General features: G+C 41.5%; 4 protein-coding genes across 6 annotated transcripts; 2 read left to right on the top strand and 2 right to left on the bottom strand.

Annotated features, from left to right (window-relative positions):
- Positions 1–45,648: 45,648 nt before the first annotated feature.
- Positions 45,649–52,208, bottom strand: LOC115144331 (interferon gamma receptor 1-like). 2 transcript variants are annotated; one of them, XM_029685270.2, is made up of 7 exons: positions 51,980–52,207; positions 49,675–49,795; positions 49,225–49,397; positions 47,434–47,594; positions 47,029–47,197; positions 46,691–46,812; positions 45,649–46,418 (listed from the first exon to the last, which is right to left on the bottom strand). In XM_029685270.2, exons 1-7 carry the CDS (start codon positions 52,047–52,049, stop codon positions 46,032–46,034), a joined length of 1,203 nt encoding a protein of 400 aa, XP_029541130.1. In that variant the 5' UTR covers positions 52,050–52,207; the 3' UTR covers positions 45,649–46,031. The 2 variants fall into 2 exon arrangements, with proteins under 2 accessions (XP_029541130.1, XP_029541131.1); XM_029685271.2 differs by lacking the exon at positions 49,675–49,795 and having other exon boundaries at positions 51,980–52,208.
- Positions 52,209–74,047: 21,839 nt separating this feature from the next.
- Positions 74,048–93,611, top strand: LOC115144330 (interferon gamma receptor 1-like). Of its 2 annotated transcripts, XM_029685269.2 has the most exons (8): positions 74,049–74,345; positions 84,243–84,363; positions 84,641–84,816; positions 85,053–85,213; positions 87,795–87,963; positions 88,180–88,301; positions 90,120–90,368; positions 90,688–93,611. In XM_029685269.2, the coding sequence occupies exons 1-8, from the start codon at positions 74,279–74,281 to the stop codon at positions 90,772–90,774; spliced, it is 1,152 nt and encodes a 383-aa protein (XP_029541129.1). In that variant the 5' UTR covers positions 74,049–74,278; the 3' UTR covers positions 90,775–93,611. The 2 variants fall into 2 exon arrangements, with proteins under 2 accessions (XP_029541128.1, XP_029541129.1); XM_029685268.2 differs by having other exon boundaries at positions 74,048–74,345; positions 90,120–90,780.
- Positions 93,612–106,623: 13,012 nt separating this feature from the next.
- Positions 106,624–112,279, top strand: il22ra2 (interleukin 22 receptor, alpha 2). Its single transcript, XM_029685266.2, has 6 exons — positions 106,624–106,727; positions 106,848–106,980; positions 107,440–107,618; positions 107,741–107,910; positions 108,388–108,564; positions 108,989–112,279. The coding sequence occupies exons 1-5, from the start codon at positions 106,664–106,666 to the stop codon at positions 108,535–108,537; spliced, it is 696 nt and encodes a 231-aa protein (XP_029541126.1). The 5' UTR covers positions 106,624–106,663; the 3' UTR covers positions 108,538–108,564; positions 108,989–112,279.
- map3k21 (mitogen-activated protein kinase kinase kinase 21) lies at positions 109,910–128,133 on the bottom strand. Its single transcript, XM_029685263.2, is given in 12 exon segments — positions 109,910–114,235; positions 114,361–115,125; positions 115,230–115,327; positions 115,430–115,580; positions 116,141–116,245; positions 116,447–116,563; positions 117,052–117,292; positions 119,140–119,315; positions 119,705–119,853; positions 120,532–120,712; positions 126,445–127,174; positions 127,177–128,133. Coding segments are annotated over 12 exon segments (3,150 nt in total). The 5' UTR covers positions 127,219–128,133; the 3' UTR covers positions 109,910–113,840.
- Positions 128,134–144,179: the final 16,046 nt, after the last annotated feature.

Below are 144,179 nucleotides of genomic sequence, written 5' to 3'. Positions count from 1 at the left end.
AATTAACTGGTAATTAATTTATAATTCCAAAGACTGTCAAAAGATACACTGAACATAATGTCATAATAATATCAGTGTAACTAAAGAATTTCTGAAATGGTCTTTAATGGTCTGAAATCTATCCTTAAGGCCAGTCCAGTCATGATTGTACGCATTGTCACCTTCATGGTCACCTCTGGGATGACGGCAGCGAGCGTTCCCGTCTGTTCTCCGTGCAACGGATTAGAGGAGCATGTAGCAGAGCTGTCTACTACAAGATGATTTATGACTGCTGGGACACTGCCTTCCACTGACTGCTTCAGCTGTATTGACACTATAGTTATTGTCAGCAGTGACAGTCCACAAAGCCTCAGGCCAGGGCAGGAGTACACGGTCATATCAGAGCCTCTGACGATGCAGTACATTTAATATTAGTCCACTTGAAACCAAGCAGGTTCATGCATGGAACTGGAACTGCTTGGGTAAAATATGTAATTAATCTAGCCTGTTTCTTAGCTTAATTCGGCGACAACAATATTGGGAAAAGTTTGTGATTGGCATGTGACTAGAGGGATTCCAAGTCTTTGCAAAACATTTGCCTTTGATATTATACTGTGGACTATGGTCCCAATTCATGAGAGCAACAGCTTGTGGGGGTGTGCATTTAACAATTCTGATACAGTATTAACATTCTTAGTGAGCCCCTCTGCAATTGATTGAATTGTGGCCTACTGTAGGTTTCTACTGAGGCAAACCAAACTTGCTATAGCTACTCTTGCGCTTAATTAAGGGTGGCAGATAGCCTAGTGGGCTGAGCATTGGGCCATTAACTGCAAGATTGCTGTTTCAAATTCTAACAAAAATCTGTTGATGTCCCCTTGATCACATCAACAGAGGGTGCTGTACTACTATGTCTGACCCTGTAAAACAACACATTTGACTGCACCTATCTGGTGTATGTGATAAACCATTTTGTTTTAATACACTAATCACAATCCAGACTCTCAACCAGTACTGTTCCCACAGAGTAGCTGCATGGCCTAAATATTTAGAACCCTCTTCCCGAAAGTTAAACAACTGAACCTTCTGCGAATGTGGGGGATTCCCTTCTTTATGCACAATTTGGCTGCAAATTCAGAAATTTTGGCTGCCCAGAGGTGGAACAAGCTACTCTGGTGAATTTCAGTCATGTGCTGTTTGTCAAATTATGCTGTGTTGTATGATCATTTAGATGAAAAATAACAGTTGTAGCCTATGTTACTTGTGGTTAAAATGCAGATTGTCTGCCCCATTGCAAGTGTAGACTGCATCTTGCTTGTTTGTGTTGCAATATCCTTAGTTATAACAGATAGGTAAGGTTATTGGTTATTCAACTGGTGGCCCAGATCCGGCCCCTTTATTAAACTGAACAAAAATATAAACACAACATGTAAAGTGTTGGTCCCATGTTTCATGGGATCCCAGAAATGTTCCATACCCACAAAAAGCGTATTTCTCTAATATTTTTGGCACAAATTTGTTTATATCCCTGTTAGTGAGCATTTCTCCTTTGCCAAGATAATTCATCCACCTGACAGGTGTGGCATATCAAGAACCTGATTAAACAGCATGATTATTACACAGGTGCACCTTGTGCTGGGGACAAAAAAATGTGCCGTTTTGTCACACAACACATTGCCACAGATGTCTAATGTTTTGAGGGAGTGTGTAATTGCCATGCTAACTGCAGTAATGTCCATCAGAATTGTTGCCAGAAAAAGTAATGTTAATTTTTCTACCATAAGCCGCCTCCAACATCGTTTCAGAGAATTTGGCAGTACGTCCAACCGGCCTCAACCACAGATCACATGTAACCACGCCAGCCCAGGACCTCCACATCTGGCATCTTCACCTGCGGGATTGTCTGAGACCAGTCACCCGGACAGCTGATGAAACAGAAGTATTTCTGTCTGTAATAAAGCCCTTTTGTGTGGAAAAACTCTTTGGCTGGGCCTGGCTCCCAGGTGCGTGGGCCTATGGCTGCGCCCCTGCCCAGTCATGTGAAATCAATAGATTAGGTCCTATTGAATTAATTTCAATGGACTAATTTCCTTATATGAAATATAAGTCAGTGAAATCATTTAAATTGCTGCATGTTGAGTTTATATTTTTGTTCAGTATAATTTAGATTGGCCCTTTGATAAATTCTGAACATGAATAAAATATCTGCTAAAAACTCAGTCTGGCTTTCAACTTACTCTTGAAAGTTGTAATAGTAGAATGCACAAGGTGCAATTTCAAAATTGGGTAGTGCATCATCAGTTCCTCTTGTCATGTCAGTCATTGCATACCTTAGAGAGCTATCTATAACGTGTAAGAAATGCCCAGATCAACTAGCCCATGTCAGCTATTGTTTTTTTAGCCAGGTTTTTTAGCCCATAGATTTTGTTGTAATGTTTGAGTCACTCAGATATCACATGAATAAACAGTAGACATGGTAAAATGTATAGAATCACGAGAAATGTTGCTTTAGAACTGCTACATTTTCTCTGCACCCCATATGACAAAATGTGTAGAACTGCAGGAAATAATTTGATTTGATTTATTTATTAGGATCCCCATTAGATGACGCTAATGGCGACAGCTAGTCTTACTGGGGTCTGACACATAACGAAAAAGACCAAACAGACAGAAGACTACAATTTACATACATTTAAAAACATTAGCGTGTAGTGTGTCAGTTACACATACATGTCAGTACATACACACAACAATTAGGTCACATGGGGGAGAGGCGTTGTGCTGTGAGATGTTGCCAGGTTTGCTGTTCAGTCGCGCTATATAAGATGGAAGGGAGTTCCATGCATTCATAACCCTGTATAATACTGTATGTTTCCTTGAATTTTCCTTGACTTAGGGACTGTGAAAAGAGCCCTGGTGGCATGTCTGGTGGGGTAAGTGTGTGTGTCAGTGCTGTGTGTAAGTTGACATGGCAAACTATTTGGAATTTCCAACACATTAATGTTTCTTATAAAAACAAAAAGTGACGCAGTCAGTCTTTCCTCAACTGCATAGCATTAATATTAATATTAGCCTTTTGATTACAATGAAGAGCAAGATGTGCCGCTTTGTTCTGAGCCAGCTGCAGCTTAACTAGATCATTCTTTGCAGGACTTGACCATTTGATTGGACAATAATCAAGATGAGATAAAACTAGAGCCTACAGGACTTGCTTTGTGGTGTCAAAAAAGCAGAGCATCTCTTAATTACGGACAGATCTCTCCCCATCTTTACAACCATTGAATCTATATGTTTTGACCATGACAGTTTACAATCTAAGCTAACACCAAGTAATTTGGTCTCCTCAACTTGTTCAACAGCTACACCATTCATTACCAGATTCAGCTGAGGTCTAGAACTTAGGGAATGATTTTTACCAAATACAATGCTCTTAGTTTTAGAGATGTTCAGGGCCAGTTTATTACTGGCCACCCATTCCAAAACAGACTGCAACTCTTTGTTAGAGCTGCCCTGCAGTACACCACACTACATGTTTGACATTAGAGAAGCTTCCATTAAAGTTAAACCCTCTGAGTTATATTAGATAGCTCTGAATCAACAACATGGCAGAGGTTGAAAAGCCACAATACATGCGTTTTCTCAACAACATGTTATGATCAATAATATCAAAGGCTGCACTGAAATCTAACAGTACAGCTCCCTCAATCATCTTGTTATCAATTTATTTCAACCAATCATCAGACATTTGTTTCAGTGCACTACATGAGTTGAGTGCCCTTCTCTATAAGCATGCTGAAAGTCAGTTGTTTATTTGTTTACAAAGAAATACCATTGTATTTGGTCAAACATCATTTTTTCCAACAATTTGCTATGCTAAGCGCTATCAGCAAGCTCCTGAGTGGCACAGCGGTCTAAGGTACTGCATCACAGTGCTTGAAGCGTCACTACAGACACCCTGGTTCGAATCCAGGCTGTATCACAACCGGCCATGATTGGGAGTCCCATTGGCTTCCTTCCAGGCCTGAGGACAAAGACTTTCCTCTAGGCTCAGATTAAAGATATGACAGATAAGAGTGGCTATAGAGTCAGTTACCATCCTCAGTAGCTTTCCATCTAAGTTGTCAATGCCAGGATGTTTGTCATTATTGATCGATAATGTTAACTTACAATGCTTTTCTTTCATTATTCATTTTATTAATGCATGACTATGATGGCTTACTGTTTGTTGTTGGCATTTCCTACCTAAGTTTGCCACTTTGACAATGAAGTAATCATTAAAATAATTGGCAACATCAAATGGTTTTGTGATGAATAAGCCATCTGATTCGATGAAAGAGTTGAATTTGTCTTTCTGCCCATAATTTCATTCTTCTTTTTGTTGAGTTTAGTCACATCATTTCTCAATTTGCAGTAAGTCAGCCAGTCAGGTGCATGTTTATCAATAATTGGAAGAAGAAATTTCATAAATTCATAAAGTCCAGCATCTGGATGCTCCTTATGAATCACAACAGACCCAAAAATATTTTTAACATCATCCACATAAGAGTCACAGCAAAATATTTAGTTTGATATCAAAATATTTAGTTTGATACACTATTTAGGCCCAGCTGTTGGAACTTTGGTTTTCCTGGATATAGCCACTATACTATGATCACTGCATCCAATGGGGACAGATACAGCTTTAGAACAAAGTTCTACGGTATTAGTAAAAATGTGATCAACACATGTGGATGATCTTGTTCCTGTAGTGATTGTAAACACCCGGTAAGTTGATTAACAACGTGAACCAGATTACAGGCACTGGTTACAGTAATAAGCTTCCTCTTGAGATGACAGCTTGATGAAAACCAGTCAATATTCAGGTCCCAGAAGAAAGTATACCTCTCTGTTTACATCACACACACTATCAAGCATTTCACACATATTATTTAGATACTGACTTATCACTTGGTGGCCTATAGCAACACCCCAAAAGAAAAGGCTTTAGATGTGTCAGGTGAACCTGCAACCACAACACTTCAATAACACTTGACATAAGATATTCTCTAGGCATTATAGGGATTTGGCTCTGAGTATATACAGCCACACATCCCCCACAAGCATTCCTGTCTCTTCTATAGATATTATATCATTGTATTGCTACTGCCATATCATCAAATTAATTATCTAAGTGAGTCTCAGAAATGACTAATATATTAATGTTATCTGATGTTAGCAAGTTATTGATTTCATGAACCTTATTTCTAAGGCTACATATATTCATATGGACTATTTTCAGCCCTTTCCTGGGTAGTGTATCAGAGATAGACATAATATGGAAGAGCAAACAAAGCAAGATAAAAAAGACTTTCAGCAGTACATTAATCAGTTGATGTTTGTAAGTGTGTGTGTAAGTGTGTGTGTGCTGCGGGGTTGAAGTTAGGAACCCATAGGTTTGTCTCTCTCATCCCTTCCAGGCTTCTGGGAGGGTGTACAATGAGCCTGTCATAGCGGACGTAAGCAATGTCCTCACGTGCTCTGGGAGCTTTCATGACTGGGATCAGTTCTTTTCTCTCCTGGCGCACAGCTTCAGTATAGTCCTCTTTGAAGAAGATACAATGCATTTGGAAAGTATTCAGACCCCTTGACTTTTCCACATTTTGTTACGTTACAGCCTTATTCTACAATTGATAAAATTTAAATAAATTACTCGCAATCTACACACAGTAACCCATAATGACAAAGTGAAAACAGGTTTAGAGAAATTTGAGCAATTGTATTAAAAATAAAAAACAGAAATACCTTATTTATTTGGAGGGGCGGCAGGTAGCCTAGTGGTTAGTGCGTTGGACTTGTAACCGAAAGGTTGCAAGATTGAATCCCTGAGCTGACAAGGTAAAAATCTGTCGTTCTTCCCCTGAACAAGGCAGTTAACCCACTGTTCCTAAGCCGTCATTGAAAATAACAGCTTAACTAACTAGGAATAACTTGCCTAGTTAAATAAAGGTAAAATAAAATAATACATTTACATAGGTATTCAGACCCTTTGCTATGAGACTCAAAATTGAGCTCAGGTGCATCCTGTTTCCATTGATCATCCTTGAGATGTTTCTACAACATGATTGGAGTCCACCTGTGGTAAATTCAATTGATTGGACATGATTTGGAAAGGAACACAAGGTCTTGTGCATGTCAGAGCAAAAACCCAGGATTTGTCCGTAGAGCTACGAGACAGGATTGTGTCGAGGCACATATCTGGGGAAGGGTAACAAGAACACAGTGGCCTGCAGAGATATCATTCTAAAATGGAAGAACTTTGGAACCACTAAGATACTAAGAGCCTGGCCAAACAGGGCAATTGGGGTCGGGTCCTTGGTCGGGGAGGTGACCAAGAACCCAATGGTCACTCTGACAGAGCTCCAGAGTTCCTCTGTGGAGATGGGAGAACCTTCCAGAAAGGCAACCATCTCTGCAGCACTCCTCCAATCAGGCTTTTATGCTAGAGTGGCCAGACGGAAGCCACTCCTCAGTAAAAGACACATAACAGCACGCTTGCCAAAAGGCACCTCAGACCATCAGAAACAAGATTCTCTGGTCTCAAGAGGCTTGAATGCCAAGTGTCATGTCTGAAGGAAACCTGCCACCATCTCAACGGAAGCATGGTAGTGTCAGCATCTTGCTGTGGGGATGTTTTTGAGCGGTAGGGACTGGGAGACTATTCAGGATCGAGGGAAAGATGAACGGAGTAAAGTACAGAGAGATCCTTGATGAAAACCTGCTCCAGAGTGTGCAGGACCTCAGACTAGGGTGAAGGTTCACCTTCCAACAGGACAATGATCCTAAGCACACAACCAAGACAACGCAAGATCCTTCACCTATGATAGAGAGACACCACTGACCTCAACGGTACTCCTGCCGGCTTTGGTTTTTGTCACGGTAGCAACGTAGGCTACACTGTTACTCCTCATAGTTCCAGACAGGGCAGGTCACAGGGAAGATTGAAAACAAAAACAACAAACAGCAGGGATCTAGACAGCCACAAGCCTGAGACAATCCGCTGTCCCAGCCACAATGGTTAATGGCGTCGCGGGCTGTGTTCAAGCCCTCAAGAAACCCCCCCTAGCTTAATAAACGGCTCCTCTGACCCGGCCGGTCGGCAGGATCACTGGACATGCTGGATTTTCCCCAATGCTGGAAGAGGGGCCTGAGTGAAAAGGTTTGGGAACCACTGGTCTTTAGTGTGGTTTCTAGCGCTTTTGACCCTATTCCTGAAAGCTAAGATTCTACTCCTTAGAAGGGACTGTGACAAAAAATGCACCTAATGACTGAGGAAAATGAATTCAAAGCATACTAGCATTAATTTGGCATTACCTGATTTGACATATATTTGGTGTTACTTATTGAGATGCTTAGTTTTCAGATGATTTTAAAATGATCTAATTACTTTTAAGAAGCTTTTAATAGTAACAAAAAACAATTGAAATAAATGGTGAGAGAGCATTGCGCCTTTTCCTTTTCAATGGTAACTACATTTTTTTAGATGCAACTTGACTCACGTTGGTTGTCTCTTATTATGTTTAGAAACATATAATAAGTAGCTAAATTGGTGTGCGTGCTTTGCTTTTTTTATACAATTTTTCAGAAGAATAATCGCATGTGGAAAATGTTCAGCCCCCCTGCAATGTACCTTTTATTATTATTATTATTATTTATTTTTACATCTGGCCCCCGTAAGGGTATAGCCCTGTTCTATATCCTAAATTAGCCTCCAAAATATAGCCAACATCTTTTTGGAATGTTCATTCAAATAGCTTCTGGGTTTTTAGTTCAGCTGTTCAGAAATATGAGGCAGAGATGTAGGCTACATCATAGGTATAGTAATAGATGCCCAGAGCGTGATTTGGTTGTTTAGTTCTGGTAAACAGGCATCCGGGGGTTGGCGGTACTCGTCGCGCAGCCTCAGCCAAGATATTATATAGTTGACAGGTCTAGTAGTATTTCAACCACTTGAGACGGTGCTTAAAATGAACAAAAGAGTAAATATGTCCAGGTTACGATCCTTAAGACAAGTAGCCATCAGTATGCTTCCACGGCGCACTATGTAACAATAGGACTTAAAGGGAGAAGGCTTACACATTCCCTCTGATCTGCAGATATCCATTGTGGACTGGACTTTTTAATTAATAGGCTGCGGAGGAAGAGCATGGCCTTTGTTTGTCCCCTATCTGTTTGTTCCCATTCCCACACAGTCAAGGGCACAACATGGGAGCTCATCAGTCACAGGGGTATCACTCTACCTGCCTGGCTTTGATGGCAACCTAAAAGAGGATTGGCCTGAGTCAATCTATCAACGTTGGCATGTGCTGACCTAACCTGGCTGTGTTTTAGTGAAGCCACAGTCCTTTCCCCATGAGGCTCAAATAATTATTAATCCACTGTGATTGTCCAGCAACTTTTTAGTCATTTAGGGTCATCAGGGAAAGGTCATCTGAGGGCGACACAGTGGGGATGAAACAATGTGGTGGTTTTTGGGGGAGAAAGTGTGGGTTTGGATGCCTCCCATAAACAGCTTTAGGCTGTCAACAAATGCTGGGTCAACAAATGCCAGTTTTCAGTCTGCTAACACTTGGGGACTGGTGAGTGTATATCATTGGCTCTCTATAAAATATTGTTCACCTCATGTACATTTTTGATTGAATTTATTTGCCCCCCCCTCCTCAAAAAAACTATACTCTGCTACACTTTTAGTATTTAAAGTAAAACGATTACCAACTGCTTTATTGTGTCAACTTTCTTGATAGAACTCCATCCATATAATCATGAATATCTTCTTTACAAAATGTTATGCTTCAGAAAATGCTTACAATATTTTTATCAGAACAATAATATTTAAGTACATAAAAATTGTGGTAAAATATTTTAGTCACTAGTTCTATGGTGACAAAAAGTTGGAACATTTCAAAATTCATTGCAAACACTAACCAGGTTTCCATCCAACCTTTTTATCTGAGTAGTACATTCGTGACAGGCCTGATGTCCACAAATCAAAATACGCTAGACAAGGCGGGATTTTTTTTGTCAGTAAAATGTATTATGCAAGAAATGTCACTGGAAATGCTTTTATGCACAAATATTTATATAATAACCATCATATATTCCATGTGTGCGCTCTAGTCAACAAGGTGCAGATATGTCAATTTGATGGAAACACATCTCTGGTGGGAAAATGCGCATATTGTTTCTATGCAGATTTTTGAATATTCGCATGAAAATCTGTCACCAATTGTATGGAAATCTAGCTCATGACATCAAAGTCCCTTTAAAGCCAACGTTTACACAAGTTTCCCAAGGCCCTCAGAGGGACTTAACCTGGGAACCACAGGGATTTAGTATGTGGGAGCTTCCATATAAAACCCTCTACCTCAAATACAAGGCAATTTATGATGCACTCTCATTGTGGCCTAAGGAGGCTTTGTCTGGAACCATACAACACATATTCTAAAGATGTTTGGGTTCTGTAGTTCATAAATCTCCACCTCGCCTTTGCAGTGCCGTCTGAGAGCCTGCTCTATATCATATTCAGTTAGGTCTCAGTGCCACTTATGAATGGTCAGTCTGAGACTCAGACACTGGCGGGTGGTCTGCCACATGAGGGTTAAGTATGGTTCCGTCCAAAGAGCTCTCAGTACCCGCGGTTGTTAAAAAAATAAGTTATGTGGGCTTTATATCTTTTGGCAGTCAGAAAATTGACAATACTGGCGAAGTAACACATTGCTGCCCTAAGGCTGAACTTCATGCTTGAACAACATTGCTTCCAAGAAATGCATCGGACTGGTCATCAAAGCAAGGTAAGAATCTTCAAAAATGTAATTCATTGCATTCCTTTTAATCTAAGAATAGGGAAAAACAAAAAAAAGTGATCTAAACTTCACTGAAAAGGCCAAGAGAGGTGCTTAAGTGTTGAGATTCATAATTTAACTGGTCGGTATAACTAACATTCAATTTAAGGGCTTTAAATAACCCTCAAACATCCAAGCAATACACATTTTTCAAATGACTACCAATGAAATAGCATTTTAAGTGAGACTGCCTGAATCTTGGCTTAGCCCCTGATTAAGAATGAGGCAAATATTAACATAATACAGTATTATATGATAGTGGAACCTGTGGATTTGTGAAGTAGTTGTCTCTACTGAGCTGATCGTATGCCGTCCTCGAAATCAATGCTTCTGGACTTCCTGACGGGCTTCCCCCAGGTGGTGAGGGTAAGCAACAACAAATCCACTATGCTGACCCTCAACACAGTGGCCCTTCAGGGGTGCAAGCTTAGTCCCCTCTGATTCTCTTGCACCAGCTCTATGCACACTCACTGGACTCTACCTACACACTCAAACATACTACACTGACACTACAACACACACAGACACACACACATGAATATCGACGCCACACACACACACACACACACTGCTGCTACTCTGTTAATTTTATCCTGATTGCCTAGTCACTTTTACCTACATACATGTACATATTAACTCAATTACCTCAACTACCTTGTACCCCTACACATTGATTTGGTACTGGTACTCCTTGTATATAGTCTCGTTATTGATATTTTATTGTGTCACCATTTCCATTTTTGCTAATTTTTCTTACTTTTAACTCTGCATTGTTGGAAAAGGGCTCGTAAGTAAGCATTTCACATTAAAGTCTACACCTGTTGTATTACGCACATTTGACAAATACAATTTCATTTCATTTCATTCTCTACCGTTGAAAATATCAAAGGAAATCCAAATCATTGATGAGTGAGAGCTGAGACTGGAGACATGAAGACACGTCACTCAGAGCCTGACTGGAAGCTCCCCTCCTCTGCACATGGGTCCATTGTTTAGCTGCCACAGAGAGCACCATCCCCATTCATCACAATGACAAAGTGTCCTTTGGGCCATTCCCACACAAACAAGATACACTTAAAGCCACAGCGGCCAGGTACATCACCACGGAGACCAAGGGATAGTTGAGAATGGGCCCGGCTAAACCGAGGGGTGGTGTCAGTTCCACGGCTACACTATAGGCTGGCGCTCACCTTTGACATGGCCCACTGAATGGGAGTTTGTTTTCTGATTTCCACGGTTAATCTTCACATGGAGGAAAACAAACACCAGTAAACAGGGCGGCTGGAGGTTCAAAGCGGGCTGGAAGGCCAGGGTCCTCGCTTCAGCTGTGTTCACATGAGAATCAATCTGTTTCCATTTTTTTTAAGTGAAAGAGGAATAAAAAAAAATTATGGGGGTCAAATTTGAAAAGGAATGAGGTTCAAAGAACTTGCAGTGGACAACACTGTACCTCTCGATCAGGGCCTCCCCAACAAGTCTCTAGATGTCTAACTCACACCAGGGACTCAGATTATCATGGAAAACATTTTTTAAACATCTAGGGCAAAATCTTATCTTGATTGCAGAAGTAATCAGACCTCAGTGAAATGTATAGTACATTACATGCACAAAAATAACTTGCTTATGTAACTACTGTTCTGGCCTCTAATGCTTATTGTCATATCAACTGCATGGATAGACTAGCTAAGCAAATTAATTTATTGTGATAAAACTAATTGCGAATTTCTATTTTTCATGCTATTTCATCATACAGTGTAAATTATTTTTTAAACACCAACAATTTCTCATTAGATAAAGGATTGTTTGAATTCCTAATGAGAGAGTGGTGAATAAACCAGAGGACTTCCTGTATCACTCCGCATTCTGTTGTCAGGCAGTTAATTCTGACAGGAAGGAATGTTGTTTTATTTGTATTCCCTTTCGCAGAAACCAAGATTTCTGTAAAGAGACAGCACAGGGACAATGCGAGGGGGAGAGGGATGCTTTTGGCTCTTTCTTTTTTATTTCAGCACAAATGCTTAGACATCGCTCGGCTTTCAGCTAATTAAGCTGTTTTAAAGAGAGCTGGTCTAACACTGACATCTTGGTAGGGAATCATGGAGTCAATGGGGCGATAGTGAAGGAGAGACATTTATGGGGTGGCTTTTGCCATTGTTTCCCCCACAAGGATCTTTTCTACTTGGCCGCCTCTGCCGCAGTGACCTGTACAAGGAAAAGAATGCAAAACCTAACCTTGTCGTTCCCCACAAAAGGGACAATCGCAGAATAAGAATTTCACGGTGCTGTGCTATAGCTCACCCCTGCCAAGATTCCAGGGATATTTAGTCAGTTCTTCAGGGATTGTAATTCACTCTCTTTAGAGCGACACAGTATGGCAAAGATCTGGGGCATTCTGTAACACAGATGGGCCATACTGGACATCATGGGTTAGGCCTGCTATTTCCTTTGGGCCACATGTGTATTGTTATAAGAGTATTATCATAAACCTTTGGGCATTTCAAGCCATTGAAAAGGTGATTGTTGCAAAAAATACTTCCTATTCACAATGCAGGGTTAATCAAGACACTGGAGAGACCATAGGATAATTAAGCATTATGGCCCGAGTGTCTGGACACAGTCTTTAGCTGTGGTATATTGGCAATATATCATAAACCCCTGAGGTGCCCTATTGCTATTATAAATTGGTTACCAACGTTATTAGAGCAGTAAAAATAAATGTTTTGTCATACCCATGGTATACGGTCTGATGTACCATGGCTGTTAGCCAATCAGCATTCAGGGATCGAACCACCCAGTTTACAAATAAATACAGTTTATCCAGCCTGATGGCCACATGAATACTGTTAGCTACTACCACTAAAATGAGGAAATTGGGGAGTGGACTGTGAATCTGTTTCCGTTCGTCCGTACAGTACGTTAGTCACACGTGATATCTCAGACAGCACTGAGCACATTTTGATTCAACTTGGGTGAATGATGCATCTTGCCATAGGGATCCAGCATTTACAAAATTACACCTATTGGCCAAAGGTGGGAGCTATAGTAATGAATTGAAATGTGTTAGTCACACGCGATATCTCAATTGACCCGAGGGGGCACTACATCATTTGTGGGGGACGACATGTTTACGGTTGCCTTGTTTTCTCTATAAATCCATGTAAGTGTTTATGGAAGCCACTATCCATTAAAAAATATGAAATATAAAACAAAATTGTCACAAAAAGCAGAGGAATGGATAATTCAACTGACTTGGTAGTCAAATGTTTCAGTAAATTATTTAGCAAAGTTTTCAAGAAGGGAAAACAGTTGTTTCTGCCACCTGTTCCTCCTTTAATGAGTGTTCTCAACCTCTTAGATTAAAAAGGTATGATGAATGCAAATGAATGGACAGCTTTGAGAATATCCACTGGTTAATCTACAGAGGCTACAAAGCCCCCTTCTGTGTCAGCTAGCTATATTTGATACCTTTCCAACTTGTTTTGTCTGTACAAACCCAGGCTTATTGCTAATAGCAATGCGGACCCTTCCCTCGGTCAGATGGCAACACTGACGTTGGGCTCAAGACTTCTATTATCTGTAGTCACCATAACTTTTTCAAACAAAATTGTCAACACCACCTGCTACTTTTCATCACTTTGCCAATTTTGGTCTCTTTTGCTAGAGCCATGTGTTGTCATAATGTAGCGCCATTACACAAAGTGTTTAGCGTAGCTTCAGCAGAGCCAGCACATGATAAACAAAGCGCACCAATTATAGAGTCATTTATGTGTTTGTTGAGGCTTCAGATTGGTCCAGCTTTCTCTGGGTGACCATATTGCCGGGGTCACAATGAACATTTGAAATGCTGTTTTATTAGCGAACATGTGATCCCTCTTTTTTTTATGCTCAAGAAAAAAAAACTTTGTTCCTTGTAACAATTTGGCTCCAAGTCTCCACACATTGCTCCTGCGTCTGTACCAGCATGTGTTTCTGGGATTGTTCTGGAAGGGAAAATGCCGAAACAGCAGGGAGCAGAAGATAAACAGGCAATTCGTGACTCATTAAAAAAGGCAATGGTGGCCAACATTGTAGAGGGTGTAAGGACCCTCGTTCCAACTGGGCTATAAAGTTTTTCTCCACCAGCTGGACCAAGCATCTGTCAGCCCGCGCAAGGAGAGATAATCTGTTACAAATGATATTGAAGCGCCGCGTTTAAAAAATCTGACGACTTACATAACCGTGCTGATTGAGAACCCAGGGAACGGTTTGAGCAATGACACAGCTTAAAGTCATCAAGTTATGGCCGCCGCGGCTGCTGTGCAGGGTGTCTGGGTGTGGCACCCTTCTCTGGACCCTAACTGTGGTCAAGCCAGGTCTTACAGACTCACCCTGGATCTGTTTTCACAAAGCAAACACCCTATTACAGTCTGGCTGGCTGACTGGAAGGACAGGGTTTAGTCCTACTTGGATTGGTCTCACCTATTCCGAGAGAGAGAGAGAGAGAGAGAGAGAGAGCGAGAGAGAGAGAGAGAAAGAGAGACCCATGGTACATTGTATACAGTAGGGTATGATATGGATTCTTTATCAATACAATGCCTTCCCCAAAGCAGGACAATTCAATTCTGCTCCTGGTGGGCCAAAACACTTCTGGTTTTCATTCTTGCCATCTAATCAGGGATTCAGGTCTGGGAAACCAGGTGAGTTGAATAGCTCTAACCCTGTTGGAAATAAACTGTGAGGAGAAGATGAGATAGTAGACAGAGACTAATGTTGCACTAACTTACGGCACCTTGAATGCAAGGTCATCAAAACTACTCAACATCTAAAAAGTGTATATCAGCATAACTTTAGCATGAGGAAAGTTCTCTCCTTCCCTGGGATGTATAACTATGTTTACTACCTAATTAAAGTACAAGTGCAGATAAAGGCATGAAAAATAGATAAGCTGGGACAATGCCACATCTAGTTCCCTTCCAAAGGAGAAATGTCTTCCACTTAAAAGTCTTTGCAGCGCGACAGAAGGCTCCGTTCATCCCGCTGCATCAGGGTATAATTCAGAGTTTAAGAAACTTTACGAGTCCCTCAACTCATTTTTCTGGAATATAAAAACATCAGCATATGGCTGAGAACAGCACAGGGCTACGAAGTCAATTTCCCCGATGTCACATTGGGACAGGGGTGACATTCATATTAATACTATCCCCTTGGCCCTGTGCTCTATTTTACTTGGGACGAGACATGAGAGAGACATGGATTTTTTTGGTACCGCCAGGTTTCCTGAAGAATCGAAGGCAAATGTTTAGCATCGCCACCAGAGCGACAGAAGCGGCATGGTTCTCAACTGCCAAAGGTTGAGGCTCTCTCCATTCTCAAAGCAGTATTAAAAACCTGCTGTTTCATGCCTATGAATTACAATATTTATGGCGTTTATTGAAATGGCCCTGTTCTTGTGCAGGGTTGTGCCCACACTGAATCCACTCGGCAGATGGGATGCAATATGGCCCGTTTCTGCCTGGACAGATGTGGCGCCCAGCATCACACGGCCCTGAGGAAAATCTGCACCAAACCAACATCTGGAGCTGTGGGCACCTTCACCCTCTGCCAACAAGCTAACTTCTCCTTGGTGGTGAGCTGGGTTGCCAGATCAGCAGTGAGACTCACACATCTCCTAGCAGTACCTCCAGTCAGGACCAGTGGTGTAAAGTACTTAAGTAAAAATACTTTAAAGTACTTTGCTGTATCGGTACTTTACTGTTTATATTTTTGCCAAATGTTACTTTTACTCCACTACATTCCTAAAGAAAATAATGTATTTTTTACTCCTAACATTTTCCTTGACACCCAAAAGTACTAGTTACATTTTGAATGCTTAGCAGGACAGGAAAAATGTCTATTTCACGCACTTATCAAGAGAATATCCCCGGTTATCCCTACTGCCTCTGATCTGGCAGATTCACTAAGCACATATGCTGCATTTGTAAATGATGTCGGAGTGTTGAAGTGTGCCCCTGGCTATCCATAAATTTAAAAATCAAGAAAATCGTGCCGTCTGGTTTGCTTAATATAAGGAATTTGAAATGATTTATACTTTTACTTTTGATACTTAAGTACATTTTAAACCAGATACTTTTAAACTTTTACTCAAGTAGTATTTTACCGGGTGACTTTCACTTTTACTTGAGTCATTATCTTTGAAGGAATCTTTACTTTTAGTCAAGAATGACAATTGGGTACTTTTTCCACCACTGGTCAGGACATATCAACATTCCTCCACGTAAGGGTTGGCTTAGGACAGTAGCTGAGTGAAGAGGAACCCCTACAGTTCAGAGGGGCCATGCTCCTCCCTGTATGAACGCATCCTGCTCAACACTGATCAAGTTACAGTCAAGGGTCTCTACCCTTTGAGTAAGGCATGGAGTGAAAGGGTGTCACTCATCCTGGCTGCTGAGGGGTCCAGTGTTGGAGAGTAGTGAACTAAATTCAAATCTAGGTAGTGATTTCAGTAGATAATAACTTTTTTTTTGCCATGCAGCGGTGTAGCTAACTGCTGGAACTACACCATATATTTTTTTTGCAAAAATAAAATAGAACATGAGTGAAGTAGGCAATAACTGTCTTTCTTATTCGGCGTCAGACATGCCTGTTGTGTTAAATATCCTATTTAACTATTACTGTACATATACTTTTCTTCAGATAAACTACATATTCTATCCACATACTGTCCATATTGTCTATACATCCCATCACATACATATATATACAGTACCAGTCAAACGTTTGGACACATCTACTCATTCCAGGGTTTTTCAAGATTCTTCAAAGTAGCCACCCTTTGTCTTGATGACAGCTTCGCACACTCTTGGCATTCTCTCAACCACCTTCATGTGTTAGTCACCTGGAATGCATTTGTGTGGTGCATTTGTGGGGTGCACCTCAGCCACGCTCAAGGTCCTAAACGATATCTTTACCGCCATCGGTACGAAACAATACTGTGCAGCCGTATTCATTGACCTGGCCAAGGCTTTCGACTCTGTCAATCACCACATCCTCATCGGCACTCGATAGCCTTGGTTTCTCAAATGATTGCCTCGCTGGTTCACCAACTACTTCTCTGATAGAGTTCAGTGTGTCAAATCGGAGGGCCTGTTGTCCGGGCCTCTGGCAGTCTCTATGGGGATGCCACAGGTTTCAATTCTTGGACCAACTCTCTTCTCTGTATACATCAATGATGTCGCTCTTGCTGCTGGTGAGTCTCTGATCCACCTCTACGCAGACGACACCATTCTGTATACTTCTGGCCCTTCTTTGGACACTGTGTTAACAACCCTCCAGACGAGCTTCAATGCCATACAACTCTCCTTCCGTGGCCTCCAATTGCTCTTAAATACAAGTAAAACTAAATGCATGCTCTTCAACCGATCACTGCCCGCACCTGCCCGCCCGTCCAACATCACTACTCTGGACGGTTCGGACTTAGAATATGTGGACAACTACAAATACCTAGGTGTCTGGTTAGACTGTAAACTCTCCTTCCAGACTCATATCAAACATCTCCAATCCAAAGTTAAATCTAGAATTGGCTTCCTATTTCGCAACAAAGCATCCTTCACTCATGCTGCCAAACATACCCTTGTAAAACTGACCATCCTACCGATCCTCGACTTCGGCGATGTAATTTACAAAATAGCCTCCAATACCCTACTCAATAAATTGGATGCAGTCTATCACAGTGCCATCCGTTTTGTCACCAAAGCCTCATATACTACCCATCACTGCGACCTGTACGCTCTCATTGGTTGGCCCTCACTTCATACTCGTCGCCAAACCCACTGGCTCCAGGTCATCTACAAGACCGTGCTAGGTAAAGTCCCCTCTTATCTCAGCTCGCTGGTCACCATAGCAGCACCCACCTGTAGCACGCGCTCCAGCAGGTATATCTCTCTGGTCACCCCCAAAACCAATTCTTCCTTTGGCCACTTCTCCTTCCAGTTCTCTGCTGCCAATGACTGGAACGAACTAGAAAAATCTCTGAAACTGGAAACACTTATCTCCCTCACTAGCTTTAAGCACCAGCTGTCAGAGCAGCTCACAGATTACTGCACCTGTACATAGCCCATCTATAATTTAGCCCAAACAACTACCTCCCCCTACCATTATATCTCTACTTTTCTTTCACTGCAAATCTACCATGCCAGTGTTTTACTTGCTATGTTGTATTTACTTCGCCACCATGGCCTTTTTTTTGACTTTGCCTCCCTTATCTCACCTCATTTGCTCACATTGTATATAGACTTATTTTTCTACTGTATTATTGACTGTGTTTGTTTTACTCCATGTGTAACTCTGTGTTGCTGTATGTCTCGAACTGCTTTGCTTTATCTTGGCCAGGTCGCAGTTGTAAATGAGAACTTGTTCTCAACTAGCCTACCTGGTTAAATAAAGGTGAAATAAAAAAATAAAAAAATAAAATTCAATTAACAGGAGTGCCTTGTTAAAAGTTAATTTGTGGAAATTCTTTCCTTCTTAATGTGTTTGAGCCAATCAGTTGTGTTGTGACAAGGTAGGGTGGTATACAGAAGATGTTCTTTTACCAAATAGGGCTAAGTCCATATTATGGCAAGAACAGCTCAAATAAGCAAAGAGAAATGACAGTCCATCATTACTTTAAGACATGAAGGTCAGACAATCCGGAAAATTTCAAGAACTTTGACAATTTCTTTAAGTGCAGTCTCAAAAACCATCAAGAACTATTATGAAACTGGCCTTCATGAGGACCGCCACAAGAAAGGAAGAACCAGAGTTACCTCTGCGGCAGAGGATAAGTTCATTAGAGTTACAAGCCTCAGAAATTGCAGCCCAAATAAATGCTTCACCGAGTACCAGACACATCTCAACATCAACTGTTCAGAGGAAACTGTGTGAATTGGGTCTTCATAGTTAAATTGATGCAAAGAAATCACTGAAGGAAGGGCTCTCGAGTGGCGCAGTGGTCTAAGGCACTGGCCGTGATTGGGAGTCCCATAGGGCGGTGCACAATTGACCTAATGTTGTATGGGTTTGGCCGGTGTTGGCTGTCATTGTAAATAAGAATTTGTTCTTAACTGACTTGCCAGGTTAAATAAAAATGACATGAAGAAGAGACTTGCTTGGGCCAAGAAACAAAGCAATGGGCATTCGACCCATGTAAATCTGTCCTTTGGTCTGACGAGTCCAGATTTGAGATCTTTGGTTCCAACCTCTTTGTTTTTGTTTCAGTTGAACGGATGATCTCCGCATGTGTGGTTCCCACGTGAAGCATGGAGGAGGAGGTGTGATGGTGCTTTGCTGGTGACACTGTCTGTGAGTTATTTAGAATTCAAGGCACACTTTACCAGCATGGCTACCACAGCATTCTGCAGTGATATGCCATCCCACCTGGTTTGTGCTTAGTGGAACTATCATTTGTTTTTCAACAGGACAATGACCCAACAGATCTCCAGGCGGTGTAAGGGCTATTTGACCAAGAAGGAGAGTGATGGAGTGCTGCATCAGATGACCTGGCCTCCACAATCCCCCGACCTCAACCCAATTGAGATGGTTTGGGATGAGTTGGACCACAGAGTGAAGGAAAAGCAGCCAACAAGTGCTCAGCATATGTGGGAACTCCTTCAAGACTGTTGGAAAAGCATTCCAGGTGAAGCTGATTGAGAGAATGCCAAGAGTGTGCAAAGCTGTCATCAAGGCAAAGGGTGGCTAGTTATAAACTATATTTTGATTTGTTCACACTTTTTTGGTTACCATATGAGTCCATGTGTTATTTCATAGTTTTGATGTCTCACTATTATTCTACAATGTAGAAAATAGTACAAATAAAGAACAAACCCTTGAATGAGTAGGAGTGTCTAAACTTTTGACTGGTACTGTATATTTCCAGGCTGCATCACATCCGGCCGTGATTGGGAGTCCCATAGGGCGGCGCATAATTGGCCCAGCGTCGTCCGGGTTTGGCCGAGGTAGGCCATCATTGTAAATAAGATTTTGTTCTTAACTGACTAGCCTAGTTAAATAAAGTTTAAAGAAATAAATAAATAAAAATATATACATATATATACACACACATATATATATATATATATACACACACACAGTTTATAGATATACTGTACCAGTCAAATATTTGGACACACTTACTCATTCAAGGGTTTTTCTTTATTTTTTACTATTTTCTACATTGGAGTGGTCTGATGCAGTCTGGCTCCACATGGGTCTGTCATGGGCTGATGGACCAGTGGATTTTCCGACCTCATAGGGGGTCAGGCAGGGGCTGCCAGGACAAAGCCTTACAGAGATAGCAGATATACACAGTTCACTTTCAAGCAAGGGCAAATGTGAACTTATTCTCTGTGAATTGTACAGATGTTGTGAGAAAAACTTCAACAACAACAAAAAAGGTCTGAAATACACAGATAATAAAGAAAAGTTCCCACAAAGAATGTAATGACAAATCTATTTCAGTTGTCTTAGAAACGTTTTGCAGTAGGTAAAAATAATAATAGACAAGGTTTGGAGCCCAATTACACAATCTCAGAACAATTTCACACTACAACAGGCAGCAAGCAATTATCCAACTTACTGATGCAATAAAGGCCTTTAATTTAGCTATTCTTATTTTACACGGTGGCATACTCAGCTGTGATATATCAGTAATGCAAGCTGCTCACAAAGTTAAAACACACAGTGCCCTCATAAGGGTAAAATCAACTGGGCAGTAATTAAAATCCATGCAAATACAAAGAGTATCATATTAATTAGATATTAAACACACGCCAAGAGTTAAAATCAGACAAGTGACATCTTAATAACCGCATCTACCAAATGTTCTATTGTGGAGAGTGGACTGTTCACCATCATCACTAATAACTAAATAACAATTACTCCCAATTTACACTCAGTTTGTTAGGTACACCAACCCGTTCACGAAAATGGTTAGCTCCTACAGACAGTGGGTCATGTGTCCATGGCTTTTTATATAAAGCAGGCAGACAGGCATCAAGGCATTCAGTTATTATTCAATTGAACGTTAGAATTGGCAAAACAAGTGACCTAAACAATGGCCGGTCTCCTGGGCTTTTCACGCATGACAGTGTCTAGGGTTTACCGAGAATGGTGCGACAAACAAAAAACATCCAACAGCTTGTTGATGAGAGGTCGAAGGAGAATGGCAAGAATCGTGTAAGCTAACATGCAAAACAGGCAAATAACAGTGTAGTACAATAGTGGTGTGCAGAACGGCATCTCGGAATGCACAACTTGTCGGTCCTTGTCACAGATTGGCTATTGCAGCAAACAACCACACCAGGTTCCACTCCTATTAGCAAAAAACAAGAGGCTCCAGTTGGCACGTAATCAACAACTCTGGACAATTGAGGAGTGGAAAAACATTGCCTGGTTCGATGAATCTCAGTTCCTGTCGCGTCATGTTGATGGCAGAGTCAGTATTTGGCGTAAGCAGCATGAGTCCATGGCCCCATCCTGCCTGGTGTGAACGTTACAAGCTGGTGGTGTAATGGCGTGGGGAAGTTAGGCCCCTTATTAATACCAATTGAGTAACGTTTCAATGTCCAGAAGAATTCAGTCTGTTTTGGGGCCAAAAGGGGTTCTGACCCAGTACTAGAAGGGTATACCTAATAAACTGTCCACTGAGCGTAAGCAGACATTTCTAAGTAAATGAGCATGTGTTGGAATAGTGTGTCCAGCGTTTACAGTGTTGGGAATTATCCCATGGGAATACAAGATATTTAAAATGATGTTGTCGTATCGGCCCAGTGGTTCACTAAGATGTATAGGAAGACCAATATTTTTTTTTTAACTAGACAAGTCAGTTAAGAACATATTCTTATTGTCAGGGACAGCCTAGGAACAGTGGGTTAACTGCCTTGTTCAGGGACAGAACAACAGATTTTTAGCTCAGGGATCTTGCGGTTACAAGTCCAATGCTCTAACCACTAGGTTACCTGCCGCCCCAACATGGACCGAATTAATCCGCCGATAACTTACCTCACATTTAAAGTTATGTGAAAAACATAGCAAATAGAACATATACATAGCCTTCAGAAAGTATTCGCACCCCTTGACTTTTTCCACATTGTCTTAATCCCTGTAATTTGTTGGTCAACGATCTACACAAAATACTAATGTAAGGTAATGTCAAAGTGTAAGGAAAATTCTAACATAAAAAAAAAAATTATGACAATAAAACCCTATTCAACCCCTGAGTCAATACATATTAGTATCACCTTTGCCAGCGATTTATCATGACACAAGGCGAGAACCAGGAGGCAGATGGTTGGAGTCTTTCAATATTTATTAATCCAATAGTGTAAACTAGAGAATGGTCGTGGACAGGCAAAAGTGTCAAAACCAGTTCAGTCTAAAAGGTACCGAAAGGCAGGCAGAATCAAGATCAAGGTCAGAGCAGGCAGGATGATCAGGCAGGTGGCAAAGTAGTCCAGAGTCAGGCAGGGGTCAAAACTGGGAAGACTATCAAAAGAGAATAGCAAAAGGAGTACGGGAAAAACACGCTGGATGACTTGACTAACATACGACGAACTGGCACAGAGAGACAGGAAACACAGGGATAAATACACTGGGGAAATAAGTGACACCTGGAGGGGTGGAGACAATTGAGATGATAGGACAGGATGGCCCCTACTCCAACATCCGAAGCATCCACTTCCACCGCAAATTGATGCGAGGGGTCCGGATGGATGCTGTTGTGAACTGATGCTTCAGGTCCACAAAGGCTTTGTCAACAGCTGGAGACCATTTGAACGGTACCTTGGGGGAGGTGAGTGCCGAGAGGGGGGCCGCCAGGGTGCTGTAATCTCGAATGAAACGGGGGTAGAAGTTTGCAAAACCAAGAAACCTTTGCAACTGCACCCTGGACGTTGGTTGAGTCCAATCCACCACTGCTTTCACCTTTCCAGGATCCATCTGAACATTGCCCTCAGCAATGACATATCCCAGAAAGGTGATAGAAGAACAGTGGAACTCACACTTCTCGGCTTTCATGAACAATTGATTCTCCAGGAGGTGCTGAATTACCTGTCTGACATGGAGTACATGTTCTTGGGCAGATCGGGGAAAAAAACAGGATGTCGTCCAGGTAGACGAACACAAATCGGTTTAGCATGTCCCGAAGCACATCATTGACCAAAGCCTGGAAGACAGTGGTGAGTCCAAATGGCATGACCTCGTACTCTTAATGTCCACTGGCTGTGTTGAAGGCTGTCTTCCACTCATCCCCCTCGCGTATCTGAACCAGGTGTTAGGCATTTACATTACATTTACATTTAAGTCATTTAGCAGACGCTCTTATCCAGAGCGACTTACAAATTAGGCATTCCGAAGGTCCAACTTGGAAAACATGGAAGCCTCCTGGAGAGGTTCAAATGCCGAGGAGAGGTAGGGGGTAACGATTTTTGACAGTGATATCGTTAATTCGGTGGTAGTCAATGCACGGGCGCAGGGTCTTGTCCTTCTTCTCCACAAAGAAAAACCCTGCGCGGGCAGAAGATGCAGAAGGACGGACGGCCCCAGTGGCCAGAGACTATGTACTTCTCCATAGCAATGGTCTCTGGTCCGGACAGAGAGTACAACCGACCCAGAGGTGGTGTAGTGCTTGGGAGAAGATCAATGGCACAATCATAAGGATGGAGGGGGAAGGGAATTAGCACGTGCCTTGCTAAACACTTCCAGGAGGTCATATTATTCCGTGGGGATAACAGAGATATCCACCATTTTGCTAACCTCCTGAAGAAGACGACTAGGGGAAGGCTGTGCTGCTTGAAGACAGTGAGAATGGCAAAATGAGCTCAAACCCAGGATGGAGCTTGTGGTCCAGTCAATCACAGGATTGTGCTTTTGGAGCCAGGAAAATCCCAAAACAACCGGAACATGGGGAGACGCAATGAGAAGGAACTGTATTGTCTCACTGTGGTTACCAGAAACCCATAATTGAACGGGCACAGTACTATGGGTGACTTCCCCTATAGAGCGGCCGTCCAGTGCCCTAGCATCCATGGGCACAGAGAGAGGCTGAGTGGGAATACCAAACTCCGTGGCATCCATAAGACATTCATCAGCCCCAGAGTCAATGAGCACTCGGAGAGACTTAGAATAGTCTCCCCACAGCACAAGAGCAAAAAGGGGTGTGCGGGTGATGGGAATTAGGGAACTCCCAGTCTGACTCACCATAGTACTGGTAAGCAAACTGATAGCCTAGTTCTTCCCAACTGCATAGGCTCAGGAGTATCCAACTCACCCGTCATAGATTCACGAGCGAGCTCGGGTGACTTCAACGCCTCTCGGAAAAGCTGCCTTTGGATACTTCTGAATTCCATAGGAGGTGAACGCGCCATATCGGGTGCACGAGTGTGCCCGAGACCAGACCTCCTTTCACTCTTGCGTTCCCTTAGGTGTCCATCAATTTTAATAGTTAAGGCGATAAGAGAGTTGAGGTCCACCGGCAGTTCCCGAGCATCTAGCTCATCCTTTACCTCCTCAGATAATCTGTGCAGAAAATAATTGAAAAGATACTCCAGATTCCAGGCACTCTTGGAGGCAAACGTGCGAAAGTCCACCGCGTCGTCTGCCACACTACCGGAGTTTTGACGTAAGTCAAGCAGTTTGCTGGCTGCCTTTCTCCCGGACACTCAAAAACTTTTAGCGTAATAATATACGCCATCTTCGATCGGTCTGAAGAAAACGAAGATGGCTGTAGCTCAAACATAAGCGAGCAATGAGAAAGAAAACCCCGGCAGGCACCAGGATTCCCCGAATATCGCTCTGGAGGAGGTAATTGGGGTTCGCGGGGAGTCGGGATAGGCTGTTCAAACTCACCACAGATAGTGAAAAAAAAAATACTGGGTGATTTGGGGGTTTTCAGAGGTGGCAGACAGTCTGAGCTAACTCTCTGATTTGCTACATAATAGCCTTTAACCCATGGTCGTGGCATTCCATCAAGGAACTGAGCCCTTCCAAAAGGCCCTGTAGCAACTCCTGATGTCTCCCAATGGTGGCTCCCTGCAGGGAGACAGCTTGTCGGAGCTGGTCCAAGTCTGCTGGGTCTGTCATGGCCAGTTCGTACCATTATGACACAAGGCGAGACCCAGATGCAGACACAGGAGGCAGATGGTTGGAGTCTTACAATATTTACTCATCCAATAGGGTAAGGCAAGAGAATGGTCGTGGACAGGCAAAAGGGTCAAAACCAGTCCAAAAGGTACCAAAGGGCAGGCAGAATCAAGATCAAGATCAGGGCAGGCAGGATGATCAGGCAGGCGGGAAAGTAGTCCAGAGTCCATCAGGAGTCAAAACCGGGAAGACTATCAAAAGAGAATATCAAAAGGAGTACAGGAAAAACACACTGGTTGACTTGACTAAACATTCAAGATGAACAGGCACAGAGAGACAGGAAACACAGGGATAACTACACTGGGGAAAATAAGCGACACCTGGAAGGGGTGGAGACAATCACGGTGACAGATTAAACAGATCAGGGTATGATACAGTGTCTGTTGGAAAGCAGACTGAACCAGGTTTTCCTCTAGGATTTTGCCTGTATTTAAATCTTTTCCATTTCTTTTTATCATAAAAAAACTCCCTAGTCCTTGCCGATGACAAGCATACCCATAACATGATGCAGCCAACACCATGCTTGAAATTATGATGAGTGGTACTTAGTGATGTGTTGTGCTGGATTTTCCCCAAACATAACACTTTGTATTTAGGACAATTAGGTCATTTCTTTGCCACATTTCTTGCAGTTTTACATTAGCACCTTATTGCAAACAGGATGCATGTTTTTTACTATTTATATTCTAGAGGCTTCCTTTTTTTCACTCTACAAATTAGGTTCGTATTGTGGAGTAACTACAATGTTGTTGATCCATCCTCAGTTTTCTCCTTTAAGTGTTTTAAAGTCACCATTGACCTTACGGTGAAATCCCTAAGCAGTTTCCTTCCTCTCTGGCAACTGAGTTAGGAAGCACGCCTGTATCTTTGTAGTGACTGGGTGTATTGATACACCATCCAAAGTGTAATTAATAATTTCACCATGCTCAAAGGTATATTCAATGTCTGCTTTTTTTTTTTACCTCTACCAATAGGTCAACTTCTTTGCGAGGCATTTGAAAACCTCCCTGGTCTTTGAGGTTCAATCTGTGTTTGAAATTAACTGCTCGACTGAGGGACCTTACAGATAATTGTATGTGTGGGGTACAGAGATGAGGTAGTCATTCAAAAAGCATGTTAAACACTATTATTGCACACACAGTGAGTCCATGCAACTAATTATGTGACTTGTTACGCACATTTGTACTCCTGAACTTATTTAGGTTTGCCATAAAAGGGCTGAATACTTAGACTCAAGACATTTCAGATAAACATTTTTCATTCATTTGTAAAAAAAAAAAAAAAAAAAAAAAACATAATTCCACTTTGACATTATGGGGTATTGTGTGTTGGCCAGTGACCCAAAAAATCTAAATGTAATCAATTTTAAATTCAGGCTGTAACACAACAACATGTGGAAAAAGTCAAGTGGTGGAATACTTTCTGAAGGCACTGTGAATCGGAATGGTCTTTTTAATATGTCCCAAATAGAATCCCAGACTCAGAGGTACAAAGCTGTGACAGAATAGGGACCTGGGATGCCACCTCTGTTCAGTTCCCTTTCTATGAATAATTAGTGATGTGTGTCAATATTGCGCCCCATAGTAACCATATGGTTAGTCCGGGCAGACAGGCGATTGTTTGGTGCTGTGAAATATTGTGTTGCCCTGTGAGTGCTGGAGCCAGTGGACGCAGGAACTGACAGTTACATTGTGTTAGTGAATGGGAAAACTTCTGAGGCAGAGATGCGAGTGGACCCAGACAGAATGTCCTGACCCTGGATAGAAAGGCCGATTTGACATGGTATAGGCTCTTCCTTCATCTCCTCAGACTAGCCATTAGGCAGACCAAAAGGAAGCCCACTTAACTTATGGATGCCTTTCAAATAGGACATTTTCAAAAAAGAATATATTTATGTGAGACATGTTGTGGGAAAAGCCTTTCTCCTCCACTTTGATTTAGTTAAACTGGTTACTTAACAGTAGTAGCGTACTGGTTAGCTTTCTTCTTAAAAAAAAACAGTTAATACTATGATACCAGAATACAAGTATTTTGTAAGATATACCAGAAACAATATCTCCATAAATGGTCATATTCAGTGACTGTCTTGGTATTTGGATGCCAGCCATCCACACATTTTCATTATTTTATTTGTCAGGGACCATATGCAACTTTATTGCAGTCAAATGCAGCCTTTTGATGCATTGCACCAGATTTTGCTTTCCAATTTGATTTCCATATGCAGTTACTCTATCCCACAGCAAATTCAGTGTGTATGTGAATCAGAAATGTATTATGGCAGGTAGGTACCACGTAATTGACTTTTTTGTTTTCTTATTTATTATATTTATAAAGTAACAATTTCAAATTAATTGTGGCTACTTTCTCACCCATAACTATTTTTGGGGATTACTTAGTTATTTCTTTTGGGAGTTTATTTTCAATACTTAATATAGAAATAGTACTCAGAGCCAACCAAAACTATACTATTTATATATACAGTAGGCTATTGCTTCCAAAAATGTGTAGTAAGAAAATTTAGGCATCTCAGAATTAAAGTCATTCCAGTAAGGCAGCTTTATACCACCATCATATGCTTCTCATTGTCATTTAAAGGCCCAACACAGCTGTTTTATAGCCTAGTGGTTAGAGCGTTGGGCCAGTAACCGAAAGGTTTCTAGATCGAATCGCCGAGCTGAGGTAAAAATCTGTCGTTCTGCTCCTGAACAAGGCAGTTAACCAACTGTTCAATGGCCCTCATTGTAAATAAGAATTTGTTCTTAACTGACTTGCCTAGTTAAATAGAGGTTAAATAAAAAATACAAATAATAATAATAATAATATCTCAGTATCAAATAATTTCTGGGAAACAAGGAAGTACCTTACTGTGATTATTTTCTAATAAAATGGTTAAAAAAAAGAACAAACATAACTACTTAGCAAAGAGCAATTTCTCAAGCAAGAATTCTGCTATGACTGTCTGGCAGTGGTCTGAGTGGGCAGGCCAAAACTCCATCCCACCAAATCAAGCTGAAATTTCAGGCGGTCTTTTCAAACTACTCCTACACTAAAATGGTATTTTCACAATATTATTCCAACCTCATAGTGTGGAAAAATATACAAAACACAGGACAATCAGGTTTTTAACTGCACTGGGCCTTTAACAACTGTACAGGCCATTTGATATAGACCATATAAATAGCAACTTTGTTAAATCAATTAATAAAAACAAACAATATTAAGTTGTTCTTCCAACAAACATTTGATATGACCATGTTATTTGTGATACAGTATATTGCAGAATAGCTGTGCTTAAGTCTGAGAAAATGAGAGCAAGTGCTTATATTGTATGTGCAACCTGATCAAAAACCCATATCTCCTCTGATGTAGTAATCCACATCACTTTCATCATCCCTCTGCCAATTAGCATTCTGTTAGCCCATTCGGCTTTGTTCTCTAATAAAGACAGGCTAAATTGATGCCCCGTCCGCCTTTATCTTAAAAATAAAGTTGAACAATTAAGGCTCATGTCTCTTTGCACAGCTTTTGATCCTTCACAAAGCTTTCCCACTTGCTGCTTTTGGGGATGTAATGTGAAGCGCCCTGGTGGACATCAAGCGAGGCAGTAACAGGCATGGGACGGCTCCCTTGTTTTTGCTCAATCAGGGGCATTGAGCGGCAGCGTTTAAACTATCAGTATGATTTATTTGTCTACATTGACCTGCAGACACTGCTTAATTACCCTGGGATAATATCAGGCAGCGCCTCCTGACACCAACAGAAAGGCCAGCCCCTCGTGCTCTGTGGACCAACTGCTGACCTGATGGTCGGCATGACAGGCAGGGGTTATAGGTCAGGCCCGCACTGACCACTCCACACTGTTTCTCTTTGGAGACCGGAGCCGAAGACCATGCCCATGTAGTCAGACCCACGAGGCTGCTGGGTAAATTATTCTCATTCCCCCTAACGAGGTGTTAAAATAGGACGATGGACAGGACAGTCCCCAGTAACGTCGTGATGGCACTTAACCAGTCAGTCTGGCCCAGAGTCATAAATCCTTGACCAAATGCACTCCTCTTTTGCAAATGCTAAGCTCATAATTGTCATGTCCAACACCTTCATCATTAAATATTCAGTGTTCTTCTGCTTTAGGTTGATTACCTAAGAAAACAGTGATGTTGGGGAATAGAACTTTTCACTTTCTTTAGAAGTTCATAATAGATGACGGAAAGGAAAAGTAATTTTGCACTTTAAAAATGTGAAATAAAATTAAATCTTTGCAACAGTCAAGGTAATGAAAAGGGATATAGAATTGCTTGAAGTGAATTAAGGCAAAGTTAATTACAAGGCGAATGATGTCTGGAAAACAAACATTTAAAAAACACAGCTTGATACTAAAGAAACATTTAACATGTTCCTTCTTTGTTTATTCAATTGTGTTTTCTATATGCTTTGACACCGGGGGGTAAGCTTTTTTATATCAATTTGAACAGTCAATGAAAGTAAATGAGAAGGTATGAAAAAATCATGAGACAGAAAGTCATTAAAATCCATACTGAATCACAAAGTATTTTACCAAACAAAGTGCTGCCTTGTCATTGCAGAAAACTGAAAAGGAAGTTGTACCCTGTCATTAGATGGTTTCTCTCTGTCGCCTTGATAGAATATGATAACTTGTTGCAAGTCAACACATTATCAAAACAACACGAAATGTCTCTGATTTGGAAAGAATAGCAAACACGATCAATACAGTAAGTCTTCAAGGGTTTGGCTATGCAGCTACAGTATTACTTTGATCTCTCCTTGACAGTTCTCAGCTACAATAAACCATTTTCTTTCTCATTATTTATTATCAAATTGACTTTTCATTTCATGACTAATGAAAGTTTTTCTTTAGGTGGGTACATTTGCAGATGGAATTTCACAAATTAAAAGTGTTAAACCTTTCCATCAAGGCATCAGTAAGGCAATATAATGGACGTAAATACCTTATGTGCAAAGACAAACAAAGTTCCATTAAAGTTGTTGCCTCCTATGTTTGACTGATGTTGGGGGTGCCAGATACAGATAAAAGTAAGGTAGCCTGATTCTTCTAGTGTGAACAAAAGCCCGTCTCTGCGGGCCACAGCCGCGCTCCCCACAGACTCCAGTTACCTGGGAGCCTGCAGCCTGGAGTCTGAGTAATGCTCCCCACACAAAGAGCATGACAGCAGAAGTGTGGAGAGAGTGATGAGGCGCCCCACTGGCCCTGCCTCTGCGCCTCTTCTCTGGTTCTTTCAGCCCTGTCCATGCCCTAGTGCCAGAGGAGAGTAAACACTATGTGTTCACACCAATATCCTCTTTTCTCGTGCCGCCATTGGGGCCTGCCAGCAATGTGGCCTGAGGAGCTAGTGAAAGCCAAGATCTACAACAAACAACATCATTTGTGATTCAAATTGAAAGGGAGTTATTTGATAGACATGTCAAATTAATCTTCCCCTCAAAACTTCCCACTTAAGTTAAACAAAATCATTACAATAATCACAATTACATTTGGTGTAATACTAAAAAATATATATAAAAAGAACGCCATCCGACAAAACAGACTGTTAAACAAATCCCAAATATTGATATTGCTGATATTGAGGTGCTAATGCATGTTGAATTAGAGTAACCAGTAATCAATAATAATATATTGAAACTAAAATGACTCAATGCTTAAAGCCTGATGCAAAATTGCTGCTAAACAACTGGACCCTCTCTCATATCTTATCACCCACCCCATGCCATAAACACCCTCCACCCCCTCCTCCCACAGCCACAAGTGTCCCACAGGGCAGAAGCGCCAATCTCTCTCCAGGGTGAGGCAGCCCTCCCTCTACTCAGGGCCCCATTGTCAAGGAACCCACATCCCCTGGCCTTGGGAACTGACTCGCAACAGTTTGCAAGTCTATGTGCTTTGCTCAGAGCCTGCAGATACCTTTGTCTACACCAGGCAGGGGAGCTGATAGCGAAGTTGGAACGTGTCATCATAGGGCACCCCAAGTCTGCAGAGCAGCCACATGGCTCCTGGGCCTCCCAGCCACCATATCCAACAAGGACATTCAAAGCACTGGCCATTCGTTAAACAGAAACTGGGACCCGGTCCCCATGCTCTTCCTGGTCTCATCGCTGTGGCAACAAACAGTAGAGTATGGATTTGTAAAGGCTAGACGAAGCCCTGAAGTACCGTTTCTAAAGGGTCGTTCTTAAGCCCTCCTTAAGCTCTGGCTGAACAAGCCTAAGAGGCTTTTGGTTGGTTGGGGGGTATTGTCCCATTGCATCAATGCAATAATATCTACAGTGCCTTCAGAAAGTATTCATACCCCTTGACATATTCAACACATTTTGTTGTATTACAGCCTGAATTCAAAATGTATTAAATATATTTTTTACCCATCTACACACAATAACCCATAATGATAAAGTGTAAGCATGTTTGTAGACATTTTTGCAAATGTATTGACATTTCTCATTTACATAACTATTCACACCCCTGATGAAATACTTTGTAGAAGCACCTTTGGCAGCAATTACAACTGTGAGTCTTTCTGGGTAAGTCTCTAAGAACTTTCCACACCTAGATTGTGCAACATTCGGCCATTATTATTATCTCTTTCAAATTGGTTGCTGATCATTGCTAGACAACCATTTGCAGGTCTTTCCATAGATGTTCAAGTAGATTTAAGTTATAAATGTAACTCAGCCACTCAGGAACATTCACTATCTCTTGGTAAGCAACTCCAGTGTAGATTTGGCATTGTGTTTTAGGTTTTTGTCCTGCTGAAAGGTGAATTAACCTCCCAGTGTCTGGTGGAAAGCAGACTGAACCAGGTTTTCCTCAAGGATTTTGCCTGCGCTTAGCTCTTTTTTTATCCTAAATAACTCCCCAGTCCTTAACGATTTGTAAGCATACCCATAACATGATGCAGCCATCCATCCTGACTGGTTGCATCACTGCCTGTTATGGCAACTGCTCGGCCTCCGACCGCAAGGCACTACAGAGGGTATTGTGTACGGCCCAGTACATCACTGGGGCAAAGCTTCCTGCCATCCAGGCCCTAAAAATTGTCAAAGACTCCAGCCACCCTAGTCATAGACTGTTCCCTCTGTTACCGCAAGGCAAGCAGTACCGGAGCGCCAAGTCTAGGTCCAAGAGACTTCTAAACAGTTTCTACCCCCAAGCCATAAGACTCCTGAACATCTAATCAAATGACTATTTGCTTTGGCCCCCACCCCCTTTTACACCTACATATTACCTCAATTACCTCGACTAACCAGTGCCACGGCACAAAGACTCTCTACAGGTACCCCCCTGTATATAGTCTCACTATTGTTATTTTACTGCTGCTTTTTAATGACTTGTTACTTTTATTTCTTATTCTTATTATTCTTATTATTTTTTTAACTGCATTGTTGGTTAGGGGCTCGTAAGTAAGCATTTCACTGTAAGGTGAATCTACACCTGTTGTATTCAGCGCATGTGACTAATGCATTTGGATTTGACTATACTGAGTGGGCCTCAGTAATGTGTTGTATTGGATTTTCCCCAATTATAACACTTTAGGTACACTTTGTTTGCCTTGTTGCAAACAGGATGCATGTTTTGGAATAGTTTTATTCTGTATAGGCTTCCTTCTTTTCAGTGTCAATTAGGTAAGTATTGTGGAGTAACTACAATGTTGTTGTTCCATCCTCAGTTTTCTCCTATCACAGCCATTAAACTCTGTAACTGTTAATGTCACCATTGTCCTCATGGTGAAATCCCTAAACAATTTATTTTCTCTCCAGCAAGTGAGTTAGGAAGGACGCCTGTATCTTTGTAGTGAGTGGGTGTATTGCTACACCATCCAAAGTGTAATTAATAACTTCATCACACTCAAAGGGATATTTAATGTCTGCTTTTTTTTTGCCTTTTATCTAACAATAGGTGCCCATCTTTCCGAGGAATTGGAAAACCTCCCTGGTCTTTGTGGTTTAATTTACATATGTTTGAAATGTACTGCTCAACTGAGGGATCTTACGGATAATTGTATGTGGGGTACAGAGATTAGTAGTCATAAATAAAATCATGTTAAACACTATTATTGCACACAGAGTGAGTCCATGCAACTTATTATGTGACTTGTTAAGCAAATTTTTACTCCTGAACTTATTTAGGCTTGCCATAACAAAGGGGTTTGTATTTGTATGTATTATGGATCCACATTCGCTGTTGCCAAGGCAGCAGCTACTCTTCATGGGGTCCAGCGAATTTAAGGCAGTTACACAATTTTAAAAACATTACAATACATGTATTACAGAATTCACAACACACTAAGTGTGTATACTCAGGCCCATACTCCACTACCACATATCTACAACACAAAATCCATGTGTACGTGTGTGTATAATGCTTATGTTATCATGTGTATGTGTGCATGTGTCTATGTTTGTGTTGCTTCACAGTCCCCGCTGTTCCATAAGGTGTATTTTATCTATTTTAAAAAATCTGATACTACTGCTTGCATCAGTTACCTGATGTGTAATAGCGTTCTATGCTGTCATGGCTCTATGAATACTTATTGACTCTTGACATATCACCAAATTATGTCCTTTCAGCTTTTAATTTTTTATTAATTTATTCTATATATAAAAACATATCAATTAAAAATGAAAAGCTGAAATGTGTGTGTGTGTATATATATTTAATCCATTTTAAATTCAGGCTGTAACACAGTCAGGGGTTGTGAATACTTTCTGGAGGCACTGTAGACGCACAACATACCATTGCTTCAGAGCAGGTGAAGATGCGACATCTTGACATAAACTATGTATTATTTGAATATCAATTGACAAAACAGTTGGGGCAGGATGGCAGGATCAAGGAAAATGTTTCATTTTGGATTAGTAATTTAATACTTGAAAAGAGGTGTGTACTGCAAGTAAATGGGGAAACGCCATTATCAACAATTATTGATATATAGTGGCAATGACATAAGATATTTGGTCCTATTTGCCACTAAAATACTGATATTGTTCACATATAATTTGATGATATGTCAATAACATAATGGAAGTACATATGAAAAGAAAGTTAAGGTCACCATACAGCTAGACCTTTAAAAGAGGGTTGTCTCAGGAATACCTTCCCAGAGAGTGAGCCAACAGTCAAGGCAGGAGACGTAGTCAAGCAGTTAAAGAGTGACATGGGATGAATTGTTTCTGCCTCTGCCTATTTCCCAGCCCCCGGTTGCCACAGTAAATGTCACAATGACCATGGGATCAGTTCAAAGCCCAGCAGGGAAGGTCAATGTAATGTTATGTGTGACATGATATTCAACAATTCCCATCCTTAGCAACAACACAAGAATGCTGCTGAGCCAAGCGCTCAACAAAAATCTATGAAATTGCATTAATATCAACAATATTTCCATGTATTTGTGGAGGAATGGATGGAGAGGTATCCGGATCAAAGGACTGTTGGAGACATTGATGGGTTGAATATGCTGCATGAAAGGGAAGGGTAGCCTAAATAATTGTAGATATTACTGAGAAGACTTTATATAGCTACAGGTGTAAAAGTTAATACACTATTTTCTACCCCAAAAATGTTCATCCAATTCAACCAAGTGTTGTTTGTGCAACTAACCCTAATATTAAGTGTGACATGAAATTCAAACTTGGAAAAAAAACTTTCCCTATTTGAATGGTAACTCTCCAGGCAAATAACCTAACTTACAGAGGACCACAAGGAAAAGTATCAAGTGGTCAATAAACCCAGTTGAGTCGACCAAAATGCAAGAGACTAGAGGGGTATGCACAGGAGTACTGGGACGTGTGCTCTCCCTGGTGGAACAGAATGCCTCTGTTCCTGAATCTACTTACTAGGACAAGTGTCTGCCAACACACTGGCCTCGTAGTTCAGATAAGTCTATACTGCCACCAAGTGGTTCTTTTTTGCAACCCCTTACGGTCTTTCAAACACTGATGGAACACAATCCCATTGAAAGTTGAGGAAGATTATCTTTTTTATTTTATTTGACCGTTATTTAAGCATAGAGTCAGATTGAGACCAAGGTCTCTTTTGCAAGGGAGCTTTGCATGTGCCATTATTCATACAAAACAATCAGGTTGTGTTCCCTGTCGTAAAGCACTAAAGCTAGGGCTCCCGGGTGGCGCAGCGGTCTGCAGCACTGCATTGCACTGCTAAAGGTGTCACTACAGATCCTGGTTCAATCACAGGCTGTACCACAACCATCTGTGATCGGGCAGTGGTCCAGTGCCTGATCACAGTTGGTCCAGCGCTGTCCAGGTTTGGCTGAGGTAGGCTGTCATTGTAAATAAGAGTCTTAACTGACTTGCCTAGTTAAATAAAAAAGCTAATGGAAGCAGAAAATTCATGTCCACATCCAGTGTAGAAAACTAAAATATGTTCTGCTTCATCATCATTATACACACACAAGCATGTAGTTTACACAAATCACATAGATAGTTTCTATGGCGATTGACTGAAGATAATTCTTTTTTTTTGGTTTATCAATGGGCCCTGATTTCTATTTCTTAGTTTAGGGGTTGGGTCAAAATTTGTAAACATTGTCATCAACCATGTTTATTGTTCATATTACTTTCATATGTGCTTGCACTGTGCACCCAGCAGGCACATGTTTTTGACTGCGTACAAAACAACTTGCCGAACAGAGATGGTGGCAATTTGCAGAGCATTTAATTATGAAGTGTCATGCAGAAAGAGACAGGAGCAGGTTGCATGCATGTCTCCCTCCCATGACGGGAACAAGACTTTTGGCACCAGTGGAAGGCAGGAGCCATTTATTGCAGTGAGCCAGTGTTGGACAACTCAATCCTCCCATCTGTACCCTTAAAGTCTGTTGTTGTTTAGAGAAAGAATGACATAACATGTACTTTCTTTTCAAGAAATGGCACTCTCTGTGCAGAGCCGTGTTGTAGTGGAAACATTCCCCGGAACAAGTCGCATGTAAGACCAGGGACCAGTCGCATGTAAGACCAGGGACCAGGGTTCAATCCCCGTCCCACCTGTCTCCCCCTCTGATTTCCTTACTGTCTGAATGAAGTGAAAATATCTAAAACATATATCTAAAAAAGTAATGGCACAATTTGAGACATGCTATTATGTAAATCTAACCCACCCCTAAAAGTGAAGTTGAAAATATACCATCTGCAATGATTGAATCCTGACCTTATTATATTGAAATGACCACAAGGATAAACATTCTGTTTGGTCAACAGTGATTATGAAGATTGTAGTCACAGACATAGGTAGTGGTACATTGGCAATGATAGCATAGAAAAAAATAATCTGCATTAGTACAGTATATAAAAAATTACAAATATACAGGAAGTCTCTGGTAGCTTGACTTCAGACAGGAGATATGAAAAAGGGAGGATTCCGTTGCTGTCTATATTGGTTTGAAATGTATAGGCCTTCAACATTGGATTCTCCCATCAGCACTGAGCTGTGGATGATTCCTAGCCTGGTCTCTTCATAGTAAGGTGCACCCATTTCCCTCCCCAGTATGATGTCATGTGTCTGGCCAGACCAACACAAGGGGTAAGACACAGTCAGCCTCTGCAGATGTTGTACTGTGAAAGAGTCCAAAAAGGCTGGCTTGCTTCCTACAGAGTTGCACTTGATCAGCGTGAGATGCTACACCTCCGAGTTGTTCAGCAGGAGGTGGGCTAGTTTGTGGGCTAGTTTGAACTCTGGCCTGAGGAGGCCGGAAAACACCATCCATATCAAGCAGTACAACAGAGCCTAACCAGGGTGCCTGAGGGCCAACATCTCCAACAAGGCCCTCACACAGCACAGCAAGCGTGATTAAGACATCTATGTGTGGGAGAGAAAACAGACCACACAGTCCATTTAGACAGAGAAGCACATCTCAATGAAGTCAGGCCAAGATGGTGCCTCTGATCCCTTTATGAAATGGATCCTGTTCCCCAGACAGAGACTGAGGAAATCTTCAGATCAAACTAAACAGCTTTTGGACGATGAAGAGAGAATGCCCAATCACGGACTGTCTTTATCTGTTTGTAGCTCTGTCCAGGCTGAGCTGCTCCATGGGCTGTTTAAGGCTATCCTGACCAGCTGGAATGGAAGATATTGGCTCAGGAGCCTTGTTAGCACAGGGTCACATCTGTAAACAACAGAATGAACAGTAAATAGAAACAGTTCATCCTGGTCCTCACTCAAAGATGACTCCCACAGTACATCTAGCAAGTCATTAGACGTCTAACATGATTTTAATCTATATACTTGGAGCATTCCTGTGTCTTTCCACATTGGTTTGTATTTTCAGGCCAATGTGTGTGATTAAGTGACATATTGGCAGATATTAGCCTCATACTTGCTGTAATTGCCTGATTGTTTGGAGGTGTTATGCAAAAACACAAGAGGGCCTTGGATGGAAAAACAGATAGGTTAAGTGTTTTTAGAGACAAGCTATTACTTAGGTCATTTCTAGTATGTTTCAGGGATTCTGAGAACATCTGTTAAAGATGTGAGATGTGTGCCAGTAACTAGTTTGAGTGTTTGTTGGTTGTGATCACTGATCAGGAACGCAAGACACATCCAGCTGTGGTCTACTAACTCCCTCCCTGAGAGATGAGTGTGTCCCTTTGTTTCAACTCGGAAGGGTCATTGGATACTATGTGCAGTTCCTTATTGAATCACATTCACGTGCCCGCGTGGAGACACACACACACACACACTTGCTGTTTAATAGTGCAAAAATGTAATTATGGACAGGATTGCACAAAGGCTGTTGTTTATAAACTCAGCAAAAAAAAGACAACCCTGTCTACCAAAGATAATTCGTAAAAATCCAAATAACTTCACAGATCTTCATTGTAAAGGGTTTAAACACTCCTGGTTTCTCCTGGTCTGAGAGTCCTTTAGGTGCCTTTTGACAAACTGAAAGCAGGCTGTCGTGCCTTTTACTGAGTAGTTTCCGTCTAGCCACTCTACCATAAAGGCCTGATTGGTGGAGTGCTGCAGAGATGGTTGTCCTTCTGGAAGGTGACCGTTAGGTTCTTTTTCACCTCCCTCCTCCTCCGATTGCTCAGTTTGGCCGGGCAGCTCTAGGAAGAGTCTAGGTGGTTCCAAACTTCTTCCATTTAAGAATGATGGAGGCCACTGTGTTCTTGGTGACCTTCAAAGCAGCAGAATTATTTTTGTACTCTTCTCCAGATCTGTGCTTCTACACAATCCTGTCTGGGAGCTCTACGGACAATCGCGTCGACCTCATGGCTTGGTTTTTTGCTCTGACATGCACTGTCAACTCTGGGACCTTATATAGACTTTCCAAATCATGTTCAATCAATTGAATTTACCACAGGTGGACTCCAATCAGCTCAAGGATGATCAATGGAAACAGGGTGCACCTGAGCTCAATTATCGAGTCTCATAGCAAAGGGTTGGAATACTTATGTAAACAAGGTATTTCCGTTTTTTAAACAATTGTTATATAATTTCTAAACTTGTTTTTGCTTTGTCATTGTGGTAGTGTGTGTATGTTGATGGGGAAAAAAATATGTATTTAATTTTGCCAACCAAAGTGCCTAACAGCAGTAACTGCTTATGAAAATGAGCTAGGTAACCAACGACTGTAGTTACGTGTACAACGCAAGTTACCTTCCTTTCAAGTAGAAAGAAAACCAGCATAGGCTAGTATAATGACTTGTGACCTTTTATTGTTGAGAGTACATTGAGTTAGTTAACGTTAGCACGTGTTTTGTGTAACATAACCTCGTACATCGCCTTAGTCCGTACAAGTGCCCTTATTTTAGCGCACCAAAAACGTAATACTTCCAGATCAACACCATTGTAAAGCACAATTTCTCCCCTTTCCAACATAATCAATTACATTACCTAAACGCTGCCCGTTTCTACATAATTCAAGCAGGAAATGAGCCCCGTCGGGTCTTTTTTAAATGTTTTAAATGGCGGGTGGGGAAGCGAAACTAATGTATGATAGTGAGAAGGAGAGATATGTGGGAAAATTGTTTTTTTCACTCGATCTGTCCAACTTATCGCCTCTAAAATATAAATAAAACACTATAAAGAGTTTATATGTGTGATTACATACCTATTTGAAGGTTTGTGTCGAATTTGAGTCGGGTTTTTAGGGCGGTGCTAAAGTGATCTTAGAAGTAAACAGCGGCTTTGAGAATGATGATCACATGCAATGATGACGAAAAAAATGACTAGGTATCCCCCCTTACCCTCGTCACTGTCCATTTCTTATTTTTAAAGGATGATAGAAGTGCTACACCTGGTGGAAAGAGATGGTAAAAACAGAAATAGTTGCTTTATACGTGCTGTACGTTACGATACGTCAAGATGTAACGGAGGGTCAGTTTTCTCAACTTTTCTCCAATACTATAGAGCCATTACCATGTCGATCAACGCTTGAATAGAAACCTAGTTCACACCCCCGATTTTGACGTCAACAAAGTCCCACTTGGTAGCCTCGTTTGAATGTTGCGGTTGCGCACATTTGTACGGAATGGGGTGAGTTTACGTTAGTGACATGCAAGCTAATGTTTAGCCCACCAGTGCCGGGATACAGCTAGCTAACTTAACTATTGTCTGGTGGGCGCATCTAGTTAACCACAGATTTGACCTAAACAAAATAGTTAAAAAGGCCATAATATCTACTTGCTAGGTTACTTTGCAATGAGTTTGCATGGAGAAATACTTAAATGTAAATGTAAATGTGGAGGTTTTTCCTACCCTTCTTAAGTGATGACGTCAAAGGTTGCGACAGGAAGTGTAGTTCTGTATGATAGCCACATTAGCGGCTGATTAGCGCTTCATTATAGGCAAAACGTAATGCAAACGTTTTGAAACATAGCCCTTCCATAAAGTAGTTCTAAAACCCCCCACGGAAAATGTATCTTGGAAAAGCAATTGGAATTTCCGGGTTTTACCGCTCGTTGTATAGGTATTATGACTCGAACTGTGGAACTCAATTCGACGAGGGTTGTTGACGTCAACTGCATGCGTTCAATCGAGAGACTCATATCATGAATATGCATAGGCATCCTCGAGACAACTCCAATATAAAGTGTTTTTTCTCAAAGTTGCCGGGATGTCACGTGTCCTACTTATATCAGTACACTCGTAACAACTTAAGCATTACAAACATTTTATTATATCAAATAAACCTCACGTAGCAAATAAGCCATTCATGTTTGTTGTTGACCAAATTCGACACTCTCACTGACCTCCCATACAACGAAAAAACGTCACCTGCTGGAGGGAAAATATTTTCCGCCGAGTTGGGTCTCTATTTTCTTCTCCGTCTACACCCATTGCATTTGCTAGGTGCGCTTGAGCTACACACTGAGCAAACGGTGCAAATCCGCTGTCAGACCGAACAAACCAAAGTAGCATAAATATAAACTTTACAAATGCCGCGTTCAAAACAACTCGGAACTGGGTACTCGGAAATCTCCGAATTCTGTGCGTTCAAAACAACTGGGACCAAGGGGAAAAACGAGCTTCGATTGGGGGAAAAAAAAAGTCGTTTTGAACGGTCATCCAACTTGGAATTCCAACTCGGAACTCGGGCATCTTTCTAAAGCTCAGACTTTCTGTCCTGAATATTACTGACGTCATGATTTGATTTCTTATTTTTCGGAGTTCCCAGTTGTTGTGAACGCAGCATCAGTCAAAGCGTGGCCTTTTGGGATAAGTAGTTCCCACGTCAGGAAAATCATTATTTCCTCAAACCCCTTTTCAGTCCTGTAAAGCGGTGTTCAGCGGTGGTTGCTACCGGGGATTGACGTCAATGATAAGTTATTTTTCACCAAGACATTTCCAGTTCCAATTCCCAGTTTATGATTTGTAGCCCTATCAGCAGCACTGATTTGTTCTAGGCCTAATGTGTTTTTGACAGTCCAGACGAAATTATGATTTTTACCATCTTTTACAAAAAGGAAGATCGCACTTCTGACTCCAGGGTAATTGGTCAAAGCGTGAAATACTCGTTCTTAAAACTATTCTTGTTTGCATATGATTTTGTAAACCTTCAACATCAATTTAAAGCTGCAATATATAACTTTTTGGGCGACCCAATCAAATGTACATAGAAATGTGAGTTATAGACCAGTCATTGAAAGCAAGTCTAAGCGGTAGATCCGTTCTATGTGCGCTATTTATATGCTTCCCATTCTTAAGTAGATTTTGATCACCTTTTACTTTTGTACACCAGCTTCAAACAGCTGAAAATACAATATTTTTGTCTAATGAAAATATATTTTACAGTGGTTTAGATGGTTCAATGATTTTCTACACTATAAATTGCTTGTTTTGTCACATCAACTGAAATTAGGCGAACTTATCATTTTTGCATCTATGAAATGGTGGAGTGATTAGAACGGCACACAGTAAGTTGTATCTTTTGTAGTTGTAAAATCATTTTTGGGTGATATGAAGGTAGACTTCCTAAACTTTCCAAAACCGTATTGCAAGCGAGGATTATTAACAGTTAACAGAGCATTGGAACTGTTGTACACATTGGCCACACTGTGGTACATGGTTTGAATGAGAACCAAAGAGGTCTGGATATGGCCCCTTAGGAGGAATGGAAGAGTCTGGGTCTGGTCTGCATGGTCTTGGCAGTCTGGGAGGATTTCTATTTCTCTATTGGGGCTCAACTGCTTGCAAAACAAAGCTCTGGTTCTATTGGGAGACCAAAACAAAGCTCTGGCTCTATAGGGAGACCAAAACAAATCTCTGGCTCTTATAGGGAGACCAAAACAAATCTCTGGCTCTATGGGGAGACCAAAACAAATCTCTGGCTCTATGGGGAGACCTGTGACAGATAGGAAGACCCTCTTGATTTGTTTTGTAACTGAACCAGTCATGAGGGAGTCTTCATCAAAGTTGATTGGCTGTTAAATTGAAATTTGACCTCCAGACATTTTGAACAAAGGCTAATTTGAACAAACTATGAATTGTATCACCCTTTTTATCAAGCCAATGCATATAAATAACAGCCTTTGTGCAATCCTGTCCATAATGACATTTTTGTTCTGCACTATTAAACAGCAAGTGTGTTTGTGTCCGCGGGCACGTGAATGTGATTCCAGAAGGAACTGCACATAGTATCCAATGCGCACCTCCCGAGTTGAAGCAAAGGGACACACTCATCTCTCAGGGAGGGAGTTAGTAGACCACAGCTGGATGTGTCCTGCGTTCCTGATCAGTGATCACAACCAACAAACACTCAAACTAGTTACTGGCACACATCTCACATCTTTAATAGATGTTCTCAGAATCCCTGGAACATACTAGAAATATACTTCTAAGCAATAGCTTGTCTATAAACACACTGCTAAATAATCTGTTTTTCCATCCAAGGCCCTCTTGTGGTTTTGCATAACACCTCCAAACAATCAGGCAATTACAGCAGGTATGAGACTAAATGTCTGCCAATATGTCACTTAAAAGGATCCAACCCTGTTTTTCAATTTTCGCCTAAAATGACATACCCAAATCTAACTGCCTGTAGCTCAGGACCTGAAGCAAGGATATGCATATTCGTGATACTATTTGAAAGGAAACATTTTGAAGTTTGTGAGCATTTTAAATGAATGTAGGAGAATACAGCACATTAGATCTGGTAAAACATAATACAAAGAAAAAAACATGCATATTTTTATTTGTACCATCTTCGAAATGCAAGAGAGGCTATAACGTATTATTCCAGCCAAGGCGCAATTTAGATTTGGGCCAATAGATGGCAACAGTGTATGTGCAACGTTTTGGACTGATCCAATGAACCAGTGCGTATATGTTGAAAATGTTGTATCAAGACTTCCCAAATGTACCTAATTGGTTTATTCGGTACATTTGTAGGACTGTTACGCACGCCTACAAAAATTGCAAACATACAGTTTGTAAAAACAAAAACCATATCGCATCCCCAGTTACTAAACTCGTGATAGAGCGTCGGCAACCACATTTGCCGAGCCCTTCACATAGGCTATCTGTACATTATATCCTTGTACAATCAGAGCCCACCGCATAAGGCGGCGCTTCTGATTGTACATTTGTTTCAAGAACACCAATGGATTATGGTCCGTGAAGACCATTACAGGCAAGGCACTGGAGCCCACATATACCTCAAAGAACTTTAAGGCAGGCAATAAAGCCAGTGTCTCTTGTTCAATTATAGAATACCTTGACTGACACGAGTTGAACTTACGGGAGAAGAAACTGACGGGCCGATACACTCCGTCTTCATCTTCCTGTAAGAGAACCGCACCCACCCCCACTATACTAGCATCTACCTCTAACTTAAAAGGTTTGTAAAAGTTGGGGGCGGCAAGTACTGGGGCACTACAAAGTAGCGCTTTAGCGGACTCAAAAGCATAGTTACAGTCCTACACGTTGGCCTAAAAAAAAAAATGTGGAAAGACAGGAATGCGCCAAGTATATAGATTAAAATCATGTTAGACCTCTAATGACTTGCTAGATGTACTGTGGGAGTCATCTTTGAGTGAGGACCAGGATGAACTGTTTCTATTTACTGTTCATTCTGTTGTTTACAGATGTGACCCTGTGCTAACAAGGCTCCTGAGCCAATATCCTCCATTCCAGCTGGTCAGGACAGCCTTAAACAGCCCATGGAGCAGCTCAGCCTGGACAGAGCGACAAACATAAAAAAGACTGTGATTGGACGTTCTCTCTTCATCATCCAAAAGCTGCTTACTTAGGTCCGAAGATTTCCTCAGTCTCTGGCTGGGGAACAGGATCCATTTCATAAAGGGATCAGAGGCACCATCTTGGCCTGACTTCATTGAGATGTGCTTCTCTGTTTAAATGGACTGTGGTCTGTTTCTCTCTCCACACACAGTTGAGTGCTAATCACACTTGCTGTGCTGTGTGAGGGCCTTGTGGTTATGTTGGCCCTCAGGCACCTTGGTCAGGCTGTTGTACTGCTTGATATGGATGTAAGTTTCCAGCCTCCTCAGGTCAGAGTTCAAACTAGCCCACGTGACTGACCACAGCCTGTTATACTGTGCAGGTGTCCATGATCTGGTGGCCTGTGGCGTCATCAGCCCAAGAGTGTACCTGTAAGGACCACTCATTCTCTTTGCTGCACCAGGCAGACAGCTCCAGCTTGGTGCAAATGAGATGCCTGACCATCTGGTACATGTCCCCACTCAACATGGCCCTCCTGCTGAACAACTCGGAGGTGTGGCACATCATGCTGTTTAAGTGCAACTCTGTAGGAAGCAGGCCAGCATTCTTGGACTCTTTTGCAATGCAGAATCTGCAGAGGCTGACTGTGTTGTACCCCTTGTGGCAGTCCGACCAGACACATGACATCATACTGGGGATGGACATGGGTGCACCTTACTATGAAGAGACCAGGCTAGGAATCATCCACAGCTCAGTGCTGCTGGGAGAATCCAATGTGAAGGCCTAAACCGTTCAAACAAATATAGACAGCAACGGAATCCTCTCTTGTCTAGAGTGAAACTACCAGATACTTTTCTATACTAATGCGGATTCCTTTTTTCTATGTTAACATTGCCAATGTACCACTACCTATGCCTGTGACTGCAATCTTCATGTTCACAATCTTCATGGTCATTTCAATATAGTAAGGTCACGATTCAATCATGTATTTTCACACTTCACTTTTAGAAGTGGGTTTGATTTGCACAGCAGCATGTCTCAAATGGTGCCATTACTTTTTGTTTCAAATATATATGAGTTATTTTAACTTAATTTAGACAGTAAGGAAATCAGAGGGGGAGACAGGCAGGTGGGAGGAACAGTGGGAAGGGTGGGAAGGGTGGACACTGCGACTTGTGCAAACAGACATCCGACAGTTTGTACTTATTTAGTAATACCTTTCGAGGAAGCATTTCAATAACAGCAGTTAGGCTCTTTCCTTTTAATTAAAGGTCTGCTTCAATATTCATCAACACAATACCTGTTGTTTGACTTTGCTGAAATATCTACTTCCTTTACGGTAGAATTTAATTGACATGAAATAGAATTTCATTGACAAATGTCCTTCAGTCTACCCTGCAAGGATAACAATTAGTTTGCTCTTTCAAATCTGCATTTATTAACATAGTAATTACAATAATCCATTGAATTAGCTTTGATTGTATATTATGCAAAGAAAATACAAAAAAAATTAAGACAAGGGAAATTATTGGTGAAAGATGATTTAAAACAAATACAACAGAATTAGTTTGCACAGAAAATAGCAAAATCCTTAACATTAATTATTTTTTTATATATAATTTTAGCTGTATGAAAAGTATAGCGTCAAAATTGTACACAATTAAAAACTAAATAATTAGGTATAGGGCAAACAGCAAGGCACTGATAACAACATTCATTATTATCACCACAGCAGTCCAATTGCATTGGTATAACTTGGTCATCTGAATTTAATAGGACCTAAATACATTTTGAAACATTGTACATGTATGACAGTCATGTAAAAAGTGCAAATAGAACTAATATACACAGCACAAGACAATAACCTAATGAATATAATTCATTCTGCTCTTGCAACCCTTATTCTCTTGCTACCTTAGAAAACAGTAATGTCACTCAAGTAGGCACAATAAAAGAATGGACAAGAGGAACACCTTTTTAATTTTTTTTTTTTTTTTTACAAATATGCTGCCGGAAATGTATTAATTCGGTCTAATGAAATTCAACATTACAATGGGGCAGTTCCCAGCATTCAAGACCACTTGGTTTTCACTATCCCTGGTTCGCCTGAGTAAGCAACAGTCCCAGGTTACCCCTCTGATTATCCTCTCCATCTCCACAATAGGCTGCCCATTTAAATAGTTAAAGGAACAGGAAAAGTATTGGTAGGACTCCAGGCTGTAGGTCTAGAACAACCAATCAAAGACTAAACTGAATACCCTGCTCTACCCCAAACAGATTCAGGTGTGGTTAAGTAGATGCACGAGCTGAGCATATGTAAATAAATCACCATACTTTCTCTTGAGAGAAACTCAGATCTTGTACCCTGTAACATTGTCCCCAGGACTCATCTCCTCTATCACAGGAATAATCACAGGTCTATGGGGGCAGTCATAGTCCGACAGCTCAGATAAGTCACTCTTCACCTCCAGTCCCAACTCTCTCGTTATCTGCAGTGAAGAGCCTGACCCCTCGTTAGGCAACATGACCTCCCTACCGCTCCACTCCTGGTCCTTCAGTCCAATGGGGAGGCGGAGGACCTCTTCCTGGGGGGTACTGATGACTGTGAGGGTCTCATCTGGCAAAGATTCCATGGGGGTCTGCAGCAGGGGGGAGCCACCTGTTTGTAACTCACTCAGAATGTCTCTTTCAGGGTGCATAAGGGACTCACCTGAACTCATATGTGACAGCACGGAAGCCTACCAGAGAAGGAGAATATGCAACATTCAGTCAAACATTCTGTGGGTGAAATATGTTTTTAAATTTGCTATTGTTTTGACAGTGTTTACAGGTAGTAGCATATCAATAGTTTGATAACTCCAATAGGAACATGACACTCCTCATTTCTACAATGTACCACCAAGTGCTCTCCTGAAACTATCTCTGCATGACTATAATCTAGTCTATATGTAGTAGGTTTATGACTAAATCCACTGCAGTGCAAGCCAAACAGTTGAAAGGCTGAACACACCAAAAACTTTGGTTGAGGGAATGAGCCGCTTGTCAGTTTACTGTATATCAGCCACACGATGAACGCAATCACCACTATGGCAACGATAGGGATCACAATGTAGAGGGCAGTGTAGCTAGGACCTACAGGGAACAAGTCCAGCAGTTAGACTGACAGTCAAACTGATTTCACATTCAAAACTGTACAGTGTTCTAATTGAGCATTTGCTGATAAAATCAGCCATAATATGACAATACAGACAAACACAACTTTCAAAGGACGTATCAGATATTAGCAGATGTGGTTTAGAGGTAATATGACTTTGACGTATCCATCATGTGAGAAATTAAGAGTCTTACCGGAATCCCCATGCTTCCCCTCAATGCATATGTTCTGGTGAGCTGAGACATGAACATTGTTCATTTTTCCTTTCATCTTAATGCAGTGCCTATCCATCTTTCCATCGACTGGTATTTCAGCCTCACACACATGGTGTTGCTTGTAGGAGCAGGTAAAATGATGCTCTTTCTGGGGAAATAAAAAAATGAATATATTTAGCCTATGTTCCAAAAAAAACTGTTTTATATAATGTTCATAAAAATATAGGAAATGTGTTCCCTTTTTAAAAATAAAGCTTCTTTGCTTGCAAGTGAAAACTATTTGCAGCGGGTATACACATGAAAAAAATCTAAATTTCTACAAAGGTGGTTCCCAGAAACCATCATATAGTAATTCCTAAGTCATGATTTTCCAGCAGTTCTCACCAACGGATGTTCTGCGACAACCGTGTAATGAAATTCCTTATGATCCGGTCTTTCATTTTTGATGATGGCATATTTGTAGATGTGAAATGGGTGAATGAATTGAACGTTGATCATTTGATCAGATACAGCAGAGATGTTGACAGGTGGGAAATCCAATGAGCCTAAAAAACACACAAAAGACCATTACTTTGTGAAAAAACTCGGAGGTCAGAAAATATGTTCAAAATCTCCCGGCTCGGAGCATTGTGTGGTCAGATCAACAAAGAAATGCTACTTGTGCTGCAGTGCATACAGTGTACTTACAAACCCTTTCAAGATACTACCCCAATTCAATCACTACATACTGTATATTCACCTTTTGGTTAGCTCAGTGTTTATTTAATTTTTATTTATTTCACCTTTATTTAACCAGGTAGGCTAGTTGAGAACAAGTTCTCATTTACAACTGCGATCTGGCCTAGATAAAGCATAGCAGTGTGAACAGACAACAGAGTTACACATGGAGTAAACAGTAAACAAGTCAATAACACAGTACAAAAAAAGAATAAAGAAAAAAAAGATTTTACATACATTGTGTGCAAAAGGCATGAGGAGGTAGACGAATAATTACAATTTAGCAATTAACACTGGAGTGACAAATGATCAGATGGTCATGTGCAGGTAGAGATACTAGTGTGCAAAAGAACAGAAAAGTAAATCAATAAAAACAGTATGGGGATGAGGTAGGTAAATTGGGTGGGCTATTTACCGATGGACTATGTACAGCTGCAGCGATCGGTTAGCTGCTCAGATAGCAGATGTTTAAAGTTGGTGAGGGAGATAAAAGTCTACAACTTCAACGATTTTTGCAATTCGGTCCAGTCACCGGCAGCAGAGAACTGGAAGGAAAGGCGGCCAAATGAGGTGATGGTTTTAGGGATGATCAGTGAGATACAACTGCTGGAGCGCGTGCTACGGGTGGGTGTTGCCATCGTGACCAGTGAACTGAGATAAGGCGGAGCTTTACCTAGCATGGACTTGTAGATGACCTGGCGCCAGTGGGTCTGGCGACGAATATGTAGCGAGGGCCAGCCGACTAGAGCATACAGGTTGCAGTGGTGGGTGGTATAAGGTGCTTTAGTAACAAAACGGATGGCACTGTGATAAACTGCATCCAGTTTGCTGAGTAGAGTATTGGAAGCTATTTTGTAGATAACATCGCCGAAGTCGAGGATCGGTAGGATAGTCAGTTTTACTAGGGCAAGTTTGGCGGTGTGAGTGAAGGAGGCTTTGTTGCGAAATAGAAAGCCGATTCTAGATTTGATTTTGGATTGGAGATGTTTGATATGAGTCTGGAAGGAGAATTTACAGTCTAGACAGACACCTAGGTACTTATAGATGTCCACATATTCTAGGTCGGAACCATCCAGGGTGGTGATGCTAGTCGGGCGTGTGGGTGCAGGCAGCGAACGGTTGAAAAGCATGCATTTGATTTTACTAGCGTTTAAGAGCAGTTGGAGGCCACGGAAGGAGTGTTGTATGGCATTGAAGCTCGTTTGGAGGTTAGATAGCACAGTGTCCAAGGAAGGGCCAGAAGTATACAGAATCGCCCGCAGCAAGAGCAACATCATTGATATATACAGAGAAAAGAGTCGGCCCGAGAATTTAACCCTGTGGCACCCCCATAGAGACTGCCAGAGGACCAGACAACATGCCCTCCGATTTGACACACTGAACTCTGTCTGCAAAGTAGTTGGTGAACCAGGCAAGGCAGTCATTAGAAAAACCGAGGCTATTAGTGTGAGAACTTACACTGTACCACCACGTCTGAATACACTGTATCATCGTAGGTGAATGAAATTTCGGAGGAATTGGTATTCTGTCCAACAGCAGTCAATATGAAACGGTAGCCCTCTTCTATTACTTTGGTAAATGAGGAGACATCGCAGTGGTAGAGGGAAGTGTTTGAACAAACCAAGGCAGCACTGAAAGATAGAGGAAAACAATTGTTGTGGGTTAGTGGCAACCTCTGATTTGGACTAAAATATTAGTTCACAATTACAATGGAGAAGCTGACAAAGAACTGTTGACAGGACTTTACATTTGTATGGGTCTGACAGTGCATGTCAATTTTCCCATTTCTACTTGAAATTGTGGCAAGAAAGACTTAAATAATATTCACTGGCTATTTAACCTACATTGGATAACATAGGCCCTATTTGGTGAGAGATTAAACAACCTCTTAGGTGCTGCAGCACCTACCCAGAATATTTTCTTGTCATTTCCACATTGAACTGTGGCTGCAGAGATGGTTCACTGTAGTTCCAATAGATCACATTGTGAAAATTGTGGCAGATGAGGCTCATGTTGACAGGAGGAGGAACTGTAGGACAAAATAGTAAAGTCAGTCAGAACCAGTTTCTAAAACTGTGCTATAATTAAGCAATAAGTCTGTCAGTCTGTTATATCTGGAGTATTTCTCCTGTCTTATCCGGTGTCCTGTGTGAATTTAAGTATTCTCTGTGTCTGTCTCTCTCTCTCTGGACCTGAGCCCTAGGACCATGCCTCAGGACTACCTGGCCTGATGACTCCTTGCTGTCAACTCTCTAGAGACAGCAGGAGCGGTAGAGATACTCTGAATGTGATCGGCTACGAAAAGCCAACTGACATTTACTGCTAAGGCTCCTTAACAGCTTCTACCTCCAAGCCATAAGGCTGTTGAACAATTAATCAAATGGCCACCGGACTATTACATTGACCCCCCCTCCCTTCCATTTGTTTTGTATACTGCTGCTACATGTACAAATGACCTCTAACCTGTACCTCCGCACACTGACTCGGTACCAGTATCCCCTGTATATAGCCTCGTTGTTGTTATGCTATTGTGTTACTTTTTATAATTCTTTGCTTTAGTTTATTTGGAAAATATTTTCTTAACTCTTCTGTTGGTTAAGGGCTTGTAAGTAAGTATTTCACGATAAGGTCTACACTTGTATTCGGTGTATGTGACAAATAAAGTTTGATTTGAATGTCTGTTTATGTGAATAAACAAGCAATGAATAGTGTAGAGAATATTGTACCATCTAAATTTCTGTGAAATATATTTTCAATAACCAAAAATATTGTATTTTCAGCTGTTTGAAACTGTGTACAAAACCAGAAGAAAAAGACGTAAAAAATAAATGTAAGAACGGGAAACAAAGAAATAGAGCACATCTACCACTTTTTAGATATGTATTTTACCTTAATTTAACTAGGAAAGTCCGTTAAGAACAAATTCTTATTTACAATGACAGCCTAGGAACAGTGGGTTAATTAACTGCCTTGTTCAGGGGCAGAATGACAGATTTTTACCTTGTCAGCTCGAGGATTCAAACTAGAAACCTTTCAGGTTACTGGCCCAATGCTCTAACCACTAGGCTACCTGCCGCCCCCATATGCTTTCTATAACTCACATGTCTACGTGCAGCTTTAAGTTCACTGGGATATATTCAAGATATGGGCTGCATTGTGTGCAAGTTAAACAACCTGATAAATCTCCAGCACAACATATGGTATAGTAAGTGATTGTAGGGAAGATAACATCTCACTTGCAGTAGAAGCCTGGCACTATTAGCTGAGGAAGGTGAAAATATCAGCCTGTATGAAGTCAGAAAGGAACTGGTCTCATTGTCAGGGGATAATTGGATGTTGGATATAACAAAATGTTTTTAATTCATTAATTACAGAAGAATTACTCATGTTTCAGTGGGCCATTATGTATGGTATGTAGTGCACGTACAAACGATTGAACATTTCCTCACATAGCATCTGTGCTGTTTTGGGGAAATACACTTCCGGATTTAGTTTCACAACATAAATGTTACTTTAGAGTGGAGAAAGGCAATATCCTCTGTTCTGTGGAGCACAACACACTAGACTAGACTACTCCATAAAAAACACTGAGGGTACAGTAATAACCCACACATGAAGTTAGACATGTGTCAGATCACAGAGGTGTCAGACCACAGAGAGGTCTACTGTAACTGTATGTTTTTCTCTGTGGTGTAAGTGTGAAATCTACAGTGAATTTCCCACTGAGGTTGAAGGAACAAAAAACTTGACTTAGGCTACTGGCATACAAACAGAATGCAAAACCAACTGACAATAAACAGTGCTCACCACTTATTGCGAACTAGCACCTTATTTATTGCAACAACTGACTACTTTAAGGACAACTTTGTGTATCAGTCCACTGCCTGAATAAAAGAAAACACATGGACTGACAATATTGTAGCGAATTCAGGGGGTAGGTTCGACCGGGACTCGAGCACAGATCCAGCGACTGTCAACCCAACACCTTACGCCAAGAGATCCTCGAACATATTTTCATACTAAGTATACTTTTGGAATAGCAATATAAATTCCAAGAACATTAGCATATTGTACAGTGACCTATATCCTGCATTATGTTGTCGAAAAAACTAAGCAGGAATACTGTACTAAATAATTACAGTAACATCAGCTCCAAGTGATTAATCACAAAGCAACATTTATAGCCAACTATTTTAGGGCAAGAATTACTTACCGTAAGAGTCGACATGACGTTGACATAAAACGAATATCAGGGAAATGTGGGCTAATCCTATCCCGACCATGTTTTATTTTGTCGAGTCTATAGGCCTATGTAAAACTTTATGAAGTGTATTTGAATGTCTACACATGAATAAGCTATTGTTATTTTAGATGACTTGAGAGCCTTTTGTCTGTCTAAATATATTGAGGCATTTCCGGTACAGCCAAACCTCGGGACGTTGCTCCAATCGGCAGGCTACACCGTACACAACTTCCAATGAAATTGTTCCTGTAACAGCCATTAGACCCGCCTGCTACAAACGTTTACTGGCAGTAGGAAAACTCCCGTGCAGTGATACTATGTCGCCTTGCGCCGTAGTGAAGTTTCCACATCTCGGATCAGCTTCCTCTCCCCGAAACCTAACCTTAACTCAGGGAACCAGCGCAGGACGACTGCACCCTCTCATTGCAGACGAAGTTCCAGGCCGACCCGCGGTACTACAGGCATTGTTTGCAGTTAACAGGATCCCCCATTTTGGTGAAGGGGGAAATGGCGAACTTCGTGGTCAATCTTCGTGTAAATACTTACACATTTCGAATACAATCATGGCACCAATAATTACTTATATTACACCAGATGTATGTTATTGAATCTATTTTTTGGGGCCCTCAGCGTGATTTGGTTGCACTACTCTCTCGGGAGAGAAAATATTTCCTGCAGTTCTACACATTTTGCCATGTGGCGTAGAGGAAATGTTGCCGTTTTAAAGCACGTTTTCTACTATTATACCATTTTGTCATTGGGCAGAGAGAACATTTTGCAAGTTTATAACACTTCCTGCAATTATAAACATTTTGCCATGGGGTGGAGAGAAATGTTTGCTGTTTTGAACCACATTTCCTGCAATTGTTAGTTGACATGGCCAATTGAGTGACTGACACATCAAAAGGAATAATTGGCAATTTTCGAAATTGCGCCTTGTGTATTCTACTAGTCCAGTGCATTATCTATGTACTTGAGGGATAGGAATCCTTCATGGTCACATAGTTCAGCTGCCTGTAGTCTGCACAGAAGTGCCTTTTTTATTTTATTTTTTATTCACAACAAATCAATACATAAAGCATATGAGGGAACACAAGCATTCATAGATTATAGACAATCGAGCTAGGGGGTACAATATCACATTACAATTACACAAGGACCTTAAGGGACATGCGTATACTTATAATTCTAACAACTTTTTTTGTTAGTAGAGCATTTAACCATCTTAAAATACAGTTCAATTTATTTTTGTAAATTTACATTTGTGTATATGAAATTTGGCCAAAAGAATAATGAAATTAATTACATACAAATATTTCCGCTTATTTCTATTGTATGTAAAGAATCCAAACAGTACATCTCTCCACAATAGTGTAAAATCTTCATAAATGTGTTCAATGATAAACCTACTGATGTCTTGCCACAGTTTTCCTACATGCATACAATGCCAAAAAAGATGCAAAACTGTTTCTGGGTGGTCACAGAAGTGCCTTGAGCTGTCCTTCTTGACTAGGACTACAGAGGCCGCAAAGGGTTGTTGGATGGCTAGATGAACCCCATCTCCCGGATCTTCTGCTCCGCTACCTCTCTTCGTCAGTGGCAAGCTACGCTATGAAACCAGACACTCTTACAGAGACTTTGATATTAGGGTGATTCTGCAACTACGGGCACCTCCATGTCCTCGGGTCAATTTGGGGGATTTTATAAAAAATAAAACAAATACAAATATTTGTATGTTAAGTTCACACTGGAATCACCCCATACTTTTTTAAACACCTCCCTATCAAGTATTCTAGCTACTTTTTTAAACACCTCCCTATCAAGTATTTTAGCTACTTTTTTTATAACTCAATTTCACTATTTTTCCCTTGTCCCTGACCCAGACTTTTAAGCTTTATGTTTTTCTATGAGAAAACAACATTAATAATTGCACATTATATAATGTTATGTACTACAGAAAGAGTCAATGAAATAAATCTATATCAATATTTATTGTGAGTATGCCCTTTACATTGTTTTTTACACACAATATACCTGTCCTTTGGGAGTGGTGTCATTTCCACCACTGAGGACAAATTCCTCATTAATAAAGTTTTTTCAAGAGAATGTTCATTTAGTTACCATGGAAACATTGTGACACTGAAGCACATGGCTGCAGTGGACAGTTGTTCCAGATGTGATGTCCAGAAGTTGAAGAAAAATCGAGGTAAATATTGCTTGTGTACAGAATATTTCCGAGCAGGCTATCATTTCTTTAATTTGTGGTACAACTTTTGAATTAAAAAAAATATTTTATGTGTTTAGTGTGAACGATGTGCTAGCTGTAATACTAATCAAAGCATGCTAAACTGTCAATTTTCTCCTGAAACTGTAGAAATGTCATTTCCATCACAGTCATTGCCATCACAAAGTTAAGTGTGGTGGAAATGACACATTCATTACCTTATTCGTTTTTATTGTACTTTAAAAAATATATATATTTGTACTTTAGGCTTATTTAATCATGGTTTAAATTAATTTAATCTAGAAAATGCTCCATGGTGTGCACAAAAAACTAAGTAGTTTTTGTCTTTATTTTTAGAAGATTCCACATAAAACAGCTCAGAGGTTACAGACATATAGAAACAATATCAAAAATGATCATATACGATACCATGAACATCTGCAAAAAGACAGGGAGAGATACTGGATGGAAAAAGAGAAGGGAGAAGTGAAATCTATCTCTGAGCTTACAAAGCGAGAACAAAGAAACAAGAGATGGAAATGTAACCAACGGAATAGAAGACAGACTTTAAAGAGAACAGTTGCAATGGAGACCTACTTATCAGCCAACACACCACCTCAGTCACCAGATGACTTGCAGCCAGAACATGAGGCCAACATACCTGCCCCCGATGCACACCCTGATACCCCCTCCTCATCGTCTGCAACATGAATGAGAAGTCGAATACTTGCTGGAAGGAAAAAGGTTGGAAGAGGTCGCTCAAAAGCCTACAGAGATCTTAATATGACAAATGTCAAACTTGATAATGCTTTACGGAAAGCTGAGAAATACAAAAAAAGGTATGATCGACTGATTAACAAAATGAAGAGACAAGATTCCCCAAAGACAAAACGGCAAATGAAGGGAACTCCAAAGAATTTGAGAAGGATTTTATTGTTTCAAAATGCCATCATTGCAGAGTTAAAACAAAAGTATAAAAAAAATGTGCAGTGCCAAGGACAAACAAGTGGCTTAAAAAATGCTCAGAGGAAACATCCTGAGAAAGTATGGGCTGGTCAAAGCTACAAACAGAATTTGGATTTTCAGCAAAAGCAATGAGGGCAAATGAAAACAGGCCATCAATTCTTCAATACTCCAGGAAAAATCAGTGTAACAGAATTAGCACAGCCACAGAAGAGAAAATCATTAGATTCTATGAATGTGATGACATCAAAACAACAACAGGGAAAAAGGACCAACTAACGAGGAACAAGAAGAAAAAGCAGAAGCGCTTCTTGAATGGCACAATTCAGAACCTTTATCAGAAGTTTAAGAAGGAATATTTAGAAATTCAAATTTCCTACTGTGAATTCTGCAAAAGATGTCCTTTTTGGGATGTCAAGCCAACAGTTCAGGATAGGGACACATGTCTCTGCAAAACCCACGCCAACCTCCAGTTCATGGCGGACAAACTACAGTATCACAAAGTGATCAGCTGCAGCAAAACTGAGAAAGTTTTTGAGTCCTTGTGCTGTGTGAACCCGAAGAAAGAGTGCATGTATAGAGAGTGCTCCCATTGCCAAGCAAAATAGCTTAAATTAAGAATTTATGCTATTGCTAGCAATCAAGAGGAAACTCTGAATTAACGACTCAAAAAGACCTCAGGTTATGCTCTTCAAATGGATGTTAACTGTGAGGGCCAAGATGCCCATGCACCCAATAATGATAGTATTCAAAAAGTTTAAGCTGCCTGTCAATCATTGTTTTTGAAACCAGTGGAAACCCAGTGACAATGTGCTCTTGCAACAGCTACAGAATCCCAGCCTATGGAATAAAAGTGGGGCTTTTATTGCTCAGCTATTGCATGCTGATAAAAATATTTAATCCATAGGCCTAATGGACAAATGTTCAAACTCATCCATTTTTGATAGACTTAAAGGGGCAATCTGTTGCTACATCCATTTTTGGACATATAAATTATATATATATCCATTGATTTTTGAAGAATATAACTTATAAATGCCTCAGGAGCTTAGTTCAACTGTCACACTCCATGAGAACCCAAAATACAAGCTTGTTTTTCTCCAATGTTTGTAACATTGTAAATGTAAATAAACACTGTGTAGCCTCATAACATGGTTAAAACAATAATTTTGATATCATGGATGGTCAGGCTAATCTGAGAGTGGTTACATTCCTCCAAGCCCATCCCTTAATTTAATTTTTGGATTATCAAGATACCAAATTGTCACCAACAAAAAGTTTATCAATAGGCCTATAGCAAATGCAGCACATGGCATTCATTTTTCACATGTAAATAGCACTTTTCAGTAGTTCTCAAAGCATGCCATTTCATGAGCGCAGCATTTATTTTTCAACTCGAATCAATAAGCCCAATCAGTCCTCCATGACAACAAAATCATAAACAACAGAGTAGGGTTGCCTAATACAGTGCCTTGCGAAAGTATTCGGCCCCCTTGAACTTTGCGACCTTTTGCCACATTTCAGGCTTCAAACATAAAGATATAAAACTGTATTTTTTTGTGAAGAATCAACAACCAGTGGGACACAATCATGAAGTGGAACGACATTTATTGGATATTTCAAACTTTTTTAACAAATCAACAACTGAAAAATTGGGCGTGCAAAATTATTCAGCCCCTTTACTTTCAGTGCAGCAAACTCTCTCCAAAAGTTCAGTGAGGATCTCTGAATGATCCAATGTTGACCTAAATGACTAATGATGATAAATACAATCCACCTGTGTGTAATCAAGTCTCCGTGTAAATGCACCTGCACTGTGATAGTCTCAGAGGTCCGTTAAAAGCGCAGAGAGCATCATGAAGAACAAGGAACACACCAGGCAGGTCCGAGATACTGTTGTGAAGAAGTTTAAAGCCGGATTTGGATACAAAAAGATTTCCCAAGCTTTAAACATCCCAAGGAGCACTGTGCAAGCGATAATATTGAAATGGAAGGAGTATCAGACCACTGCAAATCTACCAAGACCTGGCCGTCCCTCTAAACTTTCAGCTCATACAAGGAGAAGACTGATCAGAGATGCAGCCAAGAGGCCCATGATCACTCTGGATGAACTGCAGAGATCTACAGCTGAGGTGGGAGACTCTGTCCATAGGACAACAATCAGTCGTATATTGCACAAATCTGGCCTTTATGGAAGAGTGGCAAGAAGAAAGCCATTTCTTAAAGATATCCATAAAAAGTGTCGTTTAAAGTTTGCCACAAGCCACCTGGGAGACACACCAAACATGTGGAAGAAGGTGCTCTGGTCAGATGAAACCAAAAGTGAACTTTTTGGCAACAATGCAAAACGTTATGTTTGGCGTAAAAGCAACACAGCTCATCACCCTGAACACACCATCCCCACTGTCAAACATGGTGGTGGCAGCATCATGGTTTGGGCCTGCTTTTCTTCAGCAGGGACAGGGAAGATGGTTAAAATTGATGGGAAGATGGATGGAGCCAAATACAGGACCATTCTGGAAGAAAACCGGATGGAGTCTGCAAAAGACCTGAGACTGGGACGGAGATTTGTCTTCCAACAAGACAATGATCCAAAACATAAAGCAAAATCTACAATGGAATGGTTCAAAAATAAACATATCCAGGTGTTAAAATGGCCAAGTCAAAGTCCAGACCTGAATCCAATCGAGAATCTGTGGAAAGAACTGAAAACTGCTGTTCACAAATGCTCTCCATCCAACCTCACTGAGCTCGAGCTGTTTTGCAAGGAGGAATGGGAAAATGTTTCAGTCTCTCGATGTGCAAAACTGATAGAGACATACCCCAAGCGACTTACAGCTGTAATCGCAGCAAAAGGTGGCGCTACAAAGTATTAACTTTGGGGGCTGAATAATTTTGCACGCCCAATTTTTCAGTTTTTGATTTGTTAAAAAAGTTTGAAATATCCAATAAATGTCGTTCCACTTCATGATTGTGTCCCACTTGTTGTTGATTCCTCACAAAAAAATACAGTTTTATATCTTTATGTTTGAAGCCTGAAATGTGGCAAAAGGTTGCAAAGTTCAAGGGGGCCGAATACTTTTGCAAGGCACTGTAAAGGCCTTAGTTTTGGGGTTATGCTCAGGTAAAACAATTAGGCTAATCTATACATATATCCATATTTCCAAGTCCTATTCTTGAAGATCAAGGGGTATAACATTTATTGGAATGACTGGAATGCTGATAGACTTTGGTTTTTAATGGAAAGATATAATTTTAATCATATTATTATATGTAGTTGAAAGCGATGGTTTAGAAGAAGTCTACATAACCAACCAATAAAGTAGAATTTAACATCCATATATGGCCAGCTATGTAATCTTTAACATTGATTTATCCTGCAATAGATGTGGTTCAATTGGTACCATACATTTTTATCTTCTTCGAATGCCTCTTAAGGGAAAAGTAATCAGAAAGTAACTGAATGTAATCAGATTACATTACTGAGTTTGGGTAATACAAAAGTTACGTTACTGATACTAAATAGTAACTGTTTTTTAAGAAGTAGTTTAAAATAAATGGTCCAATTCACACACTTATCAAGAGAACATCCCTGGTCATCCCTACTGATGATCTGGTGGACTCACTAAACACACATGCTTAGTTTTGTAAATTAAGTCTGCATGTTGAAACAGCACTATAGAGAGATAGAACAACAACAACGCAGCCACTGCCAGCTAGCCTACTTCAGCAGTACTGTATCATTTGAATTATTTTAGTCAATAAGATTCCTGCTACGTAAGCTTAACTTTCTGAACATTCGAGACGTGTAGTCCATTTGTCATTCCAATCTCCTTTGCATTAGCGTAGCCTCTTCTGTAGCCTGTCAACTATGTGTCTGTCTATCCCTGTTCTCTCCTCTCTGCACAGACCATACAAACGCTCCACACCGCGTGGCCGCGGCCACTCTAATCTGGTGGTCCCAGCGCGCACGACCCACGTGGAGTTCCAGGTCTCCGGTAGCCTCTGGAACTGCCGATCTGCGGCCAACAAGGCAGAGTTCATCTCAGCCTATGCCTCCCTCCAGTCCCTCGACTTCTTGGCACTGACGGAAACATGGATCACCACAGATAACACTGCTACTCCTACTGCTCTCTCTTCGTCCGCCCACGTGTTCTCGCACACCCCGAGAGCTTCTGGTCAGCGGGGTGGTGGCACCGGGATCCTCATCTCTCCCAAGTGGTCATTCTCTCTTTCTCCCTTACCCATCTGTCTATCGCCTCCTTTGAATTCCATGCTGTCACAGTTACCAGCCCTTTCAAGCTTAACATCCTTATCATTTATCGCCCTCCAGGTTCCTCGGAGAGTACATCAATGAGCTTGATGCCTTGATAAGCTCCTTTCCTGAGGACGGCTCACCTCTCACAGTTCTGGGCGACTTTAACCTCCCCACGTCTACCTTTGACTCATTCCTCTCTGCCTCCTTCTTTCCACTCCTCTCCTCTTTTGACCTCACCCTCTCACCTTCCCCTCTACTCACAAGGCAGGCAATACGCTCAACCTCATCTTTACTAGATGCTGTTCTTCCACTAACCTCACTGCAACTCCCCTCCAAGTCTCCGACCACTACCTTGTATCCTTTTCCCTCTTGCTCTCATCCAACACTTCCCACACTGCCCCTACTCGGATGGTATCGCGCCGTCCCAATCTTCGCTCTCTCTCCCCCGCTACTCTCTCCTCTTCCATCCTATCATCTCTTCCCTCTGCTCAAACCTTCTCCAATCTATCTCCTGATTCTGCCTCCTCAACCCTCCTCTCCTCCCTTTCTGCATCCCTTGATTCTCTATGTCCCCTATCCTCCAGGCCGGCTCGGTCCTCCCTCCTGCTCCGTGGCTCGACGACTCATTGCGAGCTCACAGAACAGGGCTCCGGGCAGCCGAGCGGAAATGGAGGAAAACTCGCCTCCCTGCGGACCTGGCATCCTTTCACTCCCTCCTCTCTACATTTTCCTCTTCTGTCTCTGCTGCTAAAGCCACTTTCTACCACTCTAAAGTCCAAGCATCTGCCTCTAACCCTAGGAAGCTCTTTGCCACCTTCTCCTCCCTCCTGAATCCTCCTCCCCCTCCCCCTCCTCCCTTTCTGCAGATGACTTCATCAACCATTTTGAAAAGAAGGTCGACGACATCCGATCCTCGTTTGCTAAGTCAAACGACACCGCTGGTTCTGCTCACACGGCCCTACCCTGTGCTCTGATCTCTTTCTCCCCTCTTTCTCCAGATGAAATCTCGCGTCTTGTGACGGCCGGCCGCCCAACAACCTGCCCGCTTGACCCTATTCCCTCCTCTCTTCTCCAGACCATTTCCGGAGACCTTCTCCCTTACCTCACCTCGCTCATCAACTCATCCCTGACCGCTGGCTACGTCCCTTCTGTCTTCAAGAGAGCGAGAGTTGCACCCCTTCTGAAAAAACCTACACTCGATCCCTCCGATGTCAACAACTACAGACCAGTATCCCTTCTTTCTTTTCTCTCCAAAACTCTTGAACGTGCCGTCCTTGGCCAGCTCTCCCGCTATCTCTCTCAGAATGACCTTCTTGATCCAAATCAGTCAGGTTTCAAGACTAGTCATTCAACTGAGACTGCTCTTCTCTGTATCACGGAGGCCCTCCGCACTGCTAAAGCTAACTCTCTCGCCTCTGCTCTCATCCTTCTAGACCTATCGGCTGCCTTCGATACTGTGAACCATCAGATCCTCCTCTCCACCCTCTCCGAGTTGGGCATCTCCGGCGCGGCCCACGCTGGTTGCGTCCTACCTGACAGGTCGCTCCTACCAGGTGGCGTGGCGAGAATCTGTCTCCTCACCACGCGCTCTCACCACTGGCGTCCCCCAGGGCTCTGTTCTAGGCCCTCTCCTATTCTCGCTATACACCAAGTCACTTGGCTCTGTCATAACCTCACATGGTCTCTCCTATCATTGCTATGCAGACGACACACAATTAATCTTCTCCTTTCCCCCTTCTGATGACCAGGTGGCGAATCGCATCTCTGCATGTCTGGCAGACATATCAGTGTGGATGACGGATCACCACCTCAAGCTGAACCTCGGCAAGACGGAGCTGCTCTTCCTCCCGGGGAAGGACTGCCCGTTCCATGATCTCGCCATCACGGTTGACAACTCCATTGTGTCCTCCTCCCAGAGCGCTAAGAACCTTGGCGTGATCCTGGACAACACCCTGTCGTTCTCAACTAACATCAAGGCGGTGGCCCGTTCTTGTAGGTTCATGCTCTACAACATCCGCAGAGTACGACCCTGCCTCACACAGGAAGCAGCGCAGGTCCTAATCCAGGCACTTGTCATCTCCCGTCTGGATTACTGCAACTCGCTGTTGGCTGGGCTCCCTGCCTGTGCCATTAAACCCCTACAACTCATCCAGAACGCCGCAGCCCGCCTGGTGTTCAACCTTCCCAAGTTCTCTCACGTCACCCCGCTCCTCCGCTCTCTCCACTGGCTTCCAGTTGAAGCTCGCATCCGCTACAAGACCATGGTGCTTGCCTACGGAGCTGTGAGGGGAACGGCACCTCAGTACCTCCAGGCTCTGATCAGGCCCTACACCCAAACAAGGGCACTGCGTTCATCCACCTCTGGCCTGCTCGCCTCCCTACCACTGAGGAAGTACAGTTCCCGCGCAGCCCAGTCAAAAGTGTTCGCTGCTCTGGCCCCCCAATGGTGGAACAAACTCCCTCACGACGCCAGGACAGTGGAGTCAATCACCACCTTCCGGAGACACCTGAAACCCCACCTCTTTCAGGAATACCTAGGATAGGATAAAGTAATCCTTCTCACCCCCTTAAAATATTTAGATGCACTATTGTAAAGTGGCTGTTCCACTGGATGTCTTAAGGTGAACGCACCAATTTGTAAGTCGCTCTGGATAAGAGCGTCTGCTAAATGACTTAAATGTAAATGTAAAATGTTGGAGTGTGCCCCTAGCCATCTGTAAAAAAAAAAAAAATGGTGCCATCTGGTTTGCTTAATTTGTACTGTTACTTTTGATACTTAAGTATATTTTAGCAATAATTTTTTATACTTAAGTATATTCAAAACCAAATACTTTTAGACTTACTCAATTAGTATTTTACTGGGTGACTTTCACCTTTACTTGAATACATTTTCTATTAAGGTAACTTTACTTTTACTCAAGTATGACAATTGAGTCCTTTTTCCACCACTGATGCTGGCCCATGTTGACTCCAATGCTTCCTACAATTGTTGGCTGGATGTCCTTAGGGTGGTGGACCATTCTTGATACACACAGGAAACTGTTGAGTGTGGAAAACCCAGCAGCATTGCAGTTCTTTACACACTCAAACCGGCGCACCTGGCACCTACTACCATACCCTGTTTAAAGGCACTTAAATATTTTGTCTTACCCATTCACCCTCGAAATGGCACACATACACAATCCATGTCTCAAGGCTTAAAAATCCTCCTTTAACATTTCTCCTCCCCTTCATCTACACTGATTTGAAGTGGATTTAACAAGTGACAACAATAAGGGATCATAGGTTTCACCTGGAAACCTGGTCAGTCTATGTCATGGAATGAGCAGGTGTTCCTAATGTTTTGTGCACTTATATAAAGTAAAATAATAAAATCCCATGAGATATGCCTACAAGATATACTTTTATGTAGCCTATGCTGTTTTGAATCCATTTGTATGTATGAATGACTGTGTTCAAGTCCAGGTATGTGTGCCACAAGCCTGTGTTAGCTTGCTGTGTAAAGCCTAGCTCTAGGCTCTATTCATAATTGGCCATTTTGTGGTTAAAAAACACTAACATATAACTACTTGACATTCCTGCAATGGATTTTATATTAGGCTCTTAGATAAGAACGTAGTAGCCAACTAAGCTATTTCACGTTTTAGCCATGTTCTTCAAAATCCACGGGGAAAAAATGTCACGCTGATCAGTGGGAATCTTATAGGCCTCAGAAATTCACAAGTAATAGTTGAAAAATATGGTCTAAAAGGGTTCATAAACAGGCCTTGTTGTGAAAAACTCAATCCAGAGACGAATTTATCATTATAATAGTGAATCTTTAATACAGATGACCTACACTGTGCATATTTAAATTATGTATTCAATATAGACAAGAAAATACAATCATTTGTGTTATTAGTTTAAGCACACTATGTTTGTCTATTATTGTGACTTAGATGAAGATCAGATCAAATTTGATGACCAATTAATGCAGAAATCCAGGTAATACCAAAGGGTTCACGTACTTTTTCTTGCCACTGTATAGTGGGAGGTGATAATACTATCATATTGTTTACACAACAGTCCTTTAACACACGCAACAGTTCAAGAACACAATGGCCTTGTGTTAAGGTGTAGTGATAACAGGATTCTATGAAATGCATTTTACAGTCAAACACAGAACAATAACATAACGCTAGAGAAGTTACAACAGCTCACCCCAATTCTGCCACAACCTTTGATGCTATGGAAACCATAAGCATCACCATACATGATATATCTGAGCTGTTGTCAGACAGAACATAAAACCGTCTGGTTTTTGGGAAATTTTCATTTTACACAGAAAGAGGTGGTCTGAATGGAACTCCTGAAAGGTAACTGTAATAATAATCTGGGAAAAGGGGAGGGTCATAGGGATCGGGGTCATTTCCAATAGGGCAATCTGGATCCCCAATTAAGGTTGAAACAGTGGCCAGATCCGTCAGGTCATTTAAGTTCACTTCTGTGATCATGAACATCTGGTGGGGAGGAGATACTGCTGTTGGGAGGAGATACTCCTCTCTCAAATTCATAATCATAGTAGCCCTGCACGACCATCCTGAACTCGCAAGCTTCCACTCTGTTTCACTCGCGATTTCAAATGGATTAGAACAGTTGAAGCTCATGAGATTTTAAGATGGTATTATGAAGCTATAGTCATAGGTCTAAACGGCATAGGATGGCCATCCCATTGGGATTTTGAAGCCATAAAAGATTTATCTGTCATGGAGACGTTTGTGTGTGTTTGATTCTTAGTTGAGGAAATAGATACAGATGTGATTGTGCAACCTGGTCTCACAGCATTTCGTATTATTTTGTACTTAAATCCGAGACGCTCCATTTATTATGATATGTTACCTTTCGTATGGTATGTATTCATTTGTGGATGTCCATCACCCATTTCGCATGATAAATTACGAATTCTAGCTAGGTGGCTAACGTTAGCTATCTTGCTAATGTTAGCTAGACTAGGGGTTATGGTTAAGTTTAGGAGTTAGGTTAAAGGGTTAGGGGAAGGTTAGCTAACATGCTAAGTAGTTGCAAAATAGCTAAAAAGTAGTAATTAGTTGAAGATTTACTAATTTGCTAAAATTTTCCATGACGTGAACTCGCAACCTTTGGGTTGCTAGACGAGCACATCATACACGCACCCATCAACCCAGACCAATCACCCACCTTTCATTTTTGCCTTAAGAAACCATCTGTCTCATGTAACCATTTGAAACTTAACATATAATACTAAATGGAGTTTCTCAGATTTACGTACACACGCTCAGTGTATAGCGAGTGTGCCCACTCTGGTACATGCGCTCTAGCCAACAGCTCGCAGGTATAGCTTACATGATGAGATTATTATGGAGAAAAGAATGAGATTATTCTTATTTGTCAAATGGCAGCCAAGCATTGATCATCATGTCACCAGAATATGACCCTCAATATGTATTGGAAAGGAGCAGCAAGCTCATCACCTTGCACTTTCACCACCCTGTGAAGTTAATCATAATTGATTTAATCTGTAGCCTAAAAAATGTAATGCTTTCCCGACAAGTCATAGCGGGAGGACCACACAACATCTCATTGCATGACTCCAAGTTTACTTAAAATCAAATATAATTTTATTTGTCACATGGGCCGAATACAACAGGTGTAGTAGACCTTACAGTGAAATGCTTACTTTCAACCCCTGAACCAACAATGCAGTTTTAAGAAAATACCAACAAAAAAAACAGTAAGTGACCAGAATAACAAATAAGAGAACAGCAGTAAATAACAATAGCGGGGCTATATACAGGGGGTACCGATACAGAGTCAATGTCAATGTGCGGGGGTACCGGTATCGAGGCAATTAGTCAAGTGACTATGCTTAGATAATAACAGAGAGTAGTAGCAGTGTTCCAGAGGGGGGGGGGGTGTTAGTCTTATGGTTTGGGGGTAGAAGCTATTTAGGAGCCTCTTGGACCTATACTTGGTGCTCCGCTACTGCTTGCCGTGCAGCAGCAGAGAGAACAGTCTATGACTAAGGTGTATAGAGGTTCTGGATGGCAGGATGCTTGGCCCCGGTGATGGACTGGACCGTACGCACTACCCTCTGTAGTGCCTTGCGGTTGGGGGCCGAGCAGTTGCCTTACCAGGCAGTGATACAACCCATCAGGATGCCCTCAACGGTGCAGCTGTAAAATCTTTTGAGGATCTGAGGATCAATTCCAAATCTTTTCAGTCTCCTGAGGGGGAATAGGTTTTTCCATGCCCTCTTCACGACTGTCTTGGTGTGTTTGGACCATGTTCGTTTATTGGTGATGTGGACACCAAGGAACTTGAAGCTCTCAACCTGCTCCACTACAGCCCCGTCGATGAGAATGGGGCGTGCTTGGTCCTCCTTTTCCTGTAGTCCACAATCATCTCCTTTGTCTTGATCACATTGAGGGAGAGGTTGTTGTCCTTGCACCACACGGTCAGGTCTCTGACCTCCTCCCTATAGGCTGTCTCATCGTTGTCGGTGATCAAGCCTACCACTGTTGTGTCATCAGCAAACTTAGTGATGGTGTTGGAGTCGTGCCTGGCCGTGCAGTCATGAGTGAACAGGGAGAACAGGAGGGGGCTGAGCACGCACACCTGAGGGGCCACCGTGTTGATTATCAGCGTGCCGGATGTGTTGTTACCTGCCCTTATCACCTGGGGGAGGCCCGTCAGGAAGTCCAGGATCTAGTTACAGAGGGAGGTGTTTAGTCACAGGATCCTTAGCTTAATGATCAGCTTTGAGGGCACTATGGTGTTGAATGCTGAGCTGTAGTCAATGAATAGCATTTTCACATAGGTGCTCCTTTTGTCTAGGTGGGAAAGGGCAGTGTGGAGTGCAATAGAGATAGCATTATCTGTGGATCTGTTGGTGCGGTATGCAAATTGGAGTGGGTCTAGGGTTTCTGGGATAATGGTGTTGATGCGAGCCATGACCAGCCTTTCAAAGCATTTCATGGCTACAGATGCGACTGCTACGGGTCGGTAGTCATTTAGGCAGGTTATTTTAGTGTTCTTGGGCACAGGGACTATGGTGGTCTGCTTGAAACATGTTGGTATTACAGACTCAGACAGGGAGAGGTTGAAAATGTCAGTGAAGATACTTGCCAGTTGGTCAGCGCGTGCTCGGAATGCACGTCCTGATGCTCTCATGCATATTTCAGTGTTACTTGCCTAGGAGCGAGCATATAGGTTATTTAGCTCATCTGGTAGGCTTGTGTCACTCGGCAGCTCTCGACTATGCTTCCCTTTGTAGTCTGTAATAGTTTGCAAGCCCTGCCACATCTGATGAGCGTCAGAGCTGGTGTAGTATGATTCGATCTTAGTCCTGTATTGACGCTTTTCCTGTTTGATGTTCATCGGCGGGCATAGCCGGATTTCTTATAAGCTTCCGGGTTAGAGTGCCGCTCCTTGAAAGCAGCAGCTCTACCCTTTAGCTCAGTGCGAATGTTGCCTGTAATCCATGGCTTCTGGTTGTGGTATGTACGTACCAAATGTTTTATTGTGTATTGCCTTGTGAAAATGTTTTATTAACTCTATTGATTAACTGTATTCCCTCACTGATGTTCTCCCCAGGCCAGCCTATTTATTTATTTTTTACCCCTTTTTTGTGGTATCCAATTGGTAGTAGTTACAGTCTTGTCTCATCGCTGCAACTCCTGTACGGACTCGGGAGAGGCAAAGGTTGAGAGCCATGCGTCCTCTGAAACACAACCCAAACTAGCCACACTGCTTCTTGACACAACGCACATCCAACCTGGAAGCCAGCCACACCAATGTGTCAGAGGAAACACCGTACACCTGGCGACCTAAAAATGTATGAAAAATGTATCACTAGCCATTTTAAACAATGCCACTTCATATAATGTTTACATATCCTACATTACTCATCTCATATGTATATACTGTACACTATACCATCTACTGCATCTTGCCATCTTGATGTAATATATGTATCACTAGCCACTTTAAACAATGCCACTTCATATGTTTACATACCCTACATTACTCATCTCGTATGTATATACTGTACTCGATACCATCTACTGCATCTTGCTTATGCCGTTCTGTACCATCACTCATTCATATATTTTTATGTACATATTCTTCATTCCTTTACACTTGTGTGTATAAGGTAGTTGTTGTGAAATTGTTAGGTTAGATTACTCGTTGGTTATTACTGCATCGTCGGAACTAGATGCACATGCATTTCGCTACACTCGCATTAACATCTGCTAACCATGTGTATGTGACAAATAAAATTTGATTCGATTTGGTCAGTGTGCACTGTGCCCAGCCCGCCACAGGAGTCGCTAGTGCGTGATGAGACAAGGATATCCAAGCCGGCCAAACCCTCCCTAACCCGGACAAATGTGCGTCGCCCCATGGACCTCCAGGTCGCGGCCAGCTGCGACAGAGTCTGGGCTCAAACCCAGAATCTCTGGTGGCACAACTAGCACTGCGATGCAGTGCCTTAGACCACTGCACCACCCGGGAGGCCACCAGGCCAGCCTATTACGCAGACTCTGACGGCCAGGTCCGACAGGGCAGAGGGAGAAGAGGAGGACACAGAAACATAGATACTACCGGTAGCTTCAACCTGAGGGTTAAGAGAGAATACTAACGCCACAGTGGAACGTGATTGCTTATTAATCTAGCAAATGAGATCATGTGTCGTCATTGTTTACCACATGGTAAATGTAAAGTTGTTTTCCTGTCTTTCACAGGCATCTCCCCTGAGGAGAAGAGAGGAGGCCGTGGGCCCTCAAACTTTAGCTCTGTTTAAGACCCTATGGGCATGGGGTGAGGTTAGCACCATATGGAGATTAGTGACAAAAGTAAACATAACAGTTTTATGATTTTTCATAAATGCTAGTGCTGTGATAGATGGTTTAGAATGGTTGCTGTCCCCTCTGTAGTGATGTAGGGATGGGCGTGATGCCTGATGCAGTAGGCATCCCACCTAAAGACGCCCAACAGCCTGTGGAGATGGAGGTGGAGAATCAGTGAGTCTCTCTCTCACACACACACACACACACACACACACACACACACACACACACAAAATATATGTGGGGGAACCAGTGAGTACAGCACACACCACAACTGAACAACTTTTGGGGGTAATAACATTGATTGATACTGGGAAGATGTACAGTGCAACAGGTGTATAATTCAATTTTTAGTGGTGGTAATATGTGTATCATATCCGTCCCATTCATCACAGTTCAGAGCAGTTTTATTTTTATGTGAACATGGCTGGCAAATGTAAAAAAAAAAAGAAGAAGAAGAAGAAAGTAATAATAAAACAAAGTGTTATTGAACGAAATACAGACAAGACAATAACAACAATTACAAGACAACGATAAATGTACAATTGTGTGAGGTGAAGAAACCTGTTTCTTGAAGCATGAAATAAATCACCACTTATGTACATACAGTTGAAGTGGGAAGTTTACATACACTTAGGTTGGAGTCATTAAAACTAGTTTTTCAACCACTCCACAAATTTCTTGTTAACAAACTATAGTTTTGGGAAGTCGGTTAGGACATCTACACAAGTAATTTATCCAACAATTGTTTACAGATTATTTCACTTATAATTCACTGTATCACAATTCCAGTGGGTCAGAAGTTTACATACACTAAGTTGATTTTGCCTTTAAACAGCTTGGACAATTCCAGAAAATTATGTCATGGCTTTAGAAGCTTCTGATAGGCTTATTTTATTTTATTTTTATTTCACCTTTATTTACCAAGTAGGCTAGTTGAGAACAAGTTCTCATTTACAACTGCGACCTGGCCAAGATAAAGCATAGCAGTGTGAACAGACAGCAACACAGAGTTACACATGGAGTAAACAATAAACAAGTCAATAACACAGTAGAATTATTTATTTGTTTTATATATATAAAAAAAATCTATATACATTGTGTGCAAAAGGCATGAGGAGGTAGGCGAATAATTACAATTTAGCAGATTAACACTGGAGTGATAAATGATCAGATGGTCATGTGCAGGTAGAGATACTGGTGTGCAAAAGAGCAGAGAAGTAAATAAATAAAAACAGTATGGGGATGAGGTAGGTAAATTGGGTGGGCTGACATAATTGGAATCAATTAGAGGTGTACCTGTGGATGTATTTCAAGGCCTACCTTCAAACTCAGTGCCTCTTTGCTTGACAACATGGGCAAATCAAAAGAAATCAGCCAAAACAATTGTAGACCTCCACAAGTCTGGAGCAATTTCCAAATGCCTGAAGGTACCACGTTCATCTGTACAAACAATAGTATGAAAGTATAAACATCTAGGGAGGGGTGTCCATTAACATAACATTCTGTTTGTTTTTGTGTAGCACATGCGCAGGACGTCGCCATGTTTTTATTACTGACAATTGTCTGAATCTGGTCCCAAAGACAATGGTGAGTTTTATTTAAAAGGGCTGGTATAATCCATGTGCTCCGAGCAGATATTTAGTGCATGATAATCATGAATGAAATGAGGGTCTCTTTAGGTTCATCTTGTGTGTAAGACTGATTTACTATCTGATGGTATGGTTCATTAAAACAAGTACAAAAATACTTACAAAGTACAAATGAATTGTTTTCCATATATCAAATAACTTGTTTCCAGTTTAAGTACAGGAGAATGAAAGAAAGCTGGAGATTATTAAGTAGCTAAGTGGTATAATTAAACGCTGAAACAGTTAGGCACCCTGGTTATTAAAAAAAAAACATACTGTATCCACTAGCTTCACTTCGACACTTCATTGCATGCGTGGATCATTTTCTTTCTATAGGTTGTCCTTCAGTGTTTTCCCCAAAATCCTCCATGTTAACTTGAAAAGATGAGAAGCGATTCAGCATCAGTCATTTTGATAGCATACCTTTTTATAAATATTATATCCATTCATCAAAATGTAATATCTAATAGCAATATTCATATATCTATCAATATTGTAAAAAAAAAAGTTTACTTAATATATTATGTATCAGCCTATAAGGCATGCCTAATTAGCATGAGGTGGCAGGTAGCCTAGTGGTTAGAGTGTTGGACTAGTAACCTACAGGTTGCAAGATCGAATCCCTGAGCTGACAAGGTAAAAATATGTTGTTCTACCCCTGAACAAGGCAGTGTTCCACTGTTCCTAGGCCGTCATTGAAAATAAGAATTTGTTCTTAACTGACTTGCCCCCATCCCCCCAAAAAACATTTACATGGCAGCCTCAAGCTGTGAGGCTTAAAGCGAATTTGATAATTCTGTCAGAAATTAATCTCACTGACTATAAATATATAGTCCACAAAAGCTAACAACCAGCATAGATACCTAGGTCTTTAAGAACACTACCTAGCTAACTAGCCCAATATTGGACTAAAGGAGCATAATGTTAGTCCAATGACCTTATATTTTCTGTTTAAAGGGCAAATTGCCTCTGGAAGACAAATACTCCATCTAAACGTATATTGATTCTCAATTGCAGTTCGGTTCTAAAAACATAAATCCCTCACGTTAAAATAATTTCACAAATATATACTTATTTTACACTATTTTAACCGGTTGTAACAGTTGCAGCCAACAGTATTTTTCAATGACAACATGTTTGTGGCATCTGTCTTGCATTTACATACAGGTGTTAGAAGACGCAGATAACTAATTAGCACAGGTAGTCCACTGTCCTCCATAACAAGCGCTGTAACATGGACATCTGGTTGTGTGATCCCTAACCCTAGAAAAGTGTGTATCAATTTAACCTTTAGTTTTTTTTATAAGAAATTCTCGCAGATATGAAAGATAAGGTCCTTATACTTCAAAAACCACACCACAAGCGATGCATGTTAATGTTCAGATGGAGTGTTGCAACTCTTAACAAAAATATATATTTTTCCCCCTACAGAAGACGCCTTTGTCCAATGACTCTTACGTGTAATGTAACGGTAGTAAGAGTCATAATCAAGGGCCACCTAGTTAACTAGCTCACAAGACTAGCTAGCCCGACTAGCAAGCTATCTAACAAACACAAAAATATTGCTAATCTACCACAAATCAGTCTGATATAATATCAGTGTTATACCAGTAAATCAAATCAAATTTTATTTGTCACATACACATGGTTAGCAGATGTTAATGCGAGTGTAGTGAAATGCTTGTGCTTCTAGTTCCGACAATGCAGTAATAACCAACAAGTAATCTAGCTAACAATTCCAAAACTACTACCTTATAGACACAAGTGTAAGGGGATAAAGAATATGTACATAAAGATATATGAATGAGTGATGGTACAGAGCGGCATAGGCAAGATACAGTAGATGGTATTGAGTACAGTATATACATATGAGATGAGTATGTAAACAAAGTGGCATAGTTAAAGTGGCTAGTGATAGATGTATTACATAAAGATGCAGTAGATGATATAGAGTACAGTATATACGTATACATATGAGATGAATAATGTAGGGTATGTAAACATTATATTAGGTAGCATTGTTTAAAGTGGCTAGTGATATATTTGACATAATTTCCCATCAATTCCCATTATTAAAGAGGTTGGAGTTGAGTCAGTGTGTTGGCAGCAGCCACTCAATGTTAGTGGTGGCTGTTTAACAGTCTGATGGCCTTGAGATAGAAGCTGTTTTTCAGTCTCTCGGTCCCAGCTTTGATGCACCTGTACTGACCTCGCCTTCTGGATGATAGCGGGGTGAACAGGCAGTGGCTCGGGTGGTTGTTGTCCTTGATGATCTTTATGGCCTTCCTGTGACATCGGGTGGTGTAGGTGTCCTGGAGGGCAGGTAGTTTGCCCCCGGTGATGCGTTGTGCAGACCTCACTACCCTCTGGAGAGCCTTACGGTTGTGGGCGGAGCAGTTGCCGTACCAGGCGGTGATACAGCCCGACAGGATGCTCTCGATTGTGCATCTGTAGAAGTTTGTGAGTGCTTTTGGTGACAAGCCGAATTTCTTCAGCCTCCTGAGGTTGAAGAGGCGCTGCTGCGCCTTCTTCACGATGCTGTCTGTGTGGGTGGACCAATTCAGTTTGTCTGTGATGTGTACGCCGAGGAACTTAAAACTTGCTACCCTCTCCACTACTGTTCCATCAATCTGGATAGGGGGGTGTTCCCTCTGCTGTTTCCTGAAGTCCACAATCATCTCCTTAGTTTTGTTGACGTTGAGTGTGAGGTTATTTTCCCGACAACACACTCCGAGGGCCCTCACCTCCTCCCTGTAGGCCGTCTCGTCGTTGTTGGTAATCAAGCCTACCACTGTTGTGTCGTCCGCAAACTTGATGATTGAGTTGGAGGCGTGCGTGGCCACGCAGTCGTGGGTGAACAGGGAGTACAGGAGAGGGCTCAGAACGCACCCTTGTGGGGCCCCAGTGTTGAGGATCAGCGGGGTGGAGATGTTGTTGCCTACCCTCACCACCTGGGGGCGGCCCGTCAGGAAGTCCAGTACCCAGTTGCACAGGGCGGGGTCGAGACCCAGGGTCTCGAGCTTGGAGGGCACTATGGTGTTAAATGCCGAGCTGTAGTCGATGAACAGCATTCTCACATAGGTATTCCTCTTGTCCAGATGGGTTAGGGCAGTGTGCAGTGTGGTTGAGATTGCATCGTCTGTGGACCTATTTGGGCGGTAAGCAAATTGGAGTGGGTCTAGACTCTAGAGTGTCAGGTAGGGTGGAGGTATAAAGTTACCTTAATTAAGATGCTAGCTATAAATACAAAAAAAAGTTATACTATTGAAAATCTGCCAGTCAAATGAAGCCTAACAAGATGTGAAAATGTGCCTCGTTGATTGGGGTGAAATCTGCACAGCGTTCCCAATTGGCTCATAGCAGAAGAGGGTGTGCCACAATTAGCTGCCTTCAAGGTACTGTTGAGAACAAAAGTTCCTCTGTGAGATTTATGTGACATAAATGCACAATTTGAGCTACTCCAGGAAATGGACTTTGCAGGTTAGCTAAATGCTGCCCCTTCTATTAAACATCTCAAGTTGAAGGCCGAGCAAGATGCTGCAGGCAGTCATTAGCTACAAAGTTATCCTTCCAGGACCGGCCCTGGGCATAAGTGACAAAAACTAACTTTTTTCATGGGGGAGGGGGGGACAACGACTCCGTAGGGGTTTCAACTGTTAGAATAGTAGAATACACAAAGTTCAATTTCGAAATTTGGTTGTGCATAAGAAAATTTGTTTCAAAACTGCAAACATTTTCTCGCCACCCCATGGCAAAATGGATGGAATTGCAGAAAATGTGCTGTAAAATGGCTAAATGTTCTTTCTTCCCCATGGTAAAATGTGTAAAATTGTAGAAAACGTGCTTTAAAATGTTATTAGGGCCCCCAAAAGGCTCGGGCCATCCCTGACTGTGTGCAATTTTAAAATAATCGGTTCAGAGACATACATCTGGTGTAATATAAGTAATTATTGGTACCAAGATTGTATTCGAAATGTGTACTTACACAAAGATTGACATTTCACCTTTGATCCTCGATGCGTAGCTATTTGAAACTTAATCACGACGCACTGCGGCATCATTTCGCCGCACGTGACTTTTCCTATTCCTGTAAAAATGTGTAGTAGGCGGGTTCTGGTAGTTGCGACAGGAACAGTTCATTGGAATTTGTTAACTGTGTAGCCTGTCGTTTTGAGCAATATCCTGGGGTTTGGCTGTGCTGGAAATGCATTTTGTCTGTATTTTTTTAGTTAGACAGACAAAAGGCTCTCAAATAGGTATAGCCTATTCATATGGACATTCAGATACACTTCATATAGTTTTACATAGACACAACAACATTTGAAAATGGCCTGGGTAAGGATAGTCCGCATTTCCCTGATTTTGGTTTTAAGCCAACAGGTCGTCTCTTACGGTAAGTCATTTTTGCCCTAAAATAGTTTGCTTTAAATGACGCATTGATTAATCAATTGGAGCTGATGTTACTGTAAGTATTTAGTACAGTATTCCTGCTTAATTCTTTCAACAACATAATGCAGGCTATAGGCCACTGTACAATATGCTAATGTTCTTGGAAATGATATAGCTATTCCAAAAGTATACTCGATATATAAATATATTGTAGATTTCTTGGCCTAACAGTTGTGGCTGCTTCGCGTGATGTATTGTTGTCTCTACCTTCTTGCCCTTTGTGCTGTTGTCTGTGGCCAATAATGTTTAACGTTACCATGTTGTGCTGCTGCCATAATGTTGTTGTCATGTTGTGTTGCTACCATGCTGTGTTTTCATGTGTCACTGCCATATGTTGTTGTCTTCGGTATCTCTTTATGTAGTGTCGTGATGTGTGTTTTGTCCTATATTTTTATTGTATTTCTTTTTTATCCTAGCCCCAGTACCCGCAGGAGGCATTTTGCCTTCTGGTAGGCTGTCATTGTAAATACGAATTTGTTCTTAACTGACTTGCCTAACAAAAACAGGTGTGCCGAAAATTTTCCCCCAGCCAAAATTCCCCCCACATCTTCTAATTTCCTTAATTTTGAGTCATACTTTCTATAGAACATACTTCAATTAATAATGCATGTATGTGTATTATATTAAACAGAGGAGGGAGTAAAATTTTGACAAGCAAGAAACATTTCAGAACAACTATGGCTGAATCCTTACACTCTAAAAAATAATCGTCGAATAAGACCTGGGAGAGATTACGAATTTTGGCAAAGAGATGTATTTATAGACTAATAAAAATCATTAGGGGATTTAGGTACTGGCGGCATCTTGGCGGCGGGCGGGCGCTGAAGGGGCGTCGCCCAGGGCGCCATATAAACTAGAACCGCTACATACACTTGAAACAAATAGCCAAACCGAAAATTGCAGACAAAAATGCTTTCTGCTACTAAGATCAGTGAAATGTAGGCTAAACTGACAACGGAGTGAATAGCAGAAATTTGAACTAGCAAGGAAGTCGTAGTAATGAAGAACGCGAAGGGGGAGAATTCTAGCAGGGGGGAGATTTTTGGGCACAACACCGAAACCTCTCACTTTTGGAAAGTTTTCTTTCCCGAACCTATTTGTTCAGAGATCCTGGCGTTACATTTTTTTTCTTCAGTTTTTGCAATATAAAAGCGGTCAAAGTTAATTCGTGTTGCCTCTTTGTTAATTTTCCTGCCCCTACAAAAAAAACTTAATGTGAAAAGGTAGATTTTCAGACTGTACCTAATATTATAAGAGTTGATTTAGGTTGGGCCTGCCCAGGTTTATGGTTTACGCAACATTGTAACCTATGTTTGAGAACCAACATCTGCTCTGATAGGCATGAGCCTGCAACTCTTATCTCTCCAGTGTTTCACTTTCATTTCCTATAAAATCATAGCCATGTGAGGGATTCTAAATGAACTGCAGCACCCCTGATAAATTGAAATGTACTGCAACAATTTCAACAATTTTACTGATATACAGTTCATATATAAGGAATCAGTGAATTGAAATCATTTAATTAGGCCCTAATCTATGGATTTCACATGACTGGGCAGGGGTGCAGCCATGGGTGAACCTGGGAGGGCATAGGCCCACCCACTGAGGAGCCAGGCCCAGCCAATCAGGAGTTTTTCCCCACAAAAGGGTTTTAATACAGACAGAAATACTCATCAGTTTCATCAGCTGTCCAGGTTGCTGGTCTCAGACGATCAGCAGGTGAATACGCCGGATGTGGGGGTCCTGGGCTAGCGTGGTTACATGTGGTTGCCGGTTGTGAGGCCGGTTGGACATACTGCCAAATTCTCTAAAACAACGTGGGATGATTATTCTGTTTAATCAGCTTCTTGATATGCCACACCTGTCAGGTGGCTTGATTATCTTGGTAAAGGAGAAATGCTCGTTAACAGGGATGTAAACAAATTTGTGCACAGAATTTGAGAGAAATAAGCTTTTTGTGCATATGGAAAATGTTTTTACATCCCTGTCAGTGAGCATTAGGGCTAGGATATTGATAGATTTAAGACAAGGTCCTTTTTATTGATATCTTTCTGAGTTTGTCGATGTGAAAGTAGCCTGCCATTTCACTCATTTGTGCGGTATAAAAAAAATATGAATACCGCAGTCATGTAAAATGACAGAATTGCATGACATGCGTTTATATAAAGCCAACATTTTCCAGGGCCCTTGGCTACTAAAAATGCTCCCCTTGTTTGCAACTTCTGTATGTGCCTCTACTCTACTGCTCTATGCCACTCTAATGCGATGATATGCATGCAATGCTTGATTATCACCCCCTCTTGCACTCACTTTTTGTTTCTGCATCTCCCAATTTACAGATTAAGCACTGGCTGTACATGTGGCTTGGTGTAGAGAAGGGACATGCTCTCCCGGAGTATGGGGGTAGTGTAGCGACCATAATCCAACACCTAGTGACCTCAAGAAGAGGTTTGGATCTCTTGGCGTAACGGCTGAGATGTTGGGTTGACAGTTACTGGACCCGGGTTTGAGTCAGGACTAACTCCTGATTTCGCTACAATATTGTTAGTCCATGTGTTTTCTTTTATTTATTTAATCTGCAGATTTGTATATAAATGACAATTACAACAATACTGAATGAACACTTTTATTTTAACTTAATATCATACATAAATAAAAATCAATTTAGTCTCAAAATAATTAATGAAACCTGTTCAATTTGGTTTAAATAATGCAAAAACGGTGTTCAAGAAGAAAGTAAAAGTGCAATAAGTGCCATGTAAAAAAGCTCAAGTTTAAGTTCCTTGCTCAGAACATGAGTGCATATGAAAGCTGGTGGTTCCTTTTAACACGAGCCTTCAATATTCCCAGTTAAGAAGTTTTAGGTTGTAGCTATTATAGGAATATACCTTTGACTATTGGATGTTCTTATAGGCACTTTAGTATTGCCAGCCTAATCTTGGGAGTTGATAGGCTTGAAGTCATAAACAGCGCTGTGCTTCAAGCATTGCTAAGAGCTGCTGCTGCCTACCACCGCTCAATCAGATTGCTCTATCAAATATCAAGCTATATACTTAATTATAATAAACACACAGAAATACGAGCCTATGGTCAAATCCGGAAACAATCATTTTGAAAACAAAACATTTATTCTTTCAGTGAAATACTGAACCGTTCCGTATTTTATAGAACGGGTGGCAACCCTTTTAAGAAAGGCATTGATGTTTATGGTTAGGTACATTATTGCAACGATTGTGCTTTTCGCAAATGCGCTTTTGTAAAATCATCATTTGGCGAAGTTGGAGTAGGCTCTGATTCGATGATAAACTAACAGGCAACGCAGAACAAGCTAGTTAACCTAGTAATATCATCATCCATGTGTAGTTAACTTAAGGTATAGGGGGCAGCATTTTCACTTTTGGATAAATAGCGTGCCCAATTTCAACTTCCTGCTACTCATGCTAAGAATATAAGATATGCATATTATTAGTTGATTTGGATAGAAAACACTCTGAAGTTTCTAAAACTGTTTGAATCATGTCTGTGAGTATAACAGAACATATGTAGCAGGCAAAACCCCAGAGGACTTGCCATTCAGATTTGTTTTGTTTTTGAGGTCTGTCTGTTCAGTGAGTTCTCATTGGGAAACAATATTTCTTAGGCACTTGTTTGCAGTTCCTACCGATTCCATTGGATGTCACCAGTCTTTGGAATTTGGTTGTGGTTATTCCTTTGTGCAAGGAAGAAGTACGGCCATCTTGGAACTGGGTAACACTTTTGAGAGTTGCACAAGACTTGAAAAGTAGCGTTGGGTTGTTGTCTTCCTGTATTGAACACAGATAGACCCGTCTTCAATTTGATCGATTAATAACATTTAAAAACACCTAAAGTTGTATTACAAAAGTAGTTTGAAATGCTTTGTCAAAGTTTACAGGTAACTTTTGAGATATTTTGTAGTGACATTGCACAAATTGTAAGCTGTTTTTTTTCTGGATCAAACGTGCCAAATAAATTGGCATTTTGGATATATATGGACAGAATTAATCGAACAAAAGGACCAATTGTGATGTTTATGGGACATATTGGAGTGTCAACAAAAGAAGCTCGTCAAAGGCAAGGCATGATTTATACTTTATTTCTGCGTTTTGTGTAGCGCCTGCAGGGTTGAAATATGCTACTCTCTTTGTTTACTGTTGTGCTATCATCAGATAATAGCTTCTTATACTTTTGCCGAAAAGCCTTTTAAAAATCTGACATTGGCTGTATTCACAACGAGTGTAGCTTTAATTTAGTGTCTTACATGTGTGATTTAATGAAAGTTTGATTTTTATATCATTTTATTTTAATTTGCCGCGCTGCATTTTCCCTGGCTTTTGGCCAAGTGGGACGCTAGCGTCCCCTATCCTAGAGAGGTTAACTAGTGATTATGGGAAGGTTTAAACATTTTTTATTTTTTTAAAGATACGTTTAACTTGTTATGGCTGCAATCCCGATATATCGGGATAAGTGTCATCAACAACCGCTGAATAGCATAGCGCTACATTCAATAAATATTACTACAAATATTCATGAAATCACAAGTGCAATATAGGAAAACACAGTTTAGCCTTTTGCTAATCCACCTGTCGTGTCAGATTTTGAAATTATGCTTTTCAGCGAAAGCAATCCAAGCGTTTGTGTAAATTTATCGATCCCACTACAAAATATTAAGTACACTTAGCATTAGGAAGCTTGGTCACGAAAATCAGAAAAGCAATCAAATTAATCGTTTACCTTTGATCTTTGGATGTTTTCACTCACGAGACTCCCAGTTACACAACAAATGTTCCATAAAGATGATTTTTATATCCAAAATACCTCCGCTTGTTTGTCGCGTTATGTTCAGAAATCCACAGGAAAGAGCGGTCACGACAACGCAGATGAAAATTCCAAATAGTTTCCATAATGTCCACAGAAACATGTCCGTTTTTTATAATCAATCCTCAGGGTTGTTTTAAAAATCTATAATCGATAATATATCAACCGCAAACGTCTTTCACAGTGGGAGAGGGAAAAGCAATACCTATCCAAATTTAGTTGTGCGAGCAAAACTTATGTGACCACTTGACGCGATGTTATCGTTCTGGCTCATGTAAAAAAAATAAAAGCCTGAAACTATGTCTGAAGACTGACACCTTGAGGAAGCGATAGGAAAATCTGGTTCATATCCCTTTAAACCCAGCGAAGGGAGGCTATGGAACATGAAGTTTTCAAAATAGAAGCCACTTCCTGTTTTGATTTTCCTCAGGGTTTCACCTGCAATATCAGTTCTGTTATACTCACAGACAATATTTTGACAGTTTTGGAAACTTTAGTGTTTTCTATCCAATACTAATAATAATATGCGTATATTAGCAACTGAGACTGAGGAGCTGGCTGTTTACAATGGGCACCTTTTCATCCAAGCTACTCAATACTACCCCTGCAGCCATAAAAAGTTAATGCTAGCTAGCAACTTACCGTGGCTCCTTGCAGCCACAAGGTCCCTTTGATGCTGCACTCGCGTAACAGGTGGTCAGCCTGCCACACAGTCTCCTCGTGGATTGCAACGTAATCGGCGTCCAAAAAGGCAGATTACTGATTATGAAAACTTGAAATCGGCCCTAATTAATCGGCCATGCAAATGAATCGGTCAACCTCTATTCTAGTGTGTTTGTGCTCCACAGAACAGAGGACATTGCCTTTCCCCCACTCTAAAGTAACATTAATGTTGTGGAACTAAATCCAGAAGTGTATTTCCCCAAAACGGCGCAGATGCTGTGTGATGAAATGTTTAGTGGTGTAAAGTACTTAATTAAAAATACTTCAAAGTATTTTACTATTTCTATTATTGACAACTTTTACTTTTACTTCACTACGTTTCTAAAGAAAATGATGTACTTTTTACGCCATACATTTTCCCTGACACCCAAAAGTACTTTGAATACTTAGCAGGACAGAAATGGTTCAATTCATGCACATCCCTGGTCATCTCTACTGCCTCTGATCTGGAGGACTCACTAAACACACGCTTTGTTTCTAAGTGTTGGAGTGTGCCTCTGGCTATCTGTAAATTAAAAAAAATATGAACAATCGTACCATCTGGTTTGCTTAAAATAATATTATTTACTTTTGATACTTTAGTATATTTAAAACCGAATAGTTTATACTTTTACTGAATTAGTGTTTTACTGGGTGACTTTTACTTGAGTCATTTCCTATTAAGTTATCTTTACTTGTACTCAAGTATGACAATTGGGTACTTTTTCCACCACTAGAAATGTCCAATCGTTTGTAATACCACCTCTGTATGTCCACTACATACCACACACAATGGCCCACTGGACATGAGTAATTATTCTGTAATCTTTTTTATTTTTTATGTCCAATTCCAATTATTTCCCTTGACATTAAGGTAATTTCCTTTCTGACTTCACAGGCTGATATTTTCCCCTTCTTTAGCTTATAGTGCCAGGCTTCTACTGCAATTGAGATGTTTTTATTTCAATTTAATTGAACCTTTATTTAACTAGGCAAGTCAGTTAAGAACAACCATGATTATAGGCTTACATACAATATACAGGCCCAGTAAACTGTGGAGGTATAAACTAAATATACAAAAGACAGAATGACCAGGTGAATCCAGATCAATAAGGGATCATAGATTTAATGTCACTTGTTAAATCCACTTCAATCAATGTAGATGAAGGGTAGGAGACAGGTTAAAGAAGGCTTTTTAAGCCTTGAAACAATTGTGCCATTCAGAGGGTGAATGGGCAAGACAAAATATTTAAATTATTAATGGAATAAAACTAAAACTGGCTAGCTAACAAGCATAGTGCAGATAAATGATTCAAATTCCTTATTTTACACTATCTTATCACAGCACTGGCAAACCATGTTTGACCAACTCCCTGCCCAAAATGGCTGACCTTTATAGAACGGGTGGCAACCCTAAGTCTAAATATTACTGTTACATTGCACATCCTTCAATATGATGTCATAATATTGTTTAATTCTGTCAAATTAATTACGGTCTTTGTTAGGAATAAATAGCCTTTCAACAGTTCGCAACGAGCCAGGCGGCCCAAACTGTTGCATATACACTGACTCTGCTTGCACGGAACACAAGAGAAGTGACACAATTTCCCTAGATAATATTGCCTGCTAACATTAATTTATTTTAACTATGTTTAAGGTTTAAAAAAATATACTTGTGTATTGATTTTAAGAAAGGCATTGATGTTTATGGTTAGGTACATTATTGCAACGATTGTGCTTTTCGCAAATGCGCTTTTGTTAAATCATCATTTGGCGAAGTTGAAGTAGGCTCTGATTCGATGATAAACTAACAGGCAACGCAGAACAAGCTAGTTAACCTAGTAATATCATCATCCATGTGTAGTTAACTTAAGGTATAGGGGGCAGCATTTTCACTTTTGGATAAGTAGCGTGCCCAATTTCAACTTCCTGCTACTCATGCTAAGAATATAAGATATGCATATTATTAGTTGAATGGTTCATATCCATTCTAGTATTTTAATGCCTAATTCTATGGGCCAAACTCTCAAAATACATTGCTTCGGGACAAAACAATCAGGAAAACACCAGAAAACATGGCATCTGGGTCATTTCAGCAAGCCATGACACTTCCCATCTCAAATTATTCTGAAATTGTTTTTGCTGTTAGAAACCACTAAGATTAGCATCCCAGAAACATTATTTTGTTGAAATTTAATTTGGTCTCTGAGAAATTAAGCTAATTGATTGCACGCAAATTGTCAACTTTAAATGATAGGATTCACATAATATTGAACAACTTATAGTACCCAACATCCGATTTGGACCAAACGTATTCTTGCAATTGACGAAGACATAAGGAATCAAACAAAATTGTCAAAACCCATTCACGGACCCTCCACACCTCACTCCAACCCAACAACCAGTATACAGTATCAGTTCTCTATGTTTGACAAGTAGTATGGAGCTGCAGCTTGGAGTATTGCTTCTTCACCATTTGCAATGTATTCCCCGTGAATTTGTTGATTGCCCCCCCCCCCATTTTAGAGAAATTAGCCATCTAAGTACTTTGGAAATAAATGAGTGTGAAAGTACCAGGTTTTGCCTACTAGATGTTTCTGTTCCTGGTTCTGCCACCACATGCTTATATCCATTTAGCTGGTTTATTCAATTAATCACAACATTTTCTTTGCAATTTTGGGTAGAAAACCAGTAGCTTTTGCTCATGATGAAAGTGAATTGTGTGTTCAAGCCAGTCCTTCATGAAAGGAATTCAGTTTGTCCTTCTCTTTGCGACCTAATGCTTCAACCCAACTGACATTGAATAGCCCAACAAATGGCAGCTCTCTGAGGGCTGTATGGTGCAATTCACATATGAAGATTTTGCCCAAAACTATGATGGAGAAATGGACGAGTGACTAAAATGTTGTGAAAACCCTAATAAAATAATACAATTGTAAACCACTGCATGGCAGTCATGTGTTTTTTAATACAAATATTAGAAAATGTATTTCTGTGATTAGTGACATTTACCATAAAACCCAACCCAATACCATTATTACCATTGCAAAACACTATACAGTGTGTGTTTGGGACTTTTACCATAGAAGAACATTAGTGACCATAACATTGAACCATTTGGATCTGCTGTAGCCAAATGGTTTGCTTGTTCACCAGAAATGGTCTAACTAATCCATACCTTTTCGGGGGAGATTAAAGCACACACAAGGCTGTTTCCTGGACACACAAAAAAGCCTAACAACATGACAAACTAAATTGCTTTCATGGAGGACTGGCTTCAATTGTGAGGATGACCATACAATCTATTTCCATCATGAGCAAAAACTATTGGTTTTCTACCCAAATTTGCAAAGAAAAGGTTGTGATTTAATAAACAAGAGACCAGCCACATTAAAAAATGTGTGGTGGTAGTAGCAAGAACAGCAGCATCTAGTGGGCAAAACTTGGTACTTCCACACTAATTTATAGTAAACAATGTAAGCAACTTCAATGGCTAATTTCTCTGAACTGGGAAAAAACATCACCGAATGAAGAAGTAATACTCTAAGCAGCAGCTCCATACTACTTGTCAAACATAGAAAACCGATACTGGCTGTTTGGGTGGGGTGTGGAGGGTACGTGGGTGGCTTTTGATCAGTTTATTGGATTATTCATGTCTTACTCATTGTTGGTATAACGTATGGCCCAAATAGGATGTTAGGTACTACATTTATTGAAGATTTTATATGAATCCTATAAATTAAAATGGCCAATTTGGGTGCAATCAATAAGCTTAATTTCTGAGATGAAATATAATTTGAACTAAATGTTTTTATTTGCCCCGCACCCCAAGTTTTCTGAGCTAAAATAAATAAATAATTAATAAATGTTTTGTTGTTGGACAAGACTGTAAAATCTCCAATTTAGAAATTCTGTTCCCAGGTATTCCCACATATAAATAGAGAGGCATATGTAGTCAAGGTTTAAATCATGGTTCTGTTTTTGTCAAGTGCTATATCTGTTTTTTGGATTCTTGTGGTCATTTTGAAGTGCACAAATGATTTATAACTATGTTTTGGTCCCCTTAATATTCGCTCAAGAAAACATTGGCCCACAACTGACTGTAATTGGGGACCCCTGGTATACAGGTTATTGTTGCAACATCACTTGGATAGATTTAATTGCTAGTATGTTATGCTGTTTATAGATATAGCACAGTTTTTTTATTTATTTTTAGAAACGCAGTCATTATATGGTAATTATACAACTCTGTCTGGACTGAGCTTGTTGATTCGGACTGACTTTCTACTATTTTATCCTACAGTTCCTCCTCCTGTCAACGTGAGCCTCATCTGCCACAATTTTCACAATGTGATCTATTGGAACTACAGTGAACCATCTCTGCAGCCACAGTTCAATGTGAAAATGACACGAAAATACTCTGGGTAGGTGCTGCAGCACCTAAGAGGTTGTTTAATCTCTCACCAAATAGGGCCTATGTTATCCAATGTAGGTTATATAGCTAGGGAATATTAATTAAGTCTTTCTTGCCACAATTTCAAGTAGAAATTGGAAAATTGACATGCACTGTCAGACCCATACAAATGTAAAGTCCTGTCAACAGTTCTTTGTCAGCTTTTCCATTGTAATTGTGAACTAACATTTCAGTCCAAATCAGAGGTTGCCACTAACCCACAACAATTGTTTTCCTCTATCTTTCAGTGCTGCCTTGGTTTGTTCAAACACTTCCCTCTACCACTGCGATGTCTCCTCATTTACCAAAGTAATAGAAGAGGGCTACCGTTTCATATTGACTGCTGTTGGACAGAATACCAATTACTCCGAAATTTCATTCACCTACGATGATACAATGTATCCAGACCTGGTGGATGTACAGTGTAAGTTCTCACACTGAGCTAACCAAAAGGTGAATTATGGGAACAATGTTATACAGTATGTAGTGATTGAATTGGGGTAGTATCTTGAAAGGGGTTGTAAGTACACTGTATGCACTGCAGCACATGTAGCATTTCTTTGTTGATCTGACCACACAATGCTCCGAGCCGGGAGATTTTGAACATATTTTCTGACCTCAGATTTTTTCAAAGTAATGGTCTTTTGTGTGTTTTTTTAGGCTCATTGGATTTCCCACCTGTCAGCATCTCTGCTGTATCTGATCAAATTATCAAAGTTCAATTCATTCACCCATTTCACATCTACAAATATGCCATCATCAAAAATGAAAGACCGGATCATAAGGAATTTGATTACATGGTTGTCGCAGAAGATCACTTGGTGAGAACTGCTGAGATTTTCCACATGTACAGTTGAAGTCAGAAGTTGACTTAAATTTAGGTTGGAGTCATTAAAATTTGTTTTTCAACCACTCCACAAATTTCTTGTTAAACTATAGTTTTGGCAACACCATGAGACCACGCAGCCGTCAGACCGCTCAGGAAGGAGACACGTTCTGTCTCCTAGAGATTAACGTACTTTGGTGCGAAAAGTGCAAGTCAATCCCAGAATAACAGTAAAGGACCTTGTGAAGATGCAGGAGGAAACGGGTACACAAATATCTATATCCACAGTAAAACGAGTCCTATATCTACATAACCTGAGAGGCCGCTCAGCAAGGAAGAATCCAATTCTCCAAAACTGACATACAAAAGCCAGACTACGGTTTGCAACTGCACATGGGGACAGAGATTGTACTTTTTGGAGAAATGTCCTCTGGTCTGATGAAACAAAAATGGAACTGTTTGGCCATAATGACCATTGTTATGTTTGGAGGAAAAAGGGGGAGTCTTGCAAGCCGAAGAACACCATCTCAACCATGAAGCATATGGGGGGGGGTGGCAGCATAATGTTGTGGGGGTGCTTTGCTGCAGGAGGGACTGGTGCACTTCACAAAATAGATGGCATCATGAGGGAGGAAAATGATGTGGATATATTGAAGCAACAGCTCAAGACATCAGTCAGGAAGTTAAAGCTTGGTCACAAATGGGTCTTTCAAATGGACAATGATCCCAAGCATACTTCCAAAGTTGTGGAAAAAATGGCTGAAGGACAACAAAGTCAAGGTATTGGAGTGGCCATCACAACGCCCTGACCTCAATCCTATAGAAAATGTGTGGGCAGAACTGAAAAAGCGTGTGCGAGCAAGGAGGCCTACAAACCTGACTCGGTTACACCAGCTCTGTCGGTAGGAATGGGCCAAAATTCACCCAACTTATTGTGGGAAGCTTGTGGAAGGCTACCCAAAACGTTTGACCCAAGTTAAACAATTTAAAGGCAATGCTACCAAATACTAATTGAGTGTATATAAACTTCTGACCCACTAGGAATGTGATGAAAGAAATGAAAGCTGAAATAAATAATTCTCTATAATTCTGACATTTCACATTCTTAAAATAGGTGGTGATCCTACCTGACCTAAGACAGGGAATTTTTACTAGGATTAAATGTCAGGAATTGTGAAACTGAGTTTAAATTTGTTTGGTTAAGGTGTGTGTAAATGTCGTGTCTTTGGCTATGCCGGATTAAGTGATATGACATGCTATTCTATAAAATAATTTCTCCATAATTAATATTACCTGATTGAGCTAATCATGTAAATGTAATTAACTAGAGTCGGGCACCACAAAATAATATTTATAGAGCTGTTATCTCCTGAATAAACTCTTAAAGACCTAGTAATATTTTATGACAGCTTTTATGACGATATGACAGCTTGTTACACAAAAGAAAAGGGTCTGCGTTTGAGTGAAAGAGCGGGAAGACTGAGGAACAAAGGGCGAAGCTGTGCTATCGTAAATACAGTATCTTATGCATTCCAAATTACCGCCCATTTGGAAAATGCAATAAATATTTACTCTGAGCTGCGCTTCGGTAGGTTGGTAGATGGAAGGCCGTGTTGCCCAACCGAGTCCTTTTGAAGAATGTCTCTGCTGGTAAATTGAATACGTTGTAGTAACGTCATTGTGTGGTAGACGGGATACTCTGTCTGTTCCTTCCTAACCCTCGTTTGCAGCAGCTGTTGCTAACTCAACGGCTAGGAGGTATCACTTCTGTAGTGAATAAGAGTTCAAAGTTCATCCAATTCGCAACCAAAGCTCACGCTGATGTTGGCTTCGTTCTGTAGTTATTATCTGAACCATTCTGACATCGGACCGTCGTCCTCGGAACAGGAGGTTATATTGTCGTCAAGGGCTTCTATAGGAAGGGAGAGGAGGGCGTGTTTGAAAAGTTTTATAGCCCATGTCCTTTCACAGGGGCGGGCCTCTGATTGAGCAGAGCCCTATCTTATGAAAACCCAAATCTCACATTTTAGAAGCTAAAATCACATTTCATCCCATCACAAATAATTTCATTTTCAAACATTTAAATTGAACAACAATTCCATGTGAAGCTGATAAACTCTACAGTGGAAAGTCTACACAGGGCTATGTCATCTTATCTTTGATGAGAACGTCTCAGATGACACCCGAACTGACATCATATTCATTAAGTACCACCGCATATGTTCAATTGTTCGGATTACCAGAATATAGTTCATTTCCCCCCACCTTCTGATGTTCCCAGAATCTCTATGTTAACCAAGGGTTTTCCAAATGTAACATCAGTAGGGTAGAGAGAGGAAAAAGGGGGGAAGAGGTATTTATGACTGTCATAAACCTAGCCCCAGGCCAACGTCATGACATAAACTTCAACTGTATCTACCTGCTGCGAATTGTTTTCACTTGCAAGCAAAGCAGCCTTATTTTTCAAAAGGAAACACATTTATATCCTTCAAATATAAACGTTTGCATATTTATTTTTATTAACATTGTTGTAGTATAGCCTAAATATATTCCTTTTTTTCTCTTCTTTTTCCCAGAAACAACACAGCTTTGCCTGCTCTTACAAGCAACACCATGTGTGTGAGGCTGAAATACCAGTCGATGGAAAGATGGATAGGCACTGCATCAAGATGAAAGGAAAAATGAACAATGTTCATGTCTCAGCTCACCAGAACATATGCATTGAGGGGAAGCATGGGGATTCCGGTAAGACTCTTAATTTCTCACATGATGGATACGTCAAAGTCATATTAGCTCTAAACCACATCTGCTAATATCTGATACGTCCTTTGAAAGTTGTATTTGTCTGTATTGTCATATTATGGCTGATTTTATCAGCAAATGCTCAATTAGAACGCTGTACAGTTTTGAATGTGAAATCAGTTTGACTGTCAGTCTAACTGCTGGACTTGTTCCCTGTAGGTCCTAGCTACACTGCCCTCTACATTGTGATCCCTATCGTTGCCATAGTGGTGATTGCGTTCATCGTGTGGCTGATATACAGTAAACTGACAAGCGGCTCATTCCCTCAACCAAAGATTTTGGTGTGTTCAGCCTTTCAACTGTTTGGCCTGCACTGCAGTGGATTTAGTCATAAAGCTACTACATATACAGTCCTGGCCAAAAGTTTTGAGAATGACACAAATATTAATTTCCAAAGTTTGCTGCTTCAGTGTCTGTAGATATTTTTGTCTGATGTTACTATGGAATACTGAAGTATAATTACAAGCATTTCATAAGTGTCAAAGGCTTTTATTGACAATTACATGAAGTTGATGCAAAGAGTCAATAGTTGCAGTGTTGACCCTTCTTTTTCAAAACTTCTGCAATCCGCCCTGGCATGCTGTCAATTAACTTCTGGGCCACATCCTGACTGATGCAGCCCATTCTTGCATAACCAATGCTTGGAGTTTCAGAATTTGTGGGTTTTTGTTTGTCCACCGCCTCTTGAGGATTGACCACAAGTTCTCAATGGGATTAAGGTCTGGGGAGTTTCCTGTCCATGAACCCAAAATATCGATGTTTTGTTCCCCAAGCCACTTAGTTATTACTTGCCTTATGTCAAGGTGCTCCATCATGCTGGAAAAGGCATTGTTTGTCAGCAAACTGTTCCTGGATGGTTGGGAGAAGTTGCTCTGGGAGGATGTGTTGGTACCATTCTTTATTCATGGCTGTGTTCTTAGGCAAAATTGTGAGTGAGCCCACTCCCTTGGCCGAGAAGCAACCCCACACAGGATGGTCTCGGGATGCTCTACTGTTGGCATGACACAGGACTGATGGTATCGCTCACCTTGTCTTCTCCGGACAAGCTTTTTTCCACATGCCCCAAACAATTGGAAAGGGGATTCATCAGAGAAAATGACTTTACCCCAGTCCTCAGCGGTCCAATCCCTGTACCTTTGCAGAATATCAGTCTGTCCCTGATGTTTTTCCTGGAGAGAAATGGCTTCTTTGCTGCCCTTCTTGACACCAGACCATCCTCAAGTCTTCGCCTCACTGTGTGTACAGATGGACTCACACCTGCCTGCTGCCATTCCTGATCAAGCTCTGTACTGGTGGTGTCCCGATCCTGCAGCTGAATCAAATTTAGGAGACGGTCCTGGCGCTTGCTAGACTTTCTTGGGTGCCCTGAAGCCTTCTTCACAACAATTGAACCACTCTCCTTGAAGTTCTTCATGATCTGATAAATGGTTGATTTAGGTGCAATCTTACTGGCAGCAATATCCTTGCCTGTGAAGCCCTTATTGTGCAAAGCAATAATGGCACTTGTTTCCTTGCAGGTAACCATGTTTGACAGAGGATGAACAATGATTCTGAGCACCACCCTCCTTTTGAAGCTTCCAGTCTGTTATTCGAACTCAATCAGCATGACAGAGTGATTCCCAGCCTTGTCCTCGTCAACACTCACACCTGTGTTAACGAGAGAATCACTGATATGATGTCAGCTGGTCCTTTTGTGGCAGGGCTGAAATGCAGTTGAAAAGTTTTGTGGATTCAGTTCATTTGCATGGCAAAGAGGGACTTTGCAATTAATTGCATTTCATCTGATCACTCTTCATAACATTCTGGAGTATATGCAAATTGCCATCATACAAACTTTGGCAGCAGACTTTGAAAATGTATTAATATTTGGTTCAATTCTCAAAACTTTTGGCCATGACTGTAGACTAGATTATAGTAATACAGAGAATTTCTACAAGGTACCAACATGTGCTCTCCTGAAACTGTGTGTCATGTTCCTGTTGGAGTTATCAAACTATTGATATGCTACTTTCTGCAAACACTGTCTCAACAATAGCACATGAAAAACATATTTCACCCACAGAATGTTTGACTGAATAATGTCTATTCTCCTCTGGTAGGCTTCCATACTGTCACATATGGGTTCAGTTAGGTCACTTATGCTCCCTGAGAGAGCCATCCTGAGTGAGGTACAAACAGGTGGCTCCCCCCTGCTGCAGACCCCCATGGAATCTTTGCCAGATGAGACCCTCACAGTCTTCAGTACCCCCCAGGAAGAGGTCCTCCGCCTCCCCATTGGACTGAAAGACCAGGAGTGGAGCGGTGGGGAGGTCATGTTGCCTAACGAGGGGTCAGGCTCTTCACTGCAGGTAATGAGAGAGTTGGGACTGGAGGTGAAGAGTGACTTATCTGAGCTGTCGGACTATGACTGCCCCCATAGACCTGTGATTATTCCTGTGATAGAGGAGATGAGTCCTGGGGACACTGTTACAGGATACAAAATCTGAGTTTCTCAAGAAAAAGGATGATAATATTTTATGAATGTATTTAAACAGGGAAATCCCATTTGAGACCATTGTGCAATTTTACAAGGGCAGTAACATACAAAACACAATCATGAAAAACAAACACATTTGTCTTTGCACATGCTCAGCTACCAATAATTTCCCTGTTCCTCTCACTATTTAGGTAGTCTATGGTGGAGATAAAGAGGGTAATCAAAGGGATGGCCTTCATTATGGTTTTTCCAATTCATCACTTGGGACTGTTGCCTAATCAGGGGAACCAGGGATAGACCATGTGAAACCCAAGTGGTACGTAGTGGTATTGCATGCTCACAACAAGTTTTTTTTTTTAAATGTCCTCATTCCTGACCTGCATGCCCTATTGTCATGTTGAATTTCATTAGGCCAAATTTAAGACAGTTCCTATAGCATCTTTGTACAAAAAAAGCAAGTTCCTTTTATCCAGATATTATTTTACTGTGCCATTAATGTTTTCTAAGGTAGCAAGGGAATATAAGGGTTGGGAGAGCAGAATGAATATATTCATTAGGTTATTGTCTTTTTTGTCTTGTGCTGTGTATATTTGTTCTATTTGCACTTTTACATGGCTCTCATGCATGTACAATATTCTAAAATATTATTAGGAACATGTCCTATTATATTCCGATGAACACGTTATACCAATGCAAGGGGATTGCTATGGTGGTGATGATTTCTGTTGTTGCTGTAATTTCTGATGCCTTGCTTAGATTACGATATTGAATTCATCTTACTATCCAAATGCATTGTATGCAGCCATGGTTAGAGAGTTGGGCTGGTAATCGAAAGGTTACTGGATCGAATATCCGAGCTGACAAGATGAAAAATCTGTTGTTCTGCCCCTGAGTAAGGCAGTTAACCCACCTTTCCCCGGGTGCCAAAGACATGGATGTCGATTATGGCAGTCCTCTGCACCTCCCTGATTCAGAGGGTTTGGGTTAAATGCTTTAGACACATTTCAGATGAATGCATTCAGTTGTACTATTGACTAGGTATCCCCCCCCCCTTCCCTCTACATTTGTATCCCATTTAACGACGAGAAAGCTGAAGAAAACGTGGACAATATGCATACTTTCTTCATGAAACACCATTTTCCACCTCCATGATCGAGTGGCAAATGCCTAGGAATGCTACTTCCTGATGTTGCACCCCGCGTTCAGCCTAGGGTAAACAACAGACTGCTGCAACCTGATTGGCTGAATGTGATACGCAACATCCGGGACTATCATGGTGGTGGAAAATTGTTTAATGAGGAAAACATGCATAGTTTTCCTGTTTTTATCCGCCTTCTCGCCAATAAATTAAAGAGGAAATCGAAGCCTTTGCAGCCTGAATGGAGAACGTTTTAGGTACGAACCTGTCCACAGGGGATACAAGTATATTGCTAGCTGCATTTGGACGGTAAGATTAACTCAATATCGCCATCTGCGGTCTTTAGGTTACCTCATACCTAATCATTTTGGTTTTTATTGTGCACATCTGTATATTGTATTTTTCAAATAGCTGCAATTATCTTTTTTTATAAATAAGGCTGTTTTTAAAATATTATTTTCCCCTATCATTTCCCAATATACAATAAATAAACTCTGCAAAAAAAGAAACGTCCCCGTTTCAGGACCCTGTCTTTCAAAGATATTTTGTAAAAATCCCAAAAACTTCACAGATCTTCATTGTAGAGGGTTTAAACACGGTTTCCCATGCTTGTTCAATGAACCATACACAATTAATGAACATGCACCTGTGGAACGGTCGTTAAGACATTAACAACTTAGACTGTAGGCAATTAAGGTCACAGTTATGAAAACTTAGGACACTAAAGTGGCCTTTCTACTGACTCTGAAAAACAACAAAAGAAAGATGCCCAGGGTCCCTGCTCATTTGCGTGAACGTGCCTTAGGCATGCTGCAAGGAGGCATGAGGACTGCAGATGTGGCCAGGGCAATAAATTGCAATGTCTGTACTAGAGGTCGACCGATTTTAATCGGAATGGCTGATTTTAATTAGGGCCGATTTCAAGTTTTCATAACAATCGGTAAACATCATTTTTGGACACCAAATGTGGCCAATTACATTGCACCCCACGAGGAGACTGCATGGCAGGCTCACTACCTGTTACGTGAGTGCAGCAAGAAGCCACGGTAAGTTGCTAGCTAGCATTAAATTTATCTTATAAAAAAACAATCAATCTTAACGTAATCACTAGTTAACTACACATGGTTGATGATCTTACTAGTTTATCTAGCTTGTCCTGCGTTGCATATAATCGATGGGGTGCCTGTTAATTTATCAGATCACAGCCTGCTTCGCCAAACGGCTGATTTAACAAGCGCATTCGCGAAAAAAGCACTGTCATTGCACTAATGTGTACCTAACCATAAACATCAATGCCTTTCTGTAAAATCGATACACAAGTATATTTTTTTAAACCTGCATATTTAGTTAATATTGCCTGCTGTTACGTTTTTTTTCCGTCGAAGGAGAGTCGGACCAAAATGCAGCGTGGTTAGTTCGATACAACGATAATCACCTGACTGATTGAGAACCGCCTCAGGCAGCCATAGACTATGCTAGACACCCCACAAAACCCCAAGACAAAAACGCACCACAAAAACCCATGTCACACCCTGGCCTGACCAAATAAATGAAGACAAACATACAGTTTAGATGATCAATTGTTTACATTAATGATTAGAACCATTTATGCTAATACTATTATGTTATGATTTGAAAAGTATGGGTTCTTAATTGTACTGTTACTGAAAATGTAAGCAGAAATGAATTGTGTCTGTGTCTCCTGGGAAAGTTTAAGAAGGAGGGATAAGATAGTTTTTCAAACAGATAAGAATGTTTTGGTTGGATTCCATTAGGGGAGATAAGTTATCCTTTAGACAGGTTGGAATGTAGTTTATGAGGGGAGTGAAACTATCTCCAGGTCCGAATACTACGCCATTGTAAGGCTGGGAGAGGGTGTGAAACTGATGACGTCATTTTATGTCTTCTTTCTTTAAAATGTAATGTTCTTTGTATTTTGGGTCAGTACTCTCTAGAATTAAACGCTCTTTAACCTGGCTTTTAAGACTGGTCTCGATCTACTTCATGCATAATTAATGAACTTACAACTCATTAAATGAATTAGAAATGAGTGCTAATTGGTTTTGGCAATTAAAACATTAAAGGAATTTAGAATTCCTCTATCAATTTGGTCCTTTGAGCCGGATCTAAAAACCTCTCCCTGTTATCTGAAGTTAATACGCTGGAAATCGTGCACGGACGAGTTTTTGACTCGTTTTACTAAAGACCTGACCTCTGAATTGAGGTTCAAAATTAAAACAGGCCTGCGTATTATCACGGAGGACAGGAAGGGTGACTAGATACAACGAACAGTGCTTTTCCCAGTCGGCAGCAGGTAAAGTAGCCTTTATTCTCGAATTTGGGAGGGATTATTTAGGATATTTATTGATTAAAATGTTATAAAGGAGTTGAATTTGATCAATAATAGGTGCTTGAATATTCCGAACAAATAAAATGGGTTTCTACCGGGGGTATTAACCAGGATATCGATAAAAAGGAAGCAGGGTCCGAAATTGACCCTGAGGTAAAGGTGCACTACCACCAAATAAACTAGAGCTTAATACGGCCTGGTTTTGCAAGCCAATGATTATTAAGGAGTGATATAGTACGCATTGGAGAATTAGGACCCTTGTTCCGTACAAATAGGATGGCCAATAATTCAATAAACATACCTAAATAAAGTCTTTACCTAATAGTCTATCTGTATATGGGAAGCTGACTGCGGAAAGTAGTGGATAGATATGTTAAAACAGGTGAGGATAAATTAGGCTTGGTGAGAAGGCAGGGTAATTCTAGGCGAACAGAATAAATGAACCTGTACAATGCTGAAAGAAATTAATATCAAATGATAAGTGATTAGTCTAGATTAGTGAGATTCGAGACATTAATGATTGAAAGTCCCAAAAAGAATATCCTTTGGGTGAAATGTTATTGTCTGATCAAAAGTCTTCTATAGACGTGGTTCACAGGAGAGGTCAACTTAGTCTAGAGTAGTGAGATTTGAGACATTTTACGTTGAAAGTCCCAAAAAGAATATCCTTTGGGTGAAATGTTATTGTCTGATCAAAAGTCTTCTAAAGTCCCAAAAGGAATATCCATTTGGAAAGTCCCAAAAGGAATATCCTTTGGGTGAAATGTTATTGTCCGATCAAAAGTCTTCTATGGACGCGGTTCACAGGATGGAAAATACATACTGATTATTTTTAAAGGGACACACACATGGCAAGCAGAATAGTAACTAGAAGTAACTAAGTAACGGTAAATTACAAATGTATAGAACTGCACGCACATAGAATTTAAAATTATATAGAAAGGCATAGATAAGTGTTTAAAGACCATAGCTACTAGTAACGGTAAGGATTAAGAATGGGGAGAAAGGCCTCGAAAGAAGCCCCAGAACTGACGGGAGATCGAGCGATGTATGTATGGGGGGTCTTTCCCGGTTCTTGGTAGTCAGTGTTCTTGATAGTGAAAAGTGATCGTGTGGTTGAGGTTCCGTGGGAAGAAACGGAACAGGTGATTACTGTATACGGGTGAGTTAAATGTCAGACTTTAGATTAATGAGAATCCTAAACTGAGAGAAAACGTTGGGCGTTTGAATTTGGGTTATTTTCTGTTGTCTAGATGTCGGAGTAACAATTTCAGATAACTGTGAAAATGGGTATATTTGCGGAGAGTCTCAGTCAAATTCCATTGTGCTGGTAGGGGAATGGTGAGCGCGGCAGTCTCACCTACGGTAATCCACGGTTCGGTTCCCGTTTAACTAAAATTGATTTTAGATCGTAATTGACCTATTTGCATGTTTTGCCTGAAAAATACGATCGCCAGTGTTTGCAAAAGATATAACGGAACGGATATTATGTGTTCTAGATAGAATTGATAAAAGAAGTCATTAAAAATAATGGCGAGGCAATGTCAATGTAAAACGCTATTTCGCCCAAAATGATCTGGTGGAATAATGTATTGAGATGAGAGTCGTAATTAAATAGATGTATCATAGAAGAGAGTTACCTAAAGTTAAATTGAGGGGATTACCGGAGAGATACAATTCCAGCCTGCCTGGACGTTACGGCTAATTATGAATCAATTGACATGAGAAGTTTAACACAAAAACATGGTACGTTTAATGTTAGGGTATAGTAAATTGAGAAATTCGGTTGAGTTTACTCTGATGATTAGAATTTAAAACTGAACTCAATCTGAATAGGGAATATATATTTTACAAAGGCGGGCAGATTTGTGCCTACAGCCAAGCAAAGGAATTGCTAGACACTCAATGGGGCTATATAGTGCAACGCTTTGGACTATAAATTAGGTAAGAATAGTTTAATCGTAAGAAGTTGTGATTGTTTTTCTGATTATTGATCTTTGGTTAAGGTAACACCAGTGAATTTGAACAAAAAGTAACGTATTCTAAAAATGATCTGATTTCCGTTCTCCAAATGAAAAGTCTTATCTTAAAGGGACAGTGCACGGTAATCACAGTGGTTTGAGTGTATGACAGTGGAAAAAATATTGTGGGACGACAATTCAAAGAGAGAAAAATAAGTTACATGAAACATCAAGAGATTTAAAACGAACGACGTGAAGGGATCATAAGAATTATTGGGTGTCGTTGTAGGAGTAAATGTTTGGGTTAAGGGGATTTCCCTGTTCCCAGAGACAAGGCATTTTTAGGGTGAGCACTCGCTAATGCTGGTCTGAGTTGTAATTAGACAAGTGAATAACGTATTGGGAATAGAGTTGTAATTAAAATACTAAGTCAAAAACGAGACAGGTATTTAGAGCAAAATGGATTCTAAATGATAACAAAGAGACAATTATGATTTATGCCCATCAAAAAGCTTTTATAAAATTAGCGAATTGAGAGATGTTGATTGATGTTGTAGTCTAATTCAGGGTTCAACAGAGGTGATAAATTAGGTTTGGTTTATCGAACCCGAAATACTGTTGTTACAGACAGCCAACCATTATTTACAATGAGTTGAAAATCGTTGCGATATGAGTCAAGGTTGAACGCTTGTTGATGACGTCACTAGCGAGACACTTTTGTCACCAGGGACTGGGGATAACGGAGCAAATCGTATCTAGGTTTCCAGAAGTGATATAAAAATGTTTTGGTTATTTGTTTAATGGTTATGGCCAATTTTAGGGGTTGATAAAACTGGAACAGTGTGTTCTGGCGGTTTTAGATAGAACTCTTTGTTCCGGAACGGATGAGAGTTACCCAAGATAAGTAAATTAAAGGAGCCATGAGAGAATGCGAATGCATATTTATTAAATATCGGGGATTAAATTACGGATTCCTTACACTGTGAAATGTGACATTTGCGGCAGAGAGAAAAAGTAATGCATTGGATAATAATGTTATCGGATTAATTGTATCTAAAGGTAGCATGGTCATTTAAGTAAACATATCCGTAGACGATGTTTAAAACTTATGATTAGTGATTTGAGTCAAAGGGGAATTATCATTAGGTTTAGTTATAGTTCACTTATTGAGTTTCTGATTCGAAATAGCATTAGGGAATGATAGTTAGGGGTGTGGTGGCTCACTTTAGAGGCCTCCTGGGATTATAACTTTGGGGAGAGATAAGCTTTAAACGACCTGCAAATTATACACATGGAACAACTGTTAGAACTGTTTGTTTAGTGCAAGGGTATTTTAAAGAGGCAGGCTCCCATATGGAACCTTATGAGATGTTTTTTTATGGGTTTGAATTATACAGGTGACTATTTCTATTCAAAAGATAAAGGGTTCTTTATGCCTAATATGGTATGACCTTTTGACCTTATCATGACTGGCTTCTGGGGTCTGATCAGCCCCAGGGGAGAGTCATTTGTATAATGAATGGGGTCATATTGAGTTACTAGTTTTAAGGTAAATTCATTAGAAATGAAGCAGTTCTGGTTGAGGGTTTAGAATTACTGTTTGAACCGCAAATGAGAAAGTGGTTCAGGATTCTGTCTTATAACATTAGCTGTGAGGTTTTTTTGAATGGGCTATTAGGAAGTCTGTATTGTAACAGAGAGAAAGTCATGTTCATCATTGAGAATAAATAGGGGAAGATAACATATTTTGAGCCAACAGGGCAGGGAAGAAATTGAGGTATTTTTATTTGATTTTAACACCCGTGTACAGGAGTGTCAAAAGACGGTGGACATTACCTGTGTAATGGGGGAGGGTGTCCGTATGGGGATTACATGATAACCAACTTGGGACAGTTCTGGGACTGGAGAAGAGGATATCCTTATGGCATAGGGAATCCCACAAAGGTGGATAGGTTTTCCATGATATGGGGGAAACCTGGGAGTACTGTTTAACTTTATTATTTGTTATTAATGTGATGTGCTGCTTGCATCATACCGTGTTTTAAGAAGTCTGTTACAGATGTGATGAAAGCTTCAGGCATGATGCCTTTGCTTGATGCTCCAGTTGGAGAGGCTGAGGTGAAGCATGCGTTGAGGGGAGGATAAGACTGACTGAGGATGACCCATGTATGTTTGTTCTCCCTGTCGTGAAGGGTGGCATGGTGCCCACCTGGTGCTGGATAAGAATAGCTGAGAGGACCAGATGGGTTATAAGAATGCTTTGTTCTGCTTTACTCTGTTTTACAGGACCAAAGTTTTATTCCACACTTTGCAACACATTAAATCCATGTTATTGTCAGATAGAATACTGAGGGTCCCCAAGGAGAGGGCTTGTTAGTGTAGGAAGGACTTTTAATATGGTTAGCATTTATTAGATTATAAGTTTTTAAATAGTATTATATTTAACAGGAATATAGGACATCTATGAGGAGTTAGGATTATTGTTAGGATTAAGATAGATTGATTAAGGAATTTGGAGAAAAGCCGCTCATAGACATGGGTTTTTTTTCTAAAAGAGGGTCCATGGGTTTGTAGTTCCCATGTAGTTCAAATTTGGAAAACATGAGAAACATACAGAGGAGCCCTCCCCTGCACTGCAGGGACCTTGAAGGTTGGAGAGCAGAGAAGTTAGAGGGGGGGCCAGGAAGAGAAAAGATAACATCCTAAATGGAATTTCAGACATAAGGATAATTCACTAAATCTTATCTAAGTCATTGTATAAGAATAAGGCAAGGTTGTTACCTGGGCAGAGCCAGGTAACAAAAGGGGGATGGGTAAATAGTGTTCTAGAATAGGATGTGACTTACGGGATAATTAACTAATAAAAAATAAAAATTGTTAATTGGTTTAACGAATAAGAAACTGTTTTATTAACCAAACCTGTATGGTCAAAAGTTTTATGCCCAGCAGGAGAACTACAGAGGGAGGTGGCACACGAGATTCAACCAGGATACTGGATCTGGGTCCAATCGCTAAAGAGAAAAAACTGGAAACAGCCTCGGTGGGAGGGACCATTCCAAGTACTACTGGTGACTGCCTTAGCTGTGAGATTAGCCGAAAGAGCTACCTGGGTACATATCACACATTGTAAGAGGGCAAGTCACACTAGCACTGTCGGACGATCACAGGAGTAGGAGAGGAACCGTGACCCATATGGAACGGGGGTCAAACTCCTTCTGAAGATTCCCTATACCCGACCTTTCCCCAGCTGTGAGCGTTCATAGAAGTGAAGTGATGGCTTGGCCTCTGGCTGTTGATATGTTCTCGGGGAGAGGGTGGGGCTTCACGTGCGCACTGACCGTCCTGAGCTGTTTTATTGTGGGGGCCATATTCCTGATTCACCATGATCACCCGGAAAGTGCCAAAGAGGATAATTTGACTCATGTGCTAGATGAGGGAAATGGGATGTTACCTAAGATTCTCAGAAGGTCACTGAAACAAAATAGTAAGGAAGTGAGGGTGGAATTGGGCAAGGATCTCTCAGTAGAATTTTGTGTAGATCAATTGGGGTCATTCACCCCTTGGCAGTCTAGAACCATGGGACTCTATGGGAAGTATTTGTGTAAATCACCATATTGATCGTGACTTAGGGATGCCACACGTTAGATAAAATACGGAGCGGTTCTGTATTTCACTGAAAGAATAAACGTTTTGTTTTTGAAATGATCGTTTCCGGATTTAACCATATTAATGACATAAGGCTCGTATATCTGTGTGTTGTGTTATAATTAAGTCTGATTTGATAGAGCAGTCTGACTGAGCGGTGGTAGGCAGCAGCATGCTCGTAAGCATTCATTCAAACATCACTTTCGTGCATTTGCCAGCAGCTCTTCACTGTGCTTCAAGCATTGAGCTGTTTATGACTTCAAGCCTATCAACTCCCGCGATCAGGCTGGTGTAACCGATGTCAAATTGCTAGCGAGTTAGCGGGGTGCGCACTAATAGCATTTCAATCGGTGACGTCACTCACTCTGAGACCTTGAAGTAGTTGTTCACCTTGCTCTGCAAGGGCCACAGCTTTTGTGGAGCAATGGGTAACGATGCTTTGAGGGTGGGTGTTGTCGACGTGTACCTGGTTCGAGCCCAGGTAGGGGCGAGGAGAGGGACGGAAGCTATACTGTTACAATGGCAATACTATAGTGCCTATAAGAACATCCAATAGTCAAAGGTATATGAAATACAAATGGTATAGAGAGAAATAGTCCAATAATAACTACAACCTAAAACTTCTTACCTGGGAATATTGAAGACTCATGTTAAAAGGAACCACCAGCTTTCATATGTTCTGAGCAAGGAACTTAAACGTAAGCTTTTTTACATGGCACATATTGCACTTTTACTTTCTTCTCCAACACTTTGTTTTTGCCTTATTTAAACCAAATTGAACAGGTTTCATTAATTATTTGAGGCTAAATTGATTTTATTGATGTATTAAGTTAAAATAAGTGTTCATTCAGTATTGTTGTAATTGTCATTATTACAAATAAATAAATGTAAAAAATAATCGTCTGATTAATCTGTATCGGCTTTTTTTGGTCCTCCAATAATCGGTATCGGCGTTGAAAAATCATTATCGGTCGACCTCTAGTTCGTACTGTGACACGCCTAAGACTGCGCTACAGGGGAACGGGATGGACAGCTGATCGTCCTCGCAGTGGCAGACCGCGTGTAACACCTGCACAGGATCAGTACATATGAACATCACACCTGCGGGACAGGTACAGGATGGCAACAACTGCCCGAGCTACACCAGGAACGCACAATCCCTCCAGTGCTCAGACTGTCTGCAATAGGCTGAGTGAGGCTGGACTGAGTGCTTTTTGTAAGGCAGGTACTCGCCAGACATCACCGGCAACAACGTCGCCAATGGGCACAAACCTACCGTCGCTGGACCAGACAGGACTGGCAAAAAGTGCTCTTCACTGACGAGTTGCGGTTATGTCTCACCAGGGGTGATGGTCGGTTTCGCATTTATCATTGAAGGAATGAGCGTTACACCGAGGCCTGTACTCTGGGGATCGATTTGGAGGTGGAGGGTCCGTCATGGTCTGGGGCGGTGTGTCACAGCATCATCGGACTGTGCTTGTTGTCATTGCAGGCAATCTCAATGCTGTGCGTTACCGGGAGGACATCTTCCTCCCTAATGTGGTTCCCTTCCTGCAGGCTCATCCTGACATGACCCTCCACCATGACAATACCACCAGCCATACTGCTTGTTCTATGCATGATTTCCCGCAAGACAGGAATGTCAGTGTTCTGCCATGGCCAGCGAAGAGCCTGGATCTCAGGTCTGGGACCTGTTGGATCGGAGGGTGAGGGCTAGGACCATTCCACCCCAAATGTCCAGGTGCCTTGGTGGAAGAGTGGGGTAACATCTCATAGCTGGGACTGGCAAATCTGGTGTATTCCATGAGGAGGAGATGCACTGCAGTACTTAATGCAGCTGGTGACCACCCCAGATACTGTTACTTTTGATTTTGACCCCCCCCCCCCTTTGACCTTTGTTCAGGGACACATTATTCCATATCTGTTAGTCACATGTCTGTGGAACTTGTTCAGTTTATGTCTCAGTTGTTGACTCTTGTTATGTTCATACAAATAGTTACGCATATTTGCTGAAAATAAACGCAGTTGACAGTGAGAGGATGTTTCTTTTTTTGCTGAGTTAACAATAAATATACAGTGCATTCGGAAAGTATTCAGACCACTTGATTTTTTTTCTCACATTATTTTGTTACGTTACAGCCTTACTCTAAAATGGATTAAATAGTTCCCCCCCTCATCAATCTACACACAATACCCCATAATGACCAAGGAAAAACAAGTTTTAGACATTTTTGCAATTTTATTCAAAATAAAATAATGAAGTAACACATTTGCATAAGTACTCAGTACTTTGTTGAAGCACCTTTGGCAGCGATTACAGCCTTGAGTCTTCTTGGGTATGACGCTACAAGCTTGGAACACCTGTATTTGGGGAGTTTCTCCCTTTCTTCTTTGCAGATCCTCCCAAGCTCTGTCAGGTTGGATGGGGAGCGTTGCTGCTGCTATTTTCAGGTCTCAATGGTGATGTTCGATGGGGTTCAAGTTTGGGCTCTGGCATTCAAAGACTTGTCCCTAATCCATTCCTGTGTTGACTGTGCTTATGGTCGTTGTCCTGTTGGAAGGTAAACCTTCTCCCCAGTCTGAGGTCCTGAGTGCTCTGGAGCAGGTTTTCCTCAAGGATCTCCTTGTACTTTGCTCCGTTCATCTTCCCTTTGATCCTGACTAGTTTCCCAGTCCCTGCCGCTGAAAAACATCCCCACGGTATGATGGTGCCAGGTTTCCTCCAGATGTGACGCTTGGCATTCAGGCCAAAGAGTTCAATCTGGGTTTCATCAGAGCAGAGAGTTGTTTCTCATGGTCTGATATTACTTTAGGTGCCTTTTGGCAAACTCCAAGCGGGCTGTCATGTGCCTTATACTGAGGAGAAGCTTCTGTCTGGCCACTCTACCATAAAGGCCTGATTGGGGGAGTGCTTCAGAGATGGTTGTCCTTCTGGAAGGTTCTCTTGTCTCCACAGAGGAACTCTGAAGCTCTGTCAGAGTGACCATCGGGTTCTTGGTCACCTCCCTGACCAAGGCCCTTCTTCCCCAGTTACTCAGTTTGGCCAGGCGGCCAGCTCTAGGAAGAGTCTTTGGTGGTTCCAAACTTCTTCCATTTAAGAATGATGGAGGCCATTTGTGTTCTTGGATCTTCAATGCTACAGAATTGTTTTTTTTTGTACCCTTCCCCAGATCTGTGCCTCAACACAATCATTATAGGGTATTGTGTGTAGATTGATGAGGGGAGAAAATAATTGAATCCATTTCAGAAAAAGGCTGTACCGTAACAAAATGTGAAGAAAATTAAAGGGGTCTGAATAGTTTCTGAATGCACTGTATACTATTTATATCTATTATAAGCAAATTAAATTGATTATTGTAATTACTATGATATTAAATACAGATTTGAAAGAGCAAACAAATTGTTATGCTTTCAGGGATGTCTGAAGGACATTTTCATGTCAATGAAATTCTACCATAGAGGAAGGAAAGTAGGTATTTCAGCAAAGCCAAACAAATAGTATTGAATGAAGAGTGGAGCAGATCTTAACAGGAAAGACCTCAACTGCTTTTATTGAAATTCTACCTCACAAAGGTACTACTACTACTACTAAATAAGGAAGAAACGCCGGATGTCTGTTTGTTTTCATTTGACATTTTAAGTAATCACTACCTGCTCGTTCCTCTAAATGGCATGGGCAGACTGTGCATCAGGAAGCGGCCCCTAGACTAGTTTCCAGTAAGAGGAGACAATTCCTCTGCCTTTAATTACTACCAGTGAAAAGTAAATCAGATATTCCCATTGTTCTAGTTCTGAGAATGTATGTGGGAGCCTCAGGGCCATTACAAAAGCCTGGCTCTCACGGGGAGCAGGTGTAAATCAACAGGAGGAGAAAGGAGGGCCGCAGTGAAACAGTGATGGGATAGAACAGCTGGGGATGCCCCAAAATGGCTCCAAGGCAACCACGTCAAAGGTTGTCAGGATACTTTCACAAAAACACTCTTTGTATGCCTGCACATGATTTGCTTCTTCTTGAGAAAACTTCTACATTACCGTTGATGTCACACAAGGATATTCATAAAATATACTGAACAAAAATATAAATGTAAAGTGTTGGTTTCATGAGCTTAAATAAAATATCCCAGAAATGTTCCATATGTTGTGCACAAATCTGTTTACGTCCCTGTTAGTGAGCATTTCTCCTTTGCCAACATAATCCATCCATCTGTGTGGCTTATCAAGAAGCTGATTAAATTGCATGATCATTACACAGGTGCACCTTGTACTGGAGACAATAAAAGGTCAGTCTAAAATGTGTAGTTTTGTCACACAACACAATGCCACTGATGTCTCAAGTTTGAGGGGGCATGCAATTGGCATGCTGACTGCAGGAATGTCCAAGCTCTTGCTAGAAAATTGAATGTCCATTTCTCTACCATAAGCCGCTGTCATTTTAGAGAATTTGGCACTATGTCCAACCGGCCTGACAACCGCAGACCATGTGTAACTACGCCAGCCCAGGACATCCACATCCGACTTCTTCACCTGCGGGATTGTCTGAGACCAACCTCCTGGACAGCTGATGAAGCTGGGTTTGCACAACCAAATAATTTTTACACAAACTGTCTGATTTTTGTTTAGTATAGAATAAAATGGCATAGAATATACTTTTATTTATATGAAGTGAATCGTAGGATCATTTGTTTTTCTTACCATAATGCACTTTCTAAATGCAATAGGTAGTATGTTTTGATCAACTGCAAAGCCTAATTTGACTCAAGGTCATTGGGGTTTATTCATTTATGCTTTGTCACAGGTATGGACAAATTGCCATAAATGGCAATTACTACAAAGTTGAAGTAAGTTTGAATTGAGGAAGTATGGTAAAGGTCAGCTTTTTATCTGTTCCAGCCCCTGTGTTCCAGATGCCTATTCATACAACACCCACACACACCTCAAGCCAACATCCACCCACACATCTGAACCCATGACACTGCTTTACGCCTCTACACTAGCACGTTAGTATTCATGCCAGCATAATATTATCTTGTATTCGTGTGAAGGTGTGATTTGCCCACACACATTGATCCTAAAAAATATTCTAACAAACTTCACACAACTCTATGGCACCAGTTGCATAATTCAATTAATTTATCAGACAGTGCAGTTGTGTGTGTGTGTGTGTATGTATATATATATATATATACATACAGTGGGGCAAAAAAGTATTTAGAGAGGCCTGTAATTTTCATCATAGGCACACTTCAATTATGACAGACAAAATGAGAAAAAAAAATCCAGAAAATCACATTATAGGATTTTTTAATGAATTTATTTGCAAATTGTGGTGGAAAATAAGTATTTGGTCAATAACAAAAGTTTCTCAATACTTTGTTATATACCCTTTGTTGGCAATGACAGAGGTCTGGTAGGCTTTGTTTTCTGTAAGTCTTCACAAGGTTTTCACACACTGTTGCTGGTATTTTGGCCCATTCCTCCATTCAGATCTCCTCTAGAGCAGTGATGTTTGGGGGCTGTTGCTGGGCAACACGGACTTTCAACTCCCTCCAAAGATTTTCTATGGGGTTGAGATCTGGAGACTGGCTAGGCCACTCCAGGACCTTGAAATGCTTCTTAGAAAGCCACTCCTTCGTTGCCTGGGCGGTGTGTTTGGGATCATTGTCATGCTGAAAGACCCAGCCACGTTTCATCTTCAATGCCCTTGCTGATGGAAGGAGGTTTTCACTCAAAATCTCACGATACATGGCCCCATTCATTCTTTCCTTTACACGGATCAGTCGTCCTGGTCCCTTTGCAGAAAAACAGCCCCAAAGCATGATGTTTCCACCCCCATGCTTCACAGTAGGTATGGTGTTCTTTGGATGCAACTCAGCATTCTCCCAATCTTCTTCTGGATCATCCAAATGCTCTCTAGCAAACTTCAGACGGGCCTGGACATGTACTGGCTTACATGGAGTTCTGGCACTGCAGGATTTGAGTCCCTGGCGGCGTAGTGTGTTACTGATGGTAGGCTTTGTTACTTTGGTCCCAGCTCTCTGCAAGTCATTCACTACATCCCCCATGTGGTTTGGGATTTTTGCTCACCGTTCTTGTGATCATTTTGACCCCATGGGGTGAGATCTTGCGTGGAGCCCCAGATCGAGGGAGATTATCAGTGGTCTTGTATGTCTTCCATTTCCTAATAATTGCTCCCACAGTTGATTTCTTCAAACCAAGCTGCTTACCTATTGCAGATTCAGTCTTCCCAGCCTGGTGCAGGTCTACAATGTTGTTTCTGGTGTCCTTTAACAGCTCTTTGGTCTCGGCCATAGTGCAGGCCATAGTGGAGTTCGGAGTGTGACTGTTTGGGGTTGTGGACAGGTGTCTTTTATACTGATAACAAGTTCAAACAGGTGCCATTAATACAGGTAATGAGTGGAGGACAGAGGAGCCTCTTAACGAAGAAGTTACAGGTCTGTGAGAGCCAGAAATCTTGCTTGTTTGTAGGTGACCAAATACTTATTTTCCACCATAATTTGCAAATAAATTCATTAAAAATCCTACAATGTGATTTTCTGGATTTTTTTTTTCTCATTTTGTCTGTCACAGTTGAAGTGTACCTATGATGAAAATTACAGGCCTCTCATCTTTTTAAGTGGGAGAACTTGCACAATTGGTGGTTGACTAAATACTTGTTTTGCCCCACTGTATATATAGTGCAGTAGCCGGTACAGATGTTAATATTGGCACTAAGTTTTTTCTCTATCCATCTTCACAAGGGTTAAACCAAAATATTATCTACAAAGTAAACGTACGATTGTTGCCTTTACAATTTTCTGCTTGTTTATCTATATTACCATATGTGCCGTGTCGTCACAAACCTTTTGTTCCCTCTTTTAACTTCCATAGTTAAAAGTGGCACTGAGTTGAGCTAAATCTGTCATAATATCTTCATATCATCTATATTATGGAGAAAACGTCACAAACAAGATAACTATGCCTCTCATGGAAGTTAAAAAAGGGAACTATGGTTGGTTTAAAAGGGCACAGAGCTGAACCAGGTCTGTATGTCATAATACCGCGCTACAGCTAACATGGCATCCCTCCTGATCCCCACTCTACTGCTGTGCTACAGCTCGCTCAGTCGCTGCTCAGAGAGTAAGTCCCGTCTTAATATTCAACATGGTGCATGGTTATAATATCGAATGCCTGCAATGTGTATCTCTCTTCCAGTTTAGGGGAAAATGTCTTGCTTTATGACACTGGTCTCCATTTCAGGCAAAGAATATCCTCTAGATGTCTTCGCCCCACAGGAGGTGAAATTCCACTCCCTAGACTACAGAAATGTCTTGCATTGGAAGCAACATGCCAACTCTACCAACGACCAACAATACTTTGTCCAGTGGAAAGTGTGCGTATCAAAACTGTTTGAGTCAAAGCTTTGTGAATCTGTCATAGGCTACTATATGAACACACATATGTTTACTATATCGTCCTATAGCTCAAAATCATGTAGGACAATGAGCTAGGCATGTGCTGATTGCAATTCAGGAGTTGTTTCATTTTCTGTTCAAACAAATGAGAAATGCTTATCAGTATGTTTTCTTATAAAAACTGTACATTTTACAACAAGTAAAACACAGGTGAAAAAATGTACATGTATCAAGACGTGACATGCACCTCTCCTACTTCGTTTCAATTTATATTTCTGGGCCTGTATTCGTAAAGCGTGTCAGTAGGGGTGCTGATCTAGGATACGTTTTGTTTTATGTTTCATGACGAATAAGATTATATAGACCGGGGGGTTGCTACTCTGAGACGCTTTATGAATACAGGCTCAGATTATTCCTTAAATTTCTCCCCACCTCAGATATGGGGAGAAGCAGTGGACCAATGCAAAGGAGTGTCATGGCATCAGCCGGCTGCTCTGTGACCTGAGCAAGGAGACATCCGACTCCAGAGAATGGTATTACGCCAGGGTCCATGCAGCCCACTCAGGGACTCAATCACCATGGGTCATATCCGCCAGATTCAACCCTAAGTGGGAGAGTAAGTGCTTCTCATTACTATCCATGGTAAATGGGTAATCAGAAGTGTTTTATGTAAACAAGGATTTACAATTTCAGAGCTGTCGTTACTAGACAACGTGGTTTGGCCTCTGTATCTTGCAGCCTCTGTCAGCCCACCGGCTATGAAACTTCATGTGACGGAGAAAGGCATTGTGGTCCGGCTCAAGCCTCCACGTTCTCCCCACAGGAGACCTAATGGCAGCTGGATCAGTGTGAGGAGGCTGCAAAGAATGTCATTTACTATACACCTCATGCAGAGTGATGTTGAGGAGGTAACTAGCTTCTATTTTTTATAATTAGTCAATTGTCCTCAACAATGGAATTTTCCAACTTGAACTCAAATGCCCCGTTTATACCTTGCGCTAACGTGTTTTTGGGGATCTGATTGTGATGATCCAATCACTTCTTATCAAGGTTTGTTGCATCTACACTTGGTAATTAAAAGGTGTCTTATCTGTCCACTGTGTCTGCATTGTAACCAGATGTCCTTGTCACTCTGTGCATGCAAATTACACACACAGACAAAGGTTGCATGTTAACATCAGGTATAAAGGGAGCTTAAGACTTGAGACAAAATGGTCACAGAATAGTTATAAACTACTGAAATAGTTGAGGTTCACAGAATCCTTCAAGCTTTTTACTTGATGAGTGCTGCCAAGTGATTCAGAAGTCTTCAGAGTTATGATTAACAACTCAAAATATCTCTAGCACTTCTGTCTAAGCCTATTCTCTGACTAATCCTTGTGAAGGAAACATTTGAAATGGAGGGCTGTGCCAAACAGCTCCTGATCTCAGATCTGAGCCCCGGGACCACCTACTGCCTGACGGCCGAGAGTCGCTTGCACCTGCTGGGCCGTAGAAGCACCCAGAGCCCTAGGGCCTGCATCACCACACTGTGAGGGCCAGGATCTAATGTCTTCCCCCAGGTATGCCTTACGTTACCCAGCACTTTGCGCCTCGGGAGCAGGCAACACCTGAGACAGCCAGCTGAGGCTAGCATCAGAGTCTGGCCTTTGTCGGTAGACTAAAGTGTAGACCGGTTGTACACTTTCAGGGAGTCAGGGGAGAAAGGCTGTTCAAAACAGGCTGTCGGCCAGGACAAAAGATTACAAATTGAGGGGATAAGTATTACCGTCATCTGGGAGAGAGAGATCTCTCCCTAGAGAGATATTCATATGGGGCGAGTAGTGCCTTGGGATTACATTTGCTTTGTCAAATCTTCCCTTTGAGTAAAACACTTCCTTGTTCTGTATTTTTAGATTATTGACATGTGCAAAGTCATCCAGATTTGTTTTTGGTTTTAGCTTTGAGACACTTAAGTTTCTATCCTCTTTTTATTTCCCCCTGCAGGGGAAAATGTAGCCCTGGATTTCTCTGCCAAACCGGAAACTCAACATGATACTGTGACAATCAAACCTCACTTGAAGTATACACTGATTTATCCACTATTACCTCAGGTACTGAATGCATTCTGCCAAAATGTGTCTTACGCATTTAACCCAACCCCTCTGAATCAGAGAGGTGCGGGGGCTGCCTTAATCAATGTCCATGGGAGCAGTTGTTGTTGGGGGTTAATTGCCTTGCTCAAGGGCAGAATGGCAGATTTGTCCACCTTGCTGGCTCTGGGATTTGAATCAGCAACCTGGCCCAACGCTCTTAACCGCGAGGCTACTTGCCGCCTCACTATGCTAATAGGTAGATATTGATAAAGCACAATCATTCCTATCCTTGTGTAGTTGGTGCTTGTGTAGTTGGGGTGGGGTTGCACTGTAAGATAGATGTGAAGGAGCTCTGCTGTTCTCTGCAGTCTGTGTTGACGAGGGACAAAACAACCTACCGTCTCCTATATAATTGCTAAGGTTGCTTTTACACAGGCAGCCCAATTCTGATATTTTTTTCACTAATTGGTCTTTTGACCAATCAGATCAGCTCCGAAAAATACTTGACGTGATTGGTCAAAAGACCAATAATGGGGAACAAAGATCAGAATTTGGCTGCCTGTGTACACACAGCCATAGAATCCCAGTAAATTAGTCTCCTGGGTCCTGATTACATTGACATGTAATCAATGAATGTAATGAATCAATCATTCAAATAATGAATCAGTTTTACTAGCACTGGTTTTGCAGAAAGCTGCTTTTTTTATTTGCAATGACTGATATGTGGTTGTCTTACCTACCTTACTTGAATGCACTGACTCTAAGTTGCTCTGGATAAGTGTCTGCTAAATTACTCATTACACTGTATTCAAATGCAAATAAAACCTACTCATTTTGCTTTGACAAACATATCCTTGCGGATATCTTTATTGAGGTTGATTTACAGAAGGGACACTAATAATTCAAAAACAATTATTGTTCATATTTGTTATCTTATACTACAGTCATCTCAGACAACAATTCAAATCGTACAACAAATCCTTTTGTGTAAGATCGACAGTCCATTTGATCGCTCTTTATGAATGCATCCTACCTCATACTGTATCTTTAACATCATATCACTATAGATTTGTTCTGTTTCCACCAACCTGTATGGAGCATGACACGGGACAGAATCATATATTTCACATTTCATTATTCAGTCTTACGCATGCAGCAACAATTTTAACCCTGAATAAAATTACTCTCACTATTATGCTGACTTAGATTTGTTTTGAATTGTAACAGAATGGCAATATGTTTTCAGACTATGGTTTTTGATAACCATATAACCATCAAATGTGTGTATAATACATGTATAATAGGATTTTTTGTTTTTACAAATCATACATTTTCATGTTTTACAGGTTTAACCTCATCTATGAAGGAAAAAAATCTATTACAATGTATTCAATTTCTTGGGATAAACACAATACAGATGATTCATTCAGGAAATAACTAGAATACATACACTAGGTCACAAATAAAAGTATGTACATGGATACTACATAACAAATCAACTTTCTTTTTTAATAAAATATATTTGTCAATTTTACTTTTACATAATTTCACAAACCAAACGGCTGATTAAAAATACAGTATCAAAAATCTGTCTCATGGAATGTGAGTGAATTTGAGCTTTGGTGAAAGTGTTGGGAACATAGGAGACAGGTTGTTTTCTCCCTCGTCAACACAGAGAGTCTGCAGATCAACAGCAGAGCTCATTCACGTCTATCTCAGGGTTCCCCCCCCCCCCCCAGCACTACACAGCTGATCCTCAGGACCAAGTTTGGGAAACCCTGCTATAGAGTACCACAGTATGAGTCATCGATACCCATAGAACCTAGCTGTTAAACAGGGAAATGGTTTCAATCGTTTTTCCACCATTCATTTTTCCCATAGGGGATTTTAGAAACACTTCAAATAAGTGCTGTGTAGGCTTACCCTGGCGTGACGTTTTGATAACAGTCACACATCTCTACACACAATACCCTATACAGAAATATCTGATTTACATAAGTATTCACACCCCTGACTTAATACATGTTAGAATCACCTTTGGCAGAGATTACATCTGTGAGTCTTTCTGGGTAAGTCTCTCTAAGCGCTTTTCACACCTGGATTGTACAATATTTGCACATTATTATTATTAAAAACAATTCTTCAAGCTCTTGTCAAGTTGATTGTTGATCATTGCTTGATGGTCATGTTCAAGTTTTGCCAAGCATACTCATAACATGATGCAGCCACCACCGTTTGAAAATATGAAGAGTGGTACTCGGCGATTGTTGGATTTTCCCCCCCAAATAATGCTTTGTATTCAGGACAAAGTTTAATTCCATTGCCACATTTTTTTCAGTTTGACTTTAGTGCCTTATTGCAAACAGGATGCATGTTTTGGATTTGTCTTTTCTGTACAGGCTTTCTTTTCACTTTGTCATTTAGGTTACTAATGTGGATTAACTACAATGTTGATCCATCCTCAGTTTTTTCCTCACCAGCAACTTGAGTTAGGAAGGACGCCTGTATCTTTGTAGTGATTGTGTGTAATTAATAACTTCACCAATGTGCAAACAGATATTCAATGTCTGTTTTTAAGAATAAATGTTTTTACCCGTCTACCAATAAGTGCCCTTTGCGAGGCATTGGAAAACCTCTGGTCTTCGTGGTTGAATCTGTGTTTGAAATTCACTGCTCGACTGAGGGACCTTACAATTATCTGTATGTATGGGGTACAGAGATGAGGTAGTCATTCAAAAATCTTGTTAAATACTATTGCACACATGCAACTTATTTAGGCTTGCCATAAAAGGGGTTGTTGAATCAAGATATTTCAGCTTTTCATATTTAATTCATTTGTAAACATTTCTAAAAAAACATGGTATTGGGTGTAGGCCAGTGACACAATTTCAATTGAACCCATTTTAAATTGACTAAACATTTTTGAAAAAGTCAAGGGGTGTAAATACTTTCTGAAGGTATGCATTCAGATTTGTTTAGTATGGTCGTCTTGAGTTGATTTACAGTTCCAGAAAGAACGTGGGGGGTTTCTGAGGATTCATGCTGGTTGAAAGACCTATCATGCTAATCAGCCATTCTTGAAGTGGTTCAAGTATAAAAGAAGGTTGAGGTCAACTGATGTATTACTTAAAGCCTGTGATTGTTAATATGGGGATAAAACAGCACTGGGATTCTGCGGTGTGAACAAAATGTGATAAAACAAGTTTCAAAAAAATAAATAACTAAAGATCTGTAAATGTCTGTCTCTATCTCTTGCACTGTTCTTCTCCCAAGCACAGCAAACACAATGCTAATAAAAAGTATGAAAAAGAAAGCCTTATCAAAGTTGTTGTATTAATGGCAGGCATAACATGTCAGGATATAGCAAGGATCCCATAAATGATCTAGCTATGACAATGTGATCTCAAAGGCAGTGTTTCATTTTTAAAAAAATAAGATATTCTTCCAGTTGTACTGACTTCAACAGCTGACTGGGATGTACTGTTAGGAATGTTGATTTAAATAAAGAGAAGTACTCCAGATTTAAAACAGTACTACAAAAGAAGATTAACTTTCAATATTTTTTGAAAACTGTATAAACGGGACAAACAAAAATACTGTACGTTGGATATTTACAGGACAGTTTTACATGTTGCTCGGTACTGATGACTTGCATGGGACTAAATATTTAGACGATAACAACTTGAATAGTCTAGGTGCATCAAAAAGGCGGTTCCTGTCAACAATCATTTTCATATTAACAAAAAGCTAAGGAATACTGCATCTGATACTCAAACAACTATTGGAATATGTTTTTTCAAAATGTCATTCCATCTTTAGGAACAAAGGTGTGAAATAATCAATACTGTAATGATAACCATTCATACAGAATATACATTTATGATGAGCCAAATAAAACACCTTCATACTTTCCCCCCATCCAATCACCATTTCTTTGTTCTTCAAAATAGTGTTTGCACAGGAAGCTAGGTAGACTAAGCCCCCATGTGAATTGGTTTCGAGCCAAATGGTCATATTCCACAAAAAACATAGCAGCGAATAATGCTGAATAGTCTGTACAGTAGTGGTACTGGTTCAGTTGTTTGTAACGCTTGTGTAGTCGTATAGTGGTAAGGTAGTGGCTGACCAGGCCTTGCTTAGTGTTTCAGTGTTGAGACTAGCATCTCCAGTGTTGTTGGTTGCACTGTTACTCTACATCTGTCAGTTGAGCCACATGTTGACTTCCAGACAGAAGTCAAAGATGAGCCAAAGACATTCAATATTACCTCTGACATTGGACAGAACTTGTCCTAAAATAAACACTGTGGCATCTATAAAATAGAATCGATGAACAAAATCAATAGAAAACAAAATAATAACCAGCATTAAATCAAATTGGAGAAAAATATATTTATAGACAAAAGCAAATGAACATGGTTTGACATTTTAAAGTACGCATCATTTTCTAACTTGAGATGCCACGTTCCAAACCAATGTGTGTGCAGAAATGGCACCATTTTTGCAACAAAAAATGGAATGTGTTCAATCAACCTGATGCTATTGAAATATGTTTTTTTCCCCCAATATTAAATTACCTATCAAAATATTACAGATATAAATAAAAAAGCACAGGTAACATCAAGCAGCAGTGGCCCACATTCAGGTTAAAAAAAAAAAACATGAGGGCAGTGGAATGCCCTGGAATGTCAAATAAGAGTTGTTGATCCAACTCAAACGTTAAAGATTCTGCTCTGGTACCCTGGTAATAAGGCAGCTTATTTCTGCTATGACAAGAACTTTTTCTCTAGTTCGAAGACGGAGGGGCGACTGGGGCTGCTCTGAATTCGGCAGAGGGGCACGGTGCAGTCACGTTTCTGCCCCTCCGTGTCCATGTCAAGCAGAGAGCAGTCCATCTTAACCTCAGCGGAAGAGAGGACGATGTTGAGGCTCCTGGCGCTCTTCTCGCCAGAGTAGTGGCCCAGGGAGTAGCTCTTGTTTTGGCCCCTCAAGAGACCCCAGGAGTGGGGTTTGCCACGGAGGGACAAAGGCCGGGGTCTGGAAGCAACAGTCTCCCCACTGGCTGCTCTCTCAGGGGTCTCCTCCCTGTCAGACTTCTTCTGAGAGGTCGTGGTGGAAGATTGTCCCGACAAGGTCGTGTGACAGCCAGATGTACCATTAGCTGTGGAAATAAATTAACAGTCAGTTTCATTGCAACAGTTCTGGGCGCAGTTGTACAGTGGTGTCACCTCACAGCATTAAACAACATTACTGCATTATACAGTCCTGACTGTCACTTTCACTCACTGTCCTGAACGACAGACGAGTTCTTCCTTCGGAGGATGGAGCCCATGCTCTGAGGCGGAGTCTGCTCTGGGGCTGCAGGCTGGGGGAGGTGCTCGACCTCAGCTTGAGTCCTGCTGCCCGGACCCTGTGGCTGGGAGCCGCTTTTGGGCTGTGCTCTGGGGTCTACCTCCTTCACAGGGATGGGCTCAGGCCCCTCCACGTCCGACTGCAGGAGGCACTTGGTGGAGTTGCACTCTGAGATGGAGGACATGGAGATGAGGTTGACAGGGCCTTGGGAGCCCGCCGACAAGGATAAGGCTGCTTCCTCCTTGCGAGAGGAACGTCCACAAGGGGGGCTGGTGCTGCGGCGGAAGCGTGTGGCGCGCTGAAACAGACCCTCTTTCTTCTTCTTCTCCACGCTGGGCTGGGGCTCAGGGTCGTCTCCCGGTGGGGCCTTGAGTGTGTCACGCAGGTCGAAGCCCAGCCCCACCGAGGCCAGCATTGAGGCACAGACGTAAAGCACGGTATCTGTCCGGCGGCGAGCTGAGGCCCTCTTCAGACTGTTGGTGGGGGTGTGCTGGGGGGTGGTGCTGGTGGAGCTGGCTGAGGTGGTGCTGGGGTCCTCCAGGCCTTCCCCAGGGCAGCCTCCTGCCGTCCCCTCACCCCCCTGCTGCTGCTCATCCTTCCACAGAGGTAGATCGATGTAGACCTGATTGGGGAACTTCAGTTGCTTTGGTTTGCTGTTGTCCGAGCTATCTGGTGAGCATATCTCATCTTTATTGGTCCCTAAACATGAAGGACAGAGACAAATAGTCATTGATAAGCTTTTGACAGGGACTAAGAAATGGTATTGTTGCATTTGATTATATTAGAAAACAGATTTCTCTCACCTTGCTGCTCTGCAAACAATGCAGCCAATGGAACGGACTTCTGGGACTTCACCAGACTGGTGGACCAGGGGTTGTTTCCATCAGACAGTGGCCTCACTCTGCCAGGACAAGTCAGTTTCATCAAACAACCCACACAGACACCATGAAGATGACAGAAGAAATACTGAACGGAGATGGAAAGAAACACTAATGTCCTGTACCTTTCAGCACAGTTTCCCCGCTCCTTGGTCTGAACGGAGCTCGGTCCCCACGTTCGCCCCTTCTTCTTAATCCCCTTCTTGACGTCATCAAACTCCTCCGGCTTGTAGATGGTGCTTCGTCCCCATGTCCTGTTGCTCTCGTCCAGAGTCACTGTGATGAAGGAGCGAACATCAGTCAACAACTGGCAGAGTACTCCAATGCCCCAGTGACAAATCTCTGTGAGAGTCCAGGCCAACAGCAGATATATTAGTCTTCAAACACCTGAGTAGCTAAGCAATTAGAGGACTGGATTATTTGAGAAGACAACCTCCACCGCAATAAGAAATATAATCCCTGCAGCTGAACACTGGTTAGGAAATCAAAAAGACCCAGTATTTTGATGGTGATATTTCAAGAACAGGTTGGGTTGCAAACAAAAAAAAACACCTTCTGTGATAAACATTACAGGTTACAAACAGCCTCTGACGCATCCCAACGTGTTCTTCATTTCAAAGCAAACCCATATTATTATTAGTAGTAGTAAAAACCCTGAAACACCCTGGGCTTTTCAGAGGAAAAATCAGCGATGATGATAGTCCATCAAGTTGTCTTAGTAGCCAGAAGCACACAGGCAGCAGCTGGTAGCCCGTTGTTAGAACTTTAGCAGTTGAGAAACACGTTAGCCGGTGCACACACAGCGGCCACATCCCAACAATGCCACAGTTGCTTGCCTTTCTTCCTAAACCCAGTAGAGGGCTGGCACTCGCTGGTGATATCCACATCCTGGTGATACACATACATACTGCCCCTTCGAATACTGTCAATGCGGGCACACACTAGAGGGAGAAAACATTCACGCAGAACCACATCAGCATTTGGAGAGGGAAGCTTACCCAGTCATAACAGCTATGCCACAATGAAGCACACAAAAAAATACTTTATTTGATAGTTACATTGTTTTGTTATGCTTTTAACCCAGGTCTGTCGTGTTCCTGTGTTAATGCAGTATGTGGATTGATTGTCTAAGGTGCACTTACACTGGATAGCCCGGAGGCGGGGTATGAGTGTGGGGCTGCTGGGCGGGCTGGAGCTGTTCAGACTCCTCCTCTTGTCCATGGAGGGTGACGCCTGAACCGTGATCTTGTGCTGGAAATCTAGAAAACAGAGACACAGGCAAGGGTGGTTGGTCACTTGTTTAGCTTTTACCATTCGTGTAATCTCTAGTGGACAGACTACGCAACATAAATGGTATCGTAATGTCTGTCAAAAGACTGGGATGCGATGACTAACGAACAACAGTAGTTCCGGTGCTTTGGTTTTCCATCACTGATATTTTGAGATGATTTGGGTGAGGTGGGGCGGGATTTCAAGCTTTGATTTTAAGTGGAACACTTTTTTGGCTGAGAGTTTCCGTTTAGGGGGGTGGAGACTTTTTTAGTCTCGTTAATATCTTACCTCATACATCTATGAGAAAGACAGAACCTAATTGAGCATTTGAACAAATAACACAACATTTTTGTTCTGGGTGTCCGAGATTACCATTGATGTAAAATTTGTTGAACTTTTTTTCTCAACTCGAAGATAACATTGACTTAAAGACAGACTATCTCGACAAGACAGAAAGACGGTCAGAAACACCCACCTGACGGCAGGCTGATGCGGTTGCCGTCCTTGAGTTTGAGGCGGCTGCGTTTGAACTTGCCCTTCCTCTTCTTGACGTTGGGCTTGTCCTTGTTGAGCTGGAAGATGAGGATGTTGAGTTCCCTCTCCAGCACGTTGATCTCCCGCTCCGCCAGCTGCTGCTCCCTCCTCTTCAGCAGCTCCTCGTGGGACTTCTGCTGCAGCGCCGCACGCGTCAGCTCCTCCTCACGCGAACGCAGCTCCTACAGGAAGGAAGGAGCACATGTAGGAGGGTCACATGACAGACAACTCTGTATAATATAGTTTTTCCCCCTACATGTTTCATTCAGTGGGGTGCACGACTCGCCCAAAGTAACAAAATTATAAATTGAGACCAATCGAAGCCAAGGAGGAGGAGGGAGGGAGGGACAGCGATAGGCAGGTGTGCCCACCTCTGCAATACACTGATAGGGGAAACACTGGAAAAATATCCACATCGACAGGTTCTAGACAGGGCATTATTTCCTTATCCCTTCTATCATTTTTGCTAAAAATAATTCACAAATACCTTCCTTGTTTACAGATTTACCTTTGCAAATAACAACGGTAAATCTGCAGCATAGCAGTGATCAGTGCCCTGGAGCAGAGCCCTGAGTGAAGGAGAGCTCTTTTAAGAGAGGCTGGCCAGCACTCACAGGTTGTAAATCCCAACTGGCTTCATGGAGCTTTGCAGAGACCTTGTGGTGTGTGGGGAAGCGATGACATAGCCAAAGACCACAAGCTAAAGGGGGCCCCTCAGTTGCTGAGGCACAGCTACAGAGTGGTAGAGAGGCATTGGACTGCCTGGCTAAGAGGCTGCCAATGCTTGATTGTCAACTAGATTGCAAATGATTAGGGTTAACAAAATCTGTTGATCTCCTCTACAGGGCAGCATTTGCATTTTATGTTCTTGATTTTGTTTAGGTTCCTCTCATAAAACTGAATAATCCTTAATGAATTACTTCTGCAAAGCAGCTTTACAAACTCACTGAAGTGAAAATTAGATTTATGTTGTGTAACAACGTTGCAACTTGTAATGTTGAAAAACTATATAATAATTTGTGTTAAAAATAACTGAAACAATAACTGAAACAACAACTGAAACAATAGCCCTATATACGTCCGGCAAAAAACGTCACTGAAGTTTTAGAAGAAAGCTGAACCTCATTATACCTACAGTAGGTTTAGACTTATGGTCCCTCAGAAATATAGATGGATAAGCGTTTTAGATCATATGCAACCTTTAACAATGGAATGTAGAAACTCACACTGGAGGAACAATAACACACAAACACACACACAATTGTACCTCTGTACATTTCTTGTGGTCAAGTTTCAGTACAATAACTTGTTCTCCAATGTGCTTCTGTTACCTTTTAGGAGGTAATGAAATGAACCGGTGTCGTATGGGGAAATAACATGAAGAATGTCAATTCTAGACAATCCCTGGGAGAGGTTTGACATATTTCGTAATTTGCCAAGTTTGCTGCTTAACAATTCAGCTGAATTTACATGAAAGCGCATTTGATACAGCAATTACAAATCCCATTTGATATAAGAGGAGGGACTAAAGGAAGCAGCTTGTCATATTAACAAGGGGAAATACTTTAAACCATTAACACTAATACCTTATTTTGTTAGACAAGATTAGCTCGCTCCCAGAAATTAACCATTCAAATTATAGCATTTCCTTAACTACAGGTTTATTGCACAGCTGCCTTCCAACCGCTTCTAACCTTATACTTCTCAGTTTATACTTGAGCTATACACCTTACCTACTTAATGAAGCAACAAAGGATGAGTAAATTATAAAACAGGTCAAATGTACTTAGTGAAAATTCTAAATACATTGCACAACATCTCGCACTGTTTCCCGAGTGCTGACATAGTGCCTCTCACGATTCACATCACGGCATTATGTTTGAGATTACATGCCCCTACACTGATCAAATGAACGAAGGCATATGGGGAGGGATGTGACACTTGCTGTTATTACAGATGTATGGTCTTAATTTGACCTACATTGTCACAGCAACAAAAGAGTGATCAAATTAAGCTCCTAAACCTGTACCTTCTCCTTTGTCCTGAGCTCGTCAAACATCTCCTGGATCTCCACCCTCCAGTCCTCCTGCATGGAGTGGAAGGAGTCTTGGGGCATAGTGGCCATCACCGCCTCCTCTATGGCTGTCAGCTGCTCCAGGATAGAGGCAAACGACGGCCGGATGTGGGGGTCCTGCTCCCAGCACTCTGAGATAAACAACAATGTGGAACCAAGATTGGGATCAATGTTCTGGAACTAAATCAATACCAATATCTAGTTGTGTGATGTAATTATTATAATTATTTTGAAGTATATATGATTTATTGTCACATACACCATATTGGTGCAGTGAAATGGGTTGTTTTACAGGGTCAGACATAGTAGTACGGCACCCTGGAGCAAATTAGGGTTAAGTGCCTTGCTCAAGGGCCCATCTGCAGATTTTTCACCAGTGTCGGTTTGGATATTTGAACCAGCGACCAAATACACACACAAATGTCCTGGAATGAGAATGTATTATCCTACGAATGTACTTCAGGCAACATGAGTTCTTAAAAAATGGGAACAGATGGATGGTCGGACTTGGTGAGTGCACCTTCCATGAGCTTGGCGAAGGGTTCTGGGCAGGTGGATGGAATAGGGAGGGTTAACTTGTTGACAGCCACACCATAGGCCACAGCCAGCCCATCAATCCCACGATAAGGTACCTCTCCTGTCAGCAACTCCCATAACAGGACCCCATAACTAGTAGAGAGAACACAGATACAGTGAGCACAATGTCCTAATATTATAACACTATTTTAACACTCAAATTCACATTGCCTAAACCTTTCTTATGGTGCTTAAACCTGCTGTTTAGAGGAACTTGTTCTTGAATAATGGACATGTTGAATACTAAATAATGGCAGTAAAATGTTTTTTTTACCTGTACAGTGCAAACACAAATGATCCTGTTGAGATTAAGCACCAAGCCTACAGTAATCACCTTTCATGAAATTAATGTTAGCTCCTGATGCATCAGATTGTAGCTACCAATGGAGGGTGTTCAGGGCCACTGTAGGCTATACTGCACATAGTAGTAGAACAGAAAGTTACCTGATAAAACAGTTTTGGTTTAAACAAAATAACAAATCAAATGTATTTTTTATATATATATATATATATATATATTACATCAGCTGATATCTCAAAGTGCTGTACAGAAACCCAGCCTAAAACCCCAAACAGCAAGCAATGCAGGTGTAGAAACACGGGAGAGCACTTATCAGAAATATGCCAGGACAAATGTTTCTAAATGTCTTAAAATTAAAGGAGTATCATGGTGCCACCTTTCCAAATCATAATTTCCTAAAAACCCTATTGATTCCAGTCTGACTGTGTTTGGAACAGAGAGTAGAAGGAGCGTGCTGTTATTTTTTTTACCTCCAGACATCGCTGCCTTTGGAGAAGAGGGAGGACTTGATGACTTCGGGGGCCATCCATGAGTACGTGCCAGCAGCACTCATCTTGGTGGTGTTGTGCCACTCTCTGGCTAGGCCAAAGTCTGTGATCTTCAAAGTCTTCCTTCCAATGTCATCGTTCTCAATTTTTTCAAGCAACAAAACTAGGTAAAAAAGTAGAGGACAGAGGAGAGGGTTGGTTTGGCGACACACAATGGGATATCTTCTAGGTGTAAAAACAAATTTTAAAAATCCGCTTCTTCATGGTCGTGTGTTCGGCTTTTTCAAGATGACAGCATTATAATAGATCTGTCCCCAGGTCTTAAACATTCTTTATACTGATACATACAGAACCTGTCTGTAAGGCAAAACCGAACACACCACCCTTTAACTGAATGAATAGGCTAGAAACAGTATGAAGTGTTCTGAGGACTGCAGTTTTTGCTTTATTTAAAGAAGAATATAAAGCACTTTGTGCGATTCAAACAATATAAATATGCAGTGAAACCAGATTACTACTCCTCATTTAGAAGACATTCTTCCTCATGGACATATAGACAATATGGATATTACATACTGTACCCAAACTATAGGCCTAGCTAAAGAAGGGAGGCCATTGTTTACTTTGGCAGGTGTGCCACCTTCTACTTATTAAGAACCTATTAACATTGGCATTCACCCCAGGTTTGGACACCTGTTGATTAAAGAGAATGTGTAACAGTCTCTAAGACTGGGGGTGGTTGCCTGAATGTCAGATATCAGCTCATTCTGTCCTTGACTCCTCCATATCAATACCATATCAAACTTGGCCAAGCTAACAAAACACCATTATCTAAAAACTACAACACATATTTAATTTTACAAGGGAACACTTTTAACTTTCCCATGCCCGGAATGTTAATAATAATCTACTCCAGAATAGAGCATAAAGTAGATAAGGACAGCCAGAAGAGACCTTGACTCTACTGCCAGCTCACAGTCACTGACTTGCCAAATGAGAGGGTGACAAAGCACACAACATAGGCTACATCTGGAGGGTAATGTAACAAAATCAGTGGACAAGGATAGCAACAATATTGTGGAGAGCTATGGCAGTGTAAGATTATTTTTGTCCTTATTTGTGTGTTATTTGTAGAAGATAAATATACTGTAACTGACATAGCAACAACCTTCATTTAGATTTAAATATGTTCCTTAGAGTGGCACAATATTCAAGTAGGCTTATAGGAAGAAACTAGGCCTATTCCTAAATGTGACATTTGGTATTCCATTTCAAAACAGGTTTTTCTAGCTTAATGAGAGCCTATAAAATACAGCGGTTTCATCTCATTGTTCATGATTCTATAAATTCTGATTAGGCTAGTTACCCGACATAACTCTATATTTTTCCCGAACAGGATACAGAAAAGTGATATGTTCATTGATAACAGCCTCCCTGATTACATGATATACTAATGCTAACCTTACCCTGAATGCTGGTCCAAACCTCTGAATACAAGTCGGGTTGACATAGGCTGTATTTCAGTGAGACGCCCATGGCACATTTCAGGCCTTTAAAGGAGTTTCCTCAGATGTGGATGTCGGAACCTGAGCTCTGCCATAGTAATTAACATGATTCAGTAGCAGGGAGGGGAGCAAACCACAGCCTAAAGGACTAGACCATCTTTAAAAACCAATTTGTTGATTATTTCTAACATAGACTAGACCTATAGTTGGTCTATTTGGGCGTAGGCCTGGGTGGCACTGAGAAAAATGTCTTTCCCCCTGTTCTTTTTCAGACCATTTCCCTTGTGTTTCTACCACACTATATAAACAAAAGAGTTAGCCTTAAAAGGTACCAGCTGAAGGTGATAATTTGTAGACAGAACACTGGGTTGAGTCAGTCAGGTTTTCTCCAGCTGTTGGGCTATTCAAGATGCCGGATAATAGGCAGTTCTTTGGCGGCAATAATTTAAAAAAACACTCAAAGCTTTTCCAGTTCTCCTTTCAGAAAAAAACTACAGTAAGCGAACTACTCATTATTGTGGTTAATTGCAGGGAAGTAAAAAAAAAAAAGAAGAAAGTTTCCTTGCAATCTATAGTAATGCTTAGCTTACTTAAACCCTCCTCTGTAAGGGCATATATATTTACAGTAACAATTTTATAGGTTAGGGAGTAAACTTGAGCGCTAGACGCAAAAATAGCCATGACTTGGATACACAAAATAACACTGTGTGCACTCCAACAGGGCACTATTGTTACCTCCATTCTGGAGCGAGATTCTTGACATTCTTTAACCTTTGCATCTCTGTGCCCGAAACTACAAAATTAAAGTGTTATGAGGGCTGGCAAGAGGCCAAGTTTCAGTGTGCTCTGCACTGCCTGCCAATGAACATTGCGTCCATCTACAGTACCTCTCTGCTCTCCAGCTCCAATCAGCAAGAAGGAATAACCTCTTGTAAAAAAAATTTTTTTGAAGAATTTAAAAGTTGCAGCTGTTGTGGAGATTAAATATAATGAAATTAAGCCTTTCAGACCCAGGAGTCTGGGCATTCTTGTGGCTGCTGTCACCTAGCAACTAGTGCTTGACCACTCCATTGTGCAAACTTATGTTAAGCTTTTGCCCCTCATTAGCGGCATTCCTCCTTCGACCGAGGTATTAAAAGATTAAGACACACAAAGACACACAATTTCACTGACTTTTTGATAATCCCTTAAAATAATCATTGATCAAATCAGTGTGTAGTACTACACCAAGTAAATTGTGGGTTGATCAGTTCTGAAGGTGAAGGTAGTTGGGTCGTGAAAGTTTGTGCACTGCATTTTGCCTCATCTTACAACACATGCTCAAGACAAACATTCACAACAATATCCCACAGATGAATTGCCCTCTGGGCTCCCTTATTTGTGGCTGGTGTCCTAAGTAACTGGTTTAAACAGAAAGTATATAGTTCCCAGTGGGGGTCAGTGGGTAAATTTAGTGAGCCCCTTAAACAAACACATTTCCCCCCAATTCAATTCAGCAAGCTACCAGTGCTGTCTGTCACAATAATGTGGAAAGATACACATACTAACTTGTGTTAGCAGTGCAGTGCTGCTTGGGGGTGGGGTGTGAGCCAGTGTCTATTGTCCATTTAACATGTGCTACCCGAATAGCTGTTCAATAGAAGAGGTTGGGTTTGCCCACACCCCCACATCTGACAGTACTATGTAGACACGTGTAGGATTCCCCGGGGGAAAAACAAAAATACAGCTAAATGAATTGACGAACAAGGTTCACGTTCTGAGAAATCTGAACCTGATAAGACAAGCCACTATCGGTATACCGCAGAACGGACACTGTGCCAGAATCATGTTTCACACAACACAGTGGTGATGTCTCTCTCTGAAGTACATAGACACAGTCATAGTAATCTAAAAAATGTTAATGCATTATTTAGAGGGACGACTCAGAGGCCTCAAAAGCCCCACCAAGGTTTGAGCCTAAATATTCTCACCAACTGAAAAACATGCCTAAAACCCAACTGTAGCAAGGGTCAGTTCTAGAATCTTCATGTTTTCTAGTGGCTCAGTTTGGGTTGGTTCTTGCAACACTGGGATTGTGGGTTTGATTTTCACATGGGCCATATAAGCCTAATATGAGAGGCTTAGGAAAATGACCATATTATCATTACAGTTGTGAGCTCCAACATTGTAACAGCACTCATGTAATTTAGGAGCACATACACTGATGACATGGTTTGAAGTTGAGTGTTTAGTAAATCAGGGGCTTAATTTGAGACAATATTTCTGGGGTGTTGGGGTTAGGGACCCCAGCTGAGCAAACGTTGATCTTACTTCACATCCTCTCAAGGGTCCCCCCCTGCATACAAAGATCCTTCTTTAGGGCCCTGCTTGGTTCTCACATGCACTGAAGAGGATCTGGGTTTCTGAGGATCAGCCACATGCCTAACAGAACGACAAGCAGATGGAGAGCTCTCAGCTGCTTGTACAGGCCTCTGAAGTTCATAGGGGTGACCGAAAAGGACAGTTGGGAGAGGGAAAGTTGCCTGTGGAAATTAATGGAATGCGGAGATGGTGCAATTTCATAGCAGCAATGATTCTGCACTTCCCAAAGGCAGACTGACGTATTTGGGTCAGAATGTAAAACATTACTGCTTTGGCCAACTTAAATTAAATCTGTAATATTTAACTTTTTGGGCAACCTGACCAAATTAGCATAGACATGTGTCATAGATCTGTCATTCGCAATGAAAGCAAGTCTAAGAAGGGGTAAATCTGTTCTATGTGCACTATTTCTATGCTTCCAGTTAAGTTTCATATTTGTGTCTTAATTTTAGTTTTGTACACCAGCTTCCCAGCTGAAAATACAATAGTTTTGTTTAGTGAAAAGATATTGCACAGTGGTTTAGAAGGTAAGATGATTCTCTACACTTGCTTGTTTTGTAACAAACTGAAATTAGGCAAACTATTATAATTTTACCAACCCGGAAATGGCAGAGCGATTTCTGCATTTTGCACCTTTAACTTAATGTATTGTCACAGAGTTTCCGTTCAATTATGTCACGCAATATGGGACAGATACTGTACCAATACTTTTGGGGCTCACATTTTGTTTCGGCTCCGTACTCTGTTCTTGGGATTTGAAATGATACAATGACTATGGAGGTTAACATGCAGATTGTCAGCTTTAATTTTAGGGTATTTACAACCATATTGGGTGAACACTTCTACATTCATATGGAAGCTACCATGATTACGGATAGTCCTGAATCAATCGTGAATAATAATACATACTCAAAACATGCTAATGTCTCACCATTAAAATATCAGGGGAGGTGAGCATTTTGGGGGGGGGTATGATATTTGTAAGTGTAAATTTCAAGCTCATCATTATTCACGATTCATTCAGGACTATCCATAATCATGGTAGCATACACATGAATGTAGTGTTTAAAAATATACTATTTTCTTATTTACAATAAAAGTGACTCTAAAATTACAATACATTACTTACCATTCATTGCTATTGGGCACAAAATAATCGGAAACAACCACAAACAATTTGTCAAGTCACAAGCTTGATGCAATAATTGCCCGCTATTAATGTGGTATCAAATACTAAACTTTTGACTACTTTAATACACTTAAGTAAATTTGACCCAATACTTTTAGTCCTCTAAAATGGGGGGGGGGAAGTGCTATAATTTATAAACGGTTCACCCAATATGGATGAAAATACCCTCAAATTGAAGCTGATTGTCTGCACTTTAACATCAGTCTAATTGTATAATTTCAAATCTAAAGTGCTGGAGTAGAGGCAAAACATGTTTCACTGCCCCAATACTTTTGGAGCTCACTGTGTGTGTCAACAAGTATGACAATAGTTATCTTTCAACATGCCACTGTGGCCAGGTGTTTGATTGATTAGTGAATTAATATGATCATCATCCTCATCATGTTCTAGGATATCATTAATGTGGGATTAGCATAAGAGGGTTTCAGAGAGTTTGTGTGATAGTTTGAACAGGGAAAGTCATGGCGGAGAAGACCTTGCTCTGGGTTCCACAAATCATTCCTTCAAATGCCAACCCTCAACTCTCAGTTGCAGGCCTATCTACAACTTGCATGCAGGGTCACCTGAAGTTTAAGTACAGCAGCTGAGCTAACATTACAATAGCATTCTAGGCAGCTTTCCTAATCAGACAATGTGCAAAACCCAACATTTCTTGATGCTAGGAGATATGTTTGTCAGTTTTACAATGATAGTAAAAGTGTATTCATGAGCTTTAGGGTAATGTTTTAGTTGGTAGAGGAGATTGTTGACCATTCCTATGGCCATGCTCAGATTCTCATCTGTTCTGGAAAGTGATGGGTGGTTATTTTGAGCAGATGGTAATATTGATATGTTGCTTACTGTTACAGGATTTCAGGTCACGGTGAATAATGGGCACAACAGCCTCCTCGTGTAAGTAGTGCATGCCCCTGGCGATTTGAACAGCCCAGTTGACAAGAATGTGTGGGGGTATCCTCCGGCCTGTCAAAGCCCGGTTAAGAGTCCCTCCACGAGCATATTCCATCACCAAGCAAAGGTTCGGCTCCTCAAGACAGACACCTTCAAGTTTTATTATATTGGGATGTTGTAGCATGGAGAAGAGCTTGGCCTCTTGTTTAACACCATCCGAAGTTGCAGTAATGTCTTCGTCAGGATCCTGTCGCGCTGCCTTTACAGCAACCTCTTGGTCCTTCCATGCCCCTCGGTAAACTTTACCGAATCCCCCGACACCAATTATTTCCTCTAAAACGAGTTCACTAAAATCTATTTGCACGGGAGTACTCGGACGCTCCCGCACCCCTACAGTGCTACCGTCGGGAAGTCTGTAAATTGCAGGTTGATAAGTAACATAATTCGCAGGGAAAATCCCAACTCGGTGGTTAATTTTACCCGTCCACCATCCTTCATCTCCCGAGATCGCAGCATCCTTCGAGAGGACCTCAACCACGTCCCCCCGCCGCAGACTAAGTTCGTCTTCTCCAGTACTTCCATAGTCAAACACAGCCGTCCACAGCGACCGGGAAAGAGGAGCAGAATGAGCCCAAGCTCTTGCGTTGGGGGAATCTGTCCAGTCATGCTCTCCAGTGTCTTTGGTCGCCCCTCATCGTTTGGGAAACCAGCCTTGGAAACATCCATTTCTCGGTGTCTGTAGCAGAACCATAGGGTGCAAAGCTGCTGCAAAATCAAACGACCTCTACACTCATTGGAATGCTCGTGAATCGTTCAGAACGATTTCACAAATGGTCAAGACGGTCCCAACATGGTATTCCAATGTCCTGGCAAGACACGTTTGCCACTTTCCTCCACGTCGCCACTCTGGTCAAGTTTATTTGTGTCAACTATTCATTAGGTTAGCTAGTAACGTTACCTAGTTAGAGTGCTAAGACTAGCTAGCTAGTCACCTATAAAGTTACGCTAGTTTTAAAGAACAAGGCATTTTTTATGTAGCTAGCTACTTATCAGGGTGTACGTGGACGTTGACCCAGTTCCACTACGGACAGTGAAAAATAACCCCCAATTACTGCTAGCTAGCTTAGTAACTAGAAAAAACCCATACCTACAGTAGCTGTGCTAACGTTAGCTCCTGAATTATCTAGCAGGCTATGAAGTTTAAGTGCCAAAATAGTAACGTTACCTGCACATTCAGTCGAAATAAACTTGGGTTTAACACCAGAAACATACGCCAACAGTAGTAGCTATATCATTGTTGGTAGCCGAGCTACGTTTTCATCTAACTTTTAGCTGGCAAGTTTAGCTAACGTTAGTTTAATCGCTCTCCAAACCTTTAGTTAGCTAGCTCATTCGTTACGCTAGCTAGCTTAGGTCGTCAGCCCATTGACACTTTAAAAAGTTTGAATATAAATGTAGCTAATGTCTTGTCAGTATGAATCCTCGTGTAGCCAACAATACGAAGTTTTGTTGCGTTTTAATGATTCGCTAGGATCCGAAAGATAACCAAACGTTCCATCAACTTTCCTCAGAACAATCTGCACGGCCCCCGATATCGCTCTTACTACACACACTGGGCTGCCTGAGCAGCGGGCTGGTCCTGTTGGGAAGTTTTCTCGCTCGCTCCAGTTTAGCTCTTGAACACGCAGATTGGTGGATTTCCCCTCACGTGACATAAATGTCTCTACAGGAAAACAAGGGGAGGAGCCTCCGTGTGCAGAAGAGTGCGCGCAGTGATGGCATATTATGCCATATTATTGATGACAGCAGTAATAATGAATTACAATGCTGCCATGTGTAAAACCATTATCTCATGACCACCAACACGACAATCACAACTTCAACCAAACAGATATAACTGTTGATTAATTATACATAAACTAGCCTACATTCATTTTTGTCTATAAGCTAGGCATATAATTAACTGTACATACTGTCTAGGATGTTATGGCAGAATTGGGGGGAGCTGTTGTAACTTCTCAAGGGTTATCTTATTGTTTTGTGTTAGACTGTGATGTTATGCATTTCATAGAGTCCTATTATCACTGCACCCTAACACTAATACTGTGTTCTTGAACTGTTGCTTGTATAAAAGGACTGTTGTGTAAACAATATGATAGTATTATCACCTTCCACTATTTCAGGGACATGTAACCATTTATTCTTCAAGCTCTTTCCCTGACTGCGATCAGAGGGGGATCTACCTTCCAGCTGCTCATATGTATTAAAGATTCACTATTATCATTTTAAATTAGTCTCTGCCTAATCTTTGGCTCGAGTTTTCCACAACATTTGGTGCCATGACCCGGATGAGAGCAACTTGACTTTTTGACCTGTTTGGCGCAGCTTGGACCCAGACATCCCTCTGGCCACAACTTAAAAAGATAAGAGACCTTATTCAAAAATCTCTGTGAGGGACTGTCTGTTTTCCAGCCAAACCTTAATGGTGAAAAATATCTTGTCCTCTTCATCCACAAAATTGTGGTGTTCAATTTGGCAGAACAATTTTATAAGACTGAATCTGTCTGGTGTCTCCAATAGTGGGAATCGGTTTGCCGACATATAGGGATTGGTTTACCTTCAATCACGTGATGCAGGAATTGGATAGCCTGCCAGTAGGAATCAGTTTGCCTACATCTAGGAAAAGTACTTTATAGCAGGAATCGGGTTGCCTGCAAGCAGGAATTGGATATTCTGTAAGTAGTAATAGGATAGCCTGCAAGTAGGAATCGGATAGCCTGGTATAGTTTAAAGTGACTAGTGTCACGGCTCCTCCTCTGCAGTGCAGGGGCGGTTCCTCCTGCAGGCAGAGGAGGGTCGTTAGTGATTGGAGTCACCTGGGCTCAGGGCATTTAAACGGCTTCACTAGTCACTCTTCTCTCTCTCTCTCTGCTCCAGGTATGATCCTGTTTTGTTTGTGCCTTTGTAGTTTTGCATAGTTTTCACTCAGTCATTCACACACACAGATTCACGCATCCCTGCACTTTACATACACCTTACATTATGATACATTCACACCTCATTCCTTTTTCTTAGTTTAAAGTTAATAGTTTGGTTTATAATAAAGAACCTTTTTGATTGGCCTATACCTGTTGTTTGTGTCCCCTCATTTTTGCCACAGGCTATGAGCCGGCCTGTGACACTATAGTGATACATTTATTACATCCAATTTTTTATTATTAAAGTGGCTAGAGATTGAGTCAGTATGTTGGCAGCAGCCACTCAATGTTAGTGATGGCTGTTTAAGTCTGATGGCCTTGAGATAGAAGCTGTTTTTCTGTCTCTCGGTCCCAGCTTTGATGCACCTGTACTGACCTCGACTTATGGATGATAGCGAAGTGAACAGGCAGTGGCTAAGGGGGTTGTGGTCATTGATGATCTTTTTGGCCTTCCTGTGACATCGGGTGGTGTAGGTGACCTGGAGAGCAGGTAGTTTGCCCCCAGTGATGCGTTGTGCAGACCTCACTACCCTCTGGAGAGCCTTACGGTTATGGGCGGAGCAGTTGCCGTACCAGGCAGTGATACAGCCAGACAGGATGCTCTCGATTGTGCATCTGTAAAAGTTTGTGTTTTTAGTGAAAAGCCAATTTCTTCAGCCTCCTGAGGTTCCTTCTTCACCACGTGGTCTGTGTGGGTGGACCATTTCAGTTTGTCCGTGATGTGTATGCCGAGGAACTTAACTTTTCCACATTCTCCACTACTGTCCCGTCGGTGTGGATATGGGGATGCTCCCTCTGCTGTTTCCTGAAGTCCACATTCATCTCCTTTGATTTGTTGACGTTGAGTGTGAGGTTATTTTCTTGACACCACACTCCGAGGGCCCTCACCTCCTCCCTGTAGACCGTCTCGTCGTGGTTGGTAATCAAGCCTACCACTGTAGTGTCATCTGCAAACTTGATGATTGAGTTGGAGGCATGCATGGTCACATAGTCATGGGTGAACAGGGAGTACAGGAGAGGGCTGAGAACGCACCCTCGTGGGGCCGCAGTGTTGTGAATCAGCGAGGTGCAGATGTTGTTTCCTACCCTCACCACCTGGGGGCGGCCCGTCAGGAAGTCCAGGACCCAGTTGCACAGGGCGGGGTCGAGACCCAGGGTCTCAAACTTAATGACGAATTTGGAGGGTACTATGGTGTTAAATGCTGAGCTGTGGTCGATGAACAGCATTCTTGCATAGGTATTCCTCTTGTTCAGATGGGTTAGGGCAGTGTGCAGTGTGATTGCGTCGCCTGTGGACCTATTGGGGCGGTAAGCAAATTGGAGTGGGTCTAGGGTGTCAGGTAGGGTGGAGGTGATATGATCCTTGACTAGTTTCTCAAAGCACTTCATGATGACGGAGGTAAGTGCTACGGGGCGATAGTCATTTAGCTCAGTTACCTTAGCTTTCTTGAACTGGAACAATGGTGGCCCTCTTGAATCATGTGGGAACAGCAGACTGGGATAAGAATTTATTGAATATGTCCGTAAACACACCAGCCAGCTGATCTGCGCATGCGGCCGGGATGCCGTCTGGGCCGGCAGCCCTGCGAGGGTTAACACGTTTAAATGCTTTACTTACGTTGGCTGCGGTGAAGGAGAGCCCACAGATTTTGGTAACACTGTATTGTCCTCAAAGTGAGCAAAGAAGATGTTTAGTTTGTCTGGGGGCAGGACATCGTGGTCCACGATGGGGCTGGTTTTCTTTTTGTAGTCTGTTAATTGACTGTAGACCCTGCCACGTTGAATTGCGACTCTACTTTGTCTCTTTTTATTTTTTTAATTGTACCTTTATTTTACTAGGCAAGTCAGTTAGGAACAAATTCTTATTTTCAATGACGGCCTAGGAACAGTGGGTTAACTGCCTGTTCAGGGGCAGAACGACAGATTTGTACCTTGTCAACTCAGGGATTTGAACTTGCAACCTTTTGGTTACTAGTCCAACTCTCTAACCACTAGGCTACCCTGCCGTCTCTATACTGAAGCTTAACTTGTTTGATTGCCTTGTGGAGGGAATAGCTACACTGTTTGTATTCGGTCATGTTTCCGGTCGCCTTGCCCTGATTAAAAGCAGTGGTTCGCGATGTCAGTTTTGCACAAATGATGCCATCAATCCATGGTTTCTGGTTGGGGAAGGTTTTAATAGTTGCTGTGGGTACAACATCACCGATGCACTTGCTAATAAACTCGCTCACCGAATCAGCGTATTCATCAATGTTATTGTCCGACACTATGCAGAACATATCCCAGTTCTGTCACGCCCTGGCCTTAGTTATTCTTTGTTTTCTTTATTATTTTGGTTAGGTCAGGGTGTGACATGGTGGATTTATGTGTTTTCTGGTCTAGGTGTTTTTCTATGTTTATGGGGCTGTTCCTTTCTAGGTAGTTTGTAAGTCTATGGTTGCCTAGATTGGTTCTCAATTAGAGGCAGCTGTCTATCGTTGTCTCTGATTGGGAACCATATTTAGGCAGCCATATTCTGTGGGTACTTTGTGGGTGGTTGTCTTCTGTCTTTGTGTCATTGCACCAGATAGGACTGTTTAGGTTTTCACATTTGTTGTTTTGTATTTTTTAGTGTTCTTGTGTTCTCGTGTATGGTCTTGATTAAACATGTTGAACTCTAACCACACTGCATTTTGGTCCTCCTCTCCTTCCCAGGAAGAAAACCGTTACAAGTTCACGTGATCGAAGCAATCTTGAAGCGTTGAAAAAGAGAGATGAAGTGATAAATGTGTGTATGATGGGTTAATAGAGATTTTATAAATGTGTGTGTATAATGGGTTACTAGAGATTTGATTAAGTAACAATACAAAAACCTGGAGAAAACAAAAATTGAATTGATTTGGCGTAACAATAGGGGACTAAGAAAACAATTAGAAATCATGGGTGATACACCCTCTAAATGTACCGTTAAATTGGCCCCTTCCTCAGCTCCCGTAACACAGCATCAACCACCACCACCAGTGGTTTTGTGTCCTCCACTGAAAACAGAAGCCCTAACAGCAGTAGTGTTACACCGCTATGCTACTCGAGGAGATTGGACAAAAATGACATCCTGTGTTTCGAATGATGGTGAAGATGCCCATGGTTTTTCGATCAGAATGAGAGACATATTTTTTCAAGCACTCTGGAATGGCGTCTGATGTGAAGGGGGTTCACAGGCCCCCTGGACCCTCTATTTCTGAAACTATCTGCCGCCATTGTCGCAACCCCTATTACCAGCCTGTTCAACCTCTCTTTCATATCGTCTGAGATCCCCAAGGATTGGAAAGCTGCCGCAGTCATCCCCCTCTTCAAAGGGGGAGACACCCTGGACCCAAACTGCTATAGACCTATATCCATCCTGCCCTGCCTATCTAAGGTCTTCGAAAGCCAAGTCAACAAACAGGTCACTGACCATCTCGAATCCCACCGTACCTTCTCCGCTGTGCAATCTGGTTTCCGAGCCGGTCACGGGTGCACCTCAGCCACACTCAAGGTACTAAACGATATCATAACCGCCATCGATAAAAGACAGTACTGTGCAGCCGTCTTCATCGACCTCGCCAAGGCTTTCGACTCTGTCAATCACCATATTCTTATCGGCAGACTCAATAGCCTCGGTTTTTCGGATGACTGCCTTGCCTGGTTCACCAATTATTTTGCAGACAGAGTTCAGTGTGTCAAATCGGAGGGCATGCTGTCCGGTCCTCTGGCAGTCTCTATGGGGTGCCACAGGGTTCAATTCTCGGGCCGACTCTTTTCTCTGTATATATCAATGATGTTGCTCTTGCTGCGGGCGATTCCCTGATCCACCTCTACGCAGACGACACCATTCTATATACTTTCGGCCCGTCATTGGACACTGTGCTATCTAACCTCCAAACGAGCTTCAATGCCATACAGCACTCCTTCCGTGGCCTCCAACTGCTCTTAAACGCGAGTAAAACCAAATGCATGCTTTTCAACCGATCGCTGCCTGCACCCGCATGCCCGACTAGCATCACCACCCTGGATGGTTCCGACCTTGAATATGTGGACATCTATAAGTACCTAGGTGTCTGGCTAGACTGCAAACTCTCCTTCCAGACTCACATCAAACATCTCCAATCGAAAATCAAATCAAGAGTCGGCTTTCTATTCCGCAACAAAGCCTCCTTCACTCACGCCGCCAAGCTTACCCTAGTAAAAATGAATATCCTACCGATCCTCGACTTCGGCGATGTCATCTACAAAATGGCTTCCAACACTCTACTCAGCAAACTGGATGCAGTCTATCACAGTGCCATCCGTTTTGTCACCAAAGCACCTTATACCACCCACCACTGCGACTTGTATGCTCTAGTCGGCTGGCCCTCGCTACATATTCGTCGCCAGACCCACTGGCTCCAGGTCATCTACAAGTCCATGCTAGGTAAAGCTCCGCCTTATCTCAGTTCACTGGTCACGATGGCAACACCCATCCGTAGCACGCGCTCCAGCAGGTGTATCTCACTGATCATCCCTAAAGCCAACACCTCATTTGGCCGCCTTTCGTTCCAGTACTCTGCTGCCTGTGACTGGAACGAACTGCAAAAATCGCTGAAGTTGGAGACTTTTATCTCCCTCACCAACTTCAAACATCAGCTATCCGAGCAGCTAACCGATCGCTGCAGCTGTACATAGTCTATTGGTAAATAGCCCACCCATTTTCACCTACCTCATTCCCATACTGTTTTTATACTGTTTTTTATTTATTTACTTTTCTGCTCTTTTGCACACCAATATCTCTACCTGTACATGACCATCTGATCATTTATCACTCCAGTGTTAATCTGCAAAATTGTATTATTCGCCTACCTCCTCATGCCTTTTGCACACATTGTATATAGACTGCCCATTTTTTTCTACTGTGTTATTGACTTGTTAATTGTTTACTCCATGTGTAACTCTGTGTTGTCTGTTCACACTGCTATGCTTTATCTTGGCCAGGTCGCAGTTGCAAATGAGAACTTGTTCTCAACTAGCCTACCTGGTTAAATAAAGGTGAAATAAAAAAAATAAAAAATAAAAATTATGTGTGTGGGTTTCCTAACATGCTGACCAGACCGGACATGTCGCATGCGCAAGCATCGCAAAATACATTTAGAAATCCATGTTATTCAATTATTGCACCCACACTGCTTGCTAAAATAGAATAGAACTAAAATAGAACTCCTTTCTATTTCTGACGCAGATCGCCTGAAAGTCCTGCTTCTCCAATCTCCTCATTGGTTTATAGAAGCAGGTACCCACGTGCCATCTCCTCATTGGTTATACCCACGTGGGTGATTGGAAGACAAACTGTTTTGCCGGTAGTCGTGGTAATACTATGAAAGTTTAGATGCCGATCACCATATAAGTTCAAAGATGAAAAAGCCTGGAAGGAGATGACTAGAAATGATTTGGTTGGCCATTTTATGTGGATTAATTGTCGTAGTAGAGGACCTTGTGCATTTCAGGTAAAATAACAACTCAATGTTTATATCCCAGGACAAATTAGCTAGCAACAGCAAGCTAGCTAAATAGGACAAATTAGCTAGCAAGTGCAAGCTAACTAGCTAAATTGCATACATGTTTAATGCTTTTCGACCTGTCCCCAAATTAATGTAATTGGTTCAGAGTTTGTTTAGATATTTTAACCTGCGTGTTGTGATCGCGTTTGGTGTAGGGGGACAAAATACATTTATGCACAATAGCGCACGATGGCGCATGCGTGCAGCTGGTTTCGGTTCCATGTTAGAAGGTCTCTGAGATACTCAACCAAATTACTCCAGGTTGGCAAGCTAAAACCCTACCGGAAATTACTATCCTACTTCAGCATTGCATGGAAACTATTAAACATAAATCCACAAAAACTGACCATCAGCTACAGTTTAACATGACAGGAGCTTTTTCAACCTGGGGGCCGCGGTTGTAGCAGGGGACAGGGGTTGCAGGTGTGGGTGTGACAGGGGTTGTAACAACGGAGCAGCTAGGGGGGATAGAGAGGGATAGGAATAGAGATAAAGGCAGCTTCTATTATCACGACCCCAATCACTGAAGAAGTGAATGCTCAAAAATAAATTAAATGCCAGCCACAATTGGGAAATCTCTCAGGGGAAATAACATCCTTGACAGGTAAAGGTGGACCAATCTGTCCCAAACATTATGGTAAAAATACAGGGAAAATAAATTCCTATTTTGGTAGATATGGGTGCTATTACATCCAACTTTAGTGAAGAAACTGGACTTGACTTACCCCTAATCAATAAAACTGTAACCGCTTATGGGATTTCCTCCACTCCGGTACTACATTTTGAAACAAAACCCATGCCCTGTTCTATTGGACCAGTAAATGTTGAACAGGATTTCCTATATTCAGCCACTCAAACATTTAATTTACTGGAAAGAGACTTGCTGACAACACTAAACTCTACAATTTATTGTACTACCAATTAAGTTTTTGTTGATATCCCTAACAATTCTAAACCAATTCATGAGTAGGGAAATTGAACCTCTCCCTGGGAAGGAGAGGGAAACTGTCTCTGTCTCAAGTTCCAGACTCATTATGGACAGACCACTCCAATGTCAGTGGACTGATAAGCAGTGCAAGCCCAGTTATAATATATGTTGATCCTAAAAGAAGTCTAGTCTCGACAGCTACCTTAAAAAGGAAGCTCCCTCCAGTTTCTCTCCCCTCCTTCTGAATTGGCTGATGTATTCATAATTTCGGCGCATTACATATTAATCTCAAAATAGAAATTTAATGAGCGTGAAACAGAAAGTAAATATCCAACGGAAATTGGATATTCACTAAAATACAAACAATGCCTTCCAATAAGGAAAAGTAAAAGGGGGCAATGGCATCCCGGTGAACAGAACTTATCATGTTTTTGTTGTTTAAAAAAAAAAAAATGTGTTTGTAGCTCTAGGTACAATAGGGGTGAGAGCAGAACATTGTTTGAGAGTGATCCATGTGTATTCACAGAAGTGATTGAGAGGGCTTTCCTATTGGAAAGAGTAAAGGGTCCTAGTTGAAGGAAACAAATATGGAGACTAGTGAACGTAACAAAGACAGTGATAAGGAAAGTAAAATGGAAAGATTCATGTTAATCACGATCTTTCAGTTGATGTCAAATTTAATGAGTGCTGACAGTATGGTGAATGGTAGTACTGTATGTTATTAGTGGCTTCAGATAGTACTCTAATAATGTAATATCGTAGTAATTTGGAGATGCTAATATTTCAATACAAGGTCACATGACGAATACAAGTGTGAAAAGCATTTGGTTGCCATTGCTTGGTATTATTATACACCTAAGCGAACAGAGGGTTTGAGCTTGGGTCTCTTATTAAAATAGAGGCCGCCATTTGGTGTTTGGGTTCAAGATAAGCTTCCTGTGGACCCATAGATAAGCCACCAGTGAAAGTGAGTGGAACTCACTGAACTCAGGCTGTAAGGGACACAGTGGGAACATTTGGAACAGAGGTATGAATAATAATTTCCAATAATTATTATTTATAAATTTGTTGGAGGTGAATAATACCAGTGATTTAAGTAAGAAGGTAATGTCATTGAAAAACTATCGGATTCAATTACGTAGAACACTGTCCAAAACTGAAGTGAGTAGATTCAAATGTTTATGTACAAGGACTGTGGAAAAACAAGAAAGAGCTGATAAGCCAGCACCAACTTTTTGAAGGCCCTAGCAGATTTCATATTTTGACTAGTTGATGTCCCAGGGACAGAAAATACATACAGTGGGGCAAAAAAGTATTTAGTCAGCCACCAATTGTGCAAGTTCTCCCACTTAAAAAGATGAGAGAGGCCTGTGATTTTCATCATAGGTACACTTCAACTATGACAGACGAAATTTGGAGAAAAAAAATCCGGAAAAATCACATTGTAGGATTTTTAATTTATTTATTTGCAAATTATGGTGGAAAATAAGTATTTGGTCAATAACAAAAGTTTATCTCAATACTTTGTTATATGTCATTGCCAACAAAGGGTAGAGGTCAAACATTTTCAAGTCTTCACAAGGTTTTCACACACTGTTGCTGGTATTTTGGCCCATTCCTCCATGCAGATCTCCTCTAGAGCAGTGATGTTTTGGGGCTGTTGCTGGGCAACACGGACTTTCAACTCCCTCCAAAGATTTTCTATGGGGTTGAGATCTGGAGACTGGCTAGGCCACTCCAGGACCTTGAAATGCTTCTTACGAAGCCACTCCTTCGTTGCCCGGGCGGTGTGTTTGGGATCATTGTCATGCTGAAAGACCCAGCCACGTTTCATCTTGGCCAGGTCGCAGTTGCAAATGAGAACTTGTTCTCAACTAGCCTACCTGGTTAAATAAAGGTGAAATAAAAATGAATAAAATAAATCTTCAATGCCCTTGCTGATGGAAGGAGGTTTTCACTCAAAATCTCACGATACATGGCCCCATTCATTCTTTCCTTTACACAGATCAGTCGTCCTGGTCCCTTTGCAGAAAAACAGCCCCAAAGCATGATGTTTCCACCCCCATGCTTCACAGTAGGTATGGTGTTCTTTAGATGCAACTCAGCATTCTTTGTCCTCCAAACACTACGAGTTGAGTTTTTACCAAAAAGTTATATTTTGGTTGCATCTGACCATATGACATTCTCCCAATCTTCTTCTGGATCATCCAAATGCTCTCTAGCAAACTTCAGACGGGCCTGGACATGTACTGGCTTAAGCAGAGGGACACGTCTGGCACTGCAGGATTTGAGTCCCTGGCGGCGTAGTGTGTTACTGATGGTAGGCTTTGTTTCTTTGTTCCCAGCTCTCTGCAGGTCATTCACTAGGTCCCCCTGTGTGGTTCTGGGATTTTTGCTCACCGTTCTTGTGATCATTTTGACCCCATGGGGTGAGATCTTGCGTGGAGCCCCAGATCGAGGGAGATTATCAGTGGTCTTGTATGTCTTCCATTTCCTAATAATTTCTCCCACAGTTGATTTCTTCAAACCAAGCTGCTTACCTATTGCAGATTCAGTCTTCCCAGCCTGGTGCAGGTCTACAATTTTGTTTCTGGTGCCCTTTGACTGCTCTTTGTTCTTGGCCATAGTGGAGTTTGGAGTGTGACTTTTTGAGGTTGTGGACAGGTGTCTTTTATACTGATAACAAGTTCAAACAGGTGCCACTAATACAGGTAACGAGTGGAGGACAGAGGAGCCTCTTAAAGAAGAAGTTACAGGTCTGTGAGAGCCAGAAATCTTGCTTGTTTGTAGGAGACCAAATACTATTTTCCACCATAATTTGCAAATAAATTCATTAAATATCCTACAATGTGATTTTCTGGATTTTTTTTCTCATTTTGTCTGTCATAGTTGAAGTGTACCTATGATGAAAATTACAGGCCTCTCTCATCTTTTTAAGTGGGAGAACTTGCACAATTGGTGGCTGACTAAATACTTTTTTGCCCCACTGTATAAGGGCACAAGGCGAAACCCAAATGCAGATACAGGAGGCAGGAAGATGGTTGAGCTCCAATATTTATTATACCAAAAGGGGTAGGCAAAAGGCAGGTCGGGGACAGGTGAGAATTCATAAACCAGGTCAGAGTCCAAGCAGTACCAGGCGATAGGCAGGCTCGAGGTCAGGACAGGCAGGGGATCAGTGAACAGGTCCGAGGCCAGACAGTACAAGGGGATAGGCAGGCATGAGGTCAGACCAGGCAGAGTGGTCAGGCAGGCGGATACGGTGTCAGGACAGGCAAGAGTCAACACCAGGAGGGCTAGGAAAACACAGAGACTGGGTAAAATAGGAGCAAGGAGAAACACTGGAGACTTGGCAAAACAAGACGAACTAGGACAGAGAGACAGGAAACACTGGGATAAATACACCGGGAACTAATGGGGAAAACAGGAGACACCTGGAGGTGGGTGGAGACAATCACAAAGACAGGTGAAACAGATCAGGGGGTGACAGTAACCCCCCCCCCCCCTATCTAAGGACATCACTTGGCATCCTACCTGGGCGCATACCTGGCTGACCGGGATGTTGGCGGTGAAAGTTGGCGATGAGGGCCGGGTCCAGGATGTCTCTAGCGGTAACCCAGCACCTCTCCTCCATGCCATAACCCTCCCAGTCAACCAGGTACTGGAAACCCCTGCCCCATGGTTGAACACCCAGGAGGCGTTTCACCATGTATGCGCGATGGCCATTGATGACACGGGGGGAGGGATGGGCCTAGAGACAGAAGACAAAGGGCTGTGAGACACGGGCTTAATCCTAGACGCATGGAAAGTAGGGTGAATACGGAGTAACACAAGATGTACAACAGTGGAACTAAGGACCCTAGAGATGGGAAAAGGACCAATGAAATGGGTGGACAGTTTGCGGGACTCCACCCGAAGGGGCAGGTAACGAGTGGAAAGCCATACACACTGCCCAATGCGGTAGCGGGTACGCTTACCTAATGTTCTTGTTCTGGGAAGAGTGGAGGTTGATTCCCCATAGAACATTCAAAAGGGGAGAGTCCCGTGGCTGAACAGGGAAGGGTGTTCCGGGCATACTCCACCCAGACCAGTTGTCGGCTCCAGGTAGTGGGGTTGGTTGAGGCCAGGCATCTTAGGGTCGTTTCTAGGTCCTGATTAGCTCGCTCTGACTGGCCTTTGGGTTGGGGATGGAATCTTGTTCTGAGCACACAGCAGTATCTCCTCCCCACCAGATGTTCATGACCACAGAAGCGAGCTTAAATGACCTGACGGATCTGGCCACTATTTCAATTTCACCCTTCATTGGGGATTCAGATTGACCTTTTGGAAACTCCTCTAGCTCCACAATGAAATAGGGTGCAGGCCAGGCAGCAGGCTGTTAGCCAGCCTGCCAGCATAGTGGAGTCTGCCACTAGCACAGTCAGTGTAGTCAGCTCAGCTATCACCATTGAGACCGTGTCTGTGCCTCGACCTAGGTTGGGCAAAACTAAACATGGCGGTGTTCGCCTTAGCAATCTCACTAGGATAAAGACCACCTCCATTCCTGTCATTATTGAAAGAGATCTCACATCTCAAAATAGGGCTACTTAATGTTAGATCCCTTACTTCAAAGGCAATTATAGTCAATGAACTAATCACTGATCATAATCTTGATGTGATTGGCCTGACTGAAACATGGCTTAAGCCTGATGAATTTACTGTGTTAAATGAAGCCTCACCTCCTGGCTACACTAGTGACCATATCCCCCGTGCATCCCGCAAAGGCGGAGGTGTTGCTAACATTTACGATAGCAAATTTCAATTTACAAAAAAAAAAAAAAAAAAGACGTTTTGGTCTTTTGAGCTTCTAGTCATGAAATCTATGCAGCCTACTCAATCACTTTTTGTAGCTACTGTTTACAGGCCTCCTGGGCCATATACAGCGTTCCTCACTGAGTTCCCTGAATTCCTATCGGACCTTGTAGTCATAGCAGATAATATTCTAATCTTTGGTGACTTTAATATTCACATGGAAAAGTCCACAGACCCACTCCAAAAGGCTTTCGGAGCCATCATCGACTCAGTGGGTTTTGTCCTACATGTCTCTGGACCCATCGGACCACCATTTTATTACGTTTGCAATTGCAACAAATAATCTGCTCAGACCCCAACCAAGGAACATCAAAAGTCGTGCTATAAATTCACAGACAACACAAAGATTCCTTGATGTCCTTCCAGATTCCCTCTGTCTACCCAAGGACGCCAGAGGACAAAAATCAGTTAACCACCTAACTGAGGAACTCAATTTAACCTTGCGCAATACCCTAGATGCAGTTGCACCCCTAAAAACTAAAAACATTTCTCATAAGAAACTAGCTCCCTGGTACACAGAAAATACCCGAGCTCTGAAGCAAGCTTCCAGAAAATTGGAACGGAAATGGCGCCACACCAAACTGGAGGTCTTCCGACTAGCTTGGAAAGACAGTACCGTGCAGTACCGAAGAGCCCTTACTGCTGCTCGATCATCCTGTTTTTCTAACTTAATTGAGGAAAATAAGAACAATCCGAAATTCCTTTTTTTATACTGTCGCAAAGCTAACTAAAAAGCAGCATTCCCCAAGAGAGGATGACTTTCACTTTAGCAGTGATAAATTCATGAACTTCTTTGAGGAAAATATTATGATTATTAGAAAGCAAATTACGGACTCCTCTTTAAATCTGCGTATTCCTTCAAAGCTCAGTTGTCCTGAGTCTGCACAACTCTCCCAGGACCTAGGATCAAGAGAGACGCTCAAGTGTTTTAGTACTATATCTCTTGACACAATGATGAAAATAATCATGGCCTATAAACCTTCAAGCTGCATACTGGACCCTATTCCAACTAAACTACTGAAAGAGCTGCTTCCTGTGCTTGGCCCTCCTATGTTGAACATAATAAACGGCTCTCTATCCACCGGATGTGTACCAAACTTACTAAAAGTGGCAGTAATAAAGCCTATCTTGAAAAAGCCAAACCTTGACCCAGAAAATATAAAAAACTATCGGCCTATATCGAATCTTCCATTCCTCTCAAAAATGTTAGAAAAGGCTGTTGCGCAGCAACTTACTGCCTTCCTGAAGACAAACAATGTATATGAAATGCTTCAGTCTGGTTTTAGACCCCATCATAGCACTGAGACGGCACTTGTGAAGGTGGTAAATGACATTTTAATGGCATCGGACCGAGGCTCTGCATCTGTCCTCGTGCTCCTAGACCTTAGTGCTGCTTTTGATACCATCGATCACCACATTCTTTTGGAGAGATTGGAAACCCAAATTGGTCTACACGGACAAGTTCTGGCCTGGTTTAGATCTTATCTGTTGGAAAGATATCAGTTTGTCTCTGTGAATGGTTTGTCCTCTGACAAATCAACTGTAAATTTCGGTGTTCCTCAAGGTTCCGTTTTAGAACCACTATTGTTTTCACTATATATTTTACCTCTTGGGGATGTTATTCGATAACATAATGTTAACTTTCACTGCTATGCGGATGACACACAGCTGTACATTTCAATAAAACATGGTGAAGCTCCAAAATTGCATTTGCTAGAAGCATGTGTTTCAGACATAAGGAAGTGGATGGCTGCAAACTTTCTACTTTTAAACTCGGACAAAACAGAGATGCTTGTTCTAGGTCCCAAGAAACAAAGAGATCTTCTGTTGAATCTGACAATTAATCTTAATGGTTGTACAGTCGTCTCAAATAAAACTGTGAAGGACCTCGGCGTTACTCTGGACCCTGATCTCTCTTTTGAAGAACATATCAAGACCATTTCAAGGACAGCTTTTTTCCATCTACGCAACATTGCAAAAATCAGAAACTTTCTGTCCAAAAATGATGCAGAAAAATTAATCCATGCTTTTGTCACTTCTAGGTTAGACTACTGCAATGCTCTACTTTCCGGCTACCCGGATAAAGCACTAAATAAACTTCAGTTGGTGCTAAATACGGCTGCTAGAATCCTGACTAAAATCAAAAAATTTGATCATATTACTCCAGTGCTAGCCTCTCTACACTGGCTTCCTGTCAAAGCGAGGGCTGATTTCAAGGTTTTACTGCTAACCTACAAAGCATTACATGGGCTTGCTCCTACCTATCTCTCTGATTTGGTCCTGCCGTACATACCTACACGTACGCTACGGTCACAAGACGCAGGCCTCCTAATTGTCCCTAGAATTTCTAAGCAAACAGCTGGAGGCAGGGCTTTCTCCTATAGAGCTCCATTTTTATGGAACGGTCTGCCTACCCATGTCAGAGACGCAAACTCGGTCTCAACCTTTAAGTCTTTACTGAAGACTCATCTCTTCAGTGGGTCATATGATTGAGTGTAGTCTGGCCCAGGAGTGGGAAGGTGAACGGAAAGGCTCTGGAGCAACGAACCGCCCTTGCTGTCTCTGCCTGGCCGGTTCCCCTCTTTCCACTGGGATTCTCTGCCTCTAACCCTATTACAGGGGCTGAGTCACTGGCTTACTGGGGCTCTCTCATGCCGTCCCTGGAAGGGGTGCATCACCTGAGTGGGTTGATTCACTGATGTGGTCATCCTGTCTGGGTTGGCGCCCCCCCTTGGGTTGTGCCATGGCGGAGATCTTTGTGGGCTATACTCAGCCTTGTCTCAGGATGGTAAGTTGGTGGTTGAAGATATCCCTCTAGTGGTGTGGGGGCTGTGCTTTGGCAAAGTGGGTGGGGTTATATCCTTCCTATTTGGCCCTGTTTGGGGGTGTCCTTGGATGGGGCCACAGTGTCTCCTGACCCCTCCTGTCTCAGCCTCCAGTATTTATGCTGCAGTAGTTTATGTGTCGGGGGGCTAGGGTCAGTTTGTTATATCTGGAGTACTTCTCCTGTCCTATTCGGTGTCCTGTGTGAATCTAAGTGTGCGTTCTCTAATTCTCTCCTTCTCTCTTTCTTTCTCTCTCTCGGAGGACCTGAGCCCTAGGACCATGCCCCAGGACTACCTGACATGATGACTCCTTGCTGTCCCCAGTCCACCTGGCCGTGCTGCTGCTCCAGTTTCAACTGTTCTGCCTTATTATTATTCGACCATGCTGGTCATTTATGAACATTTTAACATCTTGGCCATGTTCTGTTATAATCTCCACCCGGCACAGCCAGAAGAGGACTGGCCACCCCACATAGCCTGGTTCCTCTCTAGATTTCTTCCTAGGTTTTGGCCTTTCTAGGGAGTTTTTCCTAGCCACCGTGCTTCTACACCTGCA

Source organism: Oncorhynchus nerka, linkage group LG16 (genome assembly GCF_034236695.1).
Source record: "Oncorhynchus nerka isolate Pitt River linkage group LG16, Oner_Uvic_2.0, whole genome shotgun sequence".
In the NCBI taxonomy this organism is placed as follows: domain Eukaryota; kingdom Metazoa; phylum Chordata; class Actinopteri; order Salmoniformes; family Salmonidae; genus Oncorhynchus; species Oncorhynchus nerka.
This window is presented reverse-complemented; position numbering and strand designations above follow the sequence as displayed.

Bases quoted from the DNA above. Each gene is read 5' to 3' on its own strand.
- LOC115144331 (XM_029685270.2), bottom strand. From the start codon at position 52,049: ATGGTCGGGATAGGATTAGCCCACATTTCCCTGATATTCGTTTTATGT. The intron at 47,595-49,224 runs GTAAGTTCTCAC...TGTGTTTTTTAG, and splicing joins TTCAGACGTGGTGGTACAGT to GCTCATTGGATTTCCCACCT. The intron at 46,419-46,690 runs GTGTGTTCAGCC...CTTCTCTGGTAG, and splicing joins TCCCTCAACCAAAGTTTTTG to GCTTCCGTGCTGTCACATAT.
- LOC115144330 (XM_029685268.2), top strand. From the start codon at position 74,279: ATGGCCTGGGTAAGGATAGTCCGCATTTCCCTGATTTTGGTTTTAAGC. The intron at 84,817-85,052 runs GTAAGTTCTCAC...GTGTTTTTTTAG, and splicing joins AGACCTGGTGGATGTACAGT to GCTCATTGGATTTCCCACCT. The intron at 85,214-87,794 runs GTGAGAACTGCT...TCTTTTTCCCAG, and splicing joins TTGTCGCAGAAGATCACTTG to AAACAACACAGCTTTGCCTG.
- il22ra2 (XM_029685266.2), top strand. From the start codon at position 106,664: ATGGCATCCCTCCTGATCCCCACTCTACTGCTGTGCTACAGCTCGCTC. The intron at 106,981-107,439 runs GTGCGTATCAAA...TCCCCACCTCAG, and splicing joins TACTTTGTCCAGTGGAAAGT to ATATGGGGAGAAGCAGTGGA. The intron at 107,911-108,387 runs GTAACTAGCTTC...ATCCTTGTGAAG, and splicing joins TGCAGAGTGATGTTGAGGAG to GAAACATTTGAAATGGAGGG.